This window comes from Rutilus rutilus (genome assembly GCF_951802725.1).
Source record: "Rutilus rutilus genome assembly, chromosome: 3".
NCBI classification, from domain to species: Eukaryota; Metazoa; Chordata; class Actinopteri; order Cypriniformes; family Leuciscidae; genus Rutilus; species Rutilus rutilus.
In genome coordinates this window covers 54,758,512-54,902,690 of record NC_140211.1, presented here as the reverse complement: position 1 = coordinate 54,902,690, position 144,179 = coordinate 54,758,512, and the positions used below count along the sequence as shown (strand labels likewise).

General features: G+C 38.1%; 3 protein-coding genes across 10 annotated transcripts; all 3 read left to right on the top strand.

The window, feature by feature from the left end:
• The first annotated feature begins 24,192 nt into the window (after nt 1-24,192).
• Nucleotides 24,193-47,817, top strand: parvab (parvin, alpha b). 2 transcript variants are annotated; one of them, XM_084403919.1, is made up of 13 exons: nt 24,193-24,459; nt 30,755-30,844; nt 30,928-30,998; nt 31,289-31,391; nt 31,470-31,610; nt 31,885-32,000; nt 32,448-32,506; nt 35,365-35,384; nt 36,280-36,341; nt 36,432-36,500; nt 36,585-36,686; nt 38,075-38,147; nt 39,877-40,056. In XM_084403919.1, exons 1-13 carry the CDS (start codon nt 24,324-24,326, stop codon nt 39,948-39,950), a joined length of 1,116 nt encoding a protein of 371 aa, XP_084260045.1. In that variant the 5' UTR covers nt 24,193-24,323; the 3' UTR covers nt 39,951-40,056. The 2 variants fall into 2 exon arrangements, with proteins under 2 accessions (XP_084260045.1, XP_084260046.1); XM_084403920.1 differs by lacking the exons at nt 38,075-38,147; nt 39,877-40,056 and adding an exon at nt 47,080-47,817.
• A 6,300-nt stretch (nt 47,818-54,117) lies between these two features.
• tead1b (TEA domain family member 1b) lies at nt 54,118-128,272 on the top strand. 7 transcript variants are annotated; one of them, XM_084404237.1, is made up of 16 exons: nt 54,118-54,499; nt 54,755-54,783; nt 54,917-55,013; nt 77,105-77,357; nt 106,074-106,138; nt 110,141-110,203; nt 110,295-110,357; nt 114,683-114,694; nt 116,643-116,777; nt 117,061-117,107; nt 118,924-118,985; nt 119,083-119,207; nt 120,232-120,405; nt 121,667-121,807; nt 122,924-123,076; nt 124,868-128,272. In XM_084404237.1, the coding sequence occupies exons 4-16, from the start codon at nt 77,210-77,212 to the stop codon at nt 124,979-124,981; spliced, it is 1,302 nt and encodes a 433-aa protein (XP_084260363.1). In that variant the 5' UTR covers nt 54,118-54,499; nt 54,755-54,783; nt 54,917-55,013; nt 77,105-77,209; the 3' UTR covers nt 124,982-128,272. The 7 variants fall into 7 exon arrangements, with proteins under 7 accessions (XP_084260363.1, XP_084260362.1, XP_084260361.1 ...); XM_084404236.1 differs by lacking the exon at nt 54,755-54,783 and having other exon boundaries at nt 54,118-54,511; XM_084404235.1 differs by lacking the exon at nt 54,755-54,783 and having other exon boundaries at nt 54,122-54,499.
• Nucleotides 128,273-131,609: 3,337 nt separating this feature from the next.
• On the top strand, nt 131,610-134,697 carry rassf10b (Ras association domain family member 10b). Its single transcript, XM_084405894.1, has one exon. It carries the CDS (start codon nt 131,802-131,804, stop codon nt 133,164-133,166), a length of 1,365 nt encoding a protein of 454 aa, XP_084262020.1. The 5' UTR covers nt 131,610-131,801; the 3' UTR covers nt 133,167-134,697.
• The last annotated feature ends 9,482 nt before the right edge of the window (nt 134,698-144,179 follow it).

The window sequence follows — 144,179 nt, the reverse complement described above, 5'->3', positions numbered from 1 at the left end:
CCTCCATCTACTCAACTGCTAATTCAACATCTTGACAGTATGGATAAAGAAATGTTAATTCAAAAGGCAGTGGATGAAGCTCATTTACCCCCAGATGGTAAACAACAGTTGCTCCACATCCTGCAAAGCCACCCTCAGGTGTGTACTCCCCGGACGGGACGTACTGATGTTCTGCAACACCACATTTATACTACTTGCCAAGTACCCATTAAACAAAAACCATATCGCATGTCTCCTCTAAAACAACTTGCCATGGATGAGCAACTTGAAGAAATGCTGGTGGAAGGAATTGTTGAACCATCTCACTCTGGTTGGGCCTCACCAGTGGTTTTGGTTCCTAAAAAGGATGGAAAACTTAGATTCTGTGTGGATTACAGAAAAGTTAATTCGGTCACAGAAAGTGATGCTTACCCTTTCCCCAACATTACAGAAATCCTGGAGTCACTCTCTGGAGCTGCCATTTTCACCACTATCGATCTCAACAGTGGCTATTGGCAGGTGATAATGAGCCCCGATAGCAAAGCCAAGACTGCCTTTATCACACCTGCAGGGCTCTATCAGTTTAATGTTATGCCTTTTGGTCTCAAAAATGCTCCCGCCACTTTTCAGAGACTTATGGAAACAGTCCTGGGGGAGTTAAGAAGAAAAATATGCCTCGTCTATATAGACGATATAATCATTTACTCACCTTCGATCAACCAGCACTTCCATGACCTTCAGACGGTTCTTCACAGGTTGGAAACGGCTGGGCTAACTATTAATTTGAAGAAGAGCAAGTTCTGTCTGCAAGAAATCACCTTTCTGGGTCATGTAGTCGGCATTCAAGGCATTTCAGCAGACCCAGGTAAGACAGAGGCCATTCACGTCTACCCTGTGCCAAAAAACCTGAAGGAGGTTCAAAGGTTCCTTGGATTAGCAGGCTGGTACCATCGGTTTGTCCCGAACTTTTCAAGAATAGCCGAACCCCTCAACTCACTGAAAAAGAAAGGACAACGATTTCAGTGGACAGTACAGTGCCAACAAGCATTCGAACAATTAAAGTCTTGCCTCACCTCATCACCCATCCTTGGCCATCCAGATCTTGCACTCCCCTTCACTGTTTACACTGACGCCAGTGACACGGGTCTGGGTGCAATTCTGGCCCAACGGAAAGATACTAGCAGGGAGGAAGTGATTGCATATGCAAGCAGATCCTTAACAGGAGCTGAATTAAATTACACAGCAACCGAAAAGGAATGTCTGGCAGTAGTGTGGGCTTTAGAAAAATGGCAACATTACCTGGAACACAAACTTTTCACCGTTGTCACAGACCATTCCGCCCTACACTGGGTCATGGGTTCCACCAAAACCACCAGTCGTCTCATCCGTTGGGTACTGCGACTGCAGAAATTTGATTTTATCATAGAGTACAGAAAAGGGAAACTCAATGTAGCACCAGATGCTCTATCCAGGACTTCTCAAACCTCAAGTTGCAATCTGTACACCAGCCACAAGGACCCGGAGCTTCCATTGTCAGATGTTGTCTTGTGGGAGGAACAACACAAAGACACTGAGGTTACGAAGTTATTACAAGCAGTTGCAGAAAACCGTTTAAGTCTGGTAGAACAATACGAAGTTGTTGAGGACAAATTATATCATAAAACATACCTCCCAAATAACCAGTTGCACTACCGTGTGTACGTTCCCAGTAGTCTTCGGCCCTCTCTGCTGCAGCACTATCACTCCAGTCCTCTTAGTGGCCATGGAGGAATCTACAAAACGTACAAGCGACTCCAGGAAGTAGCATTTTGGCCTGGCATGTGGTCTGATGTGAAACGTCATGTCAAAACCTGTATAAAATGTCAAACTTTGAAAAATGATAATCGAAAACCTGCTGGAAAATTGCAGCAAATTACCACCACACACCCAAACCAAATGCTAGGAGTTGACATCATGGGTCCCTTACCACGGAGTTCAAATCAAAATGAATACCTGCTAGTGTTCGTTGATTATTATTCGCGCTGGGTGGAGTTATTCCCCATCCGTCAGGCCACTGCACAAAGTGTTGCTTCCATCTTCAGAAAAGAGATCCTGACTCGATGGGGCGTTCCGGATTTCATTCTCTCAGACAGGGGTGCTCAGTTTGTCTCAGTTGTGTTCAGAGAGCTGTGTGAGAATTGGAGCATTACATCCAAACTAACTACAGCCTACCATCCACAAACCAACATGACAGAAAGAGTGAATCGTACCCTCAAAACTATGATGGCAGCCTACGTAGACGACAATCACAAGAAGTGGGATCAGTTCTTGCCCGAGTTTCGATTCGCCCTGAATTCCGCCATCCAAGAGACCACTGGACTATCTCCAGCAGAACTCCAGCTTGGCAGAAAGCTCCAAGGACCAATGGATAAAATACTTTGTGGCCCTAACTTATCTCCAGACACTGCTTCTTACGATGTGGTCCATCACCTCCATCAGCTGCAAATGCAAGCTAAAGAAAATAGTGAAAAAGCCAAGATGAGACAACTGAGGAACTATAATAAAAAGAGAAGAGAGTCAACTTTCAAACATAAAGACAGAGTTTGGCTGCGAAACTTTCCACAATCAAGTGCAAAACACCACTTTAGTGCAAAGTTGGCACCAAAATGGAAAGGACCGTACCGTATCCTGAAACAGTTGGGTCCACTGAACTATCAAATAGCTCTGGAAGATACAGGCGAAGATGTACGTACAGCACATGTCTGTAACTTAAAAATGTGTTTTCCAACAGCGGAAGAATTGGAGTCTCTGGAAAAAAAAAAACTGTATGAGCTATTTCAAGAACCCTCGGATGATGAAGAATTCTTAGGTTTCTAATACATGTTTTTTTTTAACAACCGTGGGTTGTTTTCTTCCAGGGAGGGAGAGTGTGGCGATTAAGGAAAAAAAAAAGGAGCTTTACGCCACCTCTTCGTTTTGTTTACTTTTATTTTTTACTTTCACTTTGCGTGTATGGGGAGGCGCTTTTCAATTAACGGCGGAGGCAAGGAGGATATAAATGTGGGTTCGTACCTGAGAGAGTGCGCGTCATCCGAAGGTTTGAAGCTGTGGGAGTGATTGTTTGGATTACCGTATGAAGGGGAGAGACGGCCGCTTGTGAGCTGAGGTTTCCAGCGAGGGATGTCTGGTGCGTCGCGGAGTTCACTCAACTTCACTGCGTTGCACATCCTGATCATCTGGTTTTAATAAAGCTGAAGACAAGTATGGGCTGCTTAATCCGCCGAAACGGTGCCTGACAACAACACCCCCTAGATCCCTTCATAAACGACAAACTTGGTCAGTACCTGTGCGCCGCCATTACCCACTCATTCATTCACGCACGCACTCGCAAAACATTCACGCACGCACTTTTGATATGCTTATATTACTGTGATTGTTTATTGATTATTGTACCTTTTAAGTTTGTTGATATTAGTAACTTTGAGCTAATTAACAGAATGTTTATTCTATGTTTTTTTCTTTTTTGTACAATTTATGAATGGTCCTGGACGCGAATCTGCCTATTGGAAACGTGACACAGGTGACGCGGCGATTGCTACAGGGTTTTTTTTTTCCCTTTTTTCTTTTTCTTTTCACCCTTGAATTACATTGTTGAACAGTTTTTTTTGTTTTGTTTTTTGTGTTTTTACTTTTATTTTTTGCTCTTGAAGGTTGTTTTGTGTCTTGTTATTGGGACATTGGAAAATAAAAAAATTTTTGCTAACAGTTGTCGCTGACAAATATATATTTTTTGTAAATATTGTAACCGGTGGTTTTTTGCTATCCGGGGAAAGATACCATCTTTGTCAGGAAATTCCTGGCTGGCGCCCGAACAGAAAGAATATATTATTTCTTTGAAAGACTTTTTGTGCTAGGGCGGTCACCACCGTTACAACAGTTCATGTCAATTTTTCTCAAGGGGAAAAAAATCCCTCAACTAATGCTGTAAATGTCTGTGCATCAGCGGTGGGGTTTTTAGTGAATCTTCCTGCATGTTACATCGTTAGACCAGTAGGTGGCGACAAGTGACTCACTTGATGAGTAATTAAATCCTTCACCTCGATTTATACAGCAGTGATGATACATTCAGGAAATAAAATCCCACCTACCTTGTTTAACTTCGAGATGTAATGATTGATTCATGTAACTTATGATGTCTAAAAAGTAAGTTACTCCATATTAACTCTTGTTTATTGAGCAGTTGTATAAGAGCAGTCATATTGTTTAGGTTATTATTACCCGCCGTGAAGGCTTAGATGGACAATGTTATAAAGCTAAGCTTAAATCTATATTACATATTATTTGGTATAGCCATGTAATATGTGCAATAATGTAGTCAGTCGGACATTATCCCTAAACAAATCCTATTAGGATATTTATAAGAGATCTCTGGTTTGTGTCTGCCATTTTCTTTTACATATTATCTCAAATAGAGCCACCACATGTGAATAGGGTAAAAAAAAAGAAAATAATAATATATATATATAGATATCACCATGCTTCCTCAGTTGATTAATCACAGTATATTAAGACAATTGTTATGTATTACAAGTTTTCTAAAATGTTAGGTTAAAATATTCAAATGAGGCATTATAATTAATATGCAGTAATTTGAATAAATGCTCAGAACAGAAATCTGAACATTGGATAAAGCCAGGTTCAAAATTCTTGATTTATTCAGAGATAAAGTTGATTTCAGAGGGGAATTTTCATATATTTTGTATCCGTTAAAAAAACGTAATAAAAAGAAGCATGTAATGGAAGCAAAATAGCTCAGTGAATGAAAAACCAATGGTTTTGCCTGTAATTTTGCCTTAAATGGATAGTTCACCCAAAAATGAAAATTGTGTCATCATTTACTTATACCTTCATGTTTCTCCAAACCTGTATGAGTTTCTTTCTCCTGTTGAACACAAAAGAAGATATTTTAAATAATTTTGGTGACCAGACAGTTGACGGCAGCCATTGACTTCCATAGTAATTATTTTTTCTACTGCTTAATGTTCATGAATAAATTCACATATTGTTTTACATATTCACAGAACTCTTCTTAGTATGGTAAAACAATGTACATATTCCTGACTGCTCCAGATTGAACTCTAAAACTCTTTCCATAACTAGATTCAAGTGGGTGAGAAAAAAGCTTTCAAGACCTTGTGAGTGCTGATAAGTGTTCAGAGTGGTCTGTCTAGCAGGACGTTACACAGATAAGGGTTTTGGGGTCGAGGTCAAGGCCTACATGCTGCGTCACACTCACACACACACTTTAATAAGCCTTAATGTGTGCTCTTCATCAGCGCATTATCTGACTCTGTAGTTACAGTCTTGTGGTTCAGCATTAATACCATCACACAAAACATAACTATAGGCTGCTTCATATTTTTGGTGACTGTGTGTTTGTTGTTCAAATCTGTTTTTACATGTAATGACTGCAAATAACACTAAAGTGCATATTCCAGTTTTTCAGTAATATTCACATACACACACACAAAAAAGGATGCTTGTATGAGGCAAGTTCAGTTGAATTAAAACATTCTTCTGTTTATTTATCCGGATGTATATTAGCTGATTATCAGGGTCATGTCCATGGCTGAACAATTTGATTAACACATAAATGAGTAAGACATTCATAAATAAAAACAATATTCACTGAAGCCTCGTGTTCTAGAGATTTCAGCCAAAAAACAGGAGAGAGAAAATATGGTCCATTTACGCCCTCGAGTGGTTTAACAAGAGCAGGACAATCTGTTACACAACCGGGAACAGTAGGAACACAGAAGAGCACAAGATAAGAAAATACATGAGCAGCCTACATGTCAGCTTAAAATAATAAAACATATCATGAATAAATATTAATTATTAACGAGTATTAAAAGGAATAAAACAGCCAAACATGATGATTAAATGAATATTGGATCTTGTTGTTCCATTGGCTACAGGACAAACGATTGTTTCCAAAGCGATGCCTGTGAGAAATATAGGGTCTTATATAGCGCATTGTAGGGTCTGGTGTGAAAAAACACCAATAAAACAGCATGCAAATGACTCTTTTGTTGCTTTATACTGAGCGTTTCGCAAAAGCACTGACGGAGTTTGTGGCTGCCCGTGGAGGTCTGTTGGGTATTCACACGAATGTCACGATTCGATTCGGACTCACAAGTTTGCGGTTCGATATTGATTCATTTGTGGAGATATATCAGGTACAGTACGTACATTTTTCTCAAGAAAAAAAAAAGCCCTCAACTAATGCTGTAAATGTCTGTGCATCAGCGGTGGGGGTTTTAGTGAGTCTTCCTGCATGTTACATCGTTAGACCAGTAGGTGGCGACAAGTGACTCACTTTATGAGTAATTAAATCCTTCACCTCGATTTATACAGCAGTGATGATACATGCAGGAAATAAAATCCCACCTACCTTGTTTAACTTCGAGATGTTATGATTGATTCATGTAACGTATGATGTCTAAAAAGTAAGTTACTCCATATTAACTCTTGTTTATTGAGCAGTTGTATAAGAGCAGTCATATTGTTTTGGTTATTATTACCTGTAAAGGCTTAGATGGACAATGTTATAAATCTAAGCTTAAATCTCAGTATAGCCATGCAATATGTGGAATAATGTAGTCAGTCAGACATTATCCCAACGTTTCCTATTAGGATATTTATTTGTGTGTAGCATTTTCTTTTACATATTATCTCAAATAATAGAGCCATAATGGGGTAAAAAAAAAATGCCTGTGGAGGTCAAGATTTAGATTCTGCAATTATTTTACCCATTGCACAAACTCATTTGAATGCAAAATTCTCTCAGTTGTTCAGATCATCTCTCCCCCCAATTCCCTATTGGGCTGCATTTATTGCAGGGGGGATCTCGAGCACAAGATGTTATTAACATGCAAAAGAGTCAGAAATCTAAAGGAAAAATGAATAGTTGCCATAGTTGTGCTAGGATGGGGCATTTGGCCAACAAATGCCCTGAACGGAAGAAGCATCGCTGACCTTCTCTCCCTCAAACAAATACACTTCCATGTGCTCAAGCCCAAAGCAGCACTCCTGCTGCATCCCAGACATCTGTTGATCATAATGTGACTGAACTAGTGCGGAAAGCTCTGGTTAAAGCCCTCCAGTCCTCCAGTCGCAGTGATGGCTCCTGGTCTCAGTCCAAATAGATTGCGTAGACTCTTTCCATTTTACATGCTAACCTTGGAGGCGAGGATAGCATAATGTTGATTTCATTGTTTCGGTACTACTGACAAACAACAAAATGCATCTTCAAGGCTTATCTGGTTCTTGTAATTCCACACTGTCTCAACTCATCCCATTGCGCATTTATCCACACAATCAATTTGGGTTGGAGAAAACCATGACCAGCGAGCCATAGAACCAAACTGATTGATGTATATCATAGTATTATCCACCAAAGAGTTTGAAAAATTACGACAAATTGTGAAAGACAAATTGTCCAGATGCCTACACTGTTTGCAAATGAAACCAAAATTTGAGAAGGACAAAATTCTAACTGGCCATAGTCTTTGTCTGAGGGAACCAATTATGCATCTTCATCTTGACTTCATGTTGTTCTTCATGTGTTTTGTTATTCGGAGTGTGTAAAACCTTCTCATTTCAGGACTGCCACTGATGGCAAGGTTGTAGACATTTTTCTCAAATGTGTAAATGGGGAATTTTGGAAGCATTGGACAGTGATGGTTTTGGGAGCAAAAGTTTCACATTGCATACCAACTGCCCGAAAACATAAACTTTTTAAAACGGGTTTAAAAATGCACGTTTTTGAAAACGGTCTCCGTGTACACAACAAAAACGAGAATCTCTGAAGACGATGACGTCATGCACATGCCTATTATGTGTTCAATCTATAGTGTTTCATCGCCATCTAATGGCCTGGCAGCAGAATACAGCATTTTTAGTCGATTTCGCATATCCGTGTGAATAGGGATCTTTAGACAATGGTAAGTTTTAAGCATATTGTTGTCGTGTAAAGGTACACTTTGAGCATTTGATTTTAAGAGTACTTCAGTTTTTTTTCTCGTACTGAATGTAGGCTCAGATATGTACTAAGTAAGATACATGACAGTGAATAACAAGAAACAGTTCATTTGCCAGGAATGGCATGTTTATTTTCTAAACTCAGAATAAACCTGAATAGCTCAATATTGCAATAAATCAAAGTCGACACCTGCGATTCTTCACTTCCACGTAAAGTAGCCTTGTTGACAAGTTTGGGTAAGTAAAGGAAAAATACACAAGATATCTGTGGCGAGCAGGACAAGGCCGGGGGCCGTGAGAAAACGGTGCGAGGTCGGTGGCGTGATTAATGATGAGTGACACCTGCGCGACGCACCGGTCTCGTATCTCTCACGGAGGAGCGGAAGCATAAAAGGAGGAGCGACGACAGTGAAGGAAGAGAGAGGCCTGGACTTATGTTGTGTTTTGTTTTATTATTTGTGTCAGCAGTCGTCCGTGAGGGGCTGCTGTCTTTTACTTTCGTTTTGTTTATTTATTTTATTAAAATATTTTGAACGTTGAACTGGTTCCGCCTCCTTGTTCCCATAACATCTAACTTCATTACAATATAGTACCTTCAATGTCCTGTAGATGGCGATATTGCTTCCATTGTAGCAGAAATAAAATGCTGCAGAAAAAGTTTGGTGCCAAACACATTACTCTGCCCTCAGAGCACAAAAGATCTGTCACATAATGCAACATAAGGTATACATAAGGTATAGATATCTTCAGCACAAGTGAAAGTAGAAACCAATGTCTTCACAATCCAGTGTTGTTGACAGCCTCAACCTCAGTACCTGTTGAAATCGAGCCAGGCTTGACTCGATGGATGCATCTCACACAAACTACACTTTTTCCTGCTTGCTCTACTAACTCCAAAAATACTCACTGCTAAGATAACCCTCATGATAAGCTAAAATGACATGAAATGTTGTTTTGTAACTAACAACCTCATTTTCTTTACAGGATAGCTTCATAAAAAGTCTCTTACAGGTTGCAGAATGAATGTTTCTTCTGGTGCTAATGTAATGCTGACCTGTAAAAGGGAGATGTGTGGATGTTGTTGTGTTGCTTGCTCTCTTTTTGTTCTTGTTTTGTTTTTTATATTATTTTTTCCTTCTCTATCTAATAGGAATGAGTAGATGTGATCAATATGCGATGTATATACATCCAACTTGATTGCTGAACCGACTGTGTCCATAGGAAGAGCTTTGTGCTTAAAATCCCTGTAGTCGACCTTGGCTGTCACAATCAGAAGAGGACAGACAAGGTTACTGAATAATATAAGTTTAAGTTGTGCAGAGGGAAGAGGGAAGAGCAATGCAGGGAAGGTATAGCAGACGAGAAGTATAATGATCGATAAACTGATGATGACTTAGCTGACAGTAATGATGTCTCTTGTTGCAGGTAGATGAAGACGGGAAGAACCAGGGCAACATAGATCGGTGATGACAGGAAGAACGGGACTTCAGGTAAGTAGGTTTCGGATTTGGGAAACTCAGGTGAGTGGTTTAGGAATTTGGAAAGTGATGGCCAAACAAAGAGGGAATCTTTTGAGTTATTACCAGAAGGGCTATTTGATATTTCTAGTGAAATGTGATCCAACAAAAGGTTTTTTCAGATAGAAATATGAATTTTGTTTTTTGATTTCCAGTTCATGAGGATGGTTTTCTTGGCGACGGCTAGCGCGACTAACAGAGTTTTAATGTTAAGGTGGTTCAGGTTGATTGTGGAGGTGTCTCCAAGCAGACAGAGAGATGGGGACGTTGGGATGCAGCAGCCAAAGAAGGTGGAGAGGATCCCAGTAATCCTTTCCCAGAACTGTTTTATAGGAGTACAATGCCAAAGTGCATGAATATATGTGTCCTGACAGTTCTGAGTGCAGGGGGAACATATGTCTGAAGTGGAGCCCATATGAAGTAATTTTCGTCCAGTGAGGTGAGTCCTGTGGATAGTTTTGTATTGTATTAGCTGCAGATTAGTGTTTTTGGTCATGAGAAAGCTATTTTTGCAGACTTGAGTCCAAAAATTGGCATCGATTGGAATAGATAGATCCGATTCCCATTTTTCAATGGGAAGACTTATGGTGGTGTCTGTTTGCGTCACAATTCTGTAGATTTTGGATAGAAGTTTTTTTGAGGATGGTATACTGATTAATTGTGAGATAGGTGTGGCAAGTTCTAAGTTGACCATTGATGGTTGTTTTAATTGCTGATGTAATTGCTGATTTAACCTGTAGGTATTGTAAGAAGTGTTTGTCGGTGATGCCAAATTTCTGGACCAAGTCCGCAAATGTGGAGAAAATGCCATTGAGAAAAATATGTTGCAGATGAGTAATGCCTCTGTCTTTCCAGGTGTGGAAGTTGAGTGTTTTGTTGTTGCAAGTGAAATCGGGGTTATTCCAAATTGGAGTGAGTTTCGAAGGTGACAGCTTTGTGTTAGTAATGTTGTGGAATTTCCACCAGGCTGTCAGACTAGAGCTAATTGTGGGCGCTTTGAAACAGGGATGTTTTTTTAATTGTCGGAGTAAGGAAGGGCAGGTCTGAGATCTGCAAGTTATTGCAGATATTTTGTTCTAAGTCTATCCAGGTGATAGAATTGCTTGGGGTGAGTTCCATCTGTGTACATACTGAAGATGATTTGCCAAACAGTATAAAGCGAAATTTGGTGCTTCTAATCCTCCTAGGTTCTTTGGTTTTTGAAGGGTGGATAATTTTATTCTTGGAGTCTTGTTTTTCCAGTAGAATTTTGTGATTGCTGAGTTTAGAGATTTAAACCAAGAAGTGGTTGGTTGTATTGGGGTCATTGAGAGGAGATAGTTTACTTTGGGTAATATTGTCATTTTGATAGCGGATATCCTGCCTATGATAGAAAGTGGTAGGTTTGTCCATCGAAGGAGGTCATCTTTGCTGAGGGCTCAGGCGGTGAGGTGGCGGCCATCTTTGCTGAGGGCTCAGGTGGTGCTGAGCTAAAGGTAGGCTATAAACGCTACAAACGAACTACACCACGGTCACATGACTTCAGCGTCACCATCACTAAGCTTCTGACAACTCTTTCAGTTTTTATCTAAAAACATTTTCCCTGAAAGTTTGAGTTAGAATAGCGTATAAGCACGATTATAAGCATAAAGATGCTGTAAAGTGGACTGAGTTTACCTGTTCAGCGTGATGACGCTTAATCTCCTCGACAGCGTCTGTAGTCACATTTAGCCACTTGTTAGCAACCGCCTTTTTCAAGACACGTAACAGTGTGGTTATATTGATCAATTTTATATCATAGAATAAAACGTGAACGTGTCTTGAGCTTGTGTTCACCACAGACCTTGTTTCAGACATTTAACCAAAACCATTCGAAAAACCCATTAACTTCGGGACGATGGAACCGGAAGTGCTAATATGCTAACTCGCTTCCACGTTTTGGCCTACAAAGTGATGTCATACCTGCAACACTCTATTGTGTCCGTTATGTATATGATTGCACTGTGTCCTCAAACAGGTTTACTCTAAATGCTTTCTGTTTAGACCTATAGGAGGAGATAGTTTATAGTTAATTTCTCATAGTTTCTCATAGTTTATTGCTTGTTTCAGCAAAGAATAGCAGCCGAAGATTTTCAGTACACACATATCACATTGCCTTAAAACTTGGACTGCCATTTTTTCTTGCTGCCATTGTTCAGGTAGCCTACATTCTGTATTTGTAAATCTACATGGCTTAAATAATACTTATTTATAATAATAATCAAATGCTAATTGTCCTGTCAATCTTATATGGTTAGCTAGTTAACCGTGGATCAGAAGAACAGTGATTACAGTAATCTGGGTTAGGGGTTTTCAATCTTTAAGATGCCATTGCCACAGATCCCCAAATATGGTTGAGGGATCAAAAGACAGTTGTATATTTTCAAGTATAAAGACCCAATTAATACAGTGGATGAGTCAATACAGTTGATTACGTTACATTGTTTTTTTTTTCTCTATTTTCTGTAGTACTACTGTAATATGTGCCGTTTTATTCAATCAAAATCTGTTTATTTGACAAATGTTATTTATTTGAATCAAATGATTTTCTATTGTACTCCCTGTGGTCCTCGGACCCCAGTTTGAAACCCCCTGGTCTAGGTTACACAGTGATAATGAAAATAAAATCGACTTTTTTATTAACAACAAAAACGTCAAAAGACGTTCAGCATTTATAAACATTTCTCAGTGTATCGCGAGTGTCTGCTACAGTTCTGACCACCAGAGGGCGATTTTGACCACCACGAACCACACAATGTGACTGATATGAATGTGTAAGGCTGTTTAGCAAGTCTACTTCAAAGATAAACCTGTTGTGGTTGCTTGCTTCATTTAAACTGTATTTTAGGACTTTACTTGTTTGTTTCTGTTGCTGTTGCTCAGCTTTTTTATGCCATGAATATCTTTACAATCTTTATTGTGAGGCTGGTTTCTGCATTAGCCTTTAAAAATATATATATATATATATATATTTATATATAGCCTATATACACACACACACACACACACACACACACACACACAAGATACACAAGATTACCTGTTACATTTTTTTAAATAAAAATGTATGTAAATTTGAAATCTTTGTTTGTACAAACCGAACATCAAAGTGTAAAGCGTGTACCCATATTACAAGCAAATATTAGAGTGTGTGTTCCAGAATCCCTTCGGAAAAGTGAAGCAAATAAAAGTGTAGGCCAGCTGAATCTTTATCTATAGCCCTTTCTGAACTCAGCAGATAAGACGGAGAAGAAGCAGACGTTCCAAAGCAGAAGGTTATCTCTTTATGTCATCCACACAAAGAAAAGGTTAATGTTGTTCATGAACATCTCACTATTGATGTCAACATATGAATATAGACATGTCAAAAGGTCAAAACTGAAAGATTGTTTTGGTTCAGCTTTTCTTACTATTTCCTTTTCCCCTCTTCCTGCTTCTTTGTTTATTAACTCATCTAATTCATGCTTTCTTTCTTTACCTAGTTTCCACGCCTCCATCATGTCTTATGTAATCTTGCCTGGGCTCAGTTCTCTACACCAGATTGCGTACGCTGCGGATTGGTTTCATGTCCTTCCACCAACATGTGCTCGTCAATTCAATTATGCGATACGGGGGCATACGTTACAGAAGCATTTAAAACAGAACACTCTTTGCTTACGCAATTCCTGAAAATAGATATCCAGTCGAAAAGCATTTAGCCCAATAATGTTGGGCAGATGATCTCTTTTGCTTTGGATAAGTGGTGTGTGAGTCGTGCAGCATTACATGCCTGGAGACTGGAGAGAAAAAAGGTCAACATTATAGAATTATACAAGCTCTGGGAACTTTTATGAATATTTGTGTGTGTGTGTGTGTGTGTGTGTGTGTGTGTGTGTGTGTGTGTGTGTGTGTGTGTGTGTGTGTGTGTGTGTGTGTGTGTGTGTTTGAGTGTGTTTTTCACATCCAGATCATCCGGTCACCTGAAAACGTAAATTATATTCTCACCTTTATGTCGTTTCAAACTTTCAGTTTTATTAGTATTTTTTTGGTATAAAATATGTATTTTCTGTACAGTGAAAGCAAATGTGTATGGGTGCTGCAGAACTTTAGGAATGACAAAAAAAAAAATAAAAAAAAAATATATATATACATTTTAAAAGTATCATTTTAATGTTTTAGTCTCTCTTTAAAAAAAAAGAAGAAAAAAAAAAGCCCACAGGTTTAGTTCATTTTATTTCAGGTTTTGTTATATTAGTAAGTCAAGATAAACTAAATTTAAAATATTTTTAAAGATATTTTTTATCTATTTTATTTCAGTTAACATTTATTTTATTTTATTTTAAGTAACATTTAAAAAAATGTTTTTAGTTAACTATAATAACCCTGAAACAGACCAAAATTAAAGTTGATATTCACTGAATATCTCAGAATCTGAGATTCGACAGTTACATTGGAAGGGATTTCAGCGGATAACCCGTGAAGTTTGGGTCTTTTCCTCACACAAAGGCTATTGTGCACGAGTACATTTATGGACTATAATTATATGCAGCGTCGGAACTCAACAGCATGTATAAATTCTCTTTCGTTTTCATCGCATGGAAAAAAAGCAGCATGAACATTCTGCCTAATATCTCCTATTGTGTCGCACAGAAGAATGGGTTCAGACTCAGAGTGACCTGATGGTGAGACTTTTGAGTGAATTCTTTCTTAAAATAGGTTGTCAAAAATCAGAACACTTTACTCTCATTTCATGCTCCACACGGGAACACGCTGTTAGTTCAGACTGGCTCAGCTAGAGCGCGGCATTCAGGGACTTTGTCTGGGAACACCGGAGTTGACCTTGAGGCCCAGTGGATATTTCCGTACACTGCTTTTCCACAGCAGGCGTAGATGGCACAGACCCAGAGAGCGAGAGAGAGACTGTAGTGTCAGGAGGTGTTTTTCTGTTCCTGACCTGGGCCAGAGTGACCTCAGCGGGGATGCAGTGAGAGGCTCATGGGCGGCCGGAAGCCATAATCCGGGATGTGAGTGAAAGCACTAACCCTCCTCTCTCTGGTGAGCTGCTCTGACTGCGCGGCTCTGCAGGATCCCACTGAAGTGGAGGGAGAAAATAGCAGATCAAACGCATCTACAAAGGCCTCTGGAGGACCAAAAATACAGTGTTTCAAACATACCAATCATAGCACTCTCAAAGACTGGACTCTTCAATGGGCTAACCTCAGTCTTAAAGGTATATGTAAATGTATAATGCTACAACATTTGATCAAACATGTTGGTTTTAACTATTTTGAAGAATATATTGTCCATGCAAAACTTCCATACCCACCTGACAGGGAATGTTTTAAAAACTTCCCTAATGTTCTGGCAAGGTTCTTCTCTCAAAGTTAACATTTAAAGTCCCCCTGTAGTGAAAATCAATCAAATTTGTATTGTTGTTTATATGTCTATGTGGTGTTTTTAATATGCTTTAAGACAAACCACGTGCAAATTCATGAGTCAACACCATTGCTGACTATTTTCGGTTTGAAATCGATAAATTGAGAGAGAGTGGAGGCGGGGCTAATTTGCATATTCATAGAACCGCGAATACTAAATGAAGCAAGGGTGTAGAGTTGCATTCAAGCTATTTCATGGCTTTTTTTTTTCCACAGGAAAAAACTTTTAAATATGTATTAACGTTTGAGTTTTAAGGGATAAAGTTATTAACTACAGGGGGGCTTTGACAGAACGTTATCTGGTCTTAAATAATGTTCTCAAAACTTTAGCATAAAAACATTCTTTTATTTTTTAACTTACTTACTTACTTATGCCCTCCACCCCTCCCGGGGTATGGGCCGCCAAAGGTAGACCTCCAGAGATTTCTGTCCTGGGCCATTCTTTCTAGTTGACTCCAGTTGAAGCCCATCAAAGAGTATAGAAGCCCAAGAGGCGAAACTCTGTTGTGTTATGGGTAACAGTCTGTAGATGGCGCTGCGGAGGCGCGTCCGCCATTATGGACTGAAAGCTGCTGAAATCGTTAGCGCCAGTTTGCATAATAGGACATAAATATTGATAGATTAAAGGTTTGCAGTAATTTTATAATTGTATCTTTGCAAACCGTAAGTGGTAGGCTAATGAAGCCGATTCGGTGGGGGACATACCCTTACGAAAAAGTACTATAGGAATCTTATAGTATTTTGGGACAAAATATTATAGTAATCTTATAGGAATACTATAGTAATTTGGGACATACTATAGAAGTACGACAAGACTACTATAGAAATACTATAGCAGCTTTAAAATATTATAGAGGTATTACAGAACATCACAGAAGTATGTTATGTTCTGTAATACCTCTATAATATCCTAGAGCCGCTATAGTATTTCTATAGTAGTCTTATAGTACTTCTATGTTAATATTTTGTCCCAAAATACTATTTTCCTAAGGGTAATTAGGCCATGCATAACCAACACATAGACGTAACATTTTCTGTCATTTAACGTCGGTCATCCTCATTAATGTATTTTAAATTGTTTTCATATTTAGATATGACGGCCAGAAAAAATTAAGTTATGTTAAGTTTTTATTATGTTAAGTTGGTTCAGTGCCATTGACTCCCATTATTTTTCGGCGTTTTCCTTCAGTTTTCAGTCCATAATGGCGGCCGCGCCGTCACGTCATGGGGGCAACTGTTGCTATGGAGCGTTCTATTGAGTTTCTCTTGGGCTTCTATACGCTTTGAGCCCATCCTTGTGACGTCTGCGTCGAGTTCGCGTCGCCATGTGCTTCTTGGGCGGCCTCGCTTCCGCTTGCCTTGAGGGTTCCACCTGAGAGATTTCTACCTCCACTGGAAGTTGGCAGGTCCTTTCCCATAGATTGGAGTTATTGATAGTGTCAGGCCAACGAATGTGGAGAATCCTTCTGAGACAGGTGTTGATGAAGGTTTGGATTTTACTGTTGTTGGCTTTGGTTGTCCTCCAGGTTTCAGCGCCGTACAGCAGTACTGATTTCACGTTGGAGTTGAACAGTCGGATCTTGGTGGTCAAGGTCAGCTCTCTGGAAGCCCAGATGTTCTTGAGCTGGATGAAGGCGCCTCTTGTTTTACCCATCCTTGCCTTGACATCTGCTTCTGTTCCACCATGCTGGTCGATGATGCTGCCCAGGTAGGTGAATGACTGCACTTCCTCCAGAGGACTTCCGCTCAGTGTGATTGGGTTGATGTTGCTGGAGTTGGTTTTAAAGATCTTGGTCTTCTCTTTGTGGATAATGAGTCCAACTTCTGCTGATGTAGCTGCCAACACACTGGTCTTTATTTTTTAACATTCAGAATAAATGTTTTCATATGTTAGCATAAACTTCTTAGAACGCATAGCCTACAAAGTTCTGTCATGAAACTTAACTCAATCTGCTTGCAATCACATAGGGCACAGCTGATTGGTTCCTGCTGTATCAGTAGCCAATGAGTTCTCTGGTCAACCTTCAAATACTTGGTAAGCATTTGCTAGTTGTTGCAGCGCGCTTTCAGAAACCCTCCACCTTCCCCAGCTCCACCTGTATAGATCTGCTACGTGTGATTCATGTACGCTATATTGTACAGCAGCAGCATGTCTTTTTTTTAATCTAGGTTAAAGTAGGTTAATAAAAAAGCTCTAAATATAATTAATAAACAAATATTATAAAAAGTGTAATCAATTCTATTGTTCATTGTAATTGTTGTTTGTAAACTGGTGGTGAACAGATTTAGACTTTTATTCACATATAAACATCGATCAACGCACATACAGAGCACGTCAAAAATGGTTAGCGGAAGCTCAAACTTATTTATTAATTATGGGCATCATAAAATATTGATTAAAGCACCTTTGGTTTGGAAGCCATATGTGTAGCTAATAAACAAAAATTACAAATCCATAAACAGAAGAATTAAAGTCACCGTGAAACAATTCTTGTTTTTGTTTTTTTAAATGGAATATTGCAGTATTTATTATAAATTATTTATCCATGCAGATCATTTGCCCTCATAATCTTTAATCAGAATAACTTCCCCTCCCTTCTCTTCTCTGATGATGTGTTTACTGACGTGAGGGCGGGGCAAAGCTGTCACTCATACGAGATCGACCAATAGCAAACCACAACCATCCAATCAATTCCCGATGGACATCAAAATCAAGTCCCGCCCTACATTTTGTCTTGTTCAAGAAGCCATTTCACTCAGATATCCGTCACAATAGAGAAGAAAAGACTATCACGACTATTGCAACATGTCGACTTTAAAAAAATACAGGAGTCTGGGCAATCAGCCATTCGTTTTCTGTATCATCTATTCGCCTTATTTCATGATATCCGACTCCAGTTGGAGGATAAAGCAGCGTTAAGACCCGCTTGGATGGAATTAGTGTTAAATGAGAATGAAGGGTTATAAACAAAATCCCGACATCTGTGTCGTGTTTGTCCAGGTGTGGATTCACTATGCACAGTTATTTCATCCTCCACACGTTTGCCAGTGCAACAATATCTTCATCATATCCCCTGAGAAAAGTGTGACTCATGACATACGGAGTATATAAATGAAACTGTCCATACGGCCTCTTTCATGCTCTTCACTGTGGCAGAAAATGCCATGTGGAAGAGTGAAGTATTGACCTCACAGTGAAGGTGTCAAGAGCACACAGTCTGACCTCATGCTGTCATTCACCGCACTGAAAATAGCGAGGCAAGCTTGTTGTGTAGCGTAACTAGAAGCTGTTCCAGAGGTCAATAGTCCTGGTTGTTTCCTTGCTTTTGTCCTCTCTTGTATAGTACATTACATCTGAAGATGGATCCGGGGAGATTTTCATGTTTTCACTTGAATAGTCCAAGGTGAAAATATATATACGACATGCACAGCACAACTATTAGCATTCAAAAATGAAATGAAGTGGAAATTGCATCGTATGATGAGGCGGACGTACTTCAAGTTGGGGCAGAAAGAAACACACAGTATTAATTTAGAGAGGGACCTATTGTGCCCTTTTTCAAAGTCTTGATTTTTCTTTGTCTCTACTAGAATAGGTTTTCATTCTTGAATGTTCAAAAAACACATTATTTTTCCACATATTTGACATTGTTGCAGCTCATCTCTCTTCCCAGTCCGTCAGTAATGCTCTGTTTAGTTCCTATCTCTATAAAGCCCCTCCTTCCAAAAAGCGCAATGTGCTCTGATTGGCCGGCTGGATCGGTGTGTTGTGATTGGTCAACCGCTTCAAGCGTGTTTGGGAAATGTCACGCCCCTTACCATAACCGCAAGTTTCAACACACTACTAACTAACTCAACCAGGCCTCCCCCTTTATTTTGCGCATGCCTTGGGCGGGATTTATTTTGAAATAGGAATATTGTGGCGTTTGCATTCCTGGAAGAAAACTTAAGACTGATAAAGAGAATAACTCCCTTTGTGCTTTGTGCAAAAAAAACATAATAGGTCCTCTTTAACATCTGTTAATCTTTAAAGCTGCACCACAGTTTATTTTTGCAAAGGCGGGCACAGAAAAACCTAATTTCCGAATCAGAACATTACATTCTCTAATCATTGGTAAACATAACACAACTCTACACAATTATTTTATTATGCATTCATATTAGACTTTATTATCCATTCAAATTCCTGTCTGTGTGCGTGACTCATCTCGGCTCTGTGATGAAAGCTGTGTCCTAGGAAAAAAGGTCAGGCCATGTGTCGAGGCAGAGCGCCGGCCTTGTTTTGCAGTGAAAGACTTATACCCAACATGGGCTCCTCCCAGTCTCCAAAAGGGCCGTGCGTAAGATTTTAGAGCATAACTGCATGGAAAATCTGCTGTAATGACAGCCCAGGGCAAGGCTGTGTCTATTGTGCTTCTTGTTTACATGGCTTTGTGGAGATAATTGTATCAGAGGGAGGGAGAAAAAGCTTACGAACTGAATGGGGTCTTTGTTAGGCCAAGCTTCTCATTGTACTAAATGAGTTTTAGAGGAGTAAGTAGCCAGTCATGGCTAAATGATGAGTGAAAAGCATAATGAGTACTTCCGCTAGAACCACACTTATAAAGAAACATGGTCTAACACAAAATGACAACACATGTAGCACTTCAGAGACAGTGAAGATGTAAATAAACAGATTAATGCATTAATGTCTGGTGCTCAGTCAGTGTACATTAATTATTAGGCGTCTTGAGGAGGCAACGTGGACAAGTTGCTGAAAACATCTTTTCGACAAATGTCACAGAAGCAAACAGAATAAAATAAGTCTGGTCCAGAATTAAATTAAATAGCTGTAATTTAGATGTTTTAAGGAAGTATATCTGTATAGGTAAATCTTTAGCTTTTAACGTGATTATTTACAGTACACTTGATGAGAAAATTATGTAAGTATACTGCTAATAGCTTTTTATTATGCATTAAACAATAAACAGATACAAATAGACAGAACTGAAAGAACCTCTACAGGAATTAAATTACATCAAATCTTCATGTAAAGTTTCATAACACACACACAAAAAAGATAACATTATAAACACATGCAAAGGAAAACATTATGCATCAGTGGTATTACCAACACATTTTTGCTTATGAATTAAAAAAATTCCATCCAAAATTTTAAATGAACTATGTAATTTATTGGAGTATTAATTGTACCTTTATACAGTAACAGATTATCAAATTGAACAAGGATCTGGAAGAATCAAGGTACTTTGCATTTTTTTTTTTTTCACATTGAAAAAATAAATGGATCATTGTTTCAGGTATTTTGCCACAGTATATATATATACACTCACCTAAAGGATTATTAGGAACACCTGTTCAATTTCTCATTAATGCAATTATCTAATCAACCAATCACATGGCAGTTGCTTCAATGCATTTAGGGGTGTGGTCCTGGTCAAGACAATCTCCTGAACTCCAAACTGAATGTCAGAATGGGAAAGAAAGGTGATTTAAGCAATTTTGAGCGTGGCATGGTTGTTGGTGCCAGACGGGCCGGTCTGAGTATTTCACAATCTGCTCAGTAACTGGGATTTTCACGCACAACCATTTCTAGGGTTTACAAAGAACGGTGTGAAAAGGGAAAAACATCCAGTATGCGGCAGTCCTGTGGGCGAAAATGCCTTGTTGATGCTAGAGGTCAGAGGAGAATGGGCCGACTGATTCAAGCTGATAGAAGAGCAACTTTGACTGAAATAACCACTCGTTACAACCGAGGTATGCAGCAAAGCATTTGTGAAGCCACAACATGCACAACCTTGAGGCGGATGGGCTACAACAGCAGAAGACCCCACCGGGTACCACTCATCTCCACTACAAATAGGAAAAAGAGGCTACAATTTGCACGAGCTCACCAAAATTGGACAGTTGAAGACTGGAAAAATGTTGCCTGGTCTGATGAGTCTCGATTTCTGTTGAGACATTCAGATGGTAGAGTCAGAATTTGGCGTAAACAGAATGAGAACATGGATCCATCATGCCTTGTTACCACTGTGCAGGCTGGTGGTGGTGGTGTAATGGTGTGGGGGATGTTTTCTTGGCACACTTTAGGCCCCTTAGTGCCAATTGGGCATCGTTTAAATGCCACGGCCTACCTGAGCATTGTTTCTGACCATGTCCATCCCTTTATGACCACCATGTACTCATCCTCTGATGGCTACTTCCAGCAGGATAATGCACCATGTCACAAAGCTTGAATCATTTCAAATTGGTTTCTTGAACATGACAATGAGTTCACTGAACTAAAATGGCCCCCACAGTCACCAGATCTCAACCCAATAGAGCATCTTTGGGATGTGGTGGAACGGGAGCTTCGTGCCCTGGATGTGCATCCCACAAATCTCCATCAACTGCAAGATGCTATCCTATCAATATGGACCAACATTTCTAAAGAATGCTTTCAGCACCTTGTTGAATCAATGCTGTAAGACTGAAAATACTGGTTGAGGCCCTGGTCTGAGATAAAGGGCTAATTACCATTTGACCTCCCCCATACGACCTCACTTCCGCAAAATACTAAGAACTCACACAAGAATATGGTTTAATGTGAATGTTTATCATTGACTGTTATGTTTTTGGTGTCATTTGAAATGTCTCAAAGTGAGTGGTACAGATATCCCATATTCAGATAGATAAAATAAAAGGTAATAAGGTTTAGAGAAGTTTAGAGAAAACTGGTTAAGCCATCTGAGGGTGGTTTTCCCCATCCCCCATATCACCTGGGCAAACAGGATAAAGGAAGGTGTGCTTGCTCTATCGGGGCTCTTCTTTGCTGGTCACGAATGGAATAGGTGGTCTCTCCCTCTCTCTCTCTCTCTCTCTCTCTCTCTCCCTCTCCCTCTCTCTCTCTCTTTCTCTTTCTTTTCCTTTCTCTCTCTCTATCTCAGGTTACAAGCTGGGTAAGATTCTTTGGTGTAACCAATGTATAATCATGTTCTAGATATTTGAATTGATTGTGGAATTGATCTCTGATATCTGAAATATTAAATTGTTACACGCGATTATTCTAACTGATTTTGACATTGTTCCTTTAATGGTTATAAGGAATAGTCAAACATTCGCTCACTTTCAGTGAGGCACAGATATTATTAAACCTTTCATTTATGGAGTCAGATGAATTAACAAGTAAATACATATGATTAATGTATTACAAATTTAACCAAAACAATACTTTGCGTGAGTGAGGACAGAACACGTGAGACCTTCCCCGTGTATTGGCGAACCGGCAATTGGGCCAATATAGCGGGCCTTACAATGCCACGTAGAATTAAGGCAGTTCTGAAGGCGAAAGGGGGTCAAACACAGTATTAGTATGGTGTTCCTAATAATCCTTTAGGTGAGTGTATATATATATATATATATATATATATATATATATCTGTATCACAGGATATATTTTATGTAAGATCTTAAAATGAACTTTTTGAATGTTATTGGGAGTGCAATAATAAACTCAGTAAGAGATGGCCAGTAAAATGTGCCTTTAGGAACAGAATATTTTTTTATTATGAAGAATTTGTCAAATATGCTTATTACATTTTTTTTGTTAAATAGGCTATTCTTATTCCACCTAAGATCACATCAGGTTCTTTGGTGTCACTCTTACTAAAACTGAAATGCCATTTTACAAGTTGAGCACTGCGTAATATTATTTAAAGGATAGAGGGGAATTATCCAGACATACATTTTTCGTAAGACAAAAATTGAAAGAATTCCAATTATATTCAAACCATGTTTAGGCTACTGCTAATAGCTATTAGCACCAAAAGGATGTCACTTCCTGTAGGACGATGTCATTTCTTGTCCTTAAAGTGATTTTATTTTTATTAGAGAAAGGAATTGATAAACACATGGAATATTTCTTAATAAATCGCCAGTTTGTCATTGTTAGAAGAATGTTGTAGCCCTTACGAAAAAGAAGTTTATTCAAGTGGTCTATTAGTATACTTCTTTTAAACTAAAAATAAGAAAGTATACTTTCAGTCTACATTTTATATACTTCTCAGAAATATACTTAAAATTAAGCTTAAGTGTACTTGACTTATACTGAGAGAAAAGTCCAAGTATATTTGGCCTGTACTAGTACTCAGTATTTTGATTGAGATATACTTAAATGTATAATTAAGTATTCAAAGTATACTTGGCTTGTATAGTTGCGTTAACTCTTTTGATCGAGTAGCCTATTAAATATACCTTTTCTTAGTTTTTCATACAGTCTTATGAAACTTACATTGTTTGAAAATATTGATTAGAATCTTAAAATACAACAGATATGTTTGAATATGAATTTTTGTGTAGGGTAGTCCACTGGTAGTATATTTGAATATACTTTAGGGGGTGCTTTAAAATGCTTTAAAAAGCTTTAAAATAGCTTTTGGGGGTGTTGGACTCGATCCATCTGTGTTTTGATCATCGTTCTGAATCTGATCAAGGCATAGTCTTTGACAAAAATGTGATTTTCTCAACTTTTTTTTAAAAAATGTTGCCTTTCTTTATGAAACTTACCGACATTCAAGTGTTGATAAAAACGGAGGCATGAAGCTAATAAAATGTTTTTAAAATTAAAGTACAGTTAAAGGTAATTTTCAAGTATAAAAAATAATATCTACGTTTGAACATAGTAGTATTACTGCAAGTGCAAAAATAATATATAAATAGTAAACTATAAGTATAATGTTATGTTCACTTAAAGAAAACTTGTAAACTAGTAGTTTACTGAGTGTACACTTCAGTGTGTACTTTCATAAACGAAAAAATGTACTAGTATTAAAAATAGTAAACTACTAGTATACTTATAAGTTCACTTGTAGTACAGATGCACTACAAATGAGAAACCTAGTTGCTTATACTTTTATATGCTAAAAGTTGGCCAATTTAGTCCCAAACAGTACTGAAATAGTACACTTACAAGTTTAATACAAGTACACATTGATATTAATATACTTACTAGTATACTTGAACATTACTTAAGTATAGCCTACTTCATAAAATTAACTTGAAGTATAGGCCTACTTCTTTTTCGTAAGGGAGCTACAGCCACTCAAACTTATTCATCCCATGTTAGATTAATAGTGATGTTGAAAACTAACTTAAATAGTTTATACAATATGTTACGACATACGAGGATATGAAAAACACGAAAGTATCGTTCAGTCAGTCATCATCAGTCAGTCAGTCAGGGCGGGTCTGGGAAACGCGCTCGCGCTGCAGGGAAGCAAGAGAGAGTCATTACACTAATGTTTGGGAATTCCGCTTCCGTTCAGTGGAATTCAATAATCCTCCACAACTTTAAACCCGCACGTCTAGATAAGAGCCACATTTACTGTATTGTCAAATGGCTTCTTCAACGCAGAAATCACCGTCCTCGCCGAAAGCTCCCAATCCGAAGTCGCCTTCCTCCAGGAAAAAAGATGAGTCTTTTCTTGGAAAACTTGGTGGAACTTTAGCAAGAAGAAAAAAGGCAAAAGAAGGTGTGAATTCAACTTAACTGCATGGATAGCCGCTGTCTCTGATATTAGGCTCTCTTATTTGATTCTATGCATGTCAAATAAATCTCTCTGCTCTCTAAAGCTCACTTATGTTAATGCATGGATCTGTCTGCTATACTGTAAATAGTTATGAACACCTGCACTGTGTTTGTTTCATTTTATTTTTTACAGTGTATTACGTAATGCAGTAGTGCAATCTTATAATAGGCCTATATAAATTATACAATATAGGCTAATATATGTATAATACTAATTTTAAAGTTATTTTAAAATGTGCTTTTTATCTCAGAAAAATCTTTCTTTCTTTCTTTCTTTCTTTCTTTCTTTCTTTCTTTCTTTCTTTCTTTCTTTCTTTCTTTCTTTCTTTTGTCATGTTACTTGTTTAATTTTGACCATGTAAATTGTATTACACTGTTGTTGATATAAACTTAACAATGTGAGTGTTTACAAAAGGCTGCCCTTCTCTGCTGTGACCATATAAGGAAGAGAAGTGGCTGTTTTAAATACTCATTGTGAGATTTTGGGTAAATATGTAAAGGATTGAAAGTTATTGCCTATTTTCACATTAAGAATTCTGGGTAACACTTTATTTTACAGTGTCCTTGTTACACATGTTACATGTAGTTACTGTAGTAATATCTATAATAGGCATAATTACATGCAACTAACCCTAAACCATCCCTACCACAACCCTTTAGTAAGTAGGGCCTACATGTAGCTAATTATTATTACTCAGTACTTAAATATATAATTACACTGTAAAAAGGATGCCTTAAAATAAAGAGTAACCAAATTATGTTTTGAATATAATCAGTACACTGTCAGAAATGTTTCAAAATGATGTTAAAACAACATATTTGTTTTCTTAATTTTTCCTAAAATATCTGTAATCCAAACATAAGAAGAAAAAAACTTGAAGAATTTATTGTTTGTGTATTTCTTTAGTTTCTGAGTGTGCTGATTTGTTCACTGCAGATCCTTTGACATTCATATATATATATATATATATATATATATACTGTATATATATATATATACATCATAGGAGAAATTGTTTTTCATGTTTTTCTTTTCTTTTTTTTGGTCCCATGTGGCAGAGACATATTTAGTTAGCTGGTATGTTTATTTGTGGGTTTAGATTTTCACTGAGAGAAAGAACCGCAAGCCACAACAGGAAGGACCATCTGGCACCCCGAGAGAAATGAAAAATCTTGTCAAAAGTTCATTTACAAGCTGTAAATCTGCTGTTATGGATACGTTCTAAACCTGTGAGTTCATTGGGAAGTTGCTTCTCCTTGCCGTCCGCTGTTAGAAGCAGCAGCGATGGCAGGATTCGGCGTTGATTAAAAACAGGATGTCGATATCTCTAGGGATCTGTACCGATTCTTCTTCTGGACTGCCTCTCACAGAGATGTGCTCCAGCATTGCTTTACTGATCGGCCAGTATCGACGGGCCACTGGGCAGATGGAGACAGAGAGGGTGTTTAGGAGATCACCTGCTTGAGACACCATGTGCTGATTCAGGATGGCAGACAGGGTCAATTAAATGAGAGATTCAATGGAACAGCAAGATTCAGAGGCTTGATCTATAAGCATTAACTAACACTAATCTGTTAATAGGTTTGAGAGTTACACATCCAATGTCCACTATAACACTAGCAAGCTATTTAATGATAGCAATTCCCCACTGACGGCATATTCATGTCATAGAGCGAATTGCAATCCCTTGTGAAAAAGAAGTGTGCTTAATTGTGTAGAATGTGCACCTATACACCCAAGTTAAACCCAGCCCGATCTGCCGACGATTTGATTTCGCCCTCCAGCTCAGGCTGGTAACATGCACATTCTTCTATCCTGCTTCCGTTACAAATCTGCAGGGACCAATCACACTGGCTTATCCACCTGGCGCGCTATTGGCTCTCGCACGACCGTCAATCCAATACCTTTTAACCTCTCGACGATGCTCAATGGCTTCTTTAGTTTAGCAAACAAATCGCTCGAGTGGGTGTAAATGCCACTCACTTTCATGTTTTTTTGGCACAACCTGAAAAAATCACTCAATGCCATTGTTGCATCTGCAAACCGCCGATCAATTCTCCAAACCAACATGTTTGTTGACACGTTTCCGGCCTGGAGTTTTCGCGTCGCTCTGCAAAGTACATCACCCGGATCGTTGTTTCGATTGGTTTTAAAAGATTGAGCTTTGTCTGGTGATAGCCAGACTACCTGAAGTGTATTTCAAATCTTAAAAATATTTCACAAAAAAACTACTAGCAGATAATTATGAAAGCTTGTTTCCGCCACGGAATAAACCAATTTAAAAGATAACTGCAACTTTTTATCTCACAATTCTTCCAATTCTGACTTTTTTCTCACAATTGCGAGAAATAAAGTCATAATTGAGAGATATAAATTCCGACCTGAGAGATCTTGGGCCCTATTTTGCACCCAGCGCAATTGACTTTGTACACCGACGCATATATCATTCCTATTTTGCACCCGCGCACAGCGGACTTTTCCCTCCACAGACGCACGTCGGTAAAGTAGGGAATGAACTTGCGCTCCCAGGGGCGGTTCAGTGAAAAGAGGAGGCGTGTTCCGGCGCAAACGTTCCCTGGTGCTATTTTGCAGGTTTAGAAAACAATTCCGCCAGTGACCATGAAAAACCTAGTCTAAAGTCAGTGGCGCATTGCGCATGTTATTCGGATGCTATTTTAAGGGCGCATGCTTGGCCATAATCGATGTAGCGTGTGCACAACGCGCATACACTTTGATTCTCTCATCTACACACAGACGCAGCAGTTTTCATTTTTAGAAAACCATACATTATTACAAGGAAAAACATTACGAGGGAAATCATTGTTGTGTCCATGAAGATGTGAAAAAATAGACATAAATCTAGCTTACACATTTACCCAAATTATTATACGCCAGTTTAACCGAAGCTAATTTGGGTGGGTTTCTCCATCCCCATACAATGTCACTTCTCTGTGTTTTACGGCCCTGACGAGAACGTCGGTCTCCTCGGCTGTGAACCGCTCCTGGCGTGCGCCTGGCAAATCCGCCGTTATAATAGCAATCCGCCATGGAACAAGCACGCCTGCTCTTAAAGGGAATGTGAGATGATGCTCTGATTGGTTTATTTCACGTTACGCCCAAACCACACCTATGAATAATGAAGCTACTTCAGACCAACCCATTTTAGATTTGCGTCGGGCGCAAGAGTCATTTATCCCGCCGGTATAATAGCAACAGTGCCCAAGACCCGCCCACAAAGTTACTTGCGTTTTGCGCTTAATACTTGCATTTCAGATCATTAAAATAGGGCCCATAAAGTCAGAATTGCGAGATATAAATTCTGACCTGAGAGATATAAAGTCAGAATTGTGAGATATAAAGGCAGAATTGCGTGATATAATGTCAGAATTGTGAGATATAAGAATTGCGTGATATAAAGTCAGAATTGCGAGATATAAAGTCAGAATTGCGTGATATAAAGTCAGAATTGTGAGATATAAAGTCAGAATTGTGAGAAATAGTCAGAATTGTGTGATATAAATTCTGACCTGAGAGATATAAAGTCAGAATTGCGAGATATAAAGTCAGAATTGCGTGATATAAAGTCAGAATTGCGAGATATAAAGTCAGAATTGCGTGATATAAAGTCAGAATTGCGTGATATAAATTCTGACCTGAGAGATATAAAGTCAGAATTGCGTGATATAAAGTCAGAATTGCGTGATATAAAGTCAGAATTGCGAGATATAAAGTCAGAATTGCGAGATATAAAGTCAGAATTGTGAGATATAAAGTCAGAATTGTGAGAAATAAAGTCAGAATTGCGTGATATAAAGTCAGAATTGCGTGATATAAAGTCAGAATTGCGTGATATAAATTCTGACCTGAGAGATATAAAGTCAGAATTGCATGATATAAAGTCAGAATTGCGAGATATAAAGTCAGAATTGCGAGATATAAAGTCAGAATTGCGTGATATAAAGTCAGAATTGCGAGATATAAAGTCAGAATTGCGAGATATAAAGTCAGAATTGCGTGATATAAAGTCAGAATTGCGTGATATAAATTCTGACCTGAGAGATATAAAGTCAGAATTGCGAGATATAAAGTCAGAATTGCGTGATATAAAGTCGTTATTGCGAGTTATAAAGACAGAATTGTGAGATATAAAATCGTAATTGCGAGACAAAGTCGTAATTGTGAGTTATAAAGTCTTGCGAGATACACAGTCATATCATATACAGTAATCAACCAATCAGATTTGAGGGACAAGTTTACAGTTTATGTCAAATTTAGGCTTTCAACCAGTTAGGTGTTTCTACACCATGTGTTAGTCACCTCCGTCCTAAGGATGAGACATTAAACCGAGGTCCTGACTCTCTGTGGTCATTAAAAATCCCATGGCACTTTTTATAAAGATTAGGGGTGTAACCCCGGTGTCCTGGACAGATTCCCTTCATTAGCTCTTATCAATCATGGCCTCTGAATAATCCCTATCCATTAAAGCCATGGCTCTATCACTCTCTCTCTACCTATAGCTGGTGTGTGTGTGAGCGCACTGGTGCAGTCGTATCATACGTCTGGATACTGAACACTGGTGGGTGAGGATATGACTGTAAAGTGCTTACAGTAGTGCATTGTAAAGCACTATATAAATGCCTCATTCATTAGTTTGTTCGTTCGTTCGTTCGTTCATTCATTCATTTGTTCGTTCATTCGTTCATTCATTTCATTCATTCATTCGTTCATTCATTTATTCGTTCGTTCATTTGTTCATTCATTCATTCGTTTGTTCATTCATGTACTTATTAATTTGTTCATTAATTCGTTCTTTTATTCATTCATTAATTTGTTTGTTTGTTCATTAGTCCGTTCATTCATTCATTCATTTGTTTAAATGGTAAATGGATTGCATTTATATAGTGCTTTCACAGACCTATGGCCACCAAAGCGCTTTAGATATAGCCTCACATTCACCCATTCACTCACTCATTCATACACCGACGGTGTATCATTCGTTCATTCATTCACTCCTATATTAATTTATTCATTCGTTCATTTGTCCGTTCAGTCTTTCGTTCATTCATTTGTTCATTCATTCGTTCAATCATGCATTCATTTATTTGTTCATTCATTCATTTGTTAGTTTGTTCATTAGTTCGTTCATTCTTTTGTTCATTTGTTCATTCATTCAATCATTTATTCATTCATTCATTCATTCATTCATTTATTCGTTCATTCGTTTGTCAATTAATTAATTCAATCATCCATTAATTTGTTCGTTCGTTCATTTGTTCGTTCATTCATTAATTTGTTTGTTCCTACATTCATTTATACATTCATTCATTCATTCATTACTTGTAGGGTTGGGTTTAGGGGTGGGATAGGGTTAGGCTTACATTTTCAGACAGGATTGTTGTTTCAGGATCAACAAAACATGTTGACCCAGGAATGCGTCTAATTCTAGAATTTTTTAGGATTTATAAGAAAATAATTCTAGAATTTTTTTTTATGTTACAATTCTATAGAATATTTAGTATAATAAAAAATACACTCTTCACCTTCAACATAATGTTGAAATGGGATTTGAGATATTTTGTACTGGTTTCTGAACATTTTTCATTTTGGCAAATATTGCTGTAGGCTATTGATTGAAGGTCTGAATTGTAGTTCTTTTGTTAATCTGAACGTGTTCAGGGATGAATGCATAGCATTAAATGAGAGGCTTTGAGTAGCCCCCTCCCCAGTGAGGCTAATGCTGCATAACTGACCTCCAGCGATGAGAGGCACAGCTTAAAAAGAGCTGTGTGTTCAGCTCTGCCAGTTCTTTGAGTATTGCTGCTAGATGATGCTACAATTTATGAGGTCATATCATACAACATTATAATAGTTTGAGCGAAAATATTAAGCTACTCAAGGTTTCTTGCATCAAAACACTGATGATTTTTCAATAACAAGACTTAATATCTGAAGTAATTTTGCTTCTCCTTTTTTTACCTGGCTGTGACTAATGGACCAAGTTTATGAACGGACGAGGCTTGGCTGACATATAAAGATGTTAATTTATTAATCTGTTTTGACATCAGAAAGTTGCAGAGGTCAATGAAAGGTCTTGAGTTCAGACTTTGAAACTTACTGTATATTTCATCGTACATTGAGATCTTGTGAAAGCAAATTCTGTTTTTCATGACATGAAGCATGAAGTGGTTCAAGAGAAAATCTTTTTATGTCATGCGTTGTGATGCATTTCTTTTCATAGTGTCTGAGCTGCAGGAGGAGGGTATGAATGCGATCAATCTGCCCCTCAGCCCCACGCCCTTTGAGCTGGACCCTGAAGACACCATGCTTGGTAAAATTTCTCAACATTACTAATTCAGAGTTCAACCACTGCAAGCCTCTAAAAGCTGCTGTATTTCCCATTTCTCTCAAAAGACGAGAATGAAGTCCGTACCATGGTTGATCCCAACTCAAGGAATGATCCCAAACTCCAAGAGCTGATGAAGGTAAATCAGCTGTTCTCTTCATGGAGAGCTTTGGCCTTTTCCCTTGTCATCTATCATGCAAAAATACACGTTCAAATCCTGATCTAATGTTATGCCATAAAAGAGCCATTTTAGAATAATGTGAAACATTATTTGAAGACATTCACTTTCTAATAACAGAATCCCATGCTACTTTGGGATGCATGGATGATTGCAACTCGCAAGGGTAGATTACGGTACGGTAGTCTATTAACATGCATATTCAATTAGTCATTTTTCAAAGATCCCACTTCTCCGGTGTTTCTTGACAGGTGCTCATTGATTGGATCAATGACGTGTTGGCGGGAGAGAGAATCATTGTTAAGGATCTAGCTGAAGACCTCTATGATGGGCAGGTTCTTCAAAAACTCTTCGGTGAGGAATCTGTTCTGGAAAAGAGCTTATATTGTTGTTCCATTAAGACCCAGTATTGTATTGTGTTTTTATTCCCAGAGAAACTGGAGGGAGAGAAGCTGAACGTGGCTGAGATGACTCAGTGTGAGATCGCTCAGAAACAGAAGCTGCAGACTGTTCTGGAAAAGATCAATGACACCCTCAAAGTTTCCTCCAGGAACATTAAATGGAATGTTGACTGTATGTACTGTAGCTTTGGCCTCTTTTCTCTTTGGCACGCTGTAATTATACTGTTCATTACTGTTCATCACTCAGCTGTCTTTCCCTATTTGCAACCAGAACGGTTAGTTTTATTATTTTTAACACCAATTGTGGTCACTGGGTATTTCACTGATTCTGCTTAAAGGTATAGGGTAGGCAATTTAGGAGCGGCTAGCAATAGCAAGCTAGTTTTGAAAGCATTAGATCCCTCCTGTTGTTGCTTCTGCTGTTTATTCTGTTGTGTTTTCCTCAGCGGTTCATGCGAAGAACATTGTGGCCATTCTTCACCTGCTGGTGGCTCTTTCTCAGCATTTCCGGGCCCCTATCAGACTGCCAGACCATGTGTCCATTCAAGTAGTCGTGGTCCAGGTGCTTTTATTTCTCCGTTCATAATTTATAGCTAATTCATTTGCTTTAAGCTTCTCAGTTGCTATATTGTTTTACTCACATTTAAGGGTCTTGTCACAATAGACCTGAATGAAAACATGAGCAACAACCTTCTGTGTAAATGTTCATAAGTCGCAATATGGCAATTGACTTATTGACTGAATAATTTTACATTTACAAGGATATTTATTCTGTTTGGTGTTTCATGAATGAGCTACAATGATTATAAAGATCACGTTTTTTTAAATAACCTTTAATCATAAATATACCATAGTAATACAATACTGTTTTAACTTGGTATCATACATTGTGATGCTACAGTAATCACAATAGCAGAAGCTTTGTTTGCCGTGGTGAATTTCTGATAAAGGTTATAAACTTTCCCTTTCTTTTTACATTATTTAATAAAATGTTTCACTATCCCAACAGAAACGAGAGGGAATACTTCAGTCTCGGCAGATTCAGGAGGAAATTACAGGCAACATAGAGTATGTTTTTAATTTTAATTCATAACAGGCCTTGCAAATAAAAGAGTAACACTTTACAGTATGACATGTTAACATTAACACAATAGTTAGCATTAAATGCACTGAACTAACAGTAACCAACAATATATTTTATAAACATTAAAGGATAATTCAGGTATTTAGCCCTTTGAGTCTATTTTCTGGTTTGTTTTGGATGAACTGGAGCGGTGGACACAGAAATTTTGACGATGGGTCCTGTCTCGACTTTTTGACTGGTTTAGAATCGCCTTTGAATGCTTCAGAGTGGCTGTCTTATGCACGAACATGTCCTTAAAACAATCCTTAACGTTCGTTTTCTAAACTGTGCAACTCACCGAGTGGTTAGTGGTGTTCGTTGATGTTCCAAAACAAGTAGCGTAGCGAAATACAGTTTCTGTCGTGTTTTATTTGGCATTTTGTAAAATCCCATTGATTTCTGTTGGAGGACTCATTGCTCGTTGATATTACTGCGCTTCAGACTCAAATATCGAGCGGAAGTTTATACGCGGTTGTGAGGTATCTGGAAAAAAATTTGCACTATAGCAAATAACACGGATTGAAATCATACATTGCGCCGATATATTTGTTTTTAATCATTAACGAACACCACTAACCACTCGGTGAGTTGCACAGTTTAGAAAACGAACGTTAAGGGTTGTTTTAAGGACATGTTCGTGCATGCCCGTAGCCAGCCACTCTGAACCGGTCAAAGGCGATTCTAAACGAGTCAAAAAGTCGAGACCGGACCCGTCGTCAAAATTTCTGTGTCCACCACTCTAGTTCATCCAAAACAAACCAGAAAAGAGACTCAAAGTGCTAAATACCGGAATTATCCTTTAACCAAGATGAATAAATTCTACTATAAAATAGGCTACTCTATATTCTTAGTTTATGATAATGCACTAATGTTGATCTATAAAAAAAAAAAAAACTTTATATCCTATAAATGCATTTATAATGCTAAAAGCCCCGATATACTTCAAGCGAAATCGCAGAACGAACCTGTGTGACGTCATTTTGAACAAAATCAGGCCAACACTGTAGTTCTGTCAGGACCACTATGGTCAAATACGATTGACAATTAGCATACAGTTTGGATTGGAAGTATGGTTCTGTTCTGGGCAAGAACAGCCTAGCATGGATAAGAGCAGGGAGAGCAGCAATATCCCCCCTTAGGGTAAACAGAACAGAACCAACATGAATTGGCTTGTGTTTAAGATGTTTGTGCGCTTGCGTGTGCCTTATGAGATCTTACTATAACTTACAAAGATACATAACAGCTACAAGTGTATGCACTATGCAAGCACTATAGATAAATCACTATACAGGATTTACCCTATTATACTTTATCGACACAAATTGATAAGTCAAACAGCAAACAGCCACCCACAAATAGTCTATAAATAGGCTGTCTTTGAGTTAACATGAACAACGGTTAAATTACTCATAATACCATAATTCCTCCGTTCAATTAGGCCTAAGACATAGAGAGACACGCAGACCTATAACAACCCAGCCACAACACACAGTTGGGAATAACATGCCTTGCCTTAACACAGAATGGATTTCAAGGACTTCGCGCGCAGATCAATGGCTTCCAACGTTTATATATTTTCAACGAATCTTTAAGTTAACTCCATAGACAGTATATGGTTAACTCATGTACTAAACATGATTGGAATTTGCACCGCAGCGCCACCACACCTTGATGCTCATGACAAGAATAGCATGTATAGTTATCTTTATTGAAGTGAATTAGGTTTAATTCGCCGTCATGCATGAATTAATGATATTTTTTCTGTTTTACACATAATAGTCCACGATGATCATATTACACAAAACTGATATTGCACGTCAAAATAACAGATTGTCAATATTTTTTGAGACCCCCCAAAATTTCACAAATCACGTTTTCAGGGGAGCCCATCTCTTATTAAGGGGAGCCGAGCTCCCCCTAGCTCCCCCGTAGTTCGCACCACATCGCGACATCAGATGCTTTCTTATCTTCGGTTTTCTCACCGCTGTCATTTTTGTTGTGTTTATTTTGTTATTGAGAGGAAAGCGCGCAGCACATATTTACATATTCATCTAAACGTTGCTCTCAGCAGTGTGGGTGTCATCGGGATGTTCGCTAACAGTTTACCGCTGGTCGCGTATTTTGATTTCTTTTTACACCTAAGCAAAGAGCGAAAAAAGACCTTCGCCGTGAGTATATCGGGGGATTATTTCCCTTTTGCAGGACAAAGAAATAGAGAAAATGAACAACAAGGCAGAGAACAAGAGTGTCTGTCGCATTGTTTAACGTGTATTTGTTTGGTTTACATGTTAAAATCATGCAGGCATCCGGTGGCTTCATCATGCAGTGACATGAGAGTCATGTAGCAGTGTGTGTGTGTGATTTGCAGTGGTTGTAGAGGTTGAGCAGCGGGGCTGTTGCTCTGCCAGTTCTCCACTGCTGCTGCTGATTATCAGTGGTCCAGTGGGCTCGAGATAAGGCAGAGAGTAGCTCCTCGGGCAGCAGCTGCTGAGACATGCCTCTGCCCCGGCAGAACTGACTGTGGAGCCGCTGCTGGGCACGCGTCCACTAGGCCAATATCCTGGAACCCAGTTCTGTTTGATCGGCCCGCTCCTGGGACCGGAGCATCCCCTTCCCCCCTAATCTTTTTGTTTGCCTTTCATCCTGGCACTCTTGATACGACCCTCTGATTTTTGCTTGTTATTTTGCCATTTAGTGACTGTTTGTGTAAAACCCTTTCAGTCAAAGATAAATAGATTGTGGGTCTCTTTTGTTGCTCAAATTATTATTGAAATAATAATCCTTTCTTTTCCCTTCCCCATAGGGCATTGTCTGGAAGATATGGTGTGTATTATTATGTTTGCTTATATTAAAATTAATTTACAGTGGCCTGAATAACATTTTGAATAATGTATGAATGCATCTGTATTAGATAGATAGAGTTTTAAAATATAAAAAAATTTCTAATGAAATTAGACATTTTTGAATAGCAAAATGATTTAATGTGTAAACAAAAATGTATCAGTTAAAGTCCCCCTGTAGTTAATAATTTTATCCCTTAAAACTCATCTTTGATCACCAAAATGACATATTTAAATCGTCATGCCTTAAAGTAGCTTGAATGTAACTCTACACCCGTTCCTCATTTAGTATACGTGGTTCTATGAATATGCAAATGAGCCCCGCCTCCACTCACTCACACCAGCTCAGAGATCCACTCGTTGACGATCACACGTTGACCTGATTGGTTACAAGCTAGTTTGTGACGTCAGAAACACCAGCGATTTCAAACCGTGTTTTTGAGACTGTCTTTGATTCACTGCAGTTTAAATGAGAAAATACTCAGCAATGGTGTCGACTTATGAATTTGCACATGGTTTTTCTTAAAGCATATTAAAAACACCACATAGACATATAAATAACATTAAAAACTTAATTTTCACCACAGGGGGAATTTAAGTAACATTGAATATGTAGTACACTAATATTGTACTATATCCAAAATATATCAAATTTAACTTTAAATGGACAGGAAAAAAATTAAGTGGTTTGAATAGCAATGCAGAGTGGCACAATTAGAAAAAGGGGATTTTCTAGAATGAACCTGTAAGAGTTTGGACACTTTATTGCTGTCAAACGTTCATAGTTGATGTGATGTACTAAACCTCAAAATAAAATTGTATATGTTTTCTAATGCCTCCCTGCAAATGAGCAATCATGTCATATTTTACTTTAACAGAGCGAGACGCCTTTGATACCCTTTTTGACCATGCGCCAGATAAGCTGAATGTAGTGAAAAAGGCAAGTGCACATCACACTATTTCTTGAGAGGTTTTACACACTGAGAGCTTTGACTCTTGACTCTGAACTTTTGGTCTCTCTTTTTTTCAGACTCTTATCACATTTGTGAATAAGCACTTAAACAAGTTGAATCTGGATGTGTCGGAGCTGGAAACGCAGGTAACATGATTTTGACTCACAGAATATCACAGACATGTGCATATCCAAAAAACTGAAATCCTAATGTTTTGCGATTCCCTCCAGTTTGCAGATGGCGTGTACCTGGTCTTACTGATGGGACTCCTAGAAGGACACTTTGTGCCCCTCTATAACTTCTTCCTCATCCCTGAAAATTTTGATCATAAGGTAAATTACTGTGACACTCTAGTTCATAATTAAAGGATTAAAATAGGCATTAAATAGAAATCACTACTGACCTCTGTTTTGAGACATAATTCTGAGTAAAAATGGCTTATTGGAAGAGAAAACAATGTAGGGAGGCACTGTATTTTAATGACCCACCAAAATTTTCAAGCTTCAAAAAGTTCTTAAAGGCATTGTAAAAGTAATCCATATGAATCGTGCGGATTAATTCTTCTATAAATGTACATACAGTACATAGAGCACATCAAAAATGGTTAATGGCAGCTCAAACATGCTTGCATGACATGCAATAACGAACCTCAAGCAAGAATGTTTGCACTTTCATTTTCTATATTTGAAGTTCTATGAATATGTGTTGATCAATGTTTATATGTGAACAAATGAAAAAAAAAAGTATCATCATATTATAAGACAAAATCTCTTCAGAAGACTTGGGTGAAACTGCTTGATTCATATGGATTACTTTTATAATGAAAAATTTGGTGGAAAGCACTGTCAATGGAGGGACAGTGTTATTAAAGGTACAATACGTAACTTTTTTTTGTTCAAAATGAACAAAATTTCAATGTCAATACATCATCAATCCTTCTTCCAAAATGTGTTTTTGTCTTACCCTGATTCACTATGGTGAGCATATTATAAGTGTTTATATTTTAGACCTAGCAAGATGATTTTCGCGAGAAATTCCATACATACGTCACTCGCCCGTGCGTTTCTCGTCACATCCGTAAATAGAGTAAAGTTGCTGTGGCTACTTGGACACGTATATGGAGTTTCATAGGTTAGTTGTCACAACGAGTGAGAAAGGTTGACACGGAGCCGCTAAATCTCCAACCTCCGGGAAATCACCCGTTTTAAACAATCAGCGAACAGAGGAGAGAAAGAGAACGCGACAGAGCTCGTAATAAAACAAGAATCAACATCGGCTTGGTTTTTCGGGGATGTCGAGAACTGAGAGATTTAAAATGGAGACATGGAGATGATGGCGTTTTTTATTACTAAACAGAGGAGTAAGGTATTTTATTGTACAGATAAATTGCCATATGTGCTCTAACAGAGTTCATTGTTAAACATGATCTATTATGAACGGTCATATTCATCCGCACAGTCACGCAGAGCCAAAGCACAACCAAAACAATGTTCTTCCGCAAAATGCATGCAGTCTTTTTAACTGCTAGAGGGCCAAAAGTTACATAGTGTACCTTTAAAGATTACAAGGTCAAAAAGATATACACTAATGAATCGTTCACAATAAGACCAGTAAAATGCATTAACAAAAAAAGGTACCATTTAATGCCACTATTTGTTTTAAAATAGTTGATTTCTCAATGTCACTTACTCTCAGCATTGTTTCACATGTAATGTATCAGGTGCACAATGTTTCGTTTTCCTTTGAACTGATGCAAGATGGCGATTTGGAGAAGCCAAAGCCCAGGCCAGAAGGTGAGATTAAACTTTTCTCTCAGCGTCTTGCAATCCTTGTAATGAATAATGTGCTTCACGGTGCTTGATTTCTAAGGAACAGTCATGACACGATGCCTGATTGCAGGAGTTTATTGTAGTTAAGAAGAGTTGCCATGTGTATTAGTTGAATTGATCTCCTCTACTGTTGCTGTTGAACTACTTGAATGAGAAGCTAATCAACAGATGGGGCTGGAGTTGTGCTGTGGTTGCTTTACTCGAAGGCTTTGTTTAAAGCCTCAGTCGCATGCTGAATTTACAATTGCATTTTCATTTCGCTGCAACAGAGTTCCTCTGTGTAATCACAAGGCTTAAACAACATCTGGTTAATGTGGTGCAGATGATCTAACTGAGAATATGCCTTATGGGCGGCTGTTACTAAATGAGGTTTAATGCAAAATACATTGACACCATGAAATGTGTTGCTGTTAATTATTAGTGAGGATTTCTAAGGCAAGCATCTTTATCATTTCTCATTGCAGGGTGAGTGGTTAAAATATAGCTAGTGACCAGAACATGATTTTGATGTGGGTGTGGGCTCTTTTTACTTAGCAACACCCTAACAACCGCTTAGAATCCCTTGTGAACAAGTGTGCTTAATTGTATTGAATGTGCACATGTAGTGTAGGCCTACTTAAAGAGAGGATTTCCATGACCATATTACTTAAAGGGTTAGTTCACCCAAAAATGAAAATTCTGTCAGTAATTACTCGCCCTCATGTTGTTCCAACCCCGTAAGACTTTCGTTCATCTTCGGAACACAAATTAAGATATTTTTGATTAAATCTGAGAGCTGGCTCACTCCTCCATTAGGCTTCTATAGGATCGAAACTTGAACGTTAGTAAAGACATCGTTAAAATAGTCCAAGTGATTACAGTGGCTCAACCTTAAATTTATCAAATGACCAGAATACTTTTTGTGAACATTAAGAATACTAATTTTAGTTCAACTTAATGCATTTGTTTAAATGTAGATAAAATCAATTGAATGCAACCACTTACGATAATTTTTTTTTAAATTAATTTCAACTAATTTTTTTTTTCAGTGTGTGTGGGCCTCTGAGTGAGTTCACGTAGTGTAACAGCACAGCGCTTCTGGATAAAATCAATTGAATGCAACTACTTACGATACATTAAAAAAAATAAATAATTTCAACTTATCATTTTTTTTAGTGCAGAAGAAAATGAATAGTTGAATAAAGTCTTTATTTTTATTTCTTTTTTGCTCACAAAAAGTATTCTCGTCACTTGATAAATTTAAGGTTGAGCCACTGTAGTCACTTTAATAACGTTTCTGGGCCGGCAAGTTTCGATCCCATATGGAGGAGTGATCCAGCTCTCAGATTTCATCAAAAATATCTTAATTTGTGTTCCGAAGATGAACGAAGGTCTTACGGGGTTGGAACAACATGAGGGTAAGTAATTACTGACAGAATTTTCATTTTTGGGCGAACTAACCCTTTAATACACTTAAAAAGTGCAATGTCAAATGAAAAGTTTTACTTTAAAGTGCATTGTTGTTTTTATTGCATTGCTTGCATTATTCTTTAGTGAAAATCTAGTTGTTAATTAATTTTAGAAGCAGCACTTGACATTAGCAGTTGAGGTGTCTGGTATGTTAAGAGAGAGGAAAGATTATGTTTGATATTGAAATGAACAGTGTATACAGTCATACCTCAGTCATGTTCAGATCTTTTATGTGTGTCCCCAGACATTGTCAACTGTGAGCTCAAGTCCACGTTGAGGGTCCTCTACAATCTCTTCACCAAGTACAGGAATGTGTAGTGGCAGAGAAGCAGCGAAACTGCTTGATTTAATAAAGCCAAAATGCTCAGTACACAGAGATCACATCCTTATCAGTATTATATTGCTGTTTTTTTTTTGTTTTTTTTATGTTTGAAATTGAGCATATACATATATTTATTCAGTCTGAAAGATATTTAGCAATCACATTCCGTTGACCTATTTATATCATATTAATATAATATTTTATGATGAATATGAAATAATGCACAATACTGTGATACTGTACATGTATTTTGTTTGTTGGCTTGATTTCTTCAAAAACAAAGAGTCACTTTGGATTCTTTGGCTTCATCTATCAAATGCATTTAAATATATATGAAGTGTGTTTTTATGATAGCAGATACAAGATATAATAGTAACCTATCTTTTAAAATGGATTGAGAACAATTAGGCTGTGGGAGAATTATACTGATGCATGAAGATGTTTGCTAGAGTTAAGAAAGTAGCATGGCCATTCAATTAAAATAGATTCAATTAAATTGGTTTTTGCACTGTAGAGGTTTAAAGCCACCATGAATCAAATTTGACCAATTTAATATTTTTATGGAATATGTAGGTTTTATTATTAAAGATTTAAACATTTATTTATGTTCCCTCATAATTTTGAATCAAAATAACTTCTCCATCTCTTCTCTTCTCTGATGACGAGGGCGGGGCAACCTGTCACTCACATGAGATCCACCAATAGCAAACCACAACCATCCAATCAATTCCTCCTGGACTAAATCAAGTCCCGCCCTACATTTCTTTCTTGTTTGAGAAGTGAAACAAGACCACAATATGAGCAAAAAATAAATCAACTAAACAATTACATAAAGCACATACATTTACTTCAAACAATTATATTATCAATAAGTTTTTACAGTGCTTTAACTCTAACTCTTTTTTTTATATAAGTTATACAAGATTCAACAATTTTTTTAAAGCAGTTTAATGTAATTTAGGTTGAAATGACTTAAACATCCAGGTTGATTGTATTAAAAAATATATTTTTAAGTCTAAAATACAAAATAATGAGCTAAATTATGATTAGTAGGCCTAAAGATCAATTTCCAAAAGGATAAACATAAAGTAACTTTTTTTTTTCTTTTTTTTTTAAGTGTACATTATAGTCATTGTTTGTGAAATGAAATTGTAAATTTTATTTGAAAATGTTAAAAGATAATGGTTAATACAGTTTTATTTATCATATGTTCTTACATTTATTTTTGTAACATGTTTTTGTAACGGTTTTGATATTTTTACTATTTGCAATGGTTACTTTTTTACTGTTTTTATAAGTGTGATTTTGGGAATTTAATCATATTAAAATCAATTTGGGTCAGTTTGACCTTCAGACATCATAATAATTCTTTCAGTCATGACAACTCTTGGATTGAATTATTTCAAACAGCATTTATTGCCATGGGGCACGGAACATACATAAGCATACAAACATTTATTGTCAATGTTTTCAATTAATTTCAAGGTTTTCAATATTCAGCTCTATACATTCAGGCGGTCACATTAGCGGTATTTCTGCAAAGTTTTGAAAAGGTCAAAAAAAGGTCATTTGTCAATATAAAGTGGCGGTGTATAAGAAAGCACATGCAGCTCACACAAAAGCCACTTTCTGTTTCCAAGCAACTTTCTGTTGATCAATGCAGCAATTTCGTGTGACCGTGAAGTTGAACGTGAGCAAAATTTGCGTAAATTCGCCAAATTTACAGTAATGGCTAGATCGGTTTAGGGGAACGATTGCATGTCACCACTTTTAACAATGCATGTGGAGTGGAGAGACAGAAAGGTCCAGTGCAATAATTCCACAGAAAGTCTCATATACTGACAAGCACAAAAGTAACAGATCAGTCCTAAAAATTGTAGGTTGTCTGCTGTTTCGTGAAGCTACTAAATTGCAGACCCGCATTGCAGGCTGTCCGGGCATATGAAGTGTTTTTAAAAATAATGTTCTTCCTATCATGTACTGTGGCTGGTGTTAAGTGCTGGTGTTTAATACGAAACGTGTGTTTAGGAGAGTCTGCAACAATTGCCTTTCGATAAACCTTTGTTCCGACGCATTCTCTGCCGCCCCATTATCACTAGAGGTAGGGGATTTAGTGGCGAGTGTGTCTTCATCACAGAAGAGCCTTTGAGAGCAGAAATAACAGAGAAGAACACCTGTGCAATCGAGCGTCCTGCGCGAAGGTGTCCTGCATTGTGGTGTCCCCACCATTAGCAGCCCGCTGCAATTACCTTCCCCTGAGTTTCCTTCTGATCCCTCCCTTCATAATATCAAACAAGACCATGAGAGCGTTTCTGCTTCACCGAGCCAGAACCGCTGTTTACTCACAAATACAAAGGGGTGAGGCGAGGAGCCACGGAAATAGCTGCTAAATGCTTGACTCTCACTGGCCAAGCATCTGATCTGAGCTTCTATTGATTTGTACTAAAGATCCTGGTCATTACGAGTAATTGATTCTAGCATCTAAGCAGTGTCTTTAGAGGATTATTAGAATGCCTCTGGCATTTATTCCCACCAGACAGTGCTTTTGAAGCTTTTTACATGTTACGTTTTATTAGCAAGGGCTTGTGTTGGTAGAATAGAGATTGCAATGGGCTAGTGTTTAAATTTAGTTTCATAAAATGGAATTCTCCATATTTACGTTACACAAGGCCATACCTAAAGTAAAGGTTCTGATTGGTGATTTAGGTAGCCTTGTGTAACAAGACCTTTATTACTGAAGGTCTTGGCTCTGTTGAGTGCTGCTGGTATTTTTGTAGGTCAACATTTTAGCATTTCCGGTTCCATCGTCCTGAGATCAATGGGTTTTTGGTTAATGTCTAAAATTGAGTACTCCATTAAATTTTTTTTTACAACTTTTACTTATCTCGTAAAAAAAACGCATTGCTAACAAGTGGCTAAATGGGACTTCAGAGTTTGTCAGAGACATTAAAAGTCATGTCGCCAAACAGGTAAACTCATCTCTACACGAATCAACTTTTACAGAGTCATTGTGTTAATCATGTTATCAGCCAATCAGACTTTGACTTTTCTTCTTCGAGAAAGCAGTTTAGTATGAAACAGTCATTAAACGGACTGTGGTTTAGGTAGTTTTTGTAACTTGATTAATGGTACACCATGTACTGTAACTTTTTATGTTCAAAATGTAAAAAAAAAAAAATTACATTACATTAATGTTTAATTTGTACATCTTCCAAACCGTGTTTTTGTCTTTCCTGAATCACTAAAGTTGGCTACTCCATGTTCTCTCCATTTTTACGATTCTCCGCAGCCTTTAGCCGCTGCCTGTAACGCGCTGGATCCTTCACTGGAAACCGGAAGTAACTCACTCCCTCTAAACGTTCACTCTTTGAATTCTTGCTCTCGGGAACAATACAAGTCTACACCATGTCTAAAAGTTTGCTTAGAAGTATTTCCTATTAAAGTAAGGTGGGCGTGGCTTTGTGTGGCAACATGCCCAGTGCATTATGAGTGGTGAAGTCTTCCTACATTGGCAAAATGGAAGACAAATACAAAGTTCTGTCATGAAACTCTAGATGGCACAGGCTGATTGGTCCTTAACTCAATCTGCTTGCAATCACATCGTTCTCAATAGGGCACAGCTGATTGGTTCCTGCTGTATCAGTAGCCAATGAGCTCGCTGCTCAACCTTCAAAATACCTGGTTAGCATTTGCCTTAGCAGTTGCAGTGCGCTTTAAGAAACCCTCCACCTTCCCCAGGTCCACCTGTATAGATCTGCAACTGGTAATTCATGCTATATTGTACAGCAGCATGTCTTACTTGTCTCTCTGTTTTCTTTAGAACTGATTTCAAAATATTTTTTTACCTTTTATTGAAAACCCATTTTCCAGCGATGAAGTTCCCCTTTAAACGTGACTATATTAACAATAAGGCACATCCTCTTGTGTTCATCGCTTGTAAAATATGTTCCTTTTAAAATATGTAAATAAACACTTGTAATTGCATGCATAAGAAATTCATTTGTGTGATCATTTTGCCACTGCTGTGGTTAATGTAGTTGCTAAAACTCACTTCGTGCCATTTTTGTAGCCTTGTGTCACTGATCTAATCAGCCCTCACATCTGGTTTTAATCATATTTAATGGATAAGTTGTGCCAGAAGCTATTCCCAGTTTAAGATCGCCTTGACAGATCCTGTTTGTTTATGAAAACTCATTCTGAGCCTCGCCGTTGAGGGTTTAGGAATATGAAATGGAAATAAGTTGCTTAATTAAATCATTTATTGCCAAATTGAAGTGATGTATGTCTTAGTGCGACTTTCAATGTTTAAATAAATTGAAAGTGGCACTGATGAATGGACTGTCATTAGGTGGAAATCTCACTCTTCCACATTTCACTTTGCCCCTCTTACATTAAACTAATAGCATGCTCTCAGAAATAGGGACAACACAAAAGAACACTATGATGTTCCCCTTTTCAGCGTGCTGGTCTGTCGTATAGCTTGTGTGGCTAATCCTTTTCTGGCAAGGATTGGCTATTAAACCCCCCTTCTTTTCTCTCTTAGAGCAACATCAGCAGCAGAATATGATCATAGCTTTATTTGTTGCGTCCCTGCAGTGTGGGATTGTCACAATGACATGCCTCTGAGTACCAGGAGGACCATCAAAGGCCGTAGCCATTGATCCATATCTTCAAACACTGCATTACAGAATTGAATTAAAGAGACATTTAGTCCACAAACATTTGGACATCAAAAACCTCAGCTGTTGCCTGGAGACTAGTGCTCTTCCTGGTTCTCCGCCAGAACACAGCAGCCAGGGATGGTACTGTAACACGGTGACATCTGAAAACCTCAGAGGACGTATTCAAATGTGTTTTTTTGCTTATTTTGCGCCACTATTAAATGCTTTATTATCGAAAATGTATTGGTTCAGATTGCGGCGTGTTGAGGAGAGGTGTGTTACTACTTTTACAACTGACTAGTATTGCTGGAATTCCATAGATCTAGAATACATTGAAGGGAGGCTTCAGGTCATATCCAGGTGCTTGATGATAAGCTGTTTTTACTTTTGACCAGTAAGCAACCCTTACATTCATGGAACCCTTCAAATGCACAAATGGTTCTTTATAGTGAAAAAACGTTCTTTATATTATTAAAATGTTCCTCACAAAAAAAAAAAAAAAAAAAGAGTCACCATGAAATCAAAATGGACAATTCTTAATTTTTATGGAATATTGCAGTATTTTTTTTATAAACAATTTATCCATGCACTTCCTTTTTTTTTTTTTTTTTTTAAATGCATGTACCCTTGTAATACTTAATCACAATAACTGGTTTCACTTTATTTTCATGGTCCCTTTAACACATTCTGTTGACATTGCACCTACTAGTCTACTGGTAGGGTTCTGGTTAAAATAAGTTGAAATGTACTTTCAAAGATACTTATAGTGAGTAATGTCTGTTGGGGAGCATCACGATATAGAGTTAGCAGATTTTAAGTAGACAGTCTACTAATACTCTAATGAGAGTTAGTTGACATGTAGCAAAGTTACTTATAGTCAACACACAGAATGTTCAAAAGGAACCATCAAAATAAAGTGTTACCAAATTACTTCCCCTCCCTCTTGCCATGACATTTCCGCTGAGTCCGAATATCCCTACTTCCATATAAATAGTAGACGAAAAAAGAGTAGGCCTATGTGAGACGAGTGGCATGTCCGAATTCATAGAATTCATAAAACAGTAGTTCCCGGATGACCTACAACTTCTGGTGAGATTCTGAAGTCTGCATTCGATGGACGCTTCACTATCCCATGATGCCACAGGAGAGGATTTGTGAATGTCAGTGAAGTGACGCATCTGACTCCATAGGTCACATGACAGTGACAACATGGCGGATGTAGTACGTCTGGATTACATTCACATTCACACATAGAACATGCTTTTTTAACAGTCGCAAAGTAAGTTTTAAACCGTTTGCGTTTTCGGACACAACACTCTTCTCTGATGACATGATCACCGGCATGAGGGCGGGGCAACCTGTCACTCACGTGAGATCGACCAATAGCAAACAAACCTATATTTTTTCTTGTTAAAGAAGCCATTTCACTTGGATATACGTCAAAAGATGATTGCGACTTCTGTTTCATACCGAACTGTTCACTGAAACTCTCTGAATATTGAGAATATCCAGAACATCTGAATATTGTGGCAGCGAGTTTTGCACGAGGATTGCCTACATTTCCTTCAGAGAATATAAAAATCTAATTTCTTTTAGAGTGTTTATTTGTTTTATGAATAGCTTCTGCTATTCTATGTAACATTCAATTCCCATACCACAGAAATTCAAAGAATCAGGCGTCGAGATATCAGCTTCTTTTGTTTTTCACCAAAATTATTTTAATTAAATTTTGATCACATAATTTCCACAGCAACTTTGAATGTCAATTATTACTCAGGTGTTCAGCAGAGGAATCTGATGAAAAGCAACATCAACAACATCAGGCATTTAATCAACATTTCTCAGTAATGAACTCTTTGTTTAAAGTAGCGGCATGTGTACGCACCGTCCCTCTGATTAATTGTGCTATGTGTTGACCAGTGCCAAACACATTCCCCCTGTATTTAAAATATCTTTCACTCCTTCCGCCTTTTATTTTTAGTTTATTATTCTCAAAAATAGTGTTATAAATGTCTCCTCTACCACAGCGTGACCCGTGAAGCCTCAGCATTGACCACAAGATGGCGACTCCATGTATATACAGTACTCATTCTCATATTTAACCACAACTGGAATGCGTCCAGCATCAAACTGAAGCTCTTTTGTCCACGCAGGCATGCTATCAAAACGCATTTTAATTCAACGTGCAGTTCGCGCCCAGCTGGATGCAGTTTAAAACGAATTTTCCACGCTGGCATCTCCTTTAAGTCGCTGCTGTGTTTTCGTTTAATTGAAAGTGCTTAATTTCAAAGTCATTACCATTAAAGAGACATACCAAAAATCTGATGGAAAAAGCCCTAGCCTACGTGGTGGCTTTGATTGTAGGACCTCTCTCTCTCTCTCTCTCTCTCTCTCTCTATGCTTTGATTGAAATGAAGCTCTGTGTTGTTATCAGTGAATGTTCTGGCCCTTATCTCTGCTCTAGGGCCGGGTCTGCTGTGCACCTGGCCTCGCAGGGGCCCCTGATTACGTGAGGTCACAGGGCAACAGCGGAGTAAACTAAACCAGAGCCGTACCACCTTGCTCCACCTCTAGCCCCCCGGAGCAAAAAGCCTGACACACTCCAGTCTTCAAAGAGCACACACACACAAACAAGGCCTTTGGGCTTTATCTGCCCACATCAGATTACACCGCTGATAATGGACATGGAAAAGACGCTCAATCAAGCAAAGGAGCGGTGTTTCACGTGTTTGTTAATGTCCGTCAAAGGCCCTGCAGCTGAGCATTTTGCCTTCTGTCTAATCAACTAAATATATTACTGATGCTTTCATTATTTTGTGAAGAAACCCTTTAAACTTAAAGCTATAGTTTGCCCAAATTTTTTAATTCAGTCACCCTCGTGTTGTTCCAAACCTGTACTGTATGAAACCTGTTTCTATATGTCATAATCATTTTGACATATAGATCATCAAGTTTTCATTACTTCATTGAGCTTATTGTTTCTGCCTTAAGAAACATACACTATTTAAATAAATAAAAAATAGCTAACTGTGTATATGTATGTATATTTGTATGTACATTTCTGAAATACATAACTTAAGACAGTTACCTCTGATAACAGATCGCTCTAAATTGTAATGTGGACTCATGCATTTTCTGTAAAGCTGCTTTGAAATGATGTGTATTGTGAAAAGTGCTGTACAAATAAATGTGAATTGAATTGAATTGAATTGAATTGAATTGAATTGAATTGAATTGAATTGAATTGAAATGAAATGAATGAACCATCTTCAAAATTCTTCAAGTTATACAGTGTTGGGTGTGTGTAAATGATGACTGATGTCTGCAGTCCCCTGACAGGTCAAGACTAACATAAATGATCAAATAACACAAACAAAACCTACATACAATAAAAACCTACATACACACACACACACACACACACACACACATACTATCAGGGCCAATAAATAAATAAATACTAAGGAATCAATTAAACTGCAACAATGTCAATGTTGACAGAGCTTCAGAGCAGGATTTTCCAAACGGGTTTGTAAGTTGATTAAAAGCTGGTAATAAATAATTAATTAATCATATATAGCCTATTATATATGGTATATTTTATTTATATGATATATTTATATTATCATATATTTAATTTAAAATAAATGATTTGTATACCTGCATGTCCTGACCATTAACTGACATCAGGAAACCATGAAAATGTGAATTTGAGTCTGTGTGTGTGTGTGTGTGTGTGTGTGTGTGTGTGTGTGTGGTCCAGGTAAATCCTTCATTATGAGGACAAAATTTCCCCACAAAGATAGCAATATCTGAAAAAATCCTTTTTTTTTTGTTTTGTTCCCCATGAGGGGGATGTTTTTTGAAAATGTAAAAATGTTTAATAAAAAATTCTGTGAAGGGTAGGTTTAGGAGTGGTGTTAGTGTAAGGGGAAATAATATACAGTTTGTACAGTATAAAAATCTTTAAGTATATCATTAAATAATCAAGTAAATATGAAACAACATGTTAAATAAATAACATGAGTAAATAACATGAAAACACAACGTGTGTGTGTGTGTCTATGAATTACTCAAATATTCCCTTCAAATCTCAGTCATCTCAGGAACTTCAAGCAAATATTTTATTTTTCAGTTCGGCTAAAATAAATGAAAAAATGTTTGGGAATACCTGTTTCAGAGCGAGTGCGTGCACAATATCAAGGCCGAACACACAACTTTGTAAAAACCATACTGCTGCGATTTTTGTCATAAAGCACAAAAGATGAATTATATCTTTAGTCTGACAGAAATCAAACTTTAATGTGCATGTAAACGCACTGATTGTTGGGGCACACTGCACTGAAAAAAGTCTAATTATTTAAAGTGCATTTTTTTATTATTATTTATTATCGAAAATCCTGGTTTCTGTTTTAAACCTGTTTTGTTCAGGTTGTCTAAACTGAGTAAAAAAAATATTATCTTAAGTGAGTGACTTCTGTATTTATTTTATATCCAATTTAGCTTCTGTTCATGGTGCCTACACCTACATTAAGTTAGATTTTTGCTTATGTCTAAAGAAAATATATTGATTAAGTATGGTATATGGTAGGGATGCACCGATATGAAAATTTTGGCCGATACCGATAATTCTTCATATTTGAAAGCCGATAACCGATATATTAGCCAATAAATCTAAATCCAAATTGCTATATAATTTTTGAGAGCCTGATTACAAAAATGAAAGTCTCACCATTAAAAGCCATGTCCCAAACACACAGTAATAATTTTAATTTCATGCAGCCTATATGGCAGATTTGCACTGCAAATGTTGCACTGAACTGTATTTTTCTTTTTGGAAGTGATTTCAGTCATATTTCAAGCAATTTTAAACTATCATGGCGAAACTATCTCAGCTGAAGGAAATAATCCTTTATTTATTGCCTCTAATATATCGGCCAAATTTTCTTATTAGGCCGATAACAATAACATTAAACATGAACACGTATCGGACGAGATCGTGTATGGTATAAATAATATTCTCACTTTTTTATTTAATTAATATGAAATCAAAATATAATAAATAAAAAACCTAATGAATTTGGAATATTTTTGGTCCAAACAAAGTAAAAAAAATGTCAAATGTCAAAATGAGCAAAACAAGAAACACACAGATCACCTTAGAAACTGCATACAGCGACACCCTAGCAATATAGTTATGCAGGAAAGCACTTTTTTTCACCCGAAATGCATCCAAAGTAAACCGGGGAGCAATTCCACATTGCTTTATTTGACCGATTATATCCATTTGAATGAGAACACAGGGTTGAATCATTGAATCTCCTGAGTTTAGCAGGTCGTTTCCCTCTTCTTTCCCAACAGAAGCTCTCAGGTTTCCGCTGTGCATCAGGCGCTTTGTTCTGTAGCCACACCCAGTGTTAATTCAGGTGAGCTCTGTTTGTGTGCGCTTGGCTGTTTGAGCATATGGAGAGGGCTGTGTGTGTGCGTGTGTGTGTGTGTGAGGTAGACACCTGAGAGCGTGTTTTAGGCCTCTGATTTGTCCGCAGCTCCCTCTTTTGTGTCTCGTTGCGGGTCACCACCGAAATATTGGACGGCAGAATTAGATATCGTTTATCTCCTTTGGCTGAGCTACTGCATAATCGCGTCTTTTCATAACGAATGCCATTCAGGTGTAAGTTTACAAACTCAAGATGCTACAGTGAGTCATCATTTGCATAACGCAGTTTCATAACTGGGCCAAGGCTCCACCAAATTGTGTAAGTTCTCATATTGTTTGTAATACATCAAAGTGCGCTTGAATGATCAGCCTCGGGCATTCGTAGGGATTGCGAGAATATTGCTCAATTGTACCTTGTATGAAATTGATTGAATCAGAGTGCAGAATGCTGCATGAAGCTGGAGAGCTTATTGGTTTCTTAAATGAGCCACTTTATCATTTTATCTGCGTGCACCTCAACCATGCCATCATGAAAAATGTCATCTCATCCATACATTTAGGCTGTGTGTGTATGTGTGTGCGTTTCTTAAATTGTCGACGGCGTGGACGGATCCACGTCCCGCACTACGGCGAGGCGATTTAAAGCTACTTTAGCCAATACCAGCATTGATTTACTTGGATTTTGTGTTGGCAAAAATCTGTAAATGCATTATTGACTGATGTACTTGTTGCTCAAAGGGCCGAATGTGGCCTTTAATGTCGCTAGCTAAGAGCGCCGGCACAGCGCCTCAGAGATTTACAGTACGCCCTCTGTGTTCAACGGCAACCATTTGCTTTGGCATTGTTCTTCACGGAAGACATTTCCACCTGGGTTCACAGACACGGAGGGATTTTCATATGGCCGCTTTCCACCAATCCAATCTGTTGGGGCAGCTCAGCTCTTAGATAAGGCAATGAAAACAGGCTCTGATGTAAGGCTATGAAGCCATTTACAGTCCTCTATTATGCCGGGATCCTTCGCCGAGGCTTCCTGGATACACAGAGCTAATGTTTAACGAGGAGCTTGTGAAACCCTTCTGGCAGATGACCCATGACGGTGAATGAATCACTGCACTCAGGTGTTGGAGCTGGAAGGGGCAGACTGGCTCCTCCAGGGCGAGCTGGATTTGCATAGATAAGCCTTTTCCCTTTTGATGCTTAATAGTTTGGTACTGAAGGAACAGACACCATTCACGAAGATGAGAAGCGGCTGATAAGATAAGAAAGCCTTGGAAAGCAGACGTGATGCAGATTTTACAGATATACTGTAGCAGGGGAGAGGGAAGCGCTGCACTAAAGCAAAAGTCATTATTCACTAGCGATTAAACTTTATGGGCTTCAATGAGGCTATTATATATGTATAGGTTGCATTTAATGCTATACTTTTACCATGGCCAAAGAGAAGCCTACTAATGCACGCGTGCAGTGTGATGCTTAAAAAACATATACGTTTCGATGGAAAATATTATTGCATTTGGTCCCCCAATTCTAAATAATCTTGACCAATCAAGATTTTTGAATGAATTTGAATGGAGTTTCCTATATGCTCATCACCATGCCTGCATTCATTTCATTAAAAATACAGTAATATTGTGAAATAAAATAACCTATATTGTAAATTATAACTCCAGTGTAACACTATCCTTTAGAATTCATTCATTGCTGCTCAAGAAGCTCTTATTATTATTATCAATGTTGACAACAGTTGTGCTGCTTCATATTTATGTGGAAACCATGATGCACTACCATTCAGAAGTTCAGGATAAGTAAGATTGTTTATTAAAGAAAAGGAAATAAATTAAGGACACATTAAATTTATATATATAAAATATATTTCAAATGAATGCTGTTCATTTAAAGTTTCTATTCAGGAATCCTGGGGGAAAAAAATCATGCATTTTCCACATTAAGCAGCAGAAACTGTCAGCATTGACAATATTAATAATTGAGCATAATATCTGATAACAATCGAGCAGCAAATCATCATATTAGAATGATTTCTGAAGGATCATGTGACACTGACGACTGCTGAAAATTCAGCTTAACTTTAACAATATATTGAAATAGAAAATGTTTCTTTTAAATTGTAATAATCTTTTTTCTTTTGATCAAATAAGTGCACCTTGGTGAGATTAAGAGACTTCTTTCAAAAACATTAAAGCCTCCTTTGACTGGTGTATTTTTGTATCATATAGCCTACTAATATGAACTATACATATCACTCCAGAAATACCATGGTAATCATTGTTTCCACGGTTTTTCTGAAACCTATTATAAATTAAATGAAAAAGTGATCTCCTCTATATAATGCAAGATGCGTTGAGGCTCTTTCTGATATTCCAAGCACTTTGCTAAATATACAGTACATTAACATTAAAGGGATACTCCACTTTTTTCGGAAATATGCTCATTTTACATCTCCCCCAGAGTTAAATGTAAATGTACAGATGTACAGTTAAACAGTTGAGTTTTACCGTTTTAGAATCCATTCAGCCGAACTCCGGGTCTGACGGTACCACTTTTAGCATAGCTTAGCACAGATCATTGATTCTGATGAGTCCAGTAGCATTTCTTTCAAAATGACCAAAGAGTTTCAATATTTTTCCTATTTAAAACTTGACTCTTCTGTAGTTAAACCGTGTACTAAGATCGACGGAAAATGAAAAGTTGCGATTTTCTAAGCCTATATGACTAGGAACTACTCTCATTCCGGCGTAATAATCAAGGAACTGTGCGGCCGTACCATGGGTGCAGCAGGCGTAGTGATATGACGCAGCGCCTGAAAATAGGTCTAATAGGTTAGACAAACTTAGTCCCGGTCACGTTGGAAGAAGTTACCGAGCTGGGGACTATTTTTAGGCGCTGCGTCATATCACTACGCCTGCTGCACCCATGGTACGGCCGCACAGTTCCTTGATTATTACGCTGGAATGAGAGTAGTTCCTAGTCATATAGGCTTAGAAAATCGCAACTTTTCATTTTCCGTCGATCTTAGTACACGGTTTAACTACAGAACAGTCAAGTTTTAAATAGGAAAAATATTGAAACTCTTTGGTCATTTTGAAAGAAATGCTACTGGACTCATCAGAATCAATGATCTGTGCTAAGCTATGCTAAAAGTGGTACCGTCAGACCCGGAGTTCGGCTGAATGGATTCTAAAACGGTAAAACTCAACTGTTTAACTCTGGGGGAGATGTAAAATGAGCTTATTTCCGAAAAAAGTGGAGTATCCCTTTAAGTTTTTTTTTTTCAGAAATATGTAATGTATTTGAAAGTCTCTTAGGCTCACCAAGGCTGGATTTATTTGATCAAAAATACAGTAAAAAAAGTGAAATATTATTACAACTTTTTTTTATTACAAAATTGTATGCATTTATGCAAATTTATGTGTGAATTTTCAGCATTATTACTCAGTATCACATGATCCTTCAGAAATCAGTCTATATGCTTCTATATATATATTTGCTGATTCATATTTTTAATGGTAACTGAGATTTTTCTCAGGATTCTTTGATGAAGAACATCACTTATTATAATGTGCATTTGCCAAATAAACTTTTGAAAGGCAGTGTATCATGAGATTAAGCTAGAACTGTTTTCAACATTGATCATTATAAGAAATGATCTTTCTGAAGGATCATGTGACACTGAAGACTGGAGTAATGATGCTGAAAATACAGCTTTGCGTCACAGAAATAAATTACATTTCAAAATATTTTATAACAGAAGCCAGTCAATTTAAATTGTAATAATATTTCACTATATTACAGATTTTTCTGTATTTTTGATCAAATAAATGCAACTTTGGTAAGATTAAGAGACTACTTTCAAAAACATTAAAAAACATTAATGTTTCCAAACTTTTGACCAGTACATTAATGTTTGGAAACATTAATGTTTTTTTTATATATATATATACACACACACACACACACACAATATATGACAAATAGTTCTACAGGGATATACAGTAAACAATTAAAACCTCGAAAGAACTATAATTACATTGATCTGAATCGATACGTTGCAAACAAGTGGGCTAGAAAGTATAAACAAGCCAGCGCTGTCTCCCATTGGAGGATTTCTCGGACGTGTCCTGTGAGGTCATCCCCATGGATGTGGGAGAAGCTGCGGGATGACGCCAGTGACGCTCCGCCCTTCTGCAAACTCGACGCTCGCGTTCATTTCATTCCTGCTCTCATTCCGAGCATTCTTCGCATCTCTATCGGTGCGGCGGAGATTCACGTTCACATTCCCGGCCGGCCCCCAAAAAACACAAGAATAACTTTAAACACAGTTTGCATTAAAAAAAAAGAAAGAAAAAAAAAACTATACAACCCCACACTAGAACAAAAACAAAGGGGCCGAACTTAAATGTTGATATAAATAAAGAAAGCGGACGTTAAGGTAAGTTTAAAGGTAATTAGCCCTTAATGGCTTAATATTGTATGGATTAAGTTAAAGCAGACGAGCAAATACAAACTGTGTTGCGTGATTATGACTATTGATAGGCATGTAACAAGAGGGGTCGGGCTCAAAGTATCTTTTCAATGGGATTTTAGTGCGACGCTGCAGCAACAGGGTGCTGCTTTCACTTTGTCCACTGACTCAGTCTGACATAGCACGAAAATCTTTGACATTTTTCACATTTTTTTGCTAAAGAAGCCGACCTTGCGCGCTCGCGCTCTGCAGTAAGTCCTGCACATTTACACCAGAAACAATACGCGTCGTTTTGGGGGAACGTTTTTTGGACATTGATTATTGCATGAAAAGAATTTTTGGACAAGATGACGGATCCAAATGTTGCTGTTTTCTCCTCCATAGTTGGCTATTTCGGAGCGGTGCACAAATATATCGAGGAGAGACTTGTTGCTCGCGCATCTTTGGCGTTTATTCTCCAACTTCTGTTCAGATCTCAGCCGTAAGTACATTTGACTTTTCTCCTCTTTATGCATTTGACTTACTGTGCGTGAACTCTTGGCATCTTACATCATTACAATGGCTGTTTCGTTGTTTAACAGGCACAGGAAAATACATCATATCCTTAAGCTTATTTAATATCTGTGTCTATAATTTTAAAAACAACAACAACATCAACAACAACAACAACCACCCTGTGTACTCGCACTTTACTTGACAGAGTTACTCTTGAGAAACTTTAGTTCTCTGTTGTGCAGTTTAAAAGTTTGTCCAAATCTGCTATACAATTCTAGCAGTAGTTGACACTGTTTTTAATTTTTCCTACTGAGAATCTGGCTGCTATTCCTCTGTCATTTCCTTTGTTGGGAATGCCCGCCCTGTTTCTTATGGACTAATGTCGTGCTTCAGCGTGTTGTATTTCGACTTTTTAAACGATAATGCCGGTTAAAATATAGTGTGTCAGTTACAGTGTGTGTGTGTGTGTGTTTTAAAGTATCTTATTCAGAAACGCTGTTTCATCACAAGCAACGAAACTATGACGATACAGCATAGCTTAGCCTAGCAATTCATCAATGACTAGCTTTACCAACTCCACACTAACTACTCCATGGCATTATTGCTCTTTGACGTTTTTAACAGTTTCACTGTCCATTTGTGAATTCATTAGTTATGAAATCACATATGCATCGCACCTCCAGCTGCTTAAACTCAAAGATAAAACGAGCTGTGAGTTATTAATATTAATTCTGGGTAACACTTTATTTTACAGTGTCATTGTTACATATGTTACATGCAGTTACCATAGTAATATAACTATAAATTACGCATAATTACATGCAACTAAACCAAACCAAACTCTAACCCTATAGTAAGTACATGTTGTTAATGGCACTCAGTACTTACAGTGTAAAAAAGATCTTAAAACCCACACTTTACACCTAAAGTGTAACCGAATTTGGTAACACTTTATTTTAAGGTGACATATTGTGACATGTACTCACTAGGAATAACAGTAAATTATAATTACAAGTAACTAACACTAAACCATTCATGGTCATTTTCATAAAGTCCTTGTTACGTTTGCTACATGTACTTACCACAGTAATAACGGTAAATTATGCATAATTACATGAAACTAAACCTAAACCAAACCCTATAGTAATTTCAAAAATGTATAATTACAGTGTAACAAAGACACTTTAGAATAAAGTGTTACCCCTAATCGTAACTCTATAGTTATGTAGATGTAGTACATGTAGATAATTAATCTTATTCAGTACTTATTTGAGTAATTACAATGTAACAACGTCCCCTTAAAATAAATTGTGACCTTTTTACTTTTTACACTAAAAATGTATTGTAATTGATTTTTTTTTTCAAGTCAATAATATTAATATATGTATGACTGAATCAAGCTGACTATAGTAGGCTACTTAATTCAAAGTCATTAAGAGTCAGATCACACTGTCAACCTACTAAAATTGTTGCCTTAAATAAGTAGGATCAGTGATGCCAAAGACATGTCATTTTACTATTTTGGCCACTTGAATGTCATATTATGATGAAATTTGAGTTCACATACTTACAAGAGTAGAAATGACAGAAATGATTATGAATTGATGGAAACATATTGATTATTACTGTGCAGGTAGAATTTTTTTTATATATTTTTTTAAACTTTTTGTCAGTGTACTATGAGAACACAAAGCAGCTGTTTCACTTTTTCTTTCTAATGCAAAATGTATAAAACTGCGGACCCTTGCCCTTGTTCTGGACTTTAATTCTTTACAGGAAAACAAGTTCCCTATTGTGCGTTTTGGGAAAAGACCTCTTTTCTTGCAGTTAATTATTGTCTTATATTTCACATTGGCCTCTTTTATAAAGAAGGGTCCGAGCGACACAATGTGTTGTTTGTGTCCTCTAACTGAGCCATTATCATGTACTACAGTAAACAGATTGACTTCCATCTGATATACGCCCCTGACATACAGTATCACAGTGATGAGAAGCAAATCTGCTTGTTGTGTAAAATAGGCATAGGAATAAGTGCTTTTTTGCTCAGGGTGAGTGCAGTGCGCGCATAGACCTGTTGAACACGCTTGCTTGACATTTTCAAGTCAGAGAATGAAACATTGTCTCACACTGAACCCATCAGTTGATGTTGTACATCTGACTCTTCATCAGATGTGGTTAGAAAACTCAAGAACCTTATCAAAGTTAGCCATATCCATTGGGATGTAAAAAAGGAAAGCATAAACCATAAAATGAGAGTGGGAATAATTTTATGATGCAGTGACTAAAGTTTCAAACTTAACCTTTACTTTAGTTGGCTGTTTTAATTTGTGTTAACCGGGTTGCTTGAGTGTAGGTTTCATTGTAAGGTATGTGCTGTTACTGTATTATTATAATTTATGAATGGAGGAACAGATTGTCATTTTGAGCACCACTGATAGATGAATTCAGGCAAACCAGCGCTGCCGGTGATCTTTATATTGCATACAGCCTCTCTAATATATACATTGCACATTGAGTAGCCTATGTATTACACATAATGAAGCTTTAAATAGTTATTTATTGATCAGAACACGGCTGACAAAAACTCTAAATGAGTTATTAAACTACAGGTTTTTTTTTTTTTTGTTGAATGAGAATGTCTTTGAAACCGCGTTTAGCTTTGCAAAAGTACCGCATTGCCCTTTCAAGCTACAATCTCTGTTAAGGAAAATCGCATATCACTGTCCATAAATAATGAATTTGAATCAGGAGGGAAAAACATTAATTTCAATACTTTCTGTTTCAGTGGTGCTCTCCGGCGTGGCTCAGGAAGAAAGCATTCTTTCAGTTGTGAAATGAGAAGAGAATAGGTGCATTGCTCAGACATAGTGGATTGGGTTACCTCTGGGAATGGAGGATTGTGGGGGAATGGGAGCGTACAGAGAGAAGCTATTGTTTTTCCTGTTGCTGAGCCGGGGAGGAGTGTGTGTGTGAGGCTGTTGAATTGTAGAAGGCAAACAGTTTTGCGCTCAAGCAGACATCTGGTTTAGACCCTTTCTGCACCTGTAAGAAAAAAAAAAAAAAAAAAATGCAAATATGAACGTTTGCTCTCGCGTTTCCCGCTCAGGGAGTCCAGGCTAACACTGTGCCCGTCATTCGCTGTCCAGGTCGGGCTATTGTTATGCCAGCAACAGGCGGCAGCGGTCGTGGCACCATATGGCCCATGTATGCTTCAGATAAGATATCTCTTCACTCAGCTTATCAATGGCATTTTAAATCGCTTCATATTTGAGTTGCTAACTTTCTGTTGGCCAGCATTGACATGTTTGTTCCAAGTCGTTTCTTTTAAAAGGATGAAAGATCAAAAAGTTGAGCTGAAGTCAGAGTATATTCAGTCTGACTGACATCCTGCACGCCAAACAATAGCATTTCCTCGGTTTGTATTTTTTATGTTCCCGTGTGGGATGTGTGCTTACAGTCGGTTGTGAATTTTGTGTACGAGCGAGTCTAATGCAAATCAGATAACTGAAATATTTTTAGTAGAACTACAACAAACTGTTGATTTTCAATTTGTGTAAATCAAAATCTTCCATGAGCATATGGTCTACTACTGCTGTCGTCGATCTTCTTTTTTTTACCCCCCGTTGGAAACATCGCATCATTCTAGTGAATCATTTCAAGAGTTGTTTTGAATCATGTCCAAATTAGCCGTTATTCTTGAATCAACACCTGGCACACTGAAAACACGCGATTCTAGCGTCTCTAGGCGTATGTTCTCTCACATGTTGATGTTTTTATTGACTGCATGTGATTTATGTTCAGTCGGTGGGCAGCGTGGAACAAATAGGTTTATAATGGCGACGCATATGAAAGAGGGTTTACCTCAACAAGGCTGAAAACAGATATGAATGAACCGCACAAAAGTGCCTTTGCCACTTCTAGAAGCAGCTAACTCACTTTGCTGTGCTCTGTGGTCAGGGGTAATGTGAACTACTAAACTCTGCTGGGAGACAGACCAACACAAACAGCCACGTCCTGTGTGTTTTACTCTTATAGGCATCATTTCCTATTAGAATCTATCTGTGGTCAAGATTATCACGGGAGGGGTAAAAAAGAAAATCAAAGCCATGGAAACTATTATACATTCGTGAGGTCCTTGGAAGGGAAGGTCCTGCGTTTAATGATAGGCATAATAGCAGGCGTATGTTGAAAAGGAATTCTGTGTTATATTCAGTGAATAAAAAGGATGGATATGTTTGGCAGCAATATTCTTGTCTCTTCTCACTAATCCAAACAGCTGTTGTAAATAAAGAGCTGAACAAATCAGATGCTGTTTTATACAAACCCAAGTATTGGTCACTCTTTCCTGATTGATTTTATGGTCTTCGGATGGATCCTCTGGATTTGTTTGTAACACAATGCAGCGTTTTGAAGAAAATTAATCGCATACGTTGGATGGAGAAAAAAAGGAAGTGTGCCATATTGAAAGTTGGTTATTAACATCAAATTTACTAAAGTTTGACTCTTTTACAGTTGCCATGTGCATCAAAACCGCAGCTGCTAGAATGACACGTTTTACAAATGAGCGTCCATCAAGTATGGTTCTTTGTTCGCTAAATGCATGCTTTTCAAACTAAATGAATTTAGGTGATGCAACACTATACTGTCAATCTGTTTTTAATGTTTCAGTGCTGGAATTGCTGAATTAAGCTTTGGTTGTGTAAAATTTGCCCTGTTTCCTCATTATACATAAAAGTATGTTAAGTTTGGTTTTCTTTCCCATCAGATTTAACACTTCATTTTTGTCGGAAGCCGTATCTATTATCCGTGAGAAGTGTGAAGTTAAAAACCAACACATTAAAATAACTAATATACTAAATTCCTCAATACCAAACACCACAATTTGAGAAACTGATACCGATAACGCTGAAATTTTCTCAATACCAAACAAAAATCTTTTTTTTTTTTTATATGTTAAATATTAATAGCCCTAAATAATGTAACACATTAATAAACTTTATTATATTATTATGCACATTTCTTAAACTGTGCACAAAGGCTATTTCTATATCTCGGCTTATAACTTGTAGTGAATAGATGACAAACATAGACAATCGCTCATGCAGAGCTTACAACCTCCCACTTTGAAATGTTCTGCTGAAGTTTGTTCCGATCGATCGGCTTGGTCATCTGCATTTTCAGAATCCGACTCGGGCTCGAACTGATGTGGGAAAGCTGACAACATTATTAATAGTATTTATTTAATTGCTTTGGAAGCTGAAGCTCGCGGTTATGGTAAGAGGCGTTACGTTTTCGACACACGCTTGAGGTGTTCGGCCAGTCACAATGCACTGGGTGGGGGGCTAACCCTAAACCAATCAGAGCACACTGTGCTTCTCATAAGGAGGAGCATACTGTACATACAATGTAATGTATTTTTTTTTATTATATATATTAAAGCATGATAACATATTCTATTACACCCAATACACAAAATAATGATCTTTGAAAATAGCATCATATGACAACTTTAAAGCGACAAAAGTTATTTACTTTTTGAATTTTGTTGTTTGATTAACATTAATGACACAGACAGGGTATATTAAGCTGCTGTCACTTTAAGACCGAATGCACGGATCCAATATAATGATATGCTGCATTCATGCCATGTCGTAATTACCGTAGTCTCGAGATGACACCACGTGATGTTATATTCTGAGCTGTGGGAATTACCACTAGCAATGCCAAAATTAATCTGCTGTGATCAGGTGGTACAGCAGTCATGTGGTACAAGTAGGAGCTCTCAGACAATTCCCATCTTACAAGATGTAATTACGAGCTCTACGAGGACGTGAACGCTTTTTACAAGTTGAAATCACGTAATTACAACTAGTGGTCGACTGATATATCGCCAAGGCTGATATTTGGCAGAGACAGAATCTGACATAACTGTTAGACAAAGAAAGTAAACGGTATGCGAAAAAGTAAAGCGTTTGATTTTAAGTTTTTAGTAACAGAAAAGCAAACTAATAGGCTATTGCATATTCAGCAAATGCTCATCTATATCATTTAAACAAATCTCTGAATATCTAATAAACATTTAATTTCAGCTGTGAGATTTAACATTTAAATCCCCAAAAAATGTGAGATCTTGTGAAGTGTGCATTTGTAGCCTGCATGAACGTGTTACTGTGTGTGACGGTCGGTCCGTGCGAAGGGAATGCGGACAGGAGAGTTCAGCTTCACTGGAGACGCAATCAACATACTTTAAATCCTTAATTGTAAAATATGCTGCACTGTATCCAGTTGCCCACTGTGTCATATTCATATCATTTTCACTGTGTTCTGTATGTAAAAATGTGTGTTACCTTGTCTTTATTTGAAAAAATATGATTACCAGTGTACACAAAATGACCAGATTACTGAGTGCCCTGTCATAGGATTAACTTCATTTTATTCACATATTCATGTATTTTTAAACAATTACTTTATTTGTGAAAAATACTGTTGTAGGATTGCAGATTCAAGAAGTTGTCATCTAAAGTATAAGCATGTTTATTTTAAAGATTTATTTTATATTAATTTATAATTTATTAAATATTGATTAAAATAAATATAAATTATATATGTTATATATGTGACCCTGGATCACAAAACCAGTCATAAGTCGCACGGGTGTATTTGTGGCAATAGCCAACAATACATTGTATGGGTCAAAATTATCGTTTTTTCTTTTATGCCAAAAATCATTAGGATATTAAGTAAAGATCATGTTCCATGAAGATATTTTGTACATTTCCTACCTTAAAGATATAAAACATTTATTTTTGATTATTATTGAGTGAATGCAGCATAATCGCGAACATAAATGGACAATTTTAAAGGTGATTTTCTCAATGTTTAGATTTTTTTGATTCCCTCAGATTCCAGATTTTCAAATAGTTGTATCTCGACCAAATATTGTCCTATCCTAGCTTTCATATGATGTATAATTCTCAGTTTTAAGTATTTGACCCATGTGACTGGTTTTGTGGTCCAGGGTCACATATATTTTTAAATAATATCGGCTTTATATCGGCCACAAAAAAACCCAACATCGGTCGACCACTAATTACAACATGCGGTAATTAAGACATGGCATGAATGCACCTATAAGCCATAAGCACCTGTGTTTACTAGGATGCTCACGGAGACGAGCGTTTTTACATACTTTTGCGAAACCGGTTGTCTGTGGAGTCTAAGCATGACCCACGGTAAATTGATTCTCCAAGGGAATAACTGAGTGTGGTCTGCTGTTTAGTTGTAATAACAAGCCTGTAAAGAAGCTGAGCTAAATTGCCACCAAAATGAAAAGCTGGCTCTTAGCCACTGACGTCATGTAAGTAAATGTGCTTCAGGACAACTGCCATAAAATGACTGCCAGCTACGGAGCACACCGTGGTCCTGACGACCATTTCTGCAAGTGCTTTTCATGTTTACCCCCAACTGTTGGTAAAAAATGTAAATCAAACAGACAAAAATTCTGCCTGTAAACAGTGGTGGTGATTGTGATGGACTAAAATGCTCCGGAGCAATTTGAAAATACAGATCACTTTAGTTTGAAGTTTAATTTTGGAGTGTTCTTTAAGGAAACATTGGTAATAGAAGACATTTTCTGCCATTTCAAGAGCATTTTTGCTTGTTGTTAAACCTGAAAAGACTAGCGAGACCAGTTACCACATTTCAAAGTTAAAGCCTAGTAACTCAAACCAGATGGAGGGCTTAGTCAGTTCAGTGGAAGAAATTAATGTTGATACAAATGGCATCTGAACATCTTGAAAAAAAAAAATTCTGAAGGACTAATAATATCGTGCCCTTCAGCCGTCTTTGGCGTACATAAATGTTGTATGTTCTTATTTAAGCTAGTTTTTCCATGACCAGACACATGTGAAAAGCAATCTCTGATCCATGAATCATTAGATGAGTCAGTTCCTGAAACCGCCATAAACCTCCAAGTTCTTGGCCACAGCTGAAAGCAGGAAATCCAGGCTTCAATAACTTCCTTTCCCAGAGCTGGCCACGCTAGTGGTTAGTGCGCCCTGTTCCTTGCTAGCAATAGGAAGATGTACGCCTGTGGAACAAAAACACTCAGTCACTTCATTTACTGAAACTGTGTATAATTTGTGGCCTGTATTCAAATGTCGAGCGTCCAGGATCTCTGGCACCGTATTCTGTTCTTCTCCGTCGTAATAAATCCCTAGCAGGCCTTTCATTAATTGCTGCTGCATTGTTATCATGAGCGGCGGAGCCCGGGCAGATTCCCTTTGCCTCGGAGCTGGCCTGGATTTACAGGGGGAAGATACAGACTTTAAGATACCTCTGAACATTAGTATGCAAAGTGGACCTGCTCAATGAGTTTGAAATCTTGCTACAGTGCGGCCTTCGGCTTTGTAAACACCGCTTAACCTCTCCAATGCCTTATGCAAATACTAAGAGTTCCAGGGGTTGGGTTTTTTGTTTAATATAAAGGTTGCAGTTGCTGGAAACATTTACTATGCCATTCAACCGTTGATTTTAAGGTGAAGCTAACTCCACCCCAGATTCTTTCTAAAATATGAGATATTTTGAGAAATATCTCAGTGTTTCTTAAGTCAATGCGTTCCAATGTTGTTTGGCTGTCAACATTCTTCATATCTTCTTTTGTGTTCTGTGAAAAAATGTATTTCATACAGGTTTTGAACTACATGAGGGTGAGTAGATGCTTACAGAATTCTCTAGGGCCGCATGATTAATCGTATTTTCATTGTGATCACGATTTCTGCTTCTCTCAATTATTTAAGCATAATCGCATAAAATCGCATTTAAGCATCATTTTTTATATGCAGAGACACCTATAAGTAAGGCATTTGTGTAAACAGTGGTGCTTTCTAAACATTGCTCAGTTTGTTTGAGCAGCTCGAAATGTCTACTTTTGGCTTAGCCAAATGTGCCAGTGTGGGGGCGGGACTTGTTTTTCGAACAATGGCAGGCAGAATCAGTTTTTTCAATACAACCAATAAGTTACACACTTCAACTCTACTGATTATTATTTAAGCTAAAAACAGTCAAGTGTAGTTACGTATTAAGTGCACTAGAACAAAAGTGGTAACCTACAAATGTTTCTTCAAGGATTTTTTTTTCTATTTGATTGGACCCTTTAAAAATGACTTTTGTTGGTGTAAGAAAACATTTTTTGACTTGAATGAACTCTGTTTGGGGGGGATTTTGCAGTGTTTGCAGCTGAAGGAGTTTGATGTAGTATTTTGACACATCATGATATACATTTTTAAACCGTATATCTACATTATAGAAATGACACTACAAATTTTTATGTGAAAATGTGATCAAATCTAAATTCAAGAATTCAAAAATATTGTTGAATAACAATATTTTTTAACATTATTGAATCAACCTAAATACTACATAAGTTTACAACAACAAAACCAATTGTAAGTGTTCTCGATCAGCTATAACCTACATCTTGGATGAACTGACGGTGAGTAAATTAACAGCAAATTTTCATTTTTGGGCGAACTATCCCTTTAAGGAAATTATTGTCATTTTGGCCCTGTTCACACCTGATATTAAGATGCGTTTTGGTTGATCGGATCACAAGTGGACGATGCTAAATACAGGTGTAAACGGGGTCTAAAGCGTTTTGAGCTTGTCCACTTTCGACCACTTCCAGAGGCAGTGGAAAACTCATTCGACCGGATTGCTTTCGTAGTGTAAACGCTCATGTGATCAAATGTGTTTGAACAGCCACAAAAGACCGTCTTCTCTCCGTCTACTGATCTAATGCGTGAACATTATGGGAAGAGCTCTAGCCTGACGGGATTTAAACTTTTTTGGCTGGGGACCCAACTTTAGTTTTAAGACAAAAAACATACCAAGCACAATGTTCTCTCACCATTCCTGATTTCTAACTCACGCTCACAGCGTTCGGCTGGTCTTGCGGCTTCAGAGTAGAAACGACGGCTGATGTTCTCCGTATGTTTTTATGTCGTCTGGTCGCATTCATATGTAAATTGCGTGAGCTTATTTCATCCATTACATTGAAAGATCTGAAAAAAACAACAACAACATACATTTACCCGCCCATAAACCCTCTCCTCGAAGAAATCAGGACAGAAGTGGTTAAAAGTGGACAAAAGAGTCGGATTAAAACACCAGGTGTGAACGGGAATGTGTCTCCCTCGTCCGCTTGTGATCCGATCGACCAAAACGCATCTTAATACCAGGTGTAAACAGGGCCTTTGATCTTACATTAGAGGTTTTGAAACACTTTTTTGTAATACAGTCAGGGTTGGTTGTCTGTGAACTTCTTGAAGTTGTGCTCTTTTGAAACAGTATTTTGAAATAACATTGCTTAACCTGACCAGACAGGGGGGTTTTCCTAGCATGTTAGCGCAGAGCCCATCATGGCTGGGTCTCATCTGGTCGCCGCTGCTCATGAGGCACCAATAAACACGGCCGCATCCCTTTGCCGATGGATGACAAACAAACAGCGTGTCAGAAAATTCCATGTGACCTTTCCGCCATTAGTGCTGTGTTGAGAAGAAGTGATTTATGACAGATGGAGGTGCACTCCAAACAGACGCTGTCTTTGACATGCTGGGACTTGTGAAATGCAGATGGCCTCTCTGCTCATCACTGCCATTTCATTCCTCATGCCTCACCGCATGTCGTTCGGCCCGTGTCCTCGGCTTTGGCCGGGAAATCTCTTATGATAAGCAGGTTTTATTCACAGCTTTTATTACCTGGCCTTTATATACACTATTTCCACACTTGGTTGTTTAGCACCTTCGCAAGTTGGGACGGTGGAATTCAAAGCGTATTGTGATAGACATGCTTTTTTAAAAGGTCACCCAATGCATCCTAAAGAAGGTTGGAGGTATAATTGAATTATTTATCTTTTTTTTTTTTTTTTTTTTGGTCACATTATGTTAGTACTATTTAAAGCAATACCTTCATTTCATTCCAAATCTGATTATTTTCTTTTGTGGAACACAAATAGATATTTAGCATAATGAATTTTCGTGCTTGTCAATCGAATTTTCATGGTTTATTCTTGATAATTACATTGTTGTCTGTTCAAATATGGTGCATCAGAATATGTCACTTGTTTATTGTGTCTTGTAATATGTGCATATTCATGTTGCATGAACAGGATTTAAAATGACATTTATGTGTATTCCTTACACAAAGCTGTCGTAAAGCTTGGAATGCAGTGTAGACTTCTTTTTAGTGTCATTTTATTTGGATCGTCATTCACTTTCCTTGTATGAAAAAGAGCAGAATGAACATTCTTTAAAACGACATGAGGCATGAGGGTGAGTAAATTATGACAAAATGTTCATTTTTTGTGTGTAAAATATTACTTTGAGCCTCAGGCAGGAAATGGGACTACTGCCCCTGCCCTTCCTTGTGCCATCGGTGTGATGGGCCAAACATTGCACATAATTGTGGCGCATTGGAGGCAGGTGGAGAAAGTTGTTTTGACAGGCCCTGTAAATCAATCCAGCTCTCTGCCCAACAGAAATTGATCCCAAAGCGGCCCGTAGTTGCAGCACCAGGCGGTAGGCTTCAGGCCTCAGGTTTGAGTTGGATCCTATCAGACGGTTTCACCGCATCTCACCCCGCCGGTTTAAAGAGGCATGAAATAAACGCTTGGGTCTTGCCAGCAGGAGAGCGCCAGTGGCCGTCCACTCCACTGGACCTTTGCTGTCTGCTTCAGAAGATTGGTCGTGAGAGACTCTGTCATTGATTCATCAACGCTCTAGGACTTTAGATTTATTCATGAAACCAGCAGAAAGATCCAGTACAAAACAGATCAATTGATTTTCTCTCGGCGCAACCAGAGATTCTTGTAGAGTTTATAGACTTTGGGGAAAAAGCATTTTTAATGATGTTTATATTCCTGTTTAATTTCAAAAATGTTTTAAAAGGAAACAAGAAAAGTTAAAGAAAGAGAAAGAGATATCGCACCACTGATAAGTAAGTTATATGCAACAAGGAAACTGATAATTGGCATTTTGATTTGATTTTGATCACGGTAGACTTTTGGTTTCTGTGAAAATATGTTATTATGCAAACAATGTTAATGAAAATCGAATGGTCCTTTTCAATTTCGACTCAAAAATTAGTAAAATTACCTTTCAAGGTTCATGTGTTGTACTAAAGTTGTTTCACACATTCCAGCGATAATGAATTTGTTAGGAGGACGGATGTGGCGTGTGGAATCTCTGTTATGTCTCGCTGCTGCTATGAATATGCATAATTTGATGCTGCTTGTTCCAAACAAGCATACTTTTAAATACTTCAGATTTCCCAGCAATAATGCACAATATGCGGTATTTAGTAATTATATGGTAATTATAGTTCTTCACTCAGAGACCTGAACTACTGCGGGTCATTACAGGGTCAGCGAAAGTCGTTGACTGAACCATTATTGCACCTTCAGAGATAACGGCACAAAAGGAGTCCACACAGAAAATTACATTTCAGACCTCTCATCTTCTATTTCATTACCCCGGCCCTGTGTGATGGCTGAAATTGGTTCTCTTCATTTAGGGAGCCAAATTCCTGCTTAGCTAGAACCTGAGTGGTTTATGTAATCTGTCGATAAGTGTCATCTCCCATCATGGCGTGTCGCAGCCATGGGCCGCTCTCACCATGGCATTGACTTGTTGCCTGCTTCCTCCTTTATCTCGCTAATAAGACCATTTCCATGGTGCTGGAGACGGGCAGATAGGAACATGCAATTATTTGTAAAGGCTGCAACTGTTTCCACAGGTGACATTCCTGCCTCTTAGAAGCTGTGATAATTAGTGTTCTAACAGGCTGTGGCACACCAGACTTTGGCTTTGACAGGCTCGTGACCAGAGGCAGAGAAGTAGGAAGCCGGTCTCGCTAAAGTTAGTGGAGAGAGCCACTTATCTCGCACCTCTGAAAGTTCTGCGCTGTTGCTTCGGCCTTCGAACCCAGCGTTTAAAGTTCAGATAAAGAGAAATGTGCTTATTTTCAAAGTCGACTAATCTGTGGCCCTGTTAACACCTGCTATTAAGATCGGATCACAAGTGGACGACGCTAAATACAGGTGTAAACGGGGTCTAAAACGTTTTGAGCTTGTCCACTTTCGACCACTTCCAGAGGCAGTGGAAAACGCATTCGACCGGATTGCTTTCGTAGTGTAAACGCTCATGTGATCGAATGAGTTCAAACAGCCACAAAAGACCGTCTTCTATCCGTCTACTGATCTAATGCGTAACATTATGGGAAGCGCTCTAGCCAGACAAGATTTAAACTTTTTTGGCTGGGGACCCAACTTTAGTTTTAAGACAAAAAAACATACCAAGCACAATGTTCTCTCACCATTCCTGATTTCTAACACACACTCACAGCGTTCGGCTGGTCTTGCGGCTTCAGAGCAGAAACGACGGCTGATGCTCTCCGTGTGTTTTTCTGTCGTCTCTGGTCGCGTTCGTAAGTAAATTGCGTGAGCTTATTTCGTCCTTTAGATCGAAAGATCTGAAAAAAACATTCATTTACCCGTCCATAGACCCTCTCCTAGAAGAAATCAGGACAGAAGTGGTTAAAAGTGGACAAAAGAGTCGGATTAAAACACCAGGTGTGAACGGGAATGTGTCTCCCTCGTCCACTTGTGATCCGATCGACCAAAACACATCTTAATACCAGGTGTAAATGGCCTGTGTGTTGCCTGAACGACTAGTTGACTAATCAGTCTAAATCGGAAGCCCTGTATAATTGGTCTGGTTCCAGGCTGTATTTCAGCAATTTTTAGTGGTTTAAACAATGGCATGCTTTCACTTTTAAACCAGAAAAATGTAACTTGATACGTTTCTCCTCAGATTCTTTCAAGACCTAATTATTTGAGCTATGTTTTCTGTTTAATTGACTAAATTCAATGTAATAGATTTGTATAACACTTTTCAGAATATGTATTATTTCAAAGCAGCTTTACAGTGAACAGGACCTTGCAATTCCCAGCAAACATGCCAGAAGAAAAACTAGAGCTGCTTGTAATCAGCACCCTCCGAATTAACAGAGAAAGCTCTGCAGTTATCCACATAATTCATAACCTCGCCATAGACAAAGTTCTGCGCATGCATTGCCCCTTGCAATTTTATAATGCTTTCGTGTAGTACTCTCAACTTCATTTAACGAATTTTACCATATTTAGATTTCTTCCACAGAAAGGATCTGGTAATTATCCAGAAGAGTCTGATGTAATAGTGACATGAACATGCAAATTGGTGTTTTTGGTATTAGACATTGTGAAATTATTAAAATGGCTGTGTGATACCTTATGAGACTCGGAGCAGAGCGCACAGCACTACAACAAGAGATGCGCAAACACAAATATGCTATTGAGATGCAAATTCCCACCACAAAAGAGTAACCTCTCAAAGAGCACATTTGTAAACATTATTTGAGATAGACCTTATTTAACCAATAAATGAATTAGCATATGCTAACAATGCAATATGTTCAATACTCCTGCAGAAAAGCAGATTACATTAATTCTATTTACTCACAGTAGTATTAAGCAGGTTTATACGTTGTTCTCCCATATGTGACTCGCTTTTCCTGGTTTTAAATAATCAGAATAATCGCACCATGGAGGCATGTGTGCACTTTAATGACAGTGATGAAACGCCCCCACAGACATGTTCAATGCTCTCTGTGTCACCTCTCAAAGGTTTTCTCTCTTCCGTATCCCGAGCTCCGGAGTTGTTGTGGCAGAGAGTATATAATGGCATCGAGTTGTGAAGGAGGCATGTTTGGGCACATCCTGGCTCAGATGTGCTGGTGTATTATCAGCGCCACACACTTATAATGTAACACAAATGTGCTGACACACTTGAGCACACTAACACAAAAGTGCTCACGTATACACGCACATGTTTGCATAGAGAGGTAGAGCCGTGAATGAGTGTGGACGTCTGTAATGTGTGCAAGAGGGTTAACAGTGCCTCAGGCCACTACAGGGAACTACAACTTGATTGGCAGCTGCCATATACTGTATGAAGAATGGAGGGGGGGGGAATTCAAAATAACAGTGTGATCATAATCATGATCATTCTTGTCATGCAAGTTTTGAACAACAGACTAAAAGCATATTTATTGAATCGCTTCCTAGAAGCAGTTGTCACTGTAAATATAGTATTTTTGGAAATTGTAAGGAAAGATTACTAGAAACTACTTCATGTTTAATTCAACGTGTTACTTGCCATTTATTTGTAATTGTTTGTGAAATATTCTTTTTTTTTTTTCTTTTTTTTATGTGATAATTTCAGAAGCAGTGTTATTTATTACCATAAATCCAACAAGGTCATGCTTGATACAGTTCAAGGCAATAATATCTTCTGCATCCCAGTAAAATAATAATATTCAAAACTAGGGGTGAACCGAAAAGCGAACCGAATTTTTTTTTTCAAAACCGAAAATGAATGTCACCCGCCCCTCCCATCCGTAGGTTTCAATCACGGTCGAGCTGTTATCACGCGTCTGCCTATCGAAGATTAAGCATGTCAGCGGTATGGAAGTATTTTAAAGTTTCAGATGAGGACACCAAAGTTGCAATATGTAACATTTGTTCTGCAAAAATCTTAAGAGGAGGTGCGGTGCCAAAGAACTTTTCGACAACAGGTTTGATACACCACCTGAAATCACGACATCCAATTGAACATGAGGAGTACCGCAAAACAACATTGGTTAAAAGTACCCCAACTACATCACAAACACCCTCGGTGGCCACACTCTTTGAAAAGACTAAGAAATTTGCAGATGATAGTGCCAAAGCGCGTGGCATTATTATTTATATTATTATTATTTATATTTATTTATAGAAAAAAAAAAAAAATATATATATATATATAGTATACGTTTTTAAAAGAAGCTATTTTCGGCTTCAGTTTCGGTTTTCGGCCAAGTGCATCCTAAATTTTCGGTTTCGGCCCAGAATTTTCATTTCGGTGCATCACTTTTAAAAACTTATACTATATATATATATATATATATATATTCAAAACATCTTTTTATGCATCTGTTTATTCACAGAATGGTTTTACATACTTCCGTAAGATGAATGCAAAAAAGTGGGCATTCAGATGAAGGACTAAATCTCATCACATTTTATAACGTTAACATTTAATTAGAAATATTTCAACATCTGATCCACTTTCTTCAGTGAATGAATTTTGGGCTGGGAGAAGCAGAATTTGGAAAAGGAAAGGATAAATTAGCAAAAAAGGTTTTTTCCTTTAAGTACTGTGTGTAAGTGTGCACTCCACACAACTTGCAGGTGCGCACATTGTTTGAGCACAGAGCAGGACTTGTTTCTCCATTATAGTGTAATTTTTAATGAATCAAAATGGAGAGCCTTCCAGCTACATCCTTTTTCACTCTTGCCAAAATGCATTTGTCAAGGCTTTTTGGCTGTGTGTGCCTGTGAGCTGCTGCACCATAAGGAAATCTCACTTTGTCTGACATTCTGCAATCTTTGCAGTAGTTTACTGCTTTCTGTGAGTTACATCTAGTCCTTTCATCAGGTAAGATTATAAAACTTTTGCATTAGATTCTGGATTCAGCGTTTGCCGTAATGGCTGCATGTGTGAATCAAAAGCACTTAGTGGTCAAGACGCCATTTTACGGAGGTATTAATACATTATATACATCTTATAAATCATATACACTTTAAAAGAGATATTTAATAATATCTCTCTCTATATACTTCCCTTGTAGCATACAGAATATTTAGTGAAGTGAAATCTATGCCAAAAATTGACCTGAAAAAAGGCTACATGGCATTGTTTTATGTTAATTAAATTTGTTTTTATATCAATATTTAACTTTTTTTAAGTGCATATTCATGTTTACTTTGTTTTCAATGGTATTGGTACTACTCAAATTCTATTATTGTGACAGCACTAGAAAATGTTTAGGTGTAAAAACTACTTTGCTGAAATGTAGAATTTCCTCATGAGGCAAACGTCCTTGTATTTTCAATTTTCCTCGTGAAGTTATGTCTGTGTCTCTCTCAGACGTAAATTTAATAAGCTCTAGCAAACGTTTTACCTATTGTTTGTCTCTATTTAGACAAGACGTGTAAGAACTGACAGTTTGCTGTGGAATATTTCTGAGAGCACTTACAATTACAAAACGACCTGATATAAAACAAAGTCTATTAGAGTTGTCTTCCTAAATGTTGTTCACTTTTGCAAAAGAGTCAGCACATTCTGTACACCTTTTACATCTCGTCGAAGGATTTTCTTGCTCACATCTGATGAATGACGTCTTTATCAATTGCAGGGGAAAAGGCTAAAAGATAAAATCCTGCTTTAATCACACTCCCATTTATTGTGCATGTTGAAGTAATCCAATAATGCAGCGCTCTCGAACAAGGCGGAAATTATCATTATCTTTTAGGCGGCATTGATCTGGGATCCCCATGAGAGATGTTGCATGAAATAGTGGCAGAGGTGAATCAGTTACGTTGACGTATCGAAGGCTAAATGATCATCGAGGGACTTCAGCCATGTAGCATGATTAGGCTGTTTTTAGGCTATTGATTTTTCTTCTTTAACACTTGTTTCTGTAAATGCATGTTCATTTCACGTTTGATCTGCAACAGCAAACATTGCTTATATAATATTACATTTAGAAGTAACTGGCCTTCGATGCAACCCATGGTTTAGTCGCTAACATTTAACCCAACCGTATAAGCCCGGTCCAGCGGCTGTGATCCGCTGCATCAGACTGACTGTTTCTCTCCACTAAAAGCGGCTGCCTATCTAGAACCAGCTACTACACTTTCCATTACCATCAAAGGCAGAATAACCTCCAATTAATGTAAGTGGAAATGTAAATTCAGAGTAGATCCATTTGGTCTGGTGATAAAACTCAGAGCAGTGAGTGGTTAGAAATTGCCATGGCCTAGTGTTATTCTGAGCATTCATCTTGTGCAGTTTAAACTTTGCATTCATCTTGTGCAAATTAAGCTTTAATTTCTATTGCATTTTACTACCAAGGCTTAAATAATCTTTTGAAAATATGCTCATTTGCTAAAGATGATAAGTCATTTAAAATAGAAAAATGGTTCTGCTTTACTTAGAGTTTGCAATATTATCAAAAAAATCTGATTTTCAAATTACCTTTATTAGTAGTATTAAGTGAAAGTATGTACTTCTCTGGTGAAAGTTCATATAGTGTTTGGGAGAATTGGGACATACTGTGACTTAGTTACATTGTACTTACTCACATAAGTACTGAGTAATATTAATTAACTATGTACTCACTATAGAGAGTTACAGTTACGGTTACGATTTAGTTAGGGTTAGTAACTTGCAATTATGCATAATTTACTGTTATTACTATAGGAAGTACATGTAGTAACTACGCCACCTTAAAATAAAGTGTTGCCAATTGCATCTTGATACCAAAGTCTTACTGTTAATGCTTACTTGTTAGCATATTTCGAAATTCTTTCTTAACTTTTAGGTTCAAACCTTTAAAAACTGCTATGGGAGCTCCGGCATTCCTCGCCACTTTTTACATAAAATGCCAAAAGTGAACTATCATAGATGCACAGGGTTTGTGGGCAATATTAGCAGAAGTACATAATCCACATTACTTTGGCTTACTACTATTAGTGCACTAATACATTTATCTTGCATACTAAAGGATAGACAGCATGTAAAATGGAAAACAACTATTGAAAATCAGTGACTTTTATGGCAACGTCCCTTTTAAGGTAAATCTCAAGGCAGATATTTCCAGTCATGCAATTATAGCACCTTGAATGGGGGCACATTTCAGTTTAAATAACATGTCTTCCAAATCAGTAATAAAACTGGACAACAATGATTGTGCTTCTTTAGCTCAAATCAGACGCACAAAACTTTTTTTTTTCAGCTAATGCAAAACTGAATCTACCTGTTAAAGTGGGATTGTTCATGTCACTTCGAAAGCACTGGTATTTTCTATAGGGAAGTCAAACTCCATCAGGCGAAACAGACGTGTTGAGACATTGGCCTTAGCTCCCGCTCTCAAGTAGGCCACACGTGGCCAAGGGACCAATGGCAGCCATTTTTCAAGAAGGCTTTCTGTTAGCATATGGAAGCCAGCACTGCAAGGATAGCCGAAGTAAACATGTTTATCTATGCTGAGCTCCTGAGTGTTCCCCTCAAACTGGCCATCTTTAAACAGTTTGTATATCTGATAGAGGGGGAGAATGCGCTTCCAAGATGAGGCACTGCACTGAACAACCACATTATGTTTGCAGCAGTGCTGGAAGTGATTACCAGTGTAGTTCATTATTCAGTTTTGTTGGAGGGGGGGGTGGGGGAGCATGAAGGCCCAAAGCATTTAGTGGTCAGAAAGGGGAGGCTTTTTTTCCTCTCTCATCAGTCTGTGAGTCTGTTCTGCAGTGTCAGCATTCAGCACACAAACACGGAATTCAGTAAAAGCTCTCTCCACTCTCCCAGAGCGTTTCCCCCCTTTTTTTTTCCAACAGCCTGCTCCCTTCCCCCCTCGTGAACTGACATTCTAGAAGAAACATATGCTGCTAGTCCACATCACAACAGCTTGTGCTGCCTGAATGGAAGAAGGCACGTAGAGAGGAAGCTGTCGGAAGGGTGGGGGAAGGGGTGGAGTGATAAACGGAGAAGAGGGGAGAGTCTTCAAGAATGCTCATGAGTTCTTGGAGGTGTTGCATGTTGGACCTATTGAGTGGTTCATGTGAAGTTGAGTGGAGAATATAATATTTTCAAGAGGAAATTACATTTTTACCGTTTATGACCCCAGTTTATGGGGTGATTTGGAGTAGGGGCCAAAGCTCAGGGCTGGTACTTGGGAAGTTGCTGTCTCCTTCTAAAGTCAACATGATATTAAAATGGACTTTATTTACTTTCTTAATGCATGTTCCTATCCTGATCGTGCATGACTCATTAGAGCACGTTATTCCCAAGAACAAAATGTTTGTCTTTGTGAACTTTATCATATTGTAATGATGTCAATGTCACTTTTATTTGTATAGCACTATTAAAACAACACGTTAACGAATGTGCTTTACACCATCTCAGTAAGATGTTGTAGTAAGACTCAGTAAGACAAAATAGTACAATAGTAATAGAATAAAAACAATAAAAATAATACAAAATTATCATCAAAAGGATGAATAGGCCATGGCAAACAAATGTGTCTTAAGTTGTACTTAAGTTGGAATTTGCAGCAAATTTTGAGTTGATGATCTCAAAGTTCTTCCTGATACTCCATTAACAGACTGGGAGTATCAGAGTACCATTTCCGTTTATTAACAGTAAATATATTTGCAAGTCATCTGCATAGCAATGAAATGCGATGTCATACTTCTTGAAAATGTCTCCCAACAGGAGCATATAAAGCGAAAAGAGCATTGGGGCCAGGATAGAGCCTTGTGGCACACCACTAATAAGTAATGTCGATCTCGATGTATACGAGCCAAATCTTACTGCCATGCCTCTAGCAGTCAGGTATGACTTAAACCAATTTAGGGCCTTCCCCTGAATCCCTACATACTCCTCTAGCCGCGAAAGCAGTACCGTGTGATCTATTGTATCAAAAGCTGCAGTTAGGTCTAATAAAACTAACACTGCTGAATCACCAGCATCCACTGTCATCAGTAAATCATTGAACACTTTTTTTATAACTTTATAATAACTTGCTCTTCATCTACGACTTTCTTTTTCAGCTGACATCACAAATCCATTTTACTTTTTGAACTCCTCACTCCAACCACCAACCTCCATTCAGGCTCCAATCATTTTTGATGTATACACTCCCTCAAAAAAAAAGAAAAAAAAAGAAAGAAAACCAACAACAACAACAAAAAGGTAAAAAGCAGTCACTGTGACGGTACTCTTTCAAAAAAGGTACTAATATTTACCATTTAGGTACTAATATGTACCTTGAGGGCACAGCATTTGCACCCTTTAGAGGTAAATAAAGTACAAAGGTGTATCTTTTGGAAGGGTAACATTTGTTTAAAATGAAATATCAGCCTACATTTTTCTTCTTGAAAATCCAGTTTTCACTCATACTTGCGATACAGTGGTAAAATGGTTGTGCAGTGGTTTTTAAAAAAAGTGCACCATCACAAATGTGCCCTTGAGAAAGGGACAACAACATCTAAACCCAGCTGACTTCTACCCGACAGTCAAAGCGGCATTGCGTCACGAAAGTGTGGACTTGGAGGAAGATCGCGAGGGCTTAGGGTCCCAATTAGGGCCAAGAAGGACACTTAGATGAAATCGTCTTCAAATGACTAGCCTACATATTTGGATGGCCATGTTTGTTTTTCTACTTGATTTGTGTGTTTTTTTAAAACATTTTTATTAGATTTCACTAATGTATGTTGCTCAAGTTATTTACTTTATAGAGTAGATGGTAGATCATTATTTAATTTTCATTCATTCATATGACTATGAGGGCAATATTGCCCTGGATGCTGACAAAGAGGGACAACTCGAAACCGGGCAACTGAGTTTGAGATTGTTCTCCTTTCGACAGATGAAATTTATGTTTTTTTATGGAAATGTCTGGTGGTTTTAAGAAATGTTTAAGGATAAAGCTTCTAGTCTGAAAATTTCCTCAGGCAATTGGATTTAAGTTGCAGCAATCTTAGACGCATGTCTTCAAAATTCAAGCTGTCATAATGCTACGAAAAAGTCTAAGTAATTTAGGGAGCGCTACCTTTATTGTCACTTTGACTGACAATTTAACAAAAAGAGCATTTTAAAGTGAAATGTAGTTAAAGCTGAAGTTTTCTCAGTGTTAAAATACTTTAAACCAAAGTCCAGTTTAATCTATTTAGACAACTATGAGTAAGCCATTCATTGAATGCACCAAATAGTGCAACATCTTTAAAACCTCTTTTTGTTTGAGTGGTCTTTCATTTTCTGGCTCAACCAGTGGCATGAGTTTAAAGTGATACTACCAGCGAATAATGCCATCACCTGAAATCTCACCAGCAGATATCCGTGCAGGAGAGTAACCACAACTCTGTTTATTGTCTTCCAGGATTCACCCTAGTCTGCTCCAGGCTTCGGCTTGGAGGTCCCAACCGCCACCATTGATCCCAGCAGCTGGAGTGGCAGTGAAAGCTCTGCCGAGGATATTGAGAGGATGAGCGACTCAGCAGACAAGCCCATTGACAATGACGCTGAGGGGGTGTGGAGCCCTGACATAGAGCAGAGCTTCCAGGAGGCACTGGCCATCTACCCGCCCTGTGGACGCCGCAAAATTATCCTCTCGGATGAAGGCAAGATGTATGGTAAGAACACAGTGTTTCTTCCAAACTATACCATACAGGATACGGCCACAAACAATCTCTTTGTTTCTTCAGGCAACCATTCAACAGTTAACAGAAAAATGCAAGGTGTCAATTTTGGTGTGGCTCAGTTGACAAATTATAATATAGCAAAAAATAACACCTTGTTCTTACCAGTTGAATGTGTTAAAGGGATATTTCACCACTGGAAAGATGAATGTGTATTTAAATTGGGTCATTTATGTAGTAGAAATGTGAAATTATTTTAGAAGTTGGTGCCTTCTAGACTGAGAAAAGCCAGAAAATTTATTTTTGGCTCATGTGGATGAAAAACAGCAACTCCCAGAATGCACTTGCTTTGCTGCCCTACGAGGCCTTTCCCAAGCCACTCCTACCGGTAACAGAGGGCAGTATCGGAAGAAATGATACAGCTAGGCTATTAGTTGACTCAAAACTGAAAAGACGGCGTTTTATCGTGAGATCCCCCTATGGGCGGGTTGAAAACATGCAGAACGAGCTCCTCCTACTGGCTGTAGTCTCTCGCCTCGGGCCAAAAAAGCCTCCAATGACGCGAAATTACGATTTTTGCGTCATCGGAGGTTTTTTTCCAGACACACAATACAGAAATCTCTCGTCTCAGGGGGAAGCACGGTCATTCGATGGTTTCTACTGATACAAAGCTTAATGCTAATCGGTGAAGTATCCCTTTAAATCTCTTCAGTAGTCATCTGAGGTTTTGTCCTAACCAGTCACAACCATTGATCACTTAGGATCACTTGGTTCCAATTTCCCCAGCCATGGTGAAATCTAGTCAGTCAAAAATCATGCTCAGTGGCTGTATATTAAATCAACAGGAAATTAAAATTGTCATACATTTGTGCTACATGTTCCTGGTCTTGTTGGCCGTAATTCAGGTCATTCCAAAGGAAAACATCTGTTGGGATGCATGATACATACTTCCATACAATGAGAAGCACTTGTAAACAAAAGATAAGCTCCCTTCTGTCAAAATAAAAGTTGAATGGTTGAGTGTTTGAAAATGAATTAAGACATCCTTAAGTATTAGTATTTTAATTTAAAAGGTAATTATATTATTATTTTTATTTTTTTACAGTGACATATTACAATAGTAATTTTTATATTATTATTATTATTTTATAGCAATATTCATATATAATAAAAAAAATATATATATGGCCAAATTGTACCCTACAAACAAGCACAACAAAACTGTTTTTTTAAATTGCAATCTAAATTTTTATCAGAAAAATTGCAATTAGACCCTCTCCTCCCAAAAAACAAACAAATAAATAAATGATACAATACAATATTATAACTTTTTTTTTTAAATAAGTGTTTAAATGTTTTATTTTCCTTTTTTTTTGGACAAAATAGTTTCACATTCTAACAAAGTCACAATTTATTAATCATTGGCTTATTGGTAGTGGACAAAATGTTATTGATATATGCATAGTTTTGCTTGCAACTTGCTTTTTGTTTTCTGAAACCACTTTACTTTTTTTTTATTGACGTCACCAGGCCCTCGTATTTTTCACATTTCAGCACTATTCAAGATCCAGATTTTTTCTTATTGAATACGCTGTTTCACTTCACATTATAGGAGTAATATGGATTGCGAACACCGTTTTTCCATTGAAATATATTTGACTTTTACTGTGGACAGGGAAACGACTTGTTGCTGGAAACTTGTCACTTTGCATCTGGTTAAGACACATTGTAAATGTCACATGACAAGGTAACATCACGAATCCCTTACGATGTAGCCTCAACACTCAGGCTGCTTGGATTGGCCCCAGAGGTGATCGAAGGAGAAGTGAGAAGTGAAACTGAAGGCTCTGAGGAATTGCATGAGGGTGGAGAAGATGAGAATAATTGTCAATCGGGAATCTCTGAAGTCTTCGCGGGCCTCTGCAGCAGGCTTCCCATTCGTTGGGTTGTTGTTGAGTAGTGGGAGTGTAAGTAAAGCAGCATGAACTATTAGTCAGGAGCAGATGGTACTGCGGCTGTCACCAGCTGTGCCACCCCCTCCTCCACCCCCCTCCTCCTCCTCCTCTCCTCTCCTCTCCTTCTCCTGCCGTCCTCCCCCTTTCCTCCATTCCTGGCAGGGTGATGTCATGGAAAGAGGGAATATTTTCTTTCTGCGGTGTTGGAGTCCCTCTCAGCTTGTCAGTGTCAAGTGAAAGCAGAAGGCCCTCTGGGCTTTCGTTTGCAGCTGTCATGTGACCCCTCCGGCCAAATGAAATGTAAAGTGTAGGAGTGGCAGCAAAGCCTCTCAGCTGCCACAGTAAGAAAGTGTTTTGGGCCACCCTGCACACCCTCTGCTCTCAAACTCACTTTCATTCACTCCCTCCGTTAACAGTTAAAGCAAGGAAATAGGTTTGGCTGACCAGTTTTAAATGACCAAGTCCAAGTGTATGAGTCACTACTGCTCAGACTGATATTAAGAGAGTTTTGTTTATTATGTTATAGAATTCAATGCAAAAACAACCAATTAAAGCCAGATTATGTAATTAAATTACAATAAATTTTACAACAAATGTTTTACACTATTTTTTTATGTTTTTGAATGACGTCTCGGTCACACTTTAGATTACGGTCCAATTCTCACTATTAGCTATTAACTATGATTTCTTGTCTCAATAATCTCCTAATCACTGCTTATTAATAGTTAATAGGGTAGCTGTTACATTTAGGTATTGGGTAGGATTAGGGGTGTATAATAAGGTCATGCAGAGTAATCCATTAATTTGTGCTTTATAAGTACTAATAAACAGCCAAAATCCTAGTAATATACATGCTAATAAGCAACTAGTTAATAGTGAGAATTGGACCCTAAACTAGTGTGTTACCGAAGTCTCTTATGCTCACAGAAGCTGCTAATTTATCTGATGAACAATCCAGAAAAAACTGTAATATTTTGAAATATGATTACAATTTTAAAGAAACAATTTCTTATGTAATATATTTTAAAATGTTATTATTCCTGTGATCAAAGCTGAATTTTCAGCATCATTACTGCAGTCTTCAGTGTCACATGATCATTCAGAAATTATTCTAATATGCTGATTTGGCACCTCTCTTGATACATTTCTAATTATCAATGTTGAAAATGGTTTTTGCTCTTTAATATTTGGAATACCGTGACTTCATCATGTGACACTGAAGACTGGAACAATGGCTGCTGAATATTCAGCTTAGCCATCTGAGGAATAAATTGCATTTTAAAATATATATTGAAATAAAAAACAGTTATTTAAAGGTATAGCGGAGGATTTTCCCGAATTTTAGAAAAGAACCGCCCTCTCCACTTTTTGAACAAATGCACATGCGCAACACTCTACCTGCTCCCGAGAGGGAACGCCTATTAAACGTGTGCACGAGAGAGCATGCACGAGCCTAGTTCTCCTCGTGCACGCTCTGTTTACAAGTTGCTGTTGGCATGGCTCATACAAGCCTACTTTCCTTTACCTGTCGAGTAGAAACTTTGTGACTGAGGCATCAGTGGGAAGCCCAACATGTGCTTTTAGCGCACGCCAGCGTGTGAAATATTCTCCCAAAAACACTCTGGTCTTGTTTCTTTCTTCAGAGGCCTTTCTCTTCTTGTCATACAATTCGTAGACACTTTTTCTCTTGCGACCCTCAGACATTTTGAAAAAAACCCGGTGAAAACGGGCGAGCTTCAATGAATGGCTGAAACCGTAGCTCACCACACATATACACCTGAAAGTGCGCATGCGCAGAAAGCGAAAACTACCTAGGGACGAGCACGTACGACGGCCTTACGTAAACATATCACCAGAATGATTGACAACTAGGAGGACCAATAGTCTTGATGATCCACCCGGAAAAAGAAAATCCTCCGCAATACCTTTAAAAATGTAATATTTCAAAATTGTAATTGTTTTTATTGTATTTTTGATCAGATAATGCATCATTGGAGATACAAAAATTCCAGACTTTTGAATGGTAGTGTACTTGTAACATTTTGATGTATGTATAAAGTAAATATATATAGTTTAGTTGCATTAGCAGATTTGTCGCTTGTTTTTAGCATAGTCCATATTAATGAAATGTATTGTTTTTTTCAAGGTTATTGCTCAAAAAAGTTAATGAAACTGCAAAATACCGCTGTATACTGTACCATATTCAAGACAGTTCTTTCAGAAGAAATCTTGACAAACAATTTTGCTTCTGCTTATTGTTGTTAAATATAGGTATCATTTTTACTAGAAAAAAAAGATACTGATTAAGAACAGAGTTTTTCAGTCAGGAAGAGAATTTTATAGTGAGTGAAACAATACTGAATAATGAAACGGTGGTGCATTTTCTATTACAGTTTCTTGTACATCATTTGTACAGAGGAAGTAGCATGTGAGTCATTATAGATCCAACAGGAAATTATATCAACAAAAATCACCTGACCACGTAAGCAGTGGAGAGCTGGTGTGCTGACCTGTCTGAGAGTGCAGGGATTGACTAGAGGTCAGCTTTAGCAGCTGTTCAGGGTGTCTGGTTTCATGTTTACTCAACAGCGATGTCCATCATAGCCTCAGGAGTAATGTTTCACAGTCCTCCAGACCACAGGCAGAGACAACAAGAAAGCAGCACACAGTCACGGGTCGCATTGTTACACGTATTACAAGCAGATGATCACATACTGTAGATGAATTAGATTTGTACACAAATCCCTGCCAACAAAGTTTTGACTTGATGCTTTTAAAAGCAAGACCTCGGGATTGTTGTCTTTGGGAGATTTTTGGTTGTTCTCATAATCTGTTACAAATCTGTTTGAAGAAAAGACGAATAACAAAGCAATTGGAGGCTACAGTGAGTGTATGTGGGGATCATGTTGAGGATATAGAGAAAGTCTGTAGGCAGAAATCCTCTAAGTATAAATAAACTGACTTTAATGGCTCTAGAAAAGGGACGTTACATTCCACATAAGCCAAAGCAACAGTCTGGATGACAGGTCGTCCACTCGGCCAGTTCATCTTACACCATGAGTAGTAACATTTTCAGCAACTAGAAATTTGTCTGCAAAGCCTCTGTGTGACATTACACAATCACAGCGAATCAGAACACATTTGATGTTTGACGTACAGTTGTAAAGAGCAGCATTTTGAACCAAATGAGATTTTGGCCAAGGTGATTGACAAAATGTCACATCACTGGTTTAATAAAAAACTTGATATTTTGTCATGGAAAAGGTTATCATTTGTTGCTTTATCAAGTTACCTGACAAAAGATTATTGTGTTTTAACCTCATGTCATCAATATCCATGCATAATATTTTTGCCTCACAAAAATGTCAAAACTTTGCAAGTTAAATAAAATAGATGGAAATTAATACTTACAATAAATCTGTATACTGTATTTTCTGGAAAATAACTTGACTATACACCTGACTATACTGTAAGTCACACAGGGTCAAAATTGCATTGTCAAGAGAAAAAAAGTCATATTGGTGTGTATAAGTCACATTTTATTATTACATTCAAAAATAAACACAAATACCTTTGTGGTCCTTCAGTCCACAACAATTAATTTCAATTCAGTGATGTTCAGAACAGGGGGCCCATTTTCTGTATGTGGATTACTCAGTTATCTGGATTTTACTGTTGACATGATCCAGGATTGTTAGGGTCTTTGAAGCTCATCCTGGAGTTGCTGTCATATCAGCTTATTTCACGTAAACAAGATTCGACTGCATCTTTTTAAAGGTGAAAATCTCTCTCAGCCACTTTCTTCAAAGAGCACCATATTGAACCTGAGAAATTAGAAATTAAAAATATAAATGTAAATATGTTATTATACACATAATTTTATTTTTACTCATTGAAAGATTTATTCGTGAGGGAATAATTATCATAATTTTATTGGAGCCTTACACACAGTGCTTGACAATGACTTTTATGCTCACCAGCCACTGTGGCTAGTGGTTTTCTTTCTCAACTGTTTACATTCACTTATGATATATACTTAATAACCGACTGTGTTTACATTAATACTCGCCAATACTGGCATTTTGACATTATTTTGTGTGTATTTGACTGTTTAAGCGCAATAAGAACTCAATTTAGTGCTAAAAGACGGCTTTATGTGCGCACACTTTGGGTGTGAGCACATAATCTGCGGGAATGAGTCAAATTATGCGCAATACATGCAATCCCACGCCGAAATTCAAACACAGCCGCATTTGGCAGGTTGGCGAGTGTTAATGTCAAGCCCTGCTTACACACATTACATAGCCTACAGTTAGTATGAAGCATGCATTAATTTGAACGGTGACAGCTATTATACGGGTGGCTTGATTCAGTGCAGGAGATGCAGATAACTTGGAAAAAAATTATGCAACGTAAAAATGCTGTCTACTGTGCCATTACTGTGTGTTACTGACCCTTAAAGAGCTTTATCCGCTTCACACGTAAAATTTTATGAATTGCTAATAACAATAGGCTACACTTGACACTGAAAAAGTGTAAAGCCTGTACAAATCCTAGGAATCATGAAACATGGAAATATCTTGGAATCATGTAACAAACAATTACAAATGGCTTGTGCTTGGCTGTTTCCTTTTTAAATTATGTGATGTCATTATGTTCCTGTCTTGCCACCGGCCAATTGTGAATTGCTAATCATGGTTTCAAGTATTGATAGATCTGCCGTTTCCACTGAACACAAGAACACGCAGTAATATCAGAGACCTTAATCCAGATATTTTAATCAAATCTACAAATACGTTTGAAGAACCAAATTAGCCAGAGAACCAGAGTCAAATCATCTCAGGGATGAAGAACGGACCCCAGAACAGGAATGAAAAGTATAAAACAGACATAAATTGTAGTGGCATTCATTATAAACAACATTTATTATAAAAGACAAGCCTAAACTAATTTATTTAAAGCAAAACTGAAACAACTGGCATGTGGGGAATGCGCTATACAAATAACCTAATCCAAATATGAGCATTTTTTGAGTGCTTGACATTAATTGCATTTCTTAAGTTGCTTTTGAATATAAATTGCATAAAATTTCAGATGATAAAAAAAAGTGTCTTTTATTCAATACGGTACATATGTGTATGTTTTGGCAATGTAGACCTTTTTTTTTTTTTTTGTCTATAAGGATTTGAGCATTGCCTTTAGTGCGGATCTCTGAAAGGCAGTGTTCGGGCTTTCACAAAGTTTGGCGGGACATTGAAGGCAGCAGATTGCGGCTGCCCTCTCTCTGAGCGTAGAGTCGTTGTAAAGTCTCGTCTTTCAGCTCTGCAGCTGTCACTGGGTCCTAGTGCCAAAGCCATCGCACCGTGAACTGTGACCCGCTCACTCACTCAACCATTAACAAGGGCCGTTACAACTGTCAAAACAAGAGACAGTGGGGTTCCGGGACAAATTAGAGAAACAGACTTGATTGGCATTTTTGGTGAATTGAATGTGGTTAATGGGCCGTTTTTCTATACAGGGTTATTTTGACTCTTGGGTTGTTGTGCATATCTATTGTGGCCCATGTACAAAACAGACATAACAGGCTCTACCCTTGAAATCCAGCTGAAGTTCTTTCGTTTTCATTCACATTTTGCAGTTTACAAATACATTTATTTGCATTTATGCCTAATTGCATTAAACAAACAGCTTTTTTACACACCATTTTGAAAAAAGGCTAGCACGTATATCATGTTGCCGGTCAATCTGATCTGCAGATCAGTCAGATTTTTTTCTTGGAGTTTTCTTGAAGTTGTGTGACTTTTTCTCAATCATTTAGGGTGATGAACATGCTTGCAAAGCCACAACACTTGATGTGTTGTGGAATGTGCATATGAAATTTATACTACAATTATGAGATTTACATTTCATGGTTAACCCTCATCCTCTCCTGTATCTGTAACAAATCCTTCCTTGCATTGTAAATGTGTTCAAATCTAACCACTTCATATCTGTGTGCAGTCTGCATTGTGACTGATTGATTGATATTTTAAAACTGAACTGATTGAAAATCGAACAAAACAAAGAAAACAAACATTGCCCCCTTTATGTGACCTCCCATCGATTTAAATGGGAATTTCTAGGTGTGTGTGTGTATGCATGTGAGTGTGTTCTGCATTGGGGATGTTCTGGAGTCTCATGCCTTCATTTGTATGTGTGTTTGTTCTTTTTTTGGTAAAAAAAAACAAACAAAAAAACATTTCCCATTCATTCCTATAGGGGTCAAATTGACCCGCGAGGGAAAGATTTGTTAATTTTTTTATTAAAACCCCATAAACTCCTTGAATCCAGTCAAACTTTTTTAGTGTATACCAAGTTCAAGTGTGACAACAGTCCTAAGGTCTTGGACCACTCCAATGAACACTCAATTATTAAAAAATTTAAAGAAAATGAATTCTGGGTCAGAATGACCCTAGGAGAAGGTAAGGAAGGCAGCTGCTGAACCTAAATTAAAACACTTTTTTTAATGTCAGTATCTCAACTACCCTGTAAGAATATTTACATTTATGCATTTGACTTGCACTTTCATCAGAATAAATTTACATTATGTCAAAGACGTGCCTTTTTAATTGTTCATGGATGTTAATTTAGCTGGGATTCAACTCTTGCGCTTTTGCTCTAATGTTTGAGCTTCAGGGAAGCACACAGAAAAACTGCCTTTCATAGTTCTTTTGTTTAAAATGTTAAAGATGTTCTACAAATGGTTTCAGTACTATTTACAAAATTCATATATTATATATATATATATTTTTTTTTTATGTGTGACCTTTTAACCTTTTTTTGTTTTGTATTTCATAGTGTGAATTTTTGTGAATTGTATTGAATCCATTTAAGGTCAGTTTAACCCCGCCCAGATAAAATCATACCCAGTATTTGAAGCTAATACCAGGGTAAAAATAAAAATTAAAATCCATACTGGATTATGTTAGTTAGTGCTGGTTGGGTGATGGTCTAACTGGTTGATCTGCACAACCCATGCTGTTGACTAGCAAAACTTAGTTGGTGAAGCTTGGTTTGCCTGGTGCCTGGTGATTGATCCAAGGACGTTTTTCTGGACAAGATATTTAGGAAGCATGGTGAAAAATAAGATTATACCATGTTAAACACAACAAGACCAGTAGGGACAGGTGACAATGATCTATTCATCTGACTAGTGATTAATGACTAGATGTAATTTCTATCCCTGGTAAAAAAGCCATCTTAATTGTATCAGGGTTCAGTCAAAACGCAGACTAGTCGATTTTGAAAATATATATGTTTTTTAGTAGTGAAAAGTCTTATTTTTTGGAAATATTATTTTTTTTAACCCAGTGATAATCAAGTAAACATTTCTTAACCCTGTAAGGTATTCATGTTCGCACATTTTTTTTTTTCCAGAGGCGAACATGAACGGTGACCGTACAACATTCTGACTCGTGTTTCTGTGATTCTTCTCTCTTGTGTACCATTGCTTTAATGAAATGCACTGGCTGACAGGCCACTCTCCAGAATGCCTCAGGAGCTGATGAGATCTCCTTTGAGAGGTCCTCCATGCTGATGAAGCACCCTGATTGGCTCGATGATTATTTTTGTTTTAGGGGCAGCTTAAGAACCTGATGGCATCGAGATTCACACAGTTCTATAATTGGTGTCCAGCAGCCTTTAGCCTCGATAAAACGGCCGCCGTGCGTCTCCTGGCACTTACGAGAAGGAGAGGCGCAGGTATTTTGGTGCAGAGAGACCCACGGGATTGCACATATTCACTGCGCATAGCTCTCTGCTAGAGACGCCGTCCTGAGTACCCTTAAGCCCTTTGTTCCCCTGGCTGAATGCAGTTAATTAGCAACAGTCACTATAGCAACTGCCTCTCACTTCAAAACAATGTCTAATTTTTGCAGCAAAGCTTATCATACTGTTTACCTGATGGGCTCTCTAGCGCCCTGAGTTGTGCCGGGGCTGGCTCACTGCCCAGCCTCAGAGGTTAATTGTGACCACGGTGAAAAACATCACAACAGCTGCTTTGTGATGAGAGGAGCATGAAAAGAGGTGGAAGAAAGTGGCGGCCCCCTTCAGCCGAAAGAAGCGAAGATGCGGCACTTACATAATTCACCTGCTTTGCGAGCCTCCATTCAGCACGCCCTGCGTGATTACATACCCTCTGGATTATATAAATGAACACATGACCAGATGTGAAATATGGCAAAAAAACGCACAATGGGACATTGAGTTCCCAGAAATTGCATTTAATGGATGTTATTGTGCACGCAGCAGAGTCCTTAAGTCAAATTGTTAGGAATAATGCGCCACAGCACAATGCTGTCTGTAATGTGTGTTATGTAGAAACTTCTTCCAGTTTCTTTTTCATGAACTTCATTTGCACTTCGAACTGAAAAGTCGCGTTGAAGAAATAGATTCTAATGCATGCAGCGTCAAGCGATAAAATGGATATCTTCCATGTTCCGTGAATTGGCCTCAACATTTCTTTGGGTAGCCCCGCCCACACTGAAGTCTCATTGGACTGAAGTACACCATCTTAAAGGGATAGTTCACCCCCCCTCCCCCCCAAAAAATACAATTCTATTATAGTTTACTCACCCTGTCAGACTTTCTTTCGGTCACACTTTAGGGTCCAATTCTCACTATTAACTATTAACAATGAATTCTGCCTCAATAATCTCCTAATTACTGCATATTAATAGTTAATAAGGTAGTTGTTAAGTTTGGGTATTGTGTAGGATTAGGGATTTAGAATATGGTCATATAGAACAGTGGTTCTCAACTCCAGTCCTCGTGACCCACTGCTCTGCACATTTTGTATGTCTCCCTTATTTAACACACCTGAACCAGATCATCAGCTCATTAGGAGAGACTCCATGAACTGAACTGAGTGTGTCAGATAAGAGAGACATACAAAATGTGCAGAGCAGTGGGTCACGAGGACTGGAGTTGAGAACCACTGATATAGAATAAGGCATTAATATATAAGTACTAATAAGCAGCCAATATCCTAGTAATATAAGCAACTAGTTAAAAGTGAGAATTGGACCCTAAACTAAAGTGTTATATTTCTTTGTTCTGTGGAACATAAAAGAAGACATTTTGAGAAACATCAGTGTGCTATTTTTTGTCCATACAATGAAAGTCAGTGGTCACCAACTGTTTGGTTACCAACATTCTTCAAAGTATCGTCCAAGGTCATTTAAATAAATATATATATATATATTAAAGTCTTATACAGTTACATTTATCCAATTGCCTTAAGGATGTTTAGATATTTTTTACTTGACAAGAAGACAAAATAGCCGATTAAGATCTCTATTACTTCCTGTCACCACGCACTGGATTTCAGACATGCGTGTTGGGAAAGTTTTCGTGACATTTATTAGTATAATCAGTCAGATTATTACCATAAAGCAGTGTAAATCTCACAATGTGATAGGGACGTGAGAATGCATGAGTCTGCTGTAATTATTACATGTGAAATGACCATCTGTCTCAGGAGCAACGAGCTGCTTTTAGTCACAGTCGCACTTGCTGGCATCAGTTTTTCGCCACCGTCGCGGTTCCCACAGCGCATCTGCTTGCTTTGAAGGTGGCAAACATTTATCGTATTGTGTCATTTCAACGCTGACCAAAGGATGAAAGACATTTTCAGGGAGTTCGCTGCCACGCTATCGGCCAAACGTTTACTGGACCCATTTCCCGGAGTTACCGCCACCATTGTAAGGCCTTTTTTGTTCACCGTGTTATTATAGATATGCAGTGTGCTCAGCAATCTCATCAAGGCCGGACTGGCGTCTCCGACGGGCACTAAGTGGCACTTGGTTTGCAGGGCTGCCGTGGATCATTTAGGCCTAATGAGCGAGCCTGGCCTCCCCCGTGGGGCTATCAGAGCGCTGTTCCCAGACCTGCCTCAGTGGCGGCCCGCTTCGCGCTCGCACCGCTGGCGCACCCTAGCTACCCGCTGTGAGGATAATGAGGAATTCTGGGATCCGCTCAGGCCCCTGCTTTCTGCATTCGCTCAGAATGGAGTCTGGAGAACTTTAGTCTAACACAAACCTCCAATATAATCCCTTGCTTTTGTTTGTGCGCAATTGTAGCTTTGACGTGCCGCAGTGGTTTTATACCTGCAAAAACATATTTCCGATTACATTTTATGCCGAGCAAATGAGGGTTGTTCCACCAGGGTTGTTCTCACGCAGTAAACAGAGTAAGAAACGGTTTGTGGCCTTTGCTTGAAAATGATGATTAGTCTTTTTTTCTTTTTTTCTTTTTTGCTGGGGTTTTATTTGCGTAAAAATCTGCTGAACGCCGTGCCTGGAATAACGTGTACCTGCATTGATTTTCTGAATGGATATTACAAACCAGCAAACTAACTGTTCCCTTTTCTCTGTGCCTTGTGGGATATTTCTATTTTTGCTAAAATATTTGGAGTGGTTTCTAACAAAGCATATTGCATTATCATTGATTGTGTGCCCTAAAATTTATATTACTGCCATCCGTCTGACTGCAAAATAAGAAAGAGGGGCTTCGCAGTGTAGTGACAAAAATACGCATGTGTTTGATCCCGAAAACACAAAAGCAGCTGCAATATGTCAGATCAGAGGCTATTTAACCATGTTTTCTGTCTGAGTGATGGATGTGGACTTTATCTTACGCCTCCTGGTCGTGTCACACTTAACAAGGCTTAGTCTTGACGGCCTTGTTACGGCTTGTCAGCACCTGATGTTTTGTGCTAACAAAGACTAAAGAGGAATTTCTCGTTCTTTTGGACCTAGACATTGTAAACATATGGATCTGTCAGAGAACTAACATAATTTTGTTTGTATTGACTCCGGCTGTTTTTCAATGCAGGTTTCAGATTTCTTCGCTTATCTCTAGTATTCGTGGCTAGGATGTGCCCCTTTGTTGACCTTCTGAGTTGTTTAAAAGACCCTGGGGTCTCATGCTGCATGTCCCCACTGGTCAAGACATTCTCCGGTCCTGCCGGGTGAAAAGAAGTGCTTTGGGTTGTCTAGTCTATCCCATGCTTGGCTGGCCAATTCTGAAAGCAAAACGCCCAAGGCATTTCATATTTGCTGTTTGTTGACCACGGTGTGACATGATACTATTGACAGCTTCTCTGATTGCACAAAGAGCTTGTTTTGAAGTTGAAGACCACGTAAAATGTAGTGGTCAATTTTTAGCAATTTCATCTAGTGTGGAAGAAAATGACTGTGGTTCTGAACGATACCAGAATAAGAATAAGTCTGGAATGTCAAAAATTCTCTTAAATCCAATGGTCTAATTTTTGTTTTCAATTACATTTAGTTCTTTTTCATTCATCATTAGGTTTAACATCATACCAATAATTAAGGTATTGAAAGATCCCATTTTGAAGAATGACTGTCCCGGCTCAACATATTTGACTGCATTTTTTGGACATGACTGCTGAGATTTGTGCTGATCATGTGAGCCGTCTTCTTCACTGTTGAAGAGCGGATCCTGCAGAATCAGCCAGTGCTTAGGCTGGTCTCATATTTCACCTCTCCAATTGGCTGCTTTTGTCTGAGTGAAGCAGGACGTTCCGCAAGCAGCATTCATTGGTTAACACATATTGTGGCTATATGTAATGGGATACTTGTGTACGATCTAAAAAAAGTAAGGATTAGTTTGTCAAATTAGAAATGTATAGTCAAATGCGCTTTGCATTGTGGAATACAATATTCCATGAAGTGTGTTTTGTTGCGTACTGCACATTTTGAAAAGGCTTGGTATGTTCTTAGCATTGACAGTTTGCACACTGTTTATTGCAGACATAGTAATAATAGTATGGTAGTATAGTATTAACAGTATACTGTAACACAGCCTGACATCACGATGAATCAGTATGATACGTGAAATCAAAATTAACCATATTTAACATCTTAATAAATGTTCCTGGTTTTATTGTGCACGCCATTTTTCTTCAAAATGTGATAAAAAGACTTAAAATTACTGTTCTGATGACATTAAATAATAGAATTTAATATATACATTTATCATTTCTGTACTGTTTTATTTACAAACAGGGAAAAAATATAGATTTAGGCCTAGTTGGTTTTGATTGAGATAAAATAATTACATTTACTAAAATAACTATTGATTATTATATGCACTCAGAAGCAATTTCAGAAGCTTTGCTAAATGGTTATTAAATAATTTGTGTTTTGGTCAAACACTTTATCTAATGTTTTTATATTCTGATGGACGATACTAGAAGGTGGTGTTGCACAGGAGCCCAATTCACTTGAAACCTGAAACATTTCAGTTGAGTTTGGGCTTGTTGCAGATTCGCATTGCTGGAGACGAGGCGGGGAACTTAAAAACGAGGACCATCAAGGTCATGAAGTTTGGCTTTTCATTTACACATATTGGTGACTGCTAACAGGTTTCTCTTCATGTTCAGATGTGGGATTGATCCTGAGAGATTGAAAATATTGATTTAACCCTCTTTCTTGCTCTGAACGTGGTGCCAGCCATCAGTGTGTTCACACATCCGCAGGGCTGGAAGTGGAGTTGTCCCGCACCTCCGAGAAGCCCCGATTATAGCGACCGACTCTAGCATATCAGTGCGCTGTCCATCCATCCATCTCTTCCTCTCTTTCTCTCCTAACCCCCACAGCCAGGCCTGCCTCAGCAGTAATATATGTGATGATGTACTCACCACCTCCTAATTGATAGAGTGATTCAGTGGAGGACTTGCTGTAATAATTGGTCCTTTGGGAGCACAGGCAGACCCTGGGAGAGAGGGCGGGAGCCTGGCTGCTGGGAAACACAGGAAAAATAGAGGAAAGACGCCCAGGCCATCTCTTCCTCCTCACCTGCCGCCTCACCGTGAGGATTTACGAGGGGTCGTCTAGCGTAATCCTCTCTGTCTCGGTGAAGCCTCCAGGTTGCGACCCACAGATTTCTGCTGGTGGCTTGTCTGTTCCCACAATGGATGCCCACCGTTAATCCTGCCGCGGTTTTCTGACTCATGACCTAGAGCCCGCGACCAGAGCTTTCAGACTTCTCGCAGGTCACCAGGAGTTACTTATCGATCTCATTTCGTGTTCATACACTTTCAATTGATTTTTAAAGTGGTATTTATTATATTTAAAGACAGTGCTATGATGAATTAATAGATTGGCTGTCATGTCGATGTACTTGTGGTAAGACTGATGGTCTATTAGTCAGCTTTAAAAACTGCATTACCAATTTGTATTCGTATTCTTAAGTCATACCGACTCATTTCTGGTGCCCTTTGAACTGGTGATGTTCAGTTTTGTGAATGAAGCGTCGTTTCGATCTGGTTCTTTGTAATTACTTTGTAGTTGGATTAGTTAGACATCCATAAAACACTCAATTATATAAAAAGAGGGTTACCCATATAATTTTTTTATAACAACTAATGCACCAATATTGACTGATACTACTGATAGGCTGGCAGTTATTTTTGAGTTATGGAAGAAAAAAACTATTTTACTTTGTTAAAACAATTAAACCACACTAAGAGCTAAAATAGTTTGTATGCTACAAGGTTTTTTAGGCATCACAGCATTATAATGAACATGATGAAGGATGGATAAATATTCTTTTTGAAATCTGTTGAAACTAAATACTCTGATTTGAAAAAAATTATAATAAATAAGTGTCCATATTAACAGAGGAGAGACCTCTGGGATTCCAATATAGAAAACTTGAAAAACATAGACAATAAAAGTGTAGTGAGTAATAACCAATACATCTTAATGATTAGTTGGACATTACATTTTGTTTTGTGAGTTTGTTTGTGTGGTCTGAAAAATAATTTACTGCACGTTTCAAAGTAACATTAATTTATGTCAACATTAATAAACTTAACTCATTTTTATACACAAACGCAAACAGCTCTGCGATCATGCACAGCAGGAACACACCTCTTGTAAGTGCTCTTCAAGAGATAGCTTAGAGCTTAAATCTTTGGAATAATCAATCACTTCCCATTTAATCATTTGCAAGATGATCACAATAGTAATCTAAACCTTACAAAAGCCAGAAAGCATTAAATATCCAATATGGAATAGATGCGGATAAACTATGCGGTGGCTATATACACCATTTACTCTGTTTAAAAAAAATGTTTTTGGCAATGTTGAGAATGACTGAAGGAAAAATGTTAGTTTGTTAATTGGACAAGATATAGACATCTAAAAATTGGTCATACTGGCCAATATATCTGTCTATCACTATAAACAAAATATTTGCAGTCTAAATAACCTAAATAACAATCAAAACCTCAGTAATAAAGGACAGCATTTTGCTAACATTTGCATTTGGAATTCATTTTACCACAAAAATGTATCAGATACTCAAATTTTTATATTTGTGTTACTTTGATCCTTGATAAATTGTCCTAGATATTGAATTTCTCAGCTGTGCTCTGGCAGTCTTTTTGGATTGAAGTGATGGTCTATAACCAACGCATGCTTGTAGATCCTGGTTACATACAAAACTCCCGCTCACTTCAGATCGGCAGTGCATTGCTTGACATTGATGGAGTGGGGGGAATTTTCAGTAAGACGTAATAGCCGCATAAGAAACATGAAGCAGTTTTCAGGCCTGCAGATCTGTCTGTTCGTTATTTAGAGACCACAAAATCAAGTGTGGCTATTGAAGGCAGTTGTGCGTTACAATCTCACGAGGGTGCGCATTAATCCATCCTCATCCGCCGTCACCATGAGCTTCTGATAAGTGACTGGCTCAAACAGAAGCTGCATTTTGTACATTAAGTTTAAATGCTTTTAAAGATTTTTATGTGCATTGAGAATCAGCTCATGAAATATAGGCTGTTAGATATGAAAGCTGAGACAAAGCAAGAAATCCTTGGCTCAAGAGTGGATTGGAATAAATGAAAGCCTGTGAAGATTAGATTTAATAGAATATCTGAAAGATTAAAAATGTACCATCAGTGTACCTGTGTCCTGGTGATGTTGTGCATTATCGACAGAATGAATGTGTCCTTATAAGATGGGACATAAATGCTTCGCCATAAATGTATAGTCTGGTGCATTAAAAGGATTTTTCTCAGTATTTTTGTGTGATTAATTAGCCTATATGTGTTGTTCATTCTTCCTTTTGAGCTCTAAAACTGTGCATCTTCCATCTACCTGAGACTTCTAAAATCAGCCTGATTTTTACTTGACAGTGACTAACAAGCACCTTCATGATGATGAGAAAGTGTATACAATTTTCCTCTTTTGTCCAAGCTGTAGTAAACTTCCTTGGATGGACATTGTTTATTAGTTTTGATGACACTCACATAGCTTTTTTAGGATGCCAATCAATTCGATTTTTACATTTTCTGAAGAGAATGTTAATATTGTCCATGCAAAACTTGCCCCCATGATGTTAGGTGTCACCAGGGCTTTTCCTTCCCACTGTTTTGCAGAGAGTCCATGACAAAATTGTCAGCACAGTCCACTGATTTCCACGGATTGGCGTTTGCTTACAGCTAGATTTTTGTGTCTGCGTGAACACCATTACATGTGCAAGTACTCTGAGCACTTGAAGAGAGGCACTTTAGATGCACACGCACCCAACACGTCGTCCATGCTCATGGTCAATGGAGTATGCTTTGAAAGTCTTGCGCACTCGATTGTGCTCGAAACGGAGTTGAACGCAGAAAATGAAGCATACGTAGTTCATTTGCTAGGGTGTTCTTTGTGGTTGCTTAGTGGTTCCTCACTTACCCAAGTCAAAGAACCCTCTCACAAGTCTCTATAATATTTGATCCTGAGTCCTTACTTTAATCATTATTTTATCCGTACTTAAGTTGCTTACATTTTTTATTAATTTGGGTTGGTTGTTTGTTCACATCTTGAATCCTGCCTTACCAATCATCACTAATACGTGGTTTGAAAAGCTTGTTTCTTGTTCCATTCTCCTATGAAGGGGCTTTCTGAGTGTGGTAAGTGGGTGATGCATGTGCATGTGTGTGTGAGGGAGGTCTTGCTTTCTCAGCAGGTGGCAGATGGCAGACCCGGCAGAATAACCCAATCCCAGACACACACACACACACACTCGCACACACTCATTAGGTCACAGTGCAAAATGCATGATCTTGAACTCTAAGCTTGTTCGAGTCAAAGGGTGGGTGAGAGGCCAGTGTTTTGACCTTTAAAGGCCAGGGTCTTGCTAACTGCATGTCGAATTTGGTTAAATTAAATGTGATAGAATAAACCATTTTTTGGTTCCCCAAAAGAACCGTTCAGTGGAAGATACTTAAAGGAAACATTTTTAGTGTGAAGAACATTTAAAAATCTTATGACACTTACAAAGGGCATTTTGTACAATTCATGTAAAAGGTTCTTAATGGCAGTGTTTCCCATCCCTGGGACTGGAGTACCCCCAGCACTGCACATTTTAAATGTTTCCCTAATCAAACACACCTGATTCAACTCATCAGCTCATTAGTAAAGACTCCAATGCTGTGTCTGAAATCGCCCCCTATACCCTTAAATAGGGCACTATTTGAAGGGACAGCCATTTGTAGTGGTGTCCGAAAACCAAAATGGACACTATCGAGTGCACTTATTCAATCCCACAATGCACTGCAATAACGAGTGTACAACCGATGTACGCTCAACGGCTAGAGAATACCCATAATGCACTGTGAGAGTCGTGCACCAAATTAATTCCTGTGTTTGACCAGAAGATGGCGCCCGCAGCTGAATCATCCATCCATCCTTTTTCCACACCGCTGGTCCAATGTGGGTACAGCATAATATCATAGAGGTATAAATTATTTTTTAATTGATTATTAAATTGTTTAATTAAGGTTTATACATAGTTTCCATGGCAGAGTTCAAGATAAATATTTTCATTACTACTGGAGCTGCCAGTTTTCTAAGTTTCAAATGATCATTAAACAGCAAACACAAACTATGCGAAAGCGGCAGCCCTTCCAGCGCACTCAGTGTCCGAATTCGTTTTCATTCACTCCCTCAAGTGAACTATATTCGTGGAGTAATGTAGGGAATACTGAATCAGTGTATAGGGGATAATTTTGGACACAGCCCAAGTCCAGTGTCAGATAAGACAGGCTTAGGGTATGTTTACGCAACAACAATGTACTAAAAATGGCCAAAACACATACAAGATTTGTAGGTTTTATTTATAAAAACGGTGTCTTGTTAACTGCCCCTTAAAAATGTGTTGAGGGTATCCATGACCGGGGTTGGGAACCACAATTCCAGTAAAGAAACTTTGTTTAAGTGTAACTTATGACCCTGTAATGACGAAATGTAAACCCCCTGAATTAGGCAACTGTTTTGCATGATTCAGATGTTAATAAAGAGCCTTCTAAATGAATTTCAGTTGCTAGATAAAGGTTAGGCACATTCTCTTGTAAGAGCTAGTTTCTTGGAAGGTCAAGTTCAAATATATTTTTACATTTACTAACCTTATTACACTTAACGTAGAGTGGTCAATACATTTTTTTGTAGTTTGCTTGCACTATTATTTTGAAGAAATAGGCCTATTTTTTCTCAGTTGTGAATGTACTCAGAAATTAGTTGTTGCAATTGTGAAATTAGTCACAATCCTGAAAATCGTTGCTGGGTAAACTTTTGCATGAACCTCATCCTTTTGTGTGCCTCATTTTGCACTTTTGAATCTAGTTCTGTGTCACCTGCTCAACTTCCAATGCACAAATCTTGCTCTTTGTCTCCTGTCTATGTGGGTTCCCCTCCTAGCAAGCAGTGTTCCTTGAATGCTGTTGTTCTTGGGAGTAAAAGGCTTCCTGCCTGCCTCCCTTTGCCCTACTCTGGCCCTTCCCCCAGCCTAGCCAAGCCAGGGACCCTTGGAGTGAATGCCTCCATATTGTTGGTTTAGTCTATTGTGATGCTAATGGAGGCCGGAGACCCTCGAGTCATCTATCACGCGTGACAGGGAAGCAGGGGCATTGTGTCTTGTACTGCACACAGGAGAAGGGCTGCTGTCGCCACAGGTCTCACCGGGGGAATATCAAACCCAAAGAATTTATGCTTTTGTGGTATATTGTCCATAGTGACAGAAGTACTACTCAATAACTACACTACCCCAAATTACTAGCTACCAAGCATGTATATCTTTCTTCAAATGTAGGCTACTCTCCAAAAAATATACAAAATTGCCTATGGGTATTTTAACTAGCAATATATTTGATCATATTGCCCAGTTGGATGATTAAAATCCACTTGGATTTGGTTTGAGTGTATTTTGAGTGAAAGTGTAAATGTTCAAATCACTATCAAATATATACATAAATATATTGTTATGAAATATATTCAGGATTAATTTAGTACTGAACAATTGAGTGTACTCATATTGACTAGCAGATTGATTCAAAGCAATCGTTTGTGTTTGCATAATTTTTTTTTTTCTAATTGACTTAAATACGTGGCTCATAAAAGTCATTTGTTCGAAAGAACAGCAATGTTCAAGTATAATGCTTTATTGCACACATTTGAAATCTCACAGGAAAGAATGTTAAGAACAATCAAAACTTGTGGCCTATTGAGGATTAATGCTAGATTTGGATGGGGTGAAGCCATTGAAGTGAGCTTTTATGTGAGAAATCTCTCGCTGCTGACTGACTGTATGGCCACGGTCCAGCATCCACTGATTTCATCGTTGTCCAACTGGCCAGATGTGAGTGCGGTCAGGCCTGCGTTAAACAAATGTGGTACAACAGGAAATGAGTGCTTTAAAATGCTCTGAGAAAAAAATGTGATGTGTTTTTAGCAATCAAAGAACATAACCAAAGCCATTAAAAGGCTTTAATATGCTATAACTATAAATGAGGACAATGTTTATGGCATGGGGTCTGAGCCGAGCTGCAGGATTTTTCTTTGATTAAATCATCTTTGCTATGACATGCTGGCAGGAAGGATGATGGGGCTTTATTTGCTTCACCCCCTCGGTGTGGAATCAATGGCAATTTTATGCTGTCTTTTTAAATGATATAACACACTCCTGCTGCAGAGGCTCTTTGGCTCCTGTGGAGTGCTGTCTGTGAGGGGCTGAGAGGATGCTAATGGAAGGGCTGGTGTTGATGGTTTCATCCCAGTTAGACCTTTAAGGAGGAGGACACTGCCACATGTTGCTAGAATGTAAAAGAATAGCTCATACCGGCCTAAGGTGTTCAAATTCATTTTTGGGACAGCTGTTGTTTTGCTGTTCCAAGGTGGTCTACCATCTCTAACCAGCTTGATTAAGATGGTCTACCAGGTCAACAGCAAGTCCACCAAATGCTAGTCCAGTTAGTTAATCAATCAATCATCTTAACCAGATTGAACTTGTTCCAAGGCTGAGAGAATGCTAATGTAAGGGCTGGTGATGGTTTTATCCTAGTTAGACCTGTAAGGAGGTGTGCCACATGTTGCTAGAATGTAAAAGAATAGCTCATACCGGCCTAAGGTGTTCAGATTCATTTTTTGGGACAGCTGTTGTTTTGCTGTTCCAAGGTGGTCTACCATCTCTAACCAGCTTGATTAAGATGGTCTACCAGGTCAACAGCAAGTCCACCAAATGCTAGTCCAGTTAGTTAATCAATCATCTTGACCAGATTGAACTTGTTCCAAGGCTGAGAGAATGCTAATGTAAGGGCTGGTGATGGTTTTATCCTAGTTAGACCTGTAAGGAGGTGTGCCACATGCGAGAAAAACACTGCTCACACCAACTAAAAGTGGTCAAGCTTATTTCTGGGACATGAAAACTGATTTGTTGCTGTTCCAAGGTGGTCTACCAGCTTTAACCAGCTTGATCAATTTGATCTACCAGGTCAAAACTAGTTCCAACAGTTAATAGTCCAGTTAATCAATCATCTAGACATGCTTGAAACTTCTGCAGAGGGCTTTGAAGGGCACAGGGGATACCAATGTAAGGGCTGGTGATGGTTTTACCCCAGTTAAACTGTGAGGAGTTCGGAGTTTACGCGTGTTGCTTCACCCTGCTGTAGTAACCGGGTCATATCAGTTTAAGGCAGAAAAGCTGGTTTTTGGAGCATAGCAGCTGGTCCAATGTGGTGTACAAACTCTAACCAGCTTGACCAAGATGGTCTAGTTAGTAGTTGGTCCCGTTGATCAACTAGCTAATGAGTGCTGGGTTGGACCTGTCGTTAACTGCTTAAAGGGACAATGTGTAGGTTTTTAGGTATTTTATTATCTAAAATCAATATTTTTATTCATAAATATGTCCTCAATGGTGTACAAATACCTCTGCTAATTATCTGACTTATCCTCATAAACGAAGAATTTATTATCTTTATATAGATGGGGCGGGTAGGTCCACGGAGGCTTCCATGTAGTTCCGCCATCTTGAAAAACTATAATAGCAGAGAGGGACAAAAAGTACTAGGCCAACGCGTTTCCACAACGCGTTTTCGTTCAGAGCCAGCGTCACGTGACTGAAACCAGCAGAAGCGGAGGAGCAGAGCAGTGAGAGACGCTTGTCACTGCCCCGGCAAGTTTAAAAGGATGCACTGTACGGTTATTTATAATGGAGGAGTCCATACATATGGTGAGTCACAGGATAAGGAGTCCTCGTCGTCGAAAAAGTCCAACATAGACCGTGAAAGGAAACGTGACCGGAGATTACAAAAAACAAGGGTTAATGTCGGGATTGCTAATGCTAATGCAATTGAGAAAGCTTTCAAAAGAGATGCTGAAGTTGTCTGCTTTCTTCTCGACAGGTAAGTCAATGTTACGGTCTTAATTACAAGCTTTTTTTCATTGCTTGGTTGTGTACTTTATTATATAGACAGTAGAACATTTATAGTTAAAAGTTAAACAGGCTCTTTGATGAATAGCAGCTATTGAGTAAAGTAGAGAAGGCCCTAAAAACAAGGTTGTAAGTTTTGTTTGTTCAAAACTGTAACATTCGTTTGTTCGTTGTGTCAAGTTTCAGTTTGTTTGAAATAACAAACCAGTTCACCCGAAGGAAAACTCGATGAAGTGCTATTATAAGACATCCTGTCATAGCTTTTTGGTACATAACGGCTACCGTAGATGCAACACGCATTTGAAAAAGCGAGGCGCTGGAGAGCATTATTTGTTTGAATGCAAAATACAATTTCACCGCTAGATGGGAGAAATTCCTACACAATGTCCCTTTAAGGTGCTCAATGTTAATTGTTTGGACATAACTGAATTCTGCAGTTTTAAATTAATGTTGCCCTAGCCAGCTGGACCATCTAATGAGGATATACGATCAGCTTGGACCAACTGTTTCTTTCAGCAGAGCTTTATGGTCCACTGGTCTTTTCTTGCAGTCGAGAGGTAATTACGCAAAGTAGACAATGTACAAGGCACGTTTGATATAAATTTTTAAGATGAGGGATGTCGTTGTGGGCTGAGATAAGATATTGAGTCTTGACACATTAATGGTGATTAGTAATTTGAAAGTTCACTGCTGCTAGGGTGTTTTGGCAATACTGAGAAACAGCCATAAAACACTGAGGAAATGTTGTGCCAAGTTGTTTGAGAGCAGCCCAGTTGAGGTAATGAAACCTCATCCAAATTAAAAAAAAAAGTGTGATGCAGCATTGTAAGGTGAGAGTGAATGTGTGGTAAAGTGGGCTGCAGTGGGGAGTCATGGGGGAGCAAAGCAGCAGCTGTGTAAACCTCATCAGTTTAAAAAGGGGATGCAGGAACCAAGGGATGGATGAATGTATTGAGAGGGTGAACCCTCGTACCAAGACTGTTAATTGTTCTCTGGCTTAGCTACGTCCAGCTACAGTCACACCTCGACTCCAGACTGTGCAGCTATCAAAGACACACCCTATTCAGAGAAAGCCTTCAATGGCCAGAGTCTGTCGGTGCATATCTGAGGAGTCTGAGCAGGGGAGGATGAGTTAGTGTCTAAATTGAGGTGGGAGTGCTGACAGTTCTCAGTAGGGAGTGGGGAGGGAGTCCGCTCCCCTTTCCTCTGAGGGAGTTGGCGCAAAGGGCGGAGATGCATTCCTAATTGAATGAAGAGTCAGCTGGGGGACAATCCTAGAAAGAGGGGTACCGGCAGGCCCCACTGAGTGGCTTCTGCTGTTTTAGGAACTATTGATATGGACTCTACTGTCTTTGAAATTAAGGAAAGGCTTTTCCTTGAGAGGACGGATTTCTTCTTGCTCTGTACTCTGCTTTTTAGTCAGACCATAAATACCTAATCCTTTCCCTACTGTTTTGACTGACATCTGGAGAACTCTTTCAAGAGTTCACATCCTCCCTGTTCCCACCCCCTGCCCTGCCGTCCTCCTCCTCGTGTACACCACACTGCTGAATGAATATATTCCCCATGAATATGCACCATGGACAAGACTTTAAATCGAATTGGTACATTCATATGGACCTGTTCACACAAAGCAAAGAATGTCAGATTCAGTTTTTATGTCATTTCAAAGACTTTTATTGATTGATTTCACCAGTTTTGTAAAAAGTCAGTTAAAACTTTTGTTAACTGAACTAACTTAAACAGCCCAAAGCTGTAAAATATATATTGAAATTTGAATGATCTACTGTTAAAAAACTTTTATTGTTATCATTCATAGATATTCTCGTTGAATTGTCAAATCACAAAATAACAACAATACGAGTTTCTTTGGCAAATTGGGGTTTCACAGTCCAATCACATGCAGGGCACCTGTTCACAGTCTTTTAGAATAAAACTGTAACACATATTACTTTAAAAATGCAATGTATTTATTTTTTTCTTATTAATGTCGTGGGGGGCAGCTTGTCACCTGGGGTTTCCGGACCTCCAGTGTGTCCTTACCCTCTTTTTTGACTTTCTTTCTGCCAACGTTGTTTTGCACGGCTAACACAGGAAAGAAAGCTGGCTGCCCAAGTCCCGCTGAGCAGGGGTTTTTTCAAGGCGGTGAAAAGAATGAATTATTCAGCAGTAAGCATGCTTACAGCTGGCCGTTTGTGAGCTTTGATCTAGGAATCAGGCGTCTGCATGAATGCCCTTATTGTCATGTTATGTGTACACAGTGTGTGAATTATTGAAAGTGGCGAGGCCCTGGCTTCATCTGGGAGAGATTACAGTGTTGGCATGCTGAGGAGGTGGGCTTGAACTGAAAATCCCCAGATGCTATTTATTTGTCCTGGAGGTCACATGATCTCCCGCCGTTGTTATAGCCTTAACAGAAAGGCCTACGTGAAGAAAGAGAGCTGTCCGTCCATTCAGCCCACACATGCATCAAGCACGCATGTTGGAATCGCACACTCATTGGCTTCAGGCTATGTTGGGGAGCGCTACACACCTGTTAGGACAAGGCCTTTGTAGAGGGAGTTTTTATTTTTATCATGTAGACATCTCACAAATTGCTAGCAACACATGTACATGGTTTGTGGGTAATTCCAGAGTTTGGACTTTAAAAGAAATCAGTGCCTGATTGGGGCTTTCTCTTCTGGGTCTAGTTGGCATGAAATTAAAATTCTTCTATGTTCTAAATGCATCTTATTGTGAACGATTAATCCATGTATATGTTTTAATTTTATTTTTATTTTTTTATGTTTTGACCTCATACTGTTTAATCAAAATTTGATAACTGGATCTTCTGGTGAGAATGACAGACTTCTCCCTTGTGACATATGCAGGACTTCTCCAATCATTTAATCCACTTAAACCCCGCTCCTTACAAGCTCAGGTTCATCTACCTCCACTTTTGAGTGCAACGCCCACATCTCAATAGTCAACAACCAATTAATAAAACCTTACATCCCCCCCCAATAATCCATTGCCCTCGGATGTACGTCACAATGCGACTTTATGCAAAGTGTTTGTGTAGAAAATTTAGGGCACATTTATAAACCGATTTATGTGCTATTATTCAAGTCTAAAAACCTTCTTATTCACTAATCAACTGCAGTCCAGTTTGACCCAAGGTATGAGTATTCAAATGAAGTCACTGTCATCTTTTTCAGCGAAACAGACCTGATGTAAATTAGGCTTGTTATAATTATTATTATTTTAAATTGCACCTTATTCAGATCTCTAGCTTTTTTTTTTTCTGGTGCAATTAACTTAATGCAAAAAAACAGGAAAAGAGACATTTATTTAAAAAATGTATTGATCGAAGACAAGCATTTTTATCTATTTATTTAAAATAGACTACTCAGGTATGGTGATGCAGTACAGTCCCAGTAAAGTATAACAGATTGTGTTAGTCTTCAGCACCTTCTCATAACTAGCCAGAAAGATTGGGAATAGCGGCATACAAATGATGGTCAGCACTGATTTTGTTGGCATGTTTGTGTCATTACCTCATTTGCATAAATCATTTAGTCAGTTGAGTGCTAAAACAAATGGAGCCCTGCACATGACATGCGGACATATAGCCAAGAATTATGAATTCGTTCTCTCGTTTTAGTAAATCATGGCCATGATTCACTAATTTGTTCCCTTGTTTTAAAATCACGTGCACACTATAATAATTTGTTCCTTTAGTTTAGTAAATCACTTGTTTTAGTTAAATCAACATGAGGGAACTGGGAACACATTATTACAAGGTGGCCACGATTTAGTAAAACGAGGGAAATAATAATTATTTTGTGCGTATGATTTAGTAAAACGTGCTGATGTATTAGTAAGTCATGGGAACGAACTGTTAATTCGTGGATGTTTTTTCCTGCATGTCATGTGCGGGGCTCTCTAAAAACGCAGACAGGACGTGCAAAAAAAACCCTGATATCAGCAGGTCCGATTCACTCTTTATGGTTCCCAATGGTTTTAAAACTCGTGAGGATTTTACTGAGAGAAAAGCAAATTACTGGTATGTCAGAGAGAGGAGGTGAGTGAGAAAGAGATTCCCTTTCACACGACAGGTGTGCCTAATAGCAGAAGCTCAGGAGATTACCCATCCCACCTGAACACGGCGAGCCCAGCGCACAGCAGGTGGATGATGCGGCTTTGCCATCTCAGTGTGTGCCCATTTCACAAACAACAGACCTCAGCCCAGCCTCCGCCATGGCCAGTCACCCCACTCCACACCCAGAACACATCTGCTGCCTCACCTCCTCAACTCATCTTTTCTTTCCCTCGACAAGTCTACCTTTAATTTTAGCATGTGCTTTGATGGAGCCATGGCCTGGTTGTTAGCTACATGTTGAGCGGTGGTGTTCATATGGCTTTTATGAGTTCAAGTCTCGCTGTGTTCAGGTCATTCCCATTCCCTGCTAATCAGAGGCCAGAAAAAATTAATAAAAGGCTGGACTCAGGGGGGACTGAGTCCAGGGAGGGAATTTCAAGGGGGGACAGAATTCCTGTTCAAAATCGAGAGGATTTCCGTCTAGGGGTGTAACGATACCCTCATGTCCTGATTCGATACATATCACGATACTGAACTCACGATACGATATTATTGCGATACTCCAAGACATATGACAAAAGGTTAACAAAAAATGTACTGTTGATGCTAAAATGCTAACTTTGATATTACATTGTGGGTTTAAATGAATAGGCTTGGACTTGGTGCTTGTAACCCAAGGACAATGGTGACACCAGAATAAAAATATAATTTTTATAGAAGCTGAAAATACAGAATTATTTTAGACGAATATGCTTGCACTCTTTCACTGAGTAGATATATTTAAAATAGATGTAGGCCACTTTTTACAGGTAACATAAGACATTTGGCATTATCAGGACCCACAAAAATATTCCCCCATTGCATTATTATACATTATAATCAACATTATATATAGCAGTTTAATGTAGCGCTGACACTAAAACTCTGAAAACTTGCATTTTTTTTATTTTGGGTGAACTATCCACGATACGTATTGTTGCATTTTTACATTGCGATATATTGTGGCACGATATATTGTTACACCCCTATTTCCATCTTTTATCCACATAATAGCCTCCAAATGCTATGCAAATTTCATACATAAAGTGGGATTTTCTGCATCTATGGGTGTGTGTGTGTGTATATTCACATATACATGTGTTCGATTCTTTTTACTTTATGCTAATTATATTTTGTGGAAAATACAGTTTATTGTTGTTCCAACGTAAATTGGGTGGACACGTGGTAAATTGTAGCTACATCAATTTTGCGGTTGCCTGTTTAAAAAGCTAGTTTTAGTACATGGCCCTGAATTAAAAAAAAAAGGGGCTCTATGGCAACCGTTGGCTACAGCTGGACACATAATTAGAGTGGCTCCTTACCTATAATTTGCGTAATAGTTTTGGGGTGGCGGTATGTTATTAACATATGAAAAGGCTAAGCAGGGGTCATTGTGCCTTGCATCAGTAATTAGAGCAGTGCCGAGGGCGCAAGAATGTGTAGAGCTGCCATTAATTGGAGATCACTACAAAACCATGCTTTAATTATTATTTAGTGAGAACAGTAGTGTGTTAAATGAATATGTTCTCTGTCATTACGTGCTGTAACCATATGAATGTCTGGATCTGTTTCTTTTCATAGCATGAGGCTTTGAAGAAATTGGGAATAAATTAGATTACACTGAAAAGCTGTAGATTTGCTGGGCTATTTTCATGGTAATGGCACTCGCAGCCAAGTTTTCATTTAAATTAGGCGTGTTTGTTTATTCGCTGGGCTAAAGATTGTTACATGTCGCTGACATAGTGGGAACAACTGAGGTGGTAGAAATTTTGGCTCATTGGCTCGCATTTCTGCTTTGATTTGGGTAATTGAATTTACAGCATTACATCTCCACACATTTGACATTAACACATCTCATCTTTTGTCTTTCCCTAGGTCGGAATGAGTTGATTGCCAGATACATTAAACTCAGAACTGGGAAGACAAGGACACGGAAACAGGTAAGAGAATCCGTGGTCTTGCATGCATGCCACTAAATGGGGGAAGGCCAGTCCTGTTGAATGTGCCTGCTATCCGAGCTTCTGCAGAGAGAGAACTTACAGCTCACACAATAAAGACATCCACTTAGGGGTGGGCGATATAAGGAAAAAATGCATATTATGGGATCCTTAAAATTGATGTCATGATATCCAGAGGCGGACAGAGTACACAGCTTCATTACTTGAGTAAAAGTACAGATACCCCTTGCTAAATTTTACTCAAGTACAAGTAAAAGTACTACAGTCAGATGTCTACTTAAGTAAAAGTACTGAAGTACTTGTTTTTAAAAGTACTTGAGTATCAAGAGTACAAGAGTACATTTTCTAAATATTGCATTACTACTGCCACAGTGCTTACATTGGTAAACACAGCAAACACTTGAAGCGAAAACTATCATTAACTTGTTCAGAAAATTGAAACAGTCTGGCAAGGTGGGGCCACGAGTTAGCACATTCCCGGGATGGACCTGCTGCGTCTTCATCCATTGTTTCGTCCATGGTTTTGTCTCTTATCTAAATCTGACCATGGAGTTGACTTTGGCGGAAAGCTGAAGGTGATTGCTGATAGGCTGTCCCAATCAGTGGCGCCTGCACAATCCAATCACGTTTGAGAGGGAAACAACAAATTGAGGGTTTCCGAGATTTATCTTTTTTCCTATTTTTTTTTTTTTTGAAGCAGTAACGGGTACTCACGGTTATGGATAGAAATGTAGTGGAGTAAAGAGTACAATATTTGCCTCTAAAATGTACTTGAGTAAAGTCATGAGTACTCCCCAAAAATGATACTCGAGTAAAGTACAGATCCCTCAAAATTGTACTTAAGTACTGTACTCAAGTAAATGTACTCTGTTACTGTCCGGCTCTGATGATATCATATTATTAGAATATATATATAATATTTAGTCCTGTCAGAATTAGAGCATGCAATTCATTTTTTCAGTTTAACGCAACATATTTCCTGTCATATTTTGGCAGCGTTGCATTATATGATCACGCTCTTATTCATGCAGATGCTTTTAAACCATTCCAGCTCGATAAGACACAAAAGAGAGTATCCTCGCAAGCACAGTCTTAAATGAGTTAAATGAAGTCTTAAATGAATGTAGAGTTGTGAGAAAATGGGATGCGTGTCAGATCTGCGTCATGTGCTTCAGCTCTTAAAGTGACAGCAGCCTAATAAACCTCATTAATGTTAATCAAAGAAAAAGAGAAAAACACTCACTGCTCTTGACTGAATAACTTTTGTTGCTTTAATAAGGATGAATAATTTTCTCAGTGAAGACTGTGAAGTGTTTGATAACTTTATTCAATTTCTGTAGGCTATATATCATACCTGTTAAATCTAGCAAAAAAAAAAAAAAAAAGAGTCCTGATATATTGAAGGGCACAGGTAAATGTGACATTTATTATTATAATGGGTTTATGTGAAGATTGTTTAAAGTTCACATAAATGAAAAGTTGTATAAAGCCTAATAACTAAAATTATAGCTTCCAATTATACAGTAATGCTGAATGGCTATAATTATTGGCTAAAATTGAGGGAAACAATTTCATAGAGACATTGATATCAGTGATGCCTTCGTTCATAAAAATTTGCCATTAAACAAATATTGAAAATTTAGGCTACTCTCTTTATGTTGTTTCTACATTATTACAATATAAAAATATATGAAAAACTTTAATGCTAGGTGCGATTAATCACAATTAATTACAGAAAAAATATGCTATGATTAACTGCTTTTTTTAAAATATTTACAGCACTAAAATAAATATATTACTATGTTAATTTGTATATAAAAGTATATTAAAATATTATAAAATTGACAACTTGACCAAAACGCCTAACTGTAGCTGTGAACTATTGAAGATATCTGTATTCAGTAAGATTTACTGAATAGATATTATGTGTGCCTTGAAAAGCCAAGATGTGCTTTTCAAACAATGAATGTTTGCGATCACATTTTGTGATTGTGTTATAAATATATGAAAACTTTCAGAACACTGAGAATATATGTGCTGCTTTGGCCTTGTGGAGTGAAACAGGCATTTGAGGGACACCTGTTGTTCTTTCTGTGCGTCTAGGCTGAGGTGTTTCTTTATTGCCCACCCCTACTCTCACACACATACATGAGGTTGTACCCCCGTGCACGCGCACACACACACACATAGCCACTCATGAAGAAGCATGGAGCTTTGCAGCATGATCAGGCTGGGCGCAAGAACGCTAATGCGATTGTTGAAGAGACAGACCCTGAACGCTGGGCTCAGCCGGCAGATGTTTCATTCAGCTGTATGAGAACACGCCACTGAACTACAGCTATTGTCAAGACACATTCACTCACACATTTGCTAACACAATTTTAATGATGACCTGTTCAGAACTGAAATGTCTGTTTAAATCCATGAATCTGTTTCTCCATTTGACTGTAGTGTAATTTGTCATGGTGATCTGTACGTGTTGGTGCAGCTTTAACACTTCAGTGGGCTGTGCTTCGAGGGCCATGTCTCAAAGCTCTTATCAGATACAGCAGACAGGGAACATGATACACGACATCCTCTTGTTTTAAATGAGATATGTCAATATTCCAGGTTATGTAGTGTCTAGGCCGCTCTCTGATCCCTCAGTTGGTTACAGTAAACCACTACATTTGCAGAATATCTCTTACAATTATCACACTGTTATAAATAACATAATTAAACAGTTGCCTCGTTCCCTATCCACCCAAAGCCTTACATTGCATTGAATGATGATGTTTGATAAATTCACTCATATAACTCGCTAAAATAATTGATTCTGATTGATCAATTACTGCATTCAGCAATCAAATATTGATAGTAATTTACAATTATGTTTCATTTGTTAACTTCGTTTCGGCCTGATTTTGTTCGAAAATGACGTCACATCAGTCCGGTCTTCGATTTCGCTTGAAGTATATCGGGGCCTTTAGCCTAATATATTTGAATAATGACCGTTGTCTATAAGTGACCACCCTGTACACCTGGTAAAGCCCATTTCCTACAATTAGTAGTTTGAAAAGTGCAAAGTGCAGTGAACACTTTTTACATTTGGATTTACAAACCGAGGGCTGAATTGTAATAATTAGCTTTTGTAATCGGCAGCATGACCCAAATTGTGTTGACAGACCTAACATCGTGTTTAACCCAAAACGTGCATTTACATAAAGTGATTTCCTAACGATTTATAATGGAAGAAATGGCACAAACCTATGCGGACAATATTATTTAAAAAAATCTGGTTGACACTTCAAAAAATTCCCAGCAAAGTGAAAAGCCCAGAAATCGACCCGAACGCTGAAACATCACAACAATCCCATTGTAATTTCATTTGGCAAAGCCTGAACCATTGAAGTGATTGTTGTAATTAATTTGGAAAGGTCAAAGGAGCACTTGTGCTGCTGAGATATGTGTAAATGTGACTTTGCCGCGAGAGTTGAGAGCGGCGGGCCTCCGGAGACCGGCGACCTCATTAATACTCCGCGTCGAGGCGCGAGGCCCGCTCAAAAGCCACTTGTGCGTGATTGGCCTGATTAAGACGAGGAACGCTCTCCACGTAACCCCTCGGAGCAGAGCCTCATTACAACATCACACAACCTCCCACCTCGCGGCACTATTAATACACCATTAGTACATAATTCACAAACAGAACTCTGACTTGGTGGAATATGCAGAGCAGCGGTTAAAGGGCCCCGGGGCCCTCGCATTACCCTCCCCGAAGAATACTAGACGTGGCCATTCTCATTCTGTACACAGAAGATCACATCTGCTCTGTCTTAATGTGCTTAAGAAGCCTGCATACTCCTTAATCAGCTCACTTAAATGAGGAGGTGAGCGGGCCGGTGCGCTGGGCTGCCGTCCTCAAATGTTTGACTTGTTAAAAATGTCTGTAATTCTTGATTGCTTTCTTTTCTTTTTGCTTTTCTTGTTTTGTTTTGAAAAACGGAGGTGTCTAGTCACATACAGGTCTTAGCAAGAAAGAAAGTTCGAGAAATCCAAGCTGCCATCAAGGTACGTCTGGCTCTGCCCAGTTGCAGGGGGGCTTTTCATCGCCATGGTTACAGGCTGTTCCTTTGTTTTCCTCCCCTCCCCTACCCCGCAGGTGTCTAGTCACATTCAGGTTCTTGCCAGAAGGAAATCTCGTGAATTTCATTCCAAGCTAAAGGTATGCGCTTTTCTGCTTTTGGGCTTGTGGTTGCCATGCGTCTCACTTCCTGTTTCCTGTGAATGCCTTGTTGCTCTAATTCCTGTAACCTAGATCCCTCGCATGTGACGGCCTGTTTAACATACATAATTCAACGCCTGTACTCCGTCCCCGATGTGCGTTCCTCCTTTCATGCTCATCAGTGGCCGTCTTCTCCTCTGTGTTTCACTGACCGCGAAGTGCGTGTGCTCTGAGTCTAACGCTACAGGTCCCACGCCGACCCCTGGTTAAATATAGGAGTGGTAGGAACGGTTGGCACATGCCGCAAACCTGAAAAGAGGCATATGCTTTGGAAATTAATATGAATGTGAACTTCAATAGCTCTGGAGAGAAAAGGCAACTATTAAGTTTGTTCCATAATGCAGTAAATTGTGCTGCTCACTGGCTTGGAACTGAGGTTTTGTAAATCCCAGTTTTCTATCCCTGTAATTTTAGAAGTTCAAAAACTAAATCTTTAGGTTCCATCTTAGTGGTAAATATTCTATAAAATATATTTATGGTAGGTATAAAATGACTAAATGGATTTTTATTTATTTATAAATAAGCATTTATTACATTATAAGAGCTCCACATGCATTATAATAAACGCATATAAAAACCTCGGATTATCTGTGCATGTTTTTTTTACTAACCAGTCCGGATATTATTTACTTTAAGTTCACTGAATTTTTAACATCTCTAATTTGTGACCAACTACAATAAGTTTAATATGAAAAGTGAAGTTTGTAATCTGTGCTGCTAGTGTCACAGAATAAAAAGAATTGCACAATTGTGAAAATAATCTAAGGCTGTTTTCAACTAAAAATGGAAAACTTTTTATGCATTTTGGCCTTTCATTTACACGACAACGGCGTTTTGGGGGCCTGAAAACGCAAACTTTTCAGTGCAAGTTTTTGAAAACAATAGCATTATCGTCTCAGCGTAAACTACAAAAACGTGATTTTGTGAAACCGGTGACGTCATGCGCATGAACATTACGTGTTCAGTCTGTTGGCGCGTAGTGTTTCTTTACTAAGTGACATCGCCATCTACTGGCCTGGCAGCAGAACACAGCGTTTTTAATCGTTTTCACAGATCATTTTTAGTTTTTACTACATTGCTGTTGTGTAAAAATACCCTAAAGTTCCTAAGATCTCCTAAACAGTTCCGCTATCTGCCGTTGGTCAGGAAAACATCTTGCCCCTCTCTCCAAACTAACACCATTGGTTGAGTCAGTGTTACTGTCAATGATTCAGGATGTTTTGATAGCGACTGTCACCGTGTTTACATTTTCCGGAAATCAACCTTCGAATGGCTTACAGTTGCCTCTGCAAATTAAACCAGAATGAGAGAGAGAACTGCTTTAAAGATGTACACATTTGAAAACCATTGTATGACAAAACAAAGCCTCAAAAGCACAATGCACTTTGCTGGTCGCATGAATGCATTTCTCTGTGTCGTGTTTGCATGTGTGTGTGTGTGTGTGTGTGTGTGTGTGTGTGGAGTGTCTCATGCTGGCAGTAAGCTTCAGCTGGTGAGAGTGGCTGAGAGCCGGAGGTCAGAGTTCAGCTGGATTCTGGTCACTGCTTAAACAACACGAGCGGCCACATGACTACAGGAAGAGCACAGTCTAGAGTAAAACCAGCGCTGCTTTGCCTTTATCTCTTCTGAAGTTTAATGAGGTCATCTGTTCTTCCCAAAACGCTCTGCACAAGAAGTCTGGCCATTAGGGCCGTCGCTCAGATGCTTTTTGTGGCGTTCCCCTCTCTTCTCGCTCTTTCTCTTGGCTTTTTTTTCAATAACCCACTGGCCGTCAAACGCTTTCCTCATGCTGCATTAATGAAACTACTGAAATCATCCCACCCACCACCACCACATTCTCTCCTACCATTTCTAAACACCCCCCCTGTGTGATCCAGCCATATAAACAGCAAAGTGTGCTGCATATAATCACCTTACATCAAATGCATCTCGTCCACAAAGGCTGCGGCTTACAGAAAAAAAAGGGGCCTTTTGTGGAAGGGATAATCTGATAATAAATTGACCTGTCATTTAAGATACATCTGCAAGGGTCATTTCCTAATGTCTGTGTTTACTGAAAAGACCTTGAGGTTGGTCTGACTTCTCTATCTCCTTCTGTTTCGTTCTCTTTCTTTTTGTGAGGTGATGACTAACTCCTTTTGACCAGCACACTTTTCCACAGTTCCCAGTTTACTCAGATAGATTAATGACTCCCCCATTTGTGTGCGAGTGTATGTGTGTGCGTCTGTGTGTGCCTAGTGGAGCGTCTGTGTGCATTTCCGCCATGAATGGCTGGTCTTTCAGGGACACTGGCGTCTGCCTGAGTAAAAACAGCCAGCTTTTGTATGGGTCTCTGTCTACTCTCATCTAAAGCAAATTAGAAATCAGGAGCAGGGAAGAATTTGAGCTCCCTCCTGCCATTTGCAGCGTAGCATTATAGTAAACCTGCCCAGTGTGCTCTTATCTGAGACATGTTGACTGAAATGACTGTCATTATGGTGCCCCTCTTTGAGCTGGTCTGTAATGAAACCCTAGCCACAGTAATCTCAAACTGCCATATTATCAGCTATAAATCTTTCCTAAAGATGCTTTCTGTAGTTCATCTGCTTGACCAGCACTCACACTGACTCCTTAATCCTGGTTTTACTATTAGCATGTGCAGTGTGACTTCAGAGGGCTTAGCATATCACGGGGAGGATATCACTCAAATCACATGTATCAAATAAAAATGACATTTATTCAGTCATTGTGTTACATCTCTGATGAAAAGACCAGCATCAGTTTCAATTCTAGTTTATGATGGTTAGAACTAGTTCTATACTGGTCAGCACCCTGTTCACCAGCTGATGGCGACTTAAATTGCTTCGTTCAACTCGCTGCTTAACTACCGTTATGGCATGATGCATCATTAGAGAAATTGACTATAGCTAGTCACGACTGTTTCCCAAAACTGTAGTAACATGGTTGCACCTCTGTCGTTTGAGCCAAGTTGGTTCAACAATATCATATAGATATCATGCACAGATGGTGTAGTGATAATGTCATATTAGAGTTAATTTACACAAAAAACAAAAAGCCGTGATTTTTTTTTAATCATGTTAACATGCAGTATTTAATTGACATACACTTCACTATTTTTGATCCCTGCCATTTTGCTTTATTGATTCATTGTGGGATCCCTCTAACGTCATACACATGAACGGCACTGATTATTGACACGCTAATATATATATAAATTGATTGAAAAATATGGATGTCATGTTAGCTTGCTTATTGTGCCCAAAAGCATGAACTATGTAAGTCTGCATGTCTTAACAACAAGAAACTATATGCGTCTAAGCACAGGACGAGAGCTGTATATTCAACCACACAAGTTTGCGATGCTTTTTGCGAATGTTCGTTGGGACTGTGGTTTCGGAATTGTTGAATAACGATGGAATATGCAACCATAGTTGGCTAACGATGCTTTTTTGGAAACGCACCCTAAGTTTAGACTTTTAAATAAAATTGGTTTATTTGTTTCCTACTTAATCTTATCAAAAATAAGTTGCTGTTGCTTCAGCGGCCAATTAGCTGCGGCTCAACATTCAACATTGCTGTTAGCAGTCTAAAGTTTTCTGAAACCCTCCACCTTCCCCAGCTCCACCTGTATATATCTGCTATGGGGGTTATTTCATGTATGTTACGTGTGCAGCAGCAGCAGCATGTCTTACATGCTCACAGCAGTGTCTGTGAATGTATTCACAGTAGCAAGTCTATTCCGCCAATACCAAATACATTAACATTGCCATACCCATTACCATGCCAATCTCTATTACCATAAATCTCAATTACCATGCAAATCTCTCAGAGAGTTGTCATGACAGAAATATATTTAATAGTCATCAATTCATGTTATGAAATTTGTAAATAAAATCCTTCCATTTTAGACGGAAAGGAAGGATAAAATTACCATAGTGCACCATGTCAAAATTATGCAGCTCCGTTGATTTTATTTGAAGCAGTCTATATTTGCGTGTCGCAACATGCTATACCAGGCTGGTGTGAACACGGTGTTAGCTGGTGAAGCTTGGTGGAATCTGTCTAACCATATTAAACTACTTGATAATCCTGACATCCAAAACACAATTTATGCTGGTCTTTCAGCAGGAATTAATCTGTGAATGGGATCTATAAATCTGTGAACTTGTCACTAGTCTCTCAGCACACTCATAAATTGTTTGAATTAACTTGTCAAAAAGTGCAAATTGAAAATTGACGATGTAACCTTGTTTGTTTGCATTTAGGTGACAAGCATGGTAAGTACGAGTCCTCAGTGCTCTTGACTGTGCATCGACGTGTCGCCGTCACTGTATAGCAGCTGCTAAACACTTGCTTGAGCTCTGAGTCTCTCTGCCTCTCTCTAAGCCAGCTCTCACTCTCTCATACGTGAGCCATGACTCCCAGCATGTTCATCCTCTGCTTATGCCCACTTTTCACTCTTTTCAATGCAGTTCTGCTCCAATTTACTGGCTGTTTAACATGATCAGTGGCAGGACTTCCATCCTGATATATGGCCATGCACACTATACAATAAGCACATGGAATGTTTGCCTTTGTAGAAAATAGGCATACACACTTTAGCTCCGTTAATTAAATTAACTGTTTTAGAAATGTGTCTATGCACAGACATTCCTTGAGTTATTTAAACTCTATATTCAGAAATCGTCTTTAGCCTCCTTGTGAAAATAACAAGGAGGATGTGTAAAGGAGAAAGTGATGTCCTTCAGGCACTTTTCTCTAATGCGTTCATCTGTTCTGTTTCAGCTCAGTTTGGTGACCTTGATTGGAGCTTTTAAAATGAGAACATTACACACAGCAAAAAAAAAGAAAGTTAACATTACTTAAACCTTGTTCCCGACTGACACAATGCAGTTTATTAGAAATGTAGGAGCTGCAAGATAATACATAACATTAAATTCACTTCTCATTCACTCTGCACTCGATATTAAACATTATAATCTCCCGTTCTCTGCGCTGGAGGCTTTCGCTCTTTTCAGACTTTCCGTCTTTAGTGCTAGCACATTCCTCTTAAGATCAACGGCTTTATAGCTCTGAAGGATCTTTTAACATGCTTTCTTATCTGTGGATCTGTGTGTGAGCGCGTGGGCTGCTTTATATTCCCATGTTCTGTGTTCACTGTAGGGGGGTGATGGTTTCCAATGTCTCACGGTTCGGTTTGTACCACGGTTCTGTGGTCACAGTTTTCATCCAGTAAATATAGAAATATTTGAACTCTTTTATTGTTTGTGATAATTAATTAAGACCACTACATCGCAAATATTAACTCTCAGTGACATTATTGCAGGATGACCTGTTTTACTGTTATCGCAGTGAACATCACTGTATTGGATTCATAGTTTTATTGCATGTTCTAATTTATTTAAAAAAATATATATCATTTTATTAACCTAACAATTTAAGTGGAAAGAAAAATAATAATATTGCGTTGTATTTTTCAATTAGATTTTCACTCCAATTGCTAGGCCGATAATATGTACTTTCATTACCGGTCAAAAGTTTGGAATAATTACTTTGATTTTTTTAATGTTTTTCAAATAAGTCTTTTATATATTTGTTTGTCTGTTCAAAAATACAGTTAAATCAGTAATATTGGGAAATATTATTACAATTTAAAAGAACTGTTTTCTATTTTAATGTTTTAATGTAATTGATTCCTTAAAACATCATTACTTCAGTCTTCAGTGTCACATGATCCTTCAGAAATCATTCTAATATGCTGATTTGCTGCTCAAGAAACATTTCTGATTATAATGCTGCTGAAATTTCAGCTTTGCCATCACAGGAATATATTACATTTAAATTATATTCAAATTGAAAACCGTTCTTTTAAATTGTAATAGAATTTCACAGTATTACTGTTTTTACGGTGTATTTATTTATTATTATTACAGTGTATTTTGGATCATATGAATGCAGCCTTGGTGAGCATAAAAAACGTTCAAAAACATTAAAAATCTTATTTATTCCAAACTTTTGACCAGTACATTTTTGTAATAAATTAGAAAACAATTCAAGAAGCAAGCATTTACACTGGTCTCAGTCTCCCAGACTTGTAAGACATGAGATGAATCATGGTACAAACATGTGTAACGAACCGTGTTTTTGTGCAGAAACAGTTGAACCCCTAGCTCACCGTGTCCATCCGTTTATGAGTTTTAATTTCTTTTGTAAATGCTATTAAAGGATCAGAGCGTGAAGGACAAAGCTCTTCAGAGTATGGCCTCCATGTCCTCGGCTCAGATCGTCTCTGCAACAGCCATCCACAACAAACTGGGTCTTCCGGGCATCCCGCGTCCTGCCTTCCCTGGAGCAGCAGGGGTAAGACCACCCTCTGGCACCCACCTATCAGTACACTTACTTCAGCCACACGGCTGGCCACCGGGTCCAATCCCATTACACACCCTCAGAGCTGTGCCCCATCACCTGCCTTCATCAGATAAGCCCACTAATGCCACACTCAAGATAACTAGACTACATGGCACATAGTACACCTCGTTTTTCAATGGCAATGTGATAACTCGTGTATCTAGAGTGCACAGACGGTGTGTGTGCGTGTGGATAGCCTGTGTTTTGTTGTCTATTTATTTATCTTATTCTCTAGTTTTGGCAGGGCATGATATCCACGGGCCAGCCTGGATCCTCACAAGAGTGAGTATCTCTAGAAGTTTTGCTACCATTGTCCCACTAAAGCTATTCCTCGTATTACAGTTCATGTAAGGCACATCAAACATTCTTTTTCTGCTGCTGCTGCTTCTTCACCTACTGTACCTCTTTCTACCTCTGTTTAGTCTAACTGTTCAGTCTAACTGTCCTACTGTTCAGTCTAACTGTTCAATCTAACTGCCCCACTGTTTAGTTTAACTGTAACACTGTTCAATCTAACTGTCCCACTGTTTAGTTTAACTGTAACACTGTTCAGTGTAACTGTCCCACTGTTCAGTCTAGCTGTTCAATCTAACTGTCCCACTGTTTAGTCTAACTGTTCAGTTTAGCTGTTCAATCTAACTGTCCCACAGTTCAGTCAAACTGTCCCACTGTTTAGTCTAACTGTTCAGTTTAGCTGTTCTGTCTAACTGTCCCACTGTTCAGTCTAGCTGTTTAATCTAACTGTCCCACTGTTCAGTCTAACTGTCCCACTGTTAAGTCTAGCTGTTTAATCTAACTGTCCCACTGTTTAGTCTAACTGTTCAGTTTAGCTGTTCAATCTAACTGTCCCACAGTTCAGTCAAACTGTTCCACTGTTTAGTCTAACTGTTCAGTTTAGCTGTTCAATCTAACTGTCCCACAGTTCAGTCTAACTGTCCCACTGTTTAGTCTAACTCTTCAGTTTAGCTGTTCAGTCAAACTGTCCCACTGTTTAGTCTAACTGTTCAGTTTAGCTGTTCAGTCTAACTGTCCCACTGTTCAGTCTAACTGTCCCACTGTTCAGTCTAACTGTTCAGTCTAACTGTCCTACTGTTCAGTCTAACTGTCCTACTGTTCAGTCTAACTGTCCCACTGTTCAGTCTAACTGTTCAGTCTAACTGTCCCACTGTTCAGTCTAACTGTCCTACTGTTCAGTCTAACTGTTCAATCTAACTGCCCCACTGTTTAGTTTAACTGTAACACTGTTCAATCTAACTGTCCCACTGTTTAGTTTAACTGTAACACTGTTCAGTGTAACTGTCCCACTGTTCAGTCTAGCTGTTCAATCTAACTGTCCCACAGTTCAGTCTAACTGTCCCACTGTTCAGTCTAGCTGTTCAATCTGTCCCACAGTTCAGTCTAACTGTCCCACTGTTTAGTCTAACTGTTCAGTTTAGCTGTTCTGTCTAACTGTCCCACTCTTCAGTCTAGCTGTTCAGTCTAGCTGTTCAATCTAACTGTCCCACAGTTCAGTCTAACTGTCCCACTGTTTAGTCTAACTGTTCAGTTTAGCTGTTCTGTCTAACTGTCCCACTGTTCAGTCTAGCTGTTCAATCTTACTGTCACACTGTTCAGTCTAACTGTCCCACTGTTCAGACTAAATGTTCAGGTAGGCTGCTCATAATTTCATGCTTTACCTTCTTCTGCCTTTAACTTCTTATTCTTTTTCACATTCTTCTTTGTCTGCAACATTTTCTGAACCTTTTTATTCTCTGCTAACTTGTATGTGTTTCTTTTGCTCTCCTTGCAAGCACTGGTATTTCCTTCAGGAAATGCAAATCTTATTTATTCTTTCTGTCTCTGTTTTGTCTGCTTTATTGTCGTTCTCTTCTTCTTGATGTCTGTATTTTCCCTGACCCTTCCAGCTTTCTCTCTTTCCCTCAGAGGGATCAGCAATAGAGGAAGCCTTTCCAGAGGCAATGATGGGTTGAATCCAAGTTTGAATACTTTGTGCAGCTTTGTTTCTTCTTTGCTGTATAACACACTTAATCTCTTCAGTATGTAGTGCCGCTAGACTGCTCATTTTCCTGTTCTTAGTTCTCCTTTGTCTTTGTTTTAGCATTAAGCCATTTGCCCAGCAAGCGTACCCTATCCAGCCAGCTGTCACAACTACAATCTCAAGTATGTCACCGTTTGCCTTTTTTTTTTTTTATGTATCCATTCAGATTTAACACTCTTTTTGTTTAGAAGAGCTAATATTCAGTGTGTGTGTGTGTAGGTTATGAGCCCGCGACAGCACCGGCGCCCTCAGTTCCCGCCTGGCAGGGCCGATCTATCGGTACATCGAAACTCAGGCTTGTGGAATTCTCTGCTTTTCTGGAGCACCAGAGAGATCCAGATTCTGTAAGTAGCTTCTGTATGTCACTCTTAAAATAAAAATTGAAATTAAAATGGAGCCGTTTACTTCTTAATACAGATTCCTGGTCTTATTGTGCATGATTCATCATTGACCTTCAGCCTCCCAGTCAAAAGTGGGTGTTTTCAGATAGGAGTCCTCTACAATTGACTGAAAACACACATTCTAGGATGAATTCTAGTATGCAACGCCTACTTTTCACAATTTAATATATTCCTGATTTGGAAAAATAATTTGTTTGCTCTTTGAATATCAGATAAATTGGTTTAACCAATTTTATGTCTCCAAAATACACTGAAAGTGAATTGTGAATTTTTGTTGTTGTAACAATTCAGGTATTATCACCCTTACAAAAAAGTATTGTTTCTGTACCATAGTAAAATACTATCGTAGTGATACTGATATTTTTTTATATACTGTTGTACTTGTGAATGTGAATGACTCTTAAAGAAACCTAATTAAAAAGTCTATCGCTGTGGGCTGTATGCCAGTGATATGCTTATGTTAAATTATATAAAACTAACAATTTGAATTAAAGAGTAACTTTAACTGTAACTGTCAGGTTGCATAAATTATCATTAATGTATTATGAACAAACACAATTTAACTCTGAACATTAGTATGTATAAATTAGCATAAAGATTATTGTTTATAAATTGTCTTTTTTTTATTTTATAAATGAACAATTTATAAACCTTTTTGTCTCTGAGGCTTTTTTATAAACCTTTTTGTCATGTCTATTCAATAACTTGTCTGCAACAATGATGAAATGTATGTGAATTGTCTCCATTGCAGGGGATTTTCTCACCAAATATTGTTATTTGTTTATTTGATTAATCATGATTAATTAGCTTACTTAATCAACGTATCAAGAAATAAATGTATTTACAATATTGAATAGATTGATATCCCTAGTTATAAAACTAAACAATCAAGTACTTGCAGTCATTTTGAGAAGATTTCCTGTTTCTAACATGTTTTCTTTGTTTTTTTTTTTCTTTTTCTGTGCAGTATAACAAGCATCTTTTCGTGCACATCGGTCAGACAAATCACTCTTACAACGATGCCTTGCTCGAGTCGGTGGATATTCGTCAGATTTACGACAAATTCCCCGAGAAGAAAGGAGGGCTGAAGGAATTGTTTGGCAAGGGTCCTCAGAATTCATTCTTTCTCATAAAGTTCTGGGTGAGTGAATCCCGGCAAAGAACGAGCATCTGTTTAGTGATTCACAGACCCTGCAATTATCTGCAAAAGAAGATATCGTAACTCACAATTAGTCCAGGAAGAACTTAGCATCATTATTATTTAGGCTTAAAAACAAACATGTACGTAGAGTGCTGTGTAATGCATGCCCACCCTGTGCCAAGGTTTCTACTCTAATGAGAGCGCAGTTCATGTTTACCACCCATACAACTGCCTATTTAACGCAAATATTTATCCACCGAGTGATTACATGCATGAATAATTGTGCATTTCCCTAAAGACACTGGGCCACTTTAGGTTTAAAGACAGCCGTCTCTGTTTGCATGTCCAGGCCGCCGCTGCTATATTTGGCACGGCATAGCTGAAGAGTCCATGATCAAAGCTCGCACTTATTCCGTTTAATATCGGGAAACAATTGGATGACCTGGTTGCTCCTCTAATAGCTATTCAAACATTGTATGCATTTTGTGAAATGCTAACTAGCGGCAACCAACAAAGTGGGCCTCGTCGTGGTCGGAGCGAGGCTGCTCGAATTCCGTTTGAAGTGACGGAGGGATCTGAATTTCAAATGAAACTCTGGATCTGCACAATAATGCCTCTCTTGAATATGATGTGAAAATGTAACAGGCTTGTCTTAATGAAAAGAGAGTATGCCAGAAATGAATATTTGAGCTTTCTCTGTAATGAAAATCGTGTTAGCTTACTGAAAGAGCGGAGAGCGAGCTGTTCTTTTTTCCGCTCTTTTTCAGAATATTTTTGAGTGCCTTTTTTACTCCAAGTTATTTAATCTATTCTTTCTAACCTTAGACACAGTCTTTTCGTTAATACTTGAATAGACTAATATTGAGAAATAGCCTTGATTGGTAGTTTAGTATAAGGATAATGCAGTCTTAAAGGGATAGTTCATCTGAAAATTAACATATACTCACACTCATGTTCTTCCAAACCTGCTTGACTTTTTTCTTAAATTGAAAACTGAAATATTGCAGAAGGTCCACACAAAAAACACAATAAAGTAATTATAAAAGTAGTCCATACTGTATGTGATGCTCCAAACTGAAATTTAAGTCCTGAAAATCTTCCATATACTGTAGTTTTTTTTTGTTGTTGCTGTGCTTACAATCTCCACTAGATGGCAGTTTTGTATTGAACGCTATATGTCAGTAAATCTATCCATTTGTTCTGATATAGATGTCTTTTGAATTAATTTGATAATTAAAGCTTCAATCTCATTGGTTCATAGGCTGACTTAAACTGCAACATTCAGGATGAAACCGGGGCCTTCTATGGAGTGACCAGTCAGTACGAGAGCCCGGAGAACATGACCATCACCTGCTCCACAAAAGTTTGCTCGTTTGGCAAACAGGTTGTGGAGAAAGTGGAGGTGAATTTTTGAGTTTTGACTACAGGATTTAACATTTAACATAACATTAAATGTTCTCAGTCTAATCTCATATTAGAGTGAGAACATTTAATGCTCCATTCAAATGAGAAAAAAGTGTTTTCCTCTTTCATATCTCAGGACACTTAATGGAGATCTCAGTAAAAAAAATGGTCTTGGGAGAATTTGATAAGAAATGTTTAGAGAATTGTATTTTTAATTGCATACTTTGGTATCTTAATCTGAGCAATTTGAGACATTGTTGAGATTTTGAGATCAATAATGTGATTTTAGAACCTCTACCATTTTTGTCAGAAAAAACACATGGTGTCTCCTGTACAAAAATAAAATGTTGTCTGTACTTTGGTCAAGACTTTTGTAATTTATTTATTTGATTGTAAAGCTGAATTTCAGCATCATTACTGAAATTCTTCAGTGTCACATGATCCTTCAGAAATCATTCTAATGTACTGATTTGCTGCTCAAGAAACATTTCTTATTTTTATCAAAGTTCTAAACAGTTTTTGCTGCTAAATATTTTTGTGGAAACCATGAGACACTACCATTCATAAGTACTTTTTTTTTTTTTTTTACTTTATTTTGATTTTTTCCATAAGTACTTTAAAAAAAAAGAAATGAATACTTTTTAGCAAGGACACATTAAACACAATAAATGACAATAAAGACATTTATAATGTTTAAATGTCTATAAATGTATAAAAAAAATGTTGAGCAGTTTTAATAACTGTTTTTAAAATTAATACAACATAATAATAAAAATCATTAATAAAAACTGAGCAGCAAATCAGCATATCAGAATAATTTCTAAAGGATCATGTGACACTGAAGACTGGAGTATTGATGGTGAAAATTAAGCTTTGTCATCTCAGGAATAAATTATGTTTTAAAATATATATTAAAATAATAATAATAATAAAGATATTTTGAATTGTAATAATATATCAGAATTCTCTCTTTTTACTGTATTAAACAAATACAGCCTTAGTGAGAATAGGAGACTTCTTTCAAAAAAAATTTTTTTTTTTTTTAAGTCATACTTTTCAACTTTTGTTTTTTTTGTTGTGCATTCTCTCATCTCCCTCTCACCTCTCCTCTCAGACGGAGTACGCTCGCTTTGAGAACGGCCGCTTTGTTTACCGGATAAGTCGGTCTCCCATGTGTGAATACATGATCAACTTCATCCACAAACTCAAACACCTGCCTGAGAAATACATGATGAACAGCGTCCTGGAGAACTTCACCATCTTATTGGTGAGTCTGCATGTCCATCAGTGATGTTTAAACCAATCAGTGAAAGCCTGTGGCCTCTGAGCTGATACGACTCTGCATTCCTAGCATTCCTGTGGCGCTGTGCAAAGCCTGATAATCTCCTGCAAAGGGGGAGGAACCCCTTTCTCTAACCTTCACACACACATAAGGATTAGAGCCCTATTCTCCCCTACAGTGAGGGTCTTACTAATGCACTTTCCCTGCTCTCTTCCCTCAAATCCCTCACATCCTGGTACGATGGAGGTTTTAGTCATGATAGAAAGACTGAAAGATGTGTTTATAGTGTATGTTGTTGAAAGGTGGTGGTTGTTGAAGGGTTGATCTCAGGTGATCCAAACACATGCAGCGCTAAATGCACAGGATCCAATGTGTGAAATGTGTGAAAAATGATCCAATCATTTAAACACTTTTTAAATACTAATGTATCCCATCTTTACCTATCAAGCCATCATTGCACCATATCAGGGGTTTTAAACATGGTCAGTTAAATGTGGCTTTTAAAGTCAAGTGCTTGAAAATAGCCCAGTATAAAAGCACAAGACATAAAGTGATGCATGCAGTCAAAAACTTGAGACCTTCCTCTTGATCAAATCCATTCACAAATCTAATCAGTGAACTGGTGAATCTCATAATTTCTCACCAAAATAAAAGGAATAAAATATTTTAGAACCATAAAGATTGTTTGCATTATCCCATAATTTTCAAGACAATGTTCCCACATCAAATTTTTATTACTGTTATGTGTTGTAGATCTTTAGAAAGCTAAAGATCTTTATTTTAGAGAGCACAAAAAAAACTTTTTTTTTTGCTAAAAAGCTTTATTATTTCATTTTTTTGTAATTCTGGTCATTTTCATTATTTCATTATAGTATCATCAAATATAGTAGTCTGCTGGTCAGGTTTTTCATATAATTTTATTTTACTTCTCAAAGGTTAGAGAAATGTACTGTACACATAACACATAACACAAATACTACTATAATGTACACTACCATTCAAAAGTTTGGGGTATGTGAGATAATTTTTTTATTTTTTATGTTTACAGTTAAATACAGTGCAAATATTATAATTTACAAAAAAAATTGTTTTTAAATATTTTAAAATGTAATTTATTCCTGTGATGCACAGCGGAATTTTCAGCATCATTCCAGTGTCACATGATCCTTCAGAAATCATTCTGATATGCTAATTTGCTGCTCAAGAAACGTTTCTTAATATTATCAATGTTGAAAACAGCTTAATATTTTAATAATAAAACTTTTTTTTTTTTTTTTAGGATTCTTGGATGAATATAAATAGTTCAAAAGAAAAGATTTCATTTGAAATGTAATTTTTTAGAACATTATAAATGTCTTTACTGTCACCCTTCATCAATATTATGTATCCTTGCTGCATAAAAAAATAAAAAATAATAATTAAGAATTAAGAATTAAATAAGAATTATATTTTTTCCTTTATAGTAATGATAATTTAGGGGTGTTGTCCTTAATTTTCTAAACATTTTGTAAACATATGGTTGGCACTTTATTTTAATGTGTACTTGTTACACGTTACATGTATTTTACTATAGTAATAACTATAAATTAGTCATAATTGCATGCAACTAACCCTAAAGTTAGTTGCATGCTTAAGTACTTAATACTTTCAGTACTTAAATGTATAATTACACTGTAACAGTGACACCTTAAAATAAAGTGTAACCCAAATATGATTTTGACAGGTTTCATGTGGTTTTCTGTACAGTAATGCGACGTCTCTGGCTCTGTGTTTCAGGTGGTAACGAACCGAGACACACAGGAGACCCTGCTGTGCATGGCCTGTGTGTTCGAAGTGTCAAACAGCGAGCACGGAGCCCAGCATCACATCTACAGACTAGTGAAGGAATGAAGCAGCTCTTTCACACAGACTCTCGACCTCATACAGTGGCAGTGCCTCTAGCTCAACACTCACTCAAGATGATTTTCACTCGCATTTGGGTGATGCTTCTAATTATATATATATATATATATATATATATATATGTGTATATATATATATATATATATATTTCTATATTAATATGTGTTTGACGTTTAACTGCAGCTGTGAATGGCGGTACAGTTGTATTATGTTTTAATACAGGAAAGAATGTCAAAGAATGCCGGATCAAGATTCATTCGTAGACTATACATATAAAGTGACATACGGTATCATTCGACTTAAGGGTTGGGTTGAGTTAGGTTGAATCTGAAAACAACCTCATTTCGATTTTTATTTTTTAAATCATCTAATGTACTCAAAAGATCTGAAAGCATATGGGTGCAGCCATAAATGTGTGTGTGTGTGTGAGTGGGATGTAGGTGTACAGATGTATATACAGTACATTCTCACAGGTATTTTTCCCAAAGAAAAAGTATTTGAGAAATTTCATTCTGAAACATTGATTTATTGAAAAGAAAGCTACTGTAGGTGTTAAAAAAAAAAAAAAAAAAAAACGTTCCCGCATTCCGAACATTCAGAGAATTCAGGGAATTCAGAAGTCCAGGCCTTGAAAAGAGTTACTTTGTACATGCTACTTTTTAATTTTACGTTGAGGAATTACTGCACTGTGATTACGAGAAGTTTATACCAATCCGTGTCTGTTTTCACGTGTCACCACCTGCAATAAGAAAACGCAGAGAATCAACCCTGTTGACTGGACAGCTAAACGCCTCCTGCCAACATGCTTGTATAAAAGATAAGTCTAGAAACAAGAAGCACTGCATTAACTACCAGGGGTTGACGGATTATCCATCAGCTTGACCCGAGCACTTGGACCCGCTCGTCGGACATGCCTTCTGGCGCTGGGGAAGCCACACTTCACGAAGCCCATCCCTGAACATGCTGTACATCATGGAGCACTCCTTCATCTTCTGTAAAGAATCAGTCCTGTCCCAGAGTTCTTCGCTGCCTTCGACATTCCCGCACAGCCCATGTCTCTGTGGCCTAATCGATTTCTACGACTGCAAGCCTTAATAATGGTTGTGTGAACTCCAAAAGATGCCACTAAAGCTGTGACCTCTTTCCTAAGCTGGAAGACTTTCTTGTTATTGTCACATGTTGTAGGAATTGTACAGTACAAACCTGCCAAAGTGTAACAATATACAGCACAGTGCCTTAGTGTATGATGTCAACGCGGATGAGCGCAGTCGTTTTTCGGGAAAAAGTAACACTAAAGGCGCGGTCACGTTTACCATTGCTCGGCGAGATTTTGCAGGCGAAATCCAGTCATTTCAATAGAAATCCGCTCGATCAAGAGTTTTGCGTTGTGGCGAAAATTTTCCCCATGCAGATTTTGCTAATTTTTACGTTGTTCGCTTGAAATTCGTCGCACTGACCAACAGAAAGCTGCTTTTTTTTTTTTTGTTAAATCACTACGCTATTGACAATAGACTATTACATGTAAAGCTGCCCGCATTCTCCACCACATTTTTTTCTCCTTGAAATTTCGCTGCAATTTTGCAAGTGTGACCGCACCGTAAGATCCTACGTGTCATCTTTGTAAAAAAAAAAAGCACTGGCCATTTGGTTGACCTTTCACTCTCAGAGACACATAGAAGACATATTTAAGACATACGTACAGTATTACTTACTGACTTACGTACTACTTGTAAAGTATCTGATCTTGCCTTTCTTATCCGAAAAGACCAAAAAAAGTTGGAGACGCACTGAGCTCCTCTTTATTTCCTGCACTGTAGCATGAAAGTGCCTTTGGTTCCGATTTTTCCAGCTTAGAAAAGACAGATGTTATTTTGCGTTGTTAAGATGATCAAAAACCAAAAAAAAAAAAAAAGTGGATGTAGGTAAAATATTCACCACATTGCCTTCATAAAATTTTATAGAAAAATCAACATGGGCTAGTGAGTGGAGATGTTCTGAAATAAAGTTCTGTAATAATTATTAATAACAAATTTCTATCAGCATTTGATTTGGTGGATGTGGCAAACTTTCATGTTTTTTTTTTTTCCTCTTCTTTCAAGAACTTCGGTTCCATTCTGTGTGAGACTTATTAGTGTCTTTTCTAGTGCATAATCAAATTATAAAAGTGAAAACCTCACAGCACCATGGAGATTATGAATGCTAAATGGTGTTCTTTTTCCTTTTCTTCTTGTTTTAAGCCATTTCAATGTCTTCTTTTTCTTTCGTGAATATAGCAAACACTACATTAAGTGACGCAAAGGTGTTTTTCCTCCTCAGACCTAAAAGATAGTCGAGGATATTATCCGCAAAGTTCTTGACTTCACCAAACCGTATCATCTCCACTGCATAATTTATTCATGTTGTTCATTTAAGTGGATGAAACCCTCAAAGAGTGAAAGACTAAGTTAGATTTACAGCTGTGTATGTTGTACCGCTTAAAGTAAACTGTGGAGTTAAGTACGCTCAATATCAAAACGGCAAACGATGTTGATTGTTTTGTTACCCTCGCCTTCTTGTTCACGTTTCATATAGAGATCTTCCTGTATTGTTCTACATGTTTTGTGATGACGTCAGTATATTCAGAGCCCGTTCGGGTGGTGATACTGTTACTGCTGGTGCATCTGCTACGTCAGTTCCTCCTTAACAGTCCCCTTTACTTCTCTAGGGATTTGAGAACTAATGCCTTTAATATGATGAATGTTAAACGGACATTATTTTGCTAGTAATGGACACTAAGTAAGGATTTGAGCGGAATCCGGACTACAGTATGACGGCAGTTTAGCTTATGTTTTTTGATCTATGTTTGTATTTTGTCTGTGTGTAGGTACTGGTACCTCCTATGTTCATTACCATTTAAGATGTTGGCTTTAAAGTGAACTTTTCTCTAGTTCAGATAGTATCATAAAAAGATATTGGGTTTGTGTGCAGAGATTTTTTTTGTAAAAAGGTGCTTTGTATAAAATTATATATTCTGGCTTTTCTTGGTACAAAGGTGTGATTGATATCTCTTAATATCCCTGATGATGGGGGTGAAAAAAACGAAAAAAAAAAAAAAAAAAACATTGGAGCAAGGCTGAGAGTGAAAAGAGAAAACTTATTAAGTGTGTGTTCTTTATCGCATATGGTCTTGTCTTTGCTCCGTAACATTTTGATGCCGCCTTGATAAAGTGGTAGATATTTTGTAGCTTTCTAGAATACTTTGTATGTATACAATATTGAATAAAATAAATAATTAAAACACAGCTTGTCTGATCATGTTATCTTTCCCTCATTTAATTTAAATGGAAAGTTCATCCAAAAAAAATGAAAGTAGGCCTGCTGTCATTATTTACTCACCCTCATGTCGTTCCAAACCCGTATGACTTCTTCTGTGGAAAGTTTCCAGGAATATATTTTTTACGTTCCACAGAAGAAAGCCATGCAGTTTTGGAATGACGTGTGGTGAGTTAAAGAAAGTTGTCATTGTAATTGATGTTCTCGCGGGGATGGATTGTAGGACTGAAATTATCTGCCAGTCTGCAGCGCCACCTGTCGTCACTTTTTGAAAACAACGTTAAAAAATGAAAAATGAAAATCCGGTCATTATTTACTCACCCTCAAGTTGTTCCAACCCTGTACAAGTTCCTTTCTTCTGCTGAACACAAAAGAAGACATTTTGAAGAATGTTGGCAAACAGATAGTTGATGGACCCCATGACTTCCATAGTATGGAGAAAAAAAATACTACGGGGTCCATCAACTGTAGGCTACTGATAAATGATGACAGAATTTTCATTTTTGGGTGAACCAACCCTTTAAATTAAGTGGTGTGTGTGTGTGTGTGTGTGTGTGTGTGTGTGTGTCCAGTGTATTTTGTATATTTGGGTTATTATTATTTATGAAAATCTACACAGTTAGTGCATGTCTTGTATCCGCACATTTATGCTAGGCTACTATTAATTGTAATTATTGAATGTATTGTAACTTAGGATATCTTACAAACCTCAACTTTAACACTAGTGGTAGCCCTTAGCTTTAGATTTTAATTTGCATAATTTGTTCTATTTTAATGCATATATAAAAGCTGTAGGCATTAATACTGTATTTATTTACTTTATTTATACTGTATCCCTCTCGTACACTAGATGTAGTTAAAATAATAGCAGTGAACAATAGGGGCGGTATTTTACAGATATGAATTGTGAATATTGCAATAATGAGAGTAAACAGCAGGTGTCGCTGCAGGATCGTTCTCAGGAAGCAGTTAAACCTAAATTACTTTTTTTGCTATTTATTGCTTAAAGACATTTAAAAGGTTTAAAAATTAAATATACATTTTCGGGTGTGCGAAGTAAGGTGTGGTGTCATTGCGTATGTCTGATATGAAGAGATTTCTGAAGTTTAAAACCATACAATGATCATGCAATTTGCTTTTTATTACAAGGATTATGGCCCTTTAATCTTAATTGGATCAGGTTTGGCCCTGACTATACATGTTGTCTATAAATTTGCAGACTTATAATCACTGCATACAACGGTTGTTGGTGTTGTGATGTACAATTTCTAAATAAGTTTTTCTTTTCTCAATTTCTTAATGCAATTGGCACATTTCAAGTAGGCCTACTCCAAGCTTGAAGAAGCAAATACACCAACTTTGGCCTTCAAGATGAAAAAATGCAACTATTAAAATAACTGCAGACAAACGGTCCATCTCATCACAAGCTCTGTTCAGGCATGATAAGCAGTAAACTCTAGCCTTTATGAAATGGATCAGTTTACTGTGGGTTGGGACAGGCTGCTTGTTTTTATTGTTTCGGAAACGGCAGGTTAAAGATGTACTCAGGTTAAAGGTGAATAGTACTTTAAATCATGTCCACTCACATGAGATGACTCCCTCAGTCATGCCCTGATAACAGCTGATAGTGAGGTGCCTTAAGGGGACATATTGAAATGACCAGCTAAATACAGATTTTCGTCTTTGTAAACCTCCCATTATCCACTACTGCTCACAGAATAAATGTGTAGCACTTTACTAGGTTCTATTTGAAAACATTTGTTAACTATACGTAAGTAAACATGAACAAAAAATGAAAATGCTCTGAAGCTTATGCCGATATTTATCTGTTAATAATGGAAATGAGCAACATGAACTATTAGACAATTGGATTAACACTGTAAGCAAATGTATTGCTAATTGTTTGTCACCATGAAATCAAAATGAACCATTCTTATTTTGCAGCAGGCTATTTATTATAAATGATTTATCTGTGCAATGTGTGCATTGTTTTTGTCATTTTGTCATGTGCCCTTATAATCTTTAATTATAAATAACTTCCCGTTCCTCTTGCAGCGACATCGCTTCTCTTTGATGATGTGTTTACTGGAGTGAGGGCGGGAAAACCAACCTGTCACTCACATGAGATCCACCAATAGCAAACCACAACCATCCAATAAATCAAGCCCCGCCCTATATTTGTTCCTGTTCCAGAAGCCGTTTCACTTGGATATGTCATATTAGTCATTATAGCATAAAAAAAGAAAACCTCAAGTCATGAAACGAGAACAAAACAATAATTATGAAACGATGATGATAATAATACTGTATATGGGATTATCATCAAGTGTTTTTTTTTTTTTTTTTTACATGTCAGGGTATTTGTTTGTTTATATAAAAAAAAAGAAATGAATCCCAAATAAGTTTTGTAAAAGGCAAAATTACGTAGAACTGATATCTGAATATGATTATCATGTGAAATGAAGTATGAATTCACTGAGTTTGGGTCAATGACATGACACATATGTTTGTGTCCAACTGCATTAATTCCGTTTAAAATAAATACACATTATTTTATGTTTTGTTATCTTAAACCCCCAAAATGTCAGGTGGTGCAACTGTCAGACTAAGAAAACAATTTAAAATGGCGTCTCAATAACAATAAATTAAAAACTAAATATGACATCATTTTAGGTATATAAACTCATTTTCATGTTCCATGTAAGTTTCATGTTCATGATTCAATTACATCAGTTTTGAAAAGATTTTTAAAAAACACCTTTTTGAAGCTTTATTGGTCAATAATCCGTTTATCACCGTCATTTCGTTAGACAATCAAAGAAACTTATCAGATCCTTGTTCTTTTATCCAGCGTTATCATTTCCTTGCTTAATTTTTTTTATTGTTTTACTTAAACGGTTTTTATTTAATATATTTTAAAAAGAGATTTGGTTGCACTTTATTTTAAGGTGTCATTGTTGCAGTGTAATTATATATTTAAGAACTGAGTAGTAATAATAAGCAACTATATGTATTTACTATATGGTTAGGGTAGGATTAGGGTTTGGTTAAGGGTTAGTTGCATGTAATTATGCATCATTTACTGTTAATACTATGGTAAGTACATGTAACATATATCACAAGGACACTGTAAAATAAAGTGTTACCAGAGATTTTTCTTTTCTCTTCATCTGAATAGAAGTGCGCACAACAGGTAGGGTATCTTATATGGGACTATCTAGGCTCGAGAGAGGTCATGTGATCAGTGCCGTGCACTCGCAGCAGCGCTGTCCCGTCAGCTCTCATTCACTCACAGAGACCGAGAGACACACATGAGGACTGGAGCATCAGCAACTCTTTCAATCAACAACATTACAACTTTATCATTTCAACAGTGTGGATTAACCCTTTACAATTTATAGTCTACAATAGTTCTATTTTATAATAGTTTTTACTTCATCTGAATAATTTCCTGCAGCAGGAAACTTTTCTGGGACAGTAACCATCAGTCAGAGAGATGGAGGCAGAGGAGAGTAAAATATCAGTGTGGGTTTGTCGCGAAGAGAAGCTCGTGTCGGGCTTGTCGAAGCGCACGACCTGCGCAGATGTGATCCGGGTTTTACTGGAGGAGCAGAACCTGGAGACGCGCGTGTCTCTCTCGGGCTCTCCTCAGTCCTACTGCGTTGTGGAGAAATGGAGGGGGGTCGAGCGGATTTTACCCAACAAAACCAAGATCCTGCGACTGTGGAGCGCGTGGGGAGAGGAACAAGAAAACGTGCGGTTTGTGCTGGTGAAGAACGAGGCGTCTCTCCCGAGCAACGGGCCGCGGAGCGCTGAGGCGCGCGTAGTTCTCAGCAAAGAGAGCCCGTGTGTTTACAAGGGGACCGCGAGAGTGACCATGGCTCTGTCACAAGAGAAACAAAGGCGGATAGTCAGGAAAGCGTTCAGAAAATTGGATAAGATCAATAAGAAAAGAGCGCAGGCTGCATCTAAGGACGAATCATGCATGGAGAAGATGGAGACCCTTGTGCACCTGGTCATATCTCAAGATCACACCATCCGCCAGCAGATTCAGAGGATAAAAGAGCTCGACAGGGAAATCGACAGGTATGAGGCCAAAGTTCATTTTGATAGAATGAAGATGCACGGGATCAACTATGTCCAAGATACGTATTTAGTGGACGCCAACCCTGATAAAGTTTGCGAGGGGGACAAAACCAGCCCAGAAGAAGCTCTCGCCCAGTTTGAGGAATATGCGAGGAGATGCGAGGAGGTCATCAAACTGCAAGAAGAACTGGCTGAGCACGAGGCCCTCATGGAGAGCATTACGACTGAGATCCAAGAGGAACTCAACCAGAGGTGGATGAAGAGAAGGCACGAGGAACTTGCGAATAAAGACGCCGAAAGCACTTCTGGCGAGGCGTCTCTCAGAGTCACAACTCAAGAACATGATGAAGGATCTTCAGCGCCGGATGCGTCGTCTGACAATGACTTGCTTCTGGAAGAGGAGAGGATCAGAACCCAACTCGACACCAGTTTGTACATCGGCCTGCGGTTGAACACAGACTTGGAGGCTATAAGGAATGATTTGGACTTGACCAAGGAGATATGGGGGGCGAAAGAGAAAGAACTAACGGATTTATTGGAGAAAGTCAACTCTTTGGATTTTGAGGAGGACAGTGCAGACAATGCGGAGCTGAAAGAGGAAAGCACAATAGAAACAGACAGACTGATGGCTCTCGAGGGGGACAGTGTGTGGGTGGAGCAGGCAAGAGGGCTTTCAAAAACATGTGACGGGAATGATGACGACTCAGATACGGGACTCAGTTCAATGCACAGTCAAGACTCAGATATCACACCCGTCTGTGAATCTTTAGTGTGAAATCCACAGCCTGCTTTCACTTTATCCCTGGCTGGATTATTGAAATGAACAACATAACACTGGCTTAAAGGGACAGTTCACCCATAAATGAAGATTTTGTCATTACTTACCCTCAAGTTGTTCCAAAACCTGTGTTAGTTGTATGAGATGTTGAACACAAAAGAAGATATTTTAAAGAATGTTGGTAACCAAACAGTTGACAGAACCCATTGACTTCCATAGTAGGAAAAACTAAATACTATGGAAGTCAATGGGTGCCGTCAACTGTCTGGTTACCAACATTCTTTAAAATATCTCCTTTTGTGTTCAACAGAAGAAAGAGACTCATACAGGTTTGGAACAGTAACATTTTTGGGTGAACTATCCCTTTAATATAACACATTTTTTACATTTTCACACAATACACAAGCATAAAGTGGAAGCAAACAGGAGAGGGAAAGTAAGAAAAGTTCTTTCCTGCAAATGAAAATGATCAAAGAACACAACTATGCACTTATTGAGCATCCTACAAGAATCAGTGTTAATTTCATGTTGACATTAATTAGTGATTAGTTACTTTGTGAAAAACATGCAGGATTGAAATCTCTTCAACTGTGGTTAGAGTTTTCCACACAAGACATAATTTGGAGCAAGCAGGTCAATGAAGATGAGTTTTACATTGCAGTATGGTTTATGAATTATGATTCGTTATTTAAAGCTGAAGTGTGTGATGTCCGTGCATCCTCAAATGGAATTTCCAAAATAGTTTTCAGACTGATTTGACTGTTGCAAATATTTAATGATATTGTAATAGATGTTCTGCCAGTTCAAAAACATGAAACAAAATCTCACTGTCTGCTGCCAATCTGCATTGTCCTGACATTTTCATGTGGCTCCGGTCACATGGCATTTAAGGCTCAGGTGATTGGCTCACAAACCCTGCATGCGGAACCATGAGCAAAGATGGCAGAATTGAATTTACAGAATGAACGACAGCCTTTGAGATGAATAGGAATGCTGACAGATAACTTCTCCAAGTATTATAGACCTCCTTGAGAGAAAGTATTTCAATATTGAGAAAAATTGCCCACTTCAGCTTTAAGTTGCATTTTGGCATAAGCACAAGAGAGTTTTGTTTGTGGGATTCGAGTGAGCGCAAGAGATTTGCAAGTGGTGGACATCTGATGAACTTAATGATACAGCAGATTTTTTTTTTTTATCATACTGTATTTTAACAGAGAACAGAGATGTATTTAGAATTGTACAGATACAACATTTGTGTAATATGAGAATCTATGATAAAACAATATTGTCTTATGAACTCAAATACTGAGGAATGCTTCATTTATTGATATTTTAAAACACATCATCACAAGAAAACATGTTCACCTGATATTTGATACCAAAATCAACAGAAAAATAAATTGATGAACTTAATAATGTTAATTAATGTTGCTAAAAACTTTTATTTAAAAAAGAAAAAATGCTGTTCTTATGAACTTTAAATTCAACACTGATAATAAAATAACACAAGAAATGTTACTAGAGGACCAAAAAGTATATTAGAATGATTTCTGAAGGAAAAAATTGCCATCACTGGAATAAATTAAATTGTAAAATATATTAAAATAGAAAACAGAATTACTATTAATGCAATATATACAAATGTTTTTGCCTTTAATATATGCTTCTTTACAGTAATTGTTTTTACTCTAATACTAAGAGAAATGTGCTTAAATGCTATAATAATAAAAATAATAATAATAATAACAAGCAGCCATTACCGGGGCCAAGCAGAATAAGACGACAAGACATGCCAACATGTCTGAAAGTGTCAGACCAACTGCAACAATGAGCAATTAAAGACATTTAAAGAGGATTTTAGGCAAAATGCCTGAAAAATCATAGAAACAATAATTAAAAATATGATTTGATGGATTATCACTTTCGACCAATAGGTGGCGCAGTTACAAAACTGATGTGATGTGGTCAGAGTGAAGTGACAATGACACATACAAAGATTGGTGTCAATATATCAAGGCATTGCAGATATAAAGCCTTAATTATTGCTATTAGCATCATGCCTCAACTTTGCTGCTGCGCTATACGAAAACGGTTTCGTCTATCGACACGAAATCCATAACTTTTAGTCGGCACGGTCTGGAGATGGTACTATTCGATTTTGGTGAAAATCGGACTAACGGTCTAGGAGGAGTTCGAAAAAGTAGGTTTTGACTGAAAATCAAGATGGCGGACAGGAAGTTTGGCCAAATAAGGAAAACTTGGTATCTATGTTCTCGGCTTGACCCAAGGAATCTATTAAGACCCGTGGCATTTCAATAGCCAGATTTATTCAAAAGTTATTAGCCTTTTTGGAAATTTTGTTATAACTTTTGACCACTAGGTGGCGCTGTCTTGAAATATTTTGGTTGCCTTCAGGGGATGGTGCTGATGACACAATCTGAGTTTCGTAATATTACACCAATGCATTTGTTTAGTATAGCATTTTATTTCACAAAACTGTATTGAAGTCAATGGGAATTTCATGTTTTGTTCAATTATAGCGCCACCAAGAGGCTCAGTCCCACAATTTTTTTTACGTGTCCTCAGAGTGAGCCCATACATATGTGTCTCAATTTTGGTGAAAATATCTCAATTCACTTCGGAGTTATAGACATTTATATGAAAAAACACGAAAAAAATGACTGACACATGACTTTGATTGGAAATTAGTACCCCTAAACATCAATATTTTCGCATTTGGGCATTGGCGTATAGCTATCGACCTATGTTTCCAAACTTCTGACGGTGGTTTCGTCTCGATCGGACTAGCGGTTTCAAAGATATAGCCAAATGTTTTTTAAGCGCTAAATCACAACGCTACACAAACCGTAAGGCGAAACCTAGCATGTTTGGTATCGTGGGACTCGGCAACGATTCAGGAGTCTAAAAAGATGAGTTTCGTGAAAATAAGTCGATCACACCCAAAGTTATAAGCATTTGAAAAAAAAAATTCACCACTAGGTGGCGCTGTTTCGAAACTTCTCACACTCCTTCAGGACATCGTGCTGATGACCCATACCAAGTTTCGTAACAATCAGTTCATGCGTTGTTAAAATACAGCATTTTAGCACAAATTTCAAAATGGCCGACAGTCAAATTGGCCGATATGGCAAAATTGGATATCAGTCGACTCGGCATGACGCCCTGAATCTATCAAGACCAATTTTATGATTTTTGGACAAACTGTTCAGAAGTTATAAGCAAAAATAGCCATTTTTCATATCTCCGGACCTGTAGGTGGCGCTGTGCCGAAACGCAGCATGTAGCCTCAGGTCATGCTTGTGAGTACATGTACCAAGTTTGGTCTGAATACGATAAACCGTTGCGGAGATACGGCCTTACGACTGTTTTTGCAAGCGCTACGTAAAATTTGTTCGAGCGTTTATCGAAAACGGTTTGACGAATCAACAAGATTTTAATAACTTTTTGTCACCCCTGCCTGAAGATGATCCGATTCAATTTTCGTGCAAATCGGACAAACCGTCTAGGACGAGTTCGAAAAAGTACCTTTTTAGGAAAATTCAAAATGGCGGCCATGTTTTTATGACGGAAAATGACGATATAGGGTGCAATCGAATCGTCATGAGCTCAGGAATCAGAGGAAAAAAGGATTTTGCTGATTGGCCTTACGGTTCAAAAGTTATTAGCAAAGTAAAAGTGAAACTTTGGACAGGTGGTGGCGCTAGAGGGAATGACTTAGAAACACAAAAATTGGTGTACTTAATGTTGGGACTGTCCTCTATCAGAATGTCAAACCAAAACAACTTTCCCGCAATCGGTTCTATGGGCTGCCATAGACTCCCATGGCGGAAGAAGAAGAATAATAAGAACGGGAACAGATACAATAGGTGCCTCCGCACCTTCGGTGCTTGGCCCCTAATTATGGTCCTACAAATGGTCCTTTTTTTATTTTTATTTTGGGGTGACATTTCACACCAGAGGATTTACCAGATAAATTGTGGAATGTATGACACACCCAGGCAACATTTCCAGCTCTCGCAGTGTTGAAGAGTGAAAGTAATGCTCATCATTTGTGTGTGTTCAGTGGGGAATCTGTGTTTCATGAGCTTTACGCTGGATTCAAGCTCTATTAGGTGTTACAAAACAATCACAGCTGCAGCTGAGCCATCATGTAAATTTAACACAACATTGTTCCTGATGTTTAACAGAAGGGGGAATGTTGCAGCACACACAGATGGTTCTCTGCTTATATAATTGCAGAACTATAAATATTGTTCAGGCTAAAAGGTGAAGAAAGGTAACTTGCGTGGAAAAGCAATTGCAAGTGTTGTGTGAACGGGGTAGAGTTGCTGGTGGCGTAAAGTGTTACGCAATCCTCCTGTCCCAGAGGTGTGTGTGTGGGTGTGGGTGTGTGTGTGTGTGTGGGGGGGGGGGGGTCATTTACATAACCCACCCAGATAACCTCCTCTCATGTGCTCACACCTGACGAAAGACCCCAGAAACAGGCAGAAGATCCCAGGATCAGTTCTGGCACGGTCAAAGTCAGTTCTTATCACTGAATAGCTCAGAGCAATCTGAGAGACAGACACTGGTGCTGTACGTATCACACACAATTCTGTAAATTTAAATTTACAATTTAAATATTGCTTCCATCTTGAGCATTATGGTTTCTTCCATCTATATATGTACAAGTGGACTGTTTCAGTCTCATATGCATCTGTTTGGGGTCAGAACATTACATTGATCAGATGAGACAAGATTACTATTTCATATAAATGCTGTTCTTTTAATCTTTCTATTCATCAAAGAATCCTGAAAAAAATTATCAAGTCAAGTCAAGTCAAGTATATTTGTATAGCGCTATTCACAATACAGATTGTATCAAAGCAGCTTCACAGTATTAAATTAAAATAATACAACAAGGTTTGTTTCTAGTGGAATTTATTGATTGATAAAATCAGATTAAATATCCCCATAATATCCCCAACTGAGCAAGCCAAAGGCAACAAATGTAGGTATCAGCCTACAACTGTTGAACCACTGCGTTTTAAACGAAAGCAATAAACAAATCAATACTTCTTGATACCAGGCTTTTAATCAGACTTCAGGAGTGTCCAAAAAGGGTTAACAGAAATACAAGTTTATTACAGTTTTTTCCAACTGCTTACACACAAAATCCTTACTTGTCACACAGTTTCTTAAACCTGACACGCAAACACCAGAACCACACACCAAATCTGCAAAACCATACACTAATTCTCGGCCTTCGACTTTTTGCAAACCACAACACACAAGTTATAGGTTTTTGGTACAGAAATCATGTACAGAAATGTACATAGGAGGTCATGAAAGAAGAGTTTATGTTTTGAATAACTGTGTGTACATGATATATCCAAAAATATAATATTATGGCAAAGTTGTTTGCAACGTAAGACAAATGTTTGCTTTTGAAATGTGTTTGTGATATTTTGAATGCAGTGCTTCATTTTGCAAGAGATGTGAGGCATTTTGCATTTTGTGTGTGCAGTTCTTGGATTTGTGTGTAAAGTTTTGGGGAAAAAAAAGGCAAAGTTTTGAAAATGTGTGTAAGCAGTTGAAAAAAACTGTAAAGTTAAGTTTACACGTCAGTGAAGTACTAAAACGGAAACGTTTTTCCTTCGTTTTTTTCGCATACTGACAACAACGTTGTCAAAACTATCCCCGTTCACACGGATCCGCGAAAACGACTAAAAACGCTACACTACGTGCCTATAGACTGGCCAGACAGCAACATGTCTGCACAGATCCGGCCCACATCTGGTACACGTGGATTCCACACGGCCCAGATGTGGGCCGGATCTGGGCCGACACTATGTTGGTGTCTGGGTGAACAAATAATATGCATACGCATGATGTCACTGTTTTCACAAACGTTTTCACAAACTATGTCATGTAAATGAACGGCCAAAATGCTTTAAAAGTTTTTGAAAAAGTTGAAAATGGTGTCGTGTAAACAGATCCTTATACCGATCCATCCATCACCACCATTCAGTAATAATGCCCTGCAGGGAATTATTGGCAGTGCGAGTATCTGTACACTTTCACACAATAAAATCAAGTGCTGTTAAACTGCAGCAGGGAGGAGAGAAGAATAAACCATCAAGCCCTCATATCACAGAGGAACTGGCACACGGGCCCCATCTGGCTAGATACCTGTGTGTTTGTCGAGTACAATTTGAAATGTGGACAAATTGTTGATTCGTCCCTTGGTGCGTGAGGGTAGAGACGTGTAATGCATTGTGTACAAACACCTGTGTGCCAACATACACTTGAGCACACACTGTTCAACCAGTCCCACAGCTTAAATGTGCCAGTGTTTTCTCCATAAAACACATTAGGGCACATTCATTCTCTGCGTTACGCCGGAGGCCTTTCTGCTTCACCTTTACGCAGTACGATTAAGTTGTAGTAAATCTGCTTGGTGACATATCAGAAGAAAATGTTCAGCAAACAGTTCTTATTTTTCTGTGTGAGGTACATTTTATAAATTTAAGGGACCTTTTTTCCACTATGAAGAACCTTTGTGGACTGTAAAGTTTCCATGGATGTTGAAGGTTCTCCGTGGAACCGTAGATGCTAATAAAGAATCTTTATTTTCAAGAGGGAAAAGTTCAATGGCTTTTTGCAGCCAGAACTTTTAAGATGTTCATATACAAATATTCACTTTCAAAAAGAAATAGTGCTAGTTCAGGCTGGTTAGTGCTGGTCCAGGCTTGTTTATGATGGTTAGTGCTGGAATAGTGCTAGTCCAGGCTGGTTAGTGCTGGTCCAGGCTTGTTTATGATGGTTAGTGCTGGTATAGTGCTAGTCCAGGCTGGTTAGTGCTGGTCCAGGCTTGTTTATGATGGTTAGTGCTGGTATAGTGCTAGTCCAGGCTGGTTAGTGTGGGTCCAGGCTTGTTTATGATGGTTAGTGCTGGAATAGTGCTAGTCCAGGCTGGTTAGTGCTGGTCCAGAATGGTTTATGCAGGTTAGTGCTGGAATAGTGCTAGTCCAGGCTGGTTAGTGCGAGTCCAGGCTTGTTTATGATAGTTAGTGCTAGTATAGTGCTAGTCCAGGCTGGTTAGTGCTGGTCCAGAATGGTTTATGCAGGTTAGTGCTGGTATAGTGCTAGTCCAGGCTGGTTTATGCTGGTTAGTGCTGGTATAGTGCTAGTCCAGGCTGGTTAGTGCTGGTATAGTGCTGATCCAGGCTGGTTTATGCTGGTATAGTGCTGGTGTAGTTGGTGGACCAGCATATTCATGCAGTATTCAAGAAAAACGGAGATGGTGAAGCTGGTCTTTGGGTTGAGTGTGAGTAGGCCAGCTGTCTGTATGCAAACAGTGTTTTGGGGACAGTCATAATTTTTGCTTGCATTTAACACATTAATTATGTAAAGACTAAACAATATGAGGTAAAACATATGATTTTTTGAATTATATGATTATGACTTTTGTGATTTCTTTTGCTCTCTTTGCTGAAAGTAGAACTGAACATTTTAATTGTTTTAGTTATGATTATTAATAATCAATGTCACTGGTAAATTGATCAAATGTTTCAAAACATCAAAAGGAATTATCTCCTGTTTCTAAAGATCTGTTCGCAAATCAGTTCAAATCAATTAAAAAGAGCTTGTAAATTGCTAAACAGAACCATTTAGAAAAAAATTCTTATAAAAGCATAATACTAAGCAGTTTGCTCAATAAAAGGGGTTATGAGAAGAGCTCTTTCGATGGGACAGTTAATAACAACTTGATAATGAAAGCTCAAAACTGAAAGTTGCTGTTTTTAAAGACTCATACTCATTTGGGAACTCACATGTATAAAAAATACAGTTGTCTGTCACTGATTCATAAAGTGCACATTGCAGTCAGGAGCATGAAATATTGTTGACAATATTGATAGCATGCACTTTCAACAAGAATTAATTCAACCAGCCAATGGCCAAGTGCCAAACTAAAGGGAACATTGATCACCATAATGGTGATCAAACAGACTACAACAACTTTTGTACATTTACCATATGGAAGAAATAAAGCCAAACTGGTTTGTAATAAGTGAAAATTGCAATGCTGTTTTTGGAGTAGTTTAATCATCCTCTGATGAGATGTTGATTTTATGAGTCAGTGTGGTTTGTGTGTCAGTTGTAGTTGTGTTTCTGCTCATCTCTGAAAGGTTTGTGTGTGTGTGTTCACTGTTGTTAGATGATTGCTGTTCGGTTGCAATTTAGCAAATCCTTTGATGAGTCATAGGCGTTAAATCAGTTTCAGCTGATTTCATCTTAAATAAGGGTTGCAAGATTTGAAGATGCCCACACAGGTTCTGTGAGTGAAATGAAGTGGAAAGGAATGTGAACTTTTTGGTGGCATGAGTGAGAGAGGCTGAACATCAACTTCATCAAATCCACACCCTAAAAACTGGTGAGTTCCTATAGGAAATAAAATCACAAATGTGTTAATTAATTCATTAATTATTTAATTCCTTCCTTCCTTCCTTCATTCCACATTCAATTTAGGCCCTGTCCCAAATGGCACATTTCATGTGTCCTTGAGAAAGGGACAACAACATCTAACCCTGTGATAAGTGTATAACGGCCCTGTCCCAAATGGTACACTTCATATGAACTTACAGTCTTGTGGACTTACAGTGGTCGCTGTGATCGTGAAGTCCATGAGAGCGTACGGTGTCCCATTTTTTTATTTTAGGTTTCAGAAGGGTGCTCGCAAGCACCCTCTTTGTGGCCGATATGCACTGGAAAAAGTGTGGACAAGAAGTATGCAAGGCCTTAGGGTTACATTTGGGGACAAGGCCTTAGACTACAAACTAAATAATATGAATAAAATGATTTCTGTAGCAGTCACTGTAGTTGTAGCAGTGGTGGTTTGGAGCAGCGGTGCAGTAAACAATGGCGTATGGTCATTACTGAATTAAATGGATGACTCTTTTACACAGTTATTTGTAAAATTGGCATATGTGAACACTGTGGCTCAGTTACCCAGCATTCCTGCGTGTGTGGATTGTTATTAATGGCGAGCATTGAGGGGGAGAGTTGCATTCAAATGAAATTTCATGGGTCAGGCTATAAAGGTGCTTCAGGGGAAGCATGCAGAGGAGACAGCAGGTCAAGCTGTCATTCATTGTGCCTTGTGGCCTTCTCCCTGCAGGGCAGCTGTAGCCAGAGTGTGTGTGTGTGGGGAGGGTATTTGAGGTGGGCTGTATTGTATGGATGAGGTAGAGGAAGTGGAGCGGAAGAGGAAAGTGGGAGCCAGCTGTGGTCACTACTACACACACACACACACACACTTAATGTGAGCCAGCTACATACCTGGTTCCGCTCGGTGAGATCTCTATGCACATTAGGTAAACAACTCATAATGGATGATTATGAATGTTGAGATACAGATGGTGTGGTGCTCAAATGAAACCGCTAGACCCTTATTTTCCTGGTCAATGAGGCAGAGATAAGACTGTTTGCAATTAGTTTCCACTCCCATTGTGCACTATGCTGTCTCTTCACTGATGCTGAGCTAAACGACAAGTTCTTTCTCGCCAAGAAATAAGAACCTCATGACGAAGCAGAAATGAGATTCGAAATTTCATATTTATCAATACTCATCTCCTTGAGATTAATTAATGTGGCTGTGCTTTATCATCTCATGAAATATTACTGTAGCCCGCAGCACACTCATTAGAGGCAAACATCACTGTTGCTCTCGCTCATTCTTTATGGGTTAGAACCAGTGGTGTGTGGTGGGGTTTTAAAATGAGGAGGCCTCACATTTTCCTTTATATATCAAATGTAAATGTATGTCATATTTATGCATATCTCAGCTGCCATGTCATCAAGCGCCACTGAAGGCCATCTCATTTTTAGCGATCCTTGGAATGGTTATTGTAGTTCTAGAATAAATGTGAGCATGCAAAAACTGATTCAGTGATCCTCAAAATGAATATTAAACAGTGAAATGCAAACTTAGAATATTACGCAAACCTGCAGTAATTAAATTACACAAATATACTTTCGCCTGGTTTCACAGACAAATGCTGAAGCCTATTCCCAGACTAAAAGGTAAGGTAAACTAACAGACTGCATAGCCTGAAGACCCAGATAAATTAATTAATCGTTTCTGTTTCTCATAATTTGGCCTTTTCCTTGCATCGCAATTTTTTTCTTATTCTAAATGCGATCAACATTTGATGTGTTTGGGGAATTTGGCTAACGTAACATTTTAAATACATTCTGCAGAAATGAATGAAATGACTCAAAAAAAGATTCGTTAATTTTAATGAACAAGATTCAAAGGTCCGAGTCAGTAAAATGATATGAACTTCCCACTACTAATGTCAGTGCCATTGTTTTGTCTCAAGATGCACACCAGTAATGTTTTTTTTTTTACTAAGACACGTTTATAAAAGCTACTTAAATGCCCTAATTGAACTAAGGCCTAATCCTGGCTTAATCTGAGCCCTGTCTGTGAAACCAGGCCTTTATGTATTTAATCTCACTTTATGAACCAATGCTGCTGACCTTCAATGATCCATTCAACCATACTTTAGATAAACATCACATTTGGGTTTCATTTTTGTGTTTTGTTTTTATTGCTGAAGTAAGAGTGTTAAACTTTCTTCTCCTGTGTCCTTCTTCTGCGATCCAGAATGGCAGCACAGCTGAAAGGTTTGTTTGAGCTGCGCCCTCTACTGTACAGGCGTGAATTTGCATCTTCTTCAGCCCGAGGATTAACACATTACTTAACATAAAAAGTAAATAAGAAAGGCAATTGTTACACAGGCAAGCACCATTCAAAATTCATTTCAGAAAATGTAAAAATTTAAGTTAATTATGTTTTGTTTGCTAACTTCTTTTTACTTTCACATATTTTGTTGGCACCTCAAACATGGTCTTCTTGGCCTGTTCTGCAAAGAGATTTACATGCACACTGTGTTCTGCTAATGTGTCTCGGCAGCTAATTTGGTAACCGAAAGCCACTGAGCC

Coding starts and splice junctions, on each gene's coding strand:
- parvab (XM_084403919.1), top strand. CDS start 24,324: ATGGCTTCTTCAACGCAGAAATCACCGTCCTCGCCGAAAGCTCCCAAT. Junction 31,611..31,884: donor CATTAAATGGAATGTTGACT/GTATGTACTGTA, acceptor TGTTTTCCTCAG/CGGTTCATGCGAAGAACATT. Junction 32,001..32,447: donor TTCAAGTAGTCGTGGTCCAG/GTGCTTTTATTT, acceptor CTATCCCAACAG/AAACGAGAGGGAATACTTCA.
- tead1b (XM_084404237.1), top strand. CDS start 77,210: ATGAGCGACTCAGCAGACAAGCCCATTGACAATGACGCTGAGGGGGTG. Junction 116,778..117,060: donor CCTTCCCTGGAGCAGCAGGG/GTAAGACCACCC, acceptor CTTATTCTCTAG/TTTTGGCAGGGCATGATATC. Junction 118,986..119,082: donor TGTCACAACTACAATCTCAA/GTATGTCACCGT, acceptor GTGTGTGTGTAG/GTTATGAGCCCGCGACAGCA.
- rassf10b (XM_084405894.1), top strand. CDS start 131,802: ATGGAGGCAGAGGAGAGTAAAATATCAGTGTGGGTTTGTCGCGAAGAG.